Below are 109,075 nucleotides of genomic sequence, written 5' to 3'. Positions count from 1 at the left end.
GAGGTAGAAAATCCCTGCGAGGACTCAACTCCACACCCACACAAATCACACATAAAGACCAGTAGCACCACACTGATTCCTGGGGCTGGACATCCTTACCTCTGCCAGGTGATGCAGCTTTGTGGGCTGACAGCTTCTCCCAGCACTGGCAAGCCCAGTGTGCTCTGCACCACCGATGTCCTCAAGGCTTCTGGCTTCAGCACCGTGAAAGCAGCCCCAGCCTGCAGGTCTCGATAATTGTGCCACTGCTAAAATCCTCTCACTTCTGCCTCCTCCCCAGTAAAAGCTGCTCTTTCCAGACACCAGAGGGATTTTCTTTTCCCACTAGAAAGTTGATTCTTAGTAAAGCTAAATCCAGGCATTTAATGATTTGCTCTCTCAGAGAGAGAGTCGTGTTTGACATTCAGTGCCTAGTGAGAGAGGATGCAGCTCCTGCCCTGTTCTGCTGCAGGACATTTCCATGCTAATGAGCAGTGTTTTGCGAGGTTAACCATCACCAAAGGAGCAGCTGAGCCCTTCTTCGTTATTACTGCAGCATCCTCTGCCCTGTCCCTGGGGAACAGGGGTTCAGTTTCATTAAAGATGCATCAACATGGCCAAGGTTGAAGTTTAAAAAGTAGTTAGTTTGCTCAGCTCTTGCTTAAGCCCCAAAGCAAGGCCAGAAGCCTTGGAGGGCATTGGCAAGGCCAGCTGAAGATTAGCAAAATCCTCTTTAGGAAGAGTTTTACTTCCACTTATTTTCTCCTGCCCAGGAGGACTGTAACCCTTTGCATTATCAGGCTGACCTTCAGAAGGGCTATGTTCTCTGCAGAGCAAGAGAAATTTGGGCATTTGAAACTCTTAAATGAAAGTTTTCATACTTGGACCAACTTACTAGAAGCTAGTAAGGCTGAGAGGTGAGTACTGCTCACAGATAGAACAAGAACAAACAATTCCACACCCTGCTGTAAACACCCCAAGAATCTTTAAGCCCAAAAACACTTCTGTCTTTTCTCTTACTGTGGCTAAAAAAACAGCAGCCCCTCCTGCTGCTAGGGACCCTTGTCCACAGCACACACCCACACCTCCTGCCCTGGCACTCCTGTAATCCAAGCTCAGCCAGGCATTAGCACAAGGGCAGCTGGTAGGGCATGAAGCTGGATGCCTACCCCACTCCAAGGCTGTGGGTGCCATGGCCCCACATCAGCAGAGCTAGAGAAGCCCAAGCTTCCTGGTGCTCAGCGGTGCCACCACCATGCCCCATGGCATCCCAGTGCCCCTGACTGGGCCATCACCTGATACTGGAGCTTACCACCAGCCTGCACACATGCAGCACCCCCAAAGCCACCCCTGCACTGCTGGCTGGCCAGATAGGGGCTTCCCAGGAGCCCAACTACTATGTACTGCTCCAACCAGCAGCCAGGGACATGGAGATGCACAGGACACCTCATGGGAGCTGGCAGCTGCAGCACCAGCTCATGTCCACTCCATGAGCCCATGTGCTGCCCCATCCCACTTGGGATGAGGCCAGGAGCAGACTAGGATCCACGCTTACCCTGGGCTGGGGAACACTGGCCTTGGGAGACAGGGGCACAGGAGCAGGGCAGTAGTCACACTGTTTCATGATGAGTGAAGCAGCTTTATTAGTAGCAGGTGAACACAGAGTTAAAACCTGTCCTGAAGACTAAAACCAACTCAGATGCCATGGGTCTGGGCTCAGAGTGGCACAGTGCTGCACTGCCAAAGACCTGGGACCCCTAGCGTACCTCCTTGCCCACATGGCAAGGGATGCCTCCTACGGCGCAGCCTCCCCTTGGCCAGCACCTCGGGCTGCCTGGGGTTTCCTTGTCTTGCCTTTAGCCCCCTTCTCCTTCGGGGCAGCTTCCTGAGCTTCCCCAGGCACCTTCCCCTTAGTCTTGCCCGCTGGGGCCTTTCTGGTCCCCTTTGCCCCAGCACCCACAGGGCGGTCACCATCGTTCCCTCCCTTGTCCTTGTCAGCCAGAGCTGCACGGGGCGCTGACCGCCCTTTGGCAGGGGCCTGAGGGGCCTTTGCTCCATCGCTCCTGGGCTTCGCTGCTGCTGGTGCCGGCTGGGCCTGGAGAGGAGAGAGCAGCTAGCACCTCAGGCTGCTGCCATGCTGTGAGTCAGCAGCCTGAGCATAGCACTGGCACCCCACAGGGTCATACTCACATCTGCAGGCTTCGTCCTTGGCTTCTGCTTCGCAGCTTTTGGCTTCTGCTTCGTGGCTTTTGGCTTCTCCTCAGCAGTACCTGTGGAGAAGAGGGCAGCGAATCAACATAAGCAGGGGCCTCTCAGCAGGGTCAGGGTGCATGTGACACCACCAGCCTGTTACCTGGTCCTCCTTCGCTCTCCAGCACCGCAGGGACCCGGGTGGCCTTGGCAGCTCCTCTGCGCCCTGGCTTTGGGGCCTGTTCTCCAGTGGGATCTGCCTGGCCCGGCGGCTGCTTCTGCCGCAGCTTTTCAGGTGCCAGCTAGGTGCAAGGAATGGGAGTGGGGCTGGGCAGCACCTCAGCCCCAACCCTGCAGCTTGGGGCCCAGCAGCCCCCCACTCACCTTGAAGCGGCCAGTGGCCCCCAGGGCAGAGGAGTTGTGGGGCCGCACCAGGTCCCCACGGCTCAGCCCCTTGGCCAACGCCTGCTTCAGCAGATATTTGAGGCGCACAGGGTCCACGGCAGGGTACTTGGCCAGGATGAAGCGTTTGATGGTGACAACGGAGGCACCCTTTGTCCCATCCTGTGCCCGCAGCGCCTCAATAACCATGTTTAGTGTCGGGGGATGCCGCCGGCCCAGAGCAATCTGACTAGACAACCGGGCAGCACCAGCAGCTTTATCTGTGAGGGAATCAAGAGAGGCATCATGAGACAAAAGTGTTCACAGCCCCAAGGCCTGCAAGTCCCCCGAAAGCAGACAGGCATCACCATGCTCATCTCCACAGCCTCGCAGCAGCCAGAGCCAACAGTGCCCAAGCCCTGCAGCACCCAGAGATCCCTTACCTGTCTGAGGCTCCATGACAGTATGCAACAGCCCAAAGCCTCAGGCCCAACAGCCCCAGCTCTGTTTACAGCACTACTGACCCTGGTCACAGGTTTACCTCACTTCCAGCTAATTTATCTGATTAGCACCATAACTGCAGGGTCTGGTTGGCAGCTGCTAACTGCTCTGGTCCCCGCCCAGGGGGAGCAGGTGGCTGTGAAGCCAAGTACTCGTGCCCAGACCTTTGTGAGGGGCTGGCAGGTGAAGGGCCGTGTCTCAGCAGACGTTTTGGAGAGGGATAAGAGACGGGGGGCTTGCAGGGTGAAGGCTGTGACCACGCAGTGCAAAGGCACCCACCCCACTGCTGGGGGGTGGGATGGCCACGTACTGGCAGCACACACCATGGGCTGGATGGGGAACCCGGCGTGTCTGCTGGGGCCCTTTGTGCACAACAGCCCTGCAGGGAAGCAGGGGCTGCACAGCACAGGGAGCCCAGTAATGGGAGGGAGAAATTAACCCCCAAACGAGAGGAGGAAAATTAAGACTTATTTTGTTAGCTGGCTAAAGCAGGAGGAGCAACCCTCCTGCAGTAGCCCCAGGTGTGTGGTCATGAGTGGGATGCCACATGTGCCCATGCTCACCACATCCTGCTGTGTTCAGGGGAGAGAGCACCCAGCCCTATGCAGGAGCAGCCCTAATGTGTCCCCTCCATGTCCCCTTCATGCCAGCTCTTGGCACAGCAACTGCGCTGGGGAGAGCATTGTCCCATGGGCAAGGGACAAGCTGAGCCTTTGACCATCCAGGTCCCCAAGGCTCCCAGGGCACTTCTGTGTCATGGCTGTGTTTAAGTTAATTCATCCTATGATTCCTGTGATTTTCCCTGCTGTTTCAGTGGGGTGAGACATTTGTTCTACTTTCTGTTCTGCATGTGCTCATGGGGTGAGCGTGTCTAATTCACTAAAACAGCTCTTCGGTGCAGGAACAGCATGAATATCTTCACCCTGGAGACCGCTGTGTATCTCCAGAGCATGCTGTGTCGGTCCCTTGCTCCTTACAAAAAAGTCATGAGCTTTTTGTGTGCGTCGTCTGTGAAAGTCCCTGGGGAGCTGCAAACTTGTGGAAGGACTGGGATCATGTGTCAGCAGCGTGGGTTCATGTCCTGATGCAGCAGACGTGCTACTGCACCAATGAACATCAAAACTCAGCCCAGACAGACCTCCTTCATCGAGGGCTGCACCCACCTGCTGAGCCTGGGGCTGGGTTCTGGCAGCGGACTGAGGCACCAGCAGGAGCCTGGCCTGGAGCAGGGTTCTGGAAAAGGCCTGTGCCCAAGTCCCACGTGCCTGGCTCTGCCCAGACCAGCACGCCTGACCCTTTCTCTCATCCATTTTCAATTTCTGAATTCCCCAGGAAGGAGGCCATGGGGGTGGTGGAAGGCCACAGGGTCCTGCACTGCAGCAGGGCTGCATTCGCTTCCTACAACCACCTTCTCCTCCCAGATCTGACCATCACCTCTCTGGCAGGGGCATCTCTGTGATGCCCCCGCACCCACCTGGCTGGCAGAGGGGCCCCAGGCCCTCGCTGGCCCCAGCAGCAGGAGCCGTAGGGCTGGGCGCGATGTGGGGCGACAGCCTGTGGGCTGGGAGAGCTGCGGTGCCAAGCACCACACGGCTCCTATGGAGACTGCCTTGTCAGGCAGCAAACAAACACCAAACCCTTCCTCCTCTTCCCTCCAAAACCAGCTCCCAGGTTTGAAATACATGAATCAGGCATCAGCCTAAACACTGAATTATTCATAAACTGCTAATCTTCAGATTTCACTGAATATGCAGAAGTATCGATAAAAAAAAATAATGAGAGAATTGTACTTGCAAATTGCTCTTTATTAAAGGTTTAACTTGCATGGGTTCTCTATGTTCCCTATTAGACCTTGCAAAGCTGCATAGGATTAGAAATCAGAGAGGATAATAATGTACAAAAATAGTTTCAAATGTTGATAACACTGAACAGCGAGAAAAACATCTTATTTGTATAACTGAGCTAAAAATAAAAATGAAGAACACTGCTACAATTGCAATATGCCATCTTGTAGTGCTTAAAACATATGTCGGCGGCTCTGAGCCATATGCTCCCATGTCTTGCCTGCTACAGCGCGGAGAGAAGCTTAGCGATGCACCGATCAATCCTCAAAAGCACAAGCACTGGCCAAAACCTCCTACTTGGGCCGATGCCAAGCTGGGTTGCAGCTGAGGCAGGGAGGTACGGGAGGACCTGGAGGAGCTCGGGGCATGGCCCCGGGCTGCAGGAGGGCCTGCGGGTGTCTGACAAGGGAAGGCCTGCGAGGGGAAGGGGGAGCAGCTTCCTGCTGGGGGAGGCATCAAGAGCGGCTGCTGCTGAGGCGCAAACACTGAGTGCATGTCGCGGTGCTGGGTGCCTGTGGAGGTGAGCACCCAGCTCTCCGCGAGCACACCGAACCGCAGCTGTGCCGTGCTGTGCCGTGCTGTGCCGTGCTGTGTGGGGTCTGCACTGTCACCTCTGCGGCACGGAGGAGCCCATGTGCACCAGAACACCCCCATCTCCCCAGAGGCGTCGCGGCGCCTCCCAGATCTTCTGGAACGCAGTGGTGGGGCAGGGCTGGGCCTGGAGCACCCAGCAGCACCCCAGCACGGCGCAGCGGGGCCCAGCTGCCGCCAGTGTCTGTTGGGCTCTGTCCCAGTGGCAGAGCCGAGGGGGCTCAGCCCCGGCCCCACCGGGGCCCTTGTACAAGGCCGCGGTGAGGGAGGTAGCAGTGGCTCTGCCGTGGCCTGAGGTTCGCACCCAGTGGTGCAGGGCATGCGTGCGCATGAGGGGGATGTCAGAGCGAGTGGCCTGCACGGTGCAGACGGGTGTGAGCTCTCAGCAAATCAACAGAAAAGCACGGATTTACGCCAGCGGAGGAGCTAAGCCTTTGCATTTTAATTACAAAACATGTGTACACATTCACAGCCTTGTTCCCAGGGTTCCTATCGTCAGGAGAGAGAAGCCCGCCCTGCAGGGCCGTGGTGAAGCGGGGGCAGGCGATGGCAGTGGTGGGACTAGGTTCATGCTGGCTGGGCGGCGACGCACACCCTGAGGGCCGGCCGCTCCGGCGGGACCTACGCGGGGGAGACCTGGCTGGTGGAGACGGAGGAGGTCTCTGTCTTGCCAGCAGATGTGTCCTCGTCACCCAGCGGATTCTTGCCGCAGCAGAGGGTTGTGATCATGCAGTTACGGAACTGGAAGAGAAGGGAGACATCGGGTGAGGGCAGGTGGCCGCTGGGGGTTGCCTCTGTGCTGGATCCCTCTGTGCCGACTAGGGCAGAGCCAGGGGGAGGGCACGAGCGAGCCCCAGCAGTGCCGCAGGCTCTGCCCAGGCTTTGGTGCCCAGGCTCTGTCCGGCGGTGGGGCTGTCACAGCGGGAGCATCTCCCAGAGACACAGGCTCCTGGGGGCTGTTGCAGGGGGCTGTGTGGAACTCTCTGGCACGGTAGCTCTGGCTGCACCGTGCAGGGTGAAGTCGCCTTCCTGCTGCCTGGGGCTGGGGCAGCGCAGCCCCAGATCCTCCACTGGGACAACCTGTGCCTCGTTCGGGTGGATGGGTTTGCATTTGCAAGATCTGTGCTGTGCGAAGGGGTGAGTTGCACTGTCACCACCCTCCTTCACACAGGCACAAGGTTACCTGGGAGCAAAGCCCTCGCAGCTCACTGGTGCGGTGGAGGTCTGGTGGCTCTCCCCAGGCTGCTATGAAGCCAAACACTACAAAGGAAGTCACCTGGCACGCGGCACTTACCTGTTTGTTCATTACAATGTAAATCACGGGGTTATAGATGGCAGAGCTCTTGGCAAAGAATGCCGGGATGGTCATGAAGATGGGCCCGAAGTCTGAGCCCTGGTTGGTGAAGATGTAGAAAGCGACGCTGGCGTAGGGGACCCAGCAGATCAGGAAGGCGATGACCATGATGATGACCATGCGGGTCACTTCCTTCTCTGCCTTCTGGGTGGTGGCAGACTCCTGCTGCTGGGCGGCAGCCTGCGGGCAGAGGGAACGGGGAGGTGATGGATGTGGGGGAGGGTTCGGCCCACGAGGGGTGTGGGGTCAGGGTTTGGGGTAGTTGGGCTGCACGCCCGGAGCTTGCGGTGCTCCCCGAGGGGGGCCCGACCAGGTCCTTCCTGCCACCTGTGCGGAGCGCGGCGCGGCCCCTCACAGCAGCCTCAGCGGCAGGCACCCACCTCCTTCACGGTGCAGACCAGGTTCCCGTAGCAGAAGAATATGACCATCAGCGGGATCGTGAAGTGAACCACAAACATGTAGATGACGAAAGATTCGTTGTTGACCTCAGGCTTCAGCGTGTAGTAGTCAATCCCGCATGAGCACTGCATGCCCTCGGGGATGTACCTGTGAGGTGACACCGGGGGTCGGCATCCCGCAGAGATGCCCGTGGCCAGCCGGGGCCCCGTGCCAGGCGGCACTCTGCCTACCGTGACCAGCCGAAGAGCGGGGGAGCCGCGCACGCCAGGGCCATGATCCAGGTGAAGACGACCCCCATGATGGCGTGGTTCTCCCCGAAGCGGAAGTTGCTCATGGGCTTGCAGACCACCACGTACCGCTCGATAGCCAGCACGACCAGAGACCAGAGCGCAATTTCACCTGAAGCAGGGAGAGAGGGATGCAGATAATGGGCCTTTGAGGGCTGGGAGAAAAGCTACTGAAGGCAGCACGGGGCCTCCTCTGACCTTTCATGTTCCCAAGGAGGACCCCTAAGAGCAGGTAAATCCCCAGCTGGGTTCAGAACCAGCAACGAACGTGGGCTAAGTGCTGACATGGTGGGAAGGCATCAGAAGGCACCTTCACACTGCAGTGCTGCCCCCGCAGTCACCGCCGTGCTCTGTGTGTTGGGGTCCATCGCCAAGCCCCATTCCCTGCCCGGACTGCCCCCACACCCATGGCCCCGCGGCCCCGCTCGGGGTGCCTGTCACACCGGGGTCCTACTCCTACCCACAGCTTCCCAGCAACTTGTGCCAGGAGCCCCGAACCAGCAAAATGGTTGCCTTGCTTGTGGCTGAGGCCTGAGCTGAACGGAGGAGGGCGTTTTCAGACACACGATTTCTGATTAACATCTGTTTCTGTCAAAGCCGGGCTGGCAGAGGAGCAGAGACAGCTTGGCCAGCCTGCGCCACCGAGCGCCGCGTCAGAGCGAGCACCAGGCTCAGCCCCGCCAAGCGGGAAGAACAAACTGCCGCATCTCCAGCCAGAGAGCAAGCCAAAAAGATGTGCAAATCCAGCAAAATCTGCTATTGGTTACTTTTCATTGCTACGTTGTTGTTCTTAGGATGCTGAACAGGTGGCTACCAAAATAAGTTTAAAAAAAAAAAAAAAGTGTAATTTGTCACTTTCTTCACCTCCCACCTCCCAGCACTGCAACTGCCTCAGCCCACACCAGCGGCAGACCGAGTACCTTCCAGATACTGCATGTTTTTCCAAGAGCATCTGGGCATCCTCCCACCCTTTCCTAAAATCTGGAGCAATTTCTGGCAGAAGATTTTTGAATATTTGGAAAACTCACCACCCAGTGTAGCAAAGAAGCCTTCGATGTAGCACCCTGTTACTCCAAAGACAAAGTACCCATTCATCGAAGTGTACATGGTGGTCGTGAAGCCTCCAAACACCATGAAGAGGTCGGCGACCGCCAGGTTCAGGAGGATGTAGTTTAGAGGTGTCCGGAGCTTCTTGTGCTGGATGGTGACATACAGCGTGAGGAAGTTGATGGGGAAGCCGAGCAGGATCAGCATGAACATGTAGGCAGCCAGCGCCGAGAACTTCCAGGGCTCAGCCAGGTAGTACTGGGGGTACTCGAAGGGGCTCCGCACCACCCCAGTCTTGTTGGACATGGGCACGTAGAAGTCTTGGCCTTCTGTCCCGTTCATGGTTGCGGTTGGTGAGGTGCCTTTTGCTCTTACTCAGTTTTTTTTTGTGTGCGTGGGGGAATTGCCTCTGAAGCTGGGCTCCCGCCACCTCTCGGCCTTCGCCGTTACCCCGGGGAGAAGTGGCTACGCTCACCTCTGCGGGGCACCCCTTATAAAGTGCCCCCTGGGGTAAGCTCCAGGCATCGGTGTCAGCACGATTAGGGCTTAGAGAATTATTAATCATAATCATCCAGGGGTAATTGGCTTTCTTGGGAAGGTATTAAGGTGACACCTGTTTCTGGCCTGCACTGTCATTGTTGCAGACCATGGTTCATGGTCATTATACATAAAGAGGAACTCTGCAGCACACTGGTTGATGGGGGGTCCAAACCAGGAGGCAGCTCCACCTGCACGGCCTCTCTCCTCGGCATGGCTGCGCCGCTCCCCAAGCAGCGAGGACTTGGGGCAGCCCCATGCCCTAGGTGGTCACCGCACCCCGTGGGTGCCCACAGCTCGTGCTGCCATCGCCCAGGGGAGGCACTCGCCCCACCGAGCACGCAGCCCACCCCCAGGGGCACTCCAGGGCTGAGCTGCCCGCCAGTTGGACATGCCTCAGGTCCCCTCAGAGGGATGTTGGAAACAGGACACATCGCCACCAGGTCAGAGGGAAGGGCAAGGCACACAGGATCCTGCTCAGGGCTGTGCTTGCTCAAAGCTCCCAGGCTGAGCCTTCAGCTCTTGCCAACAAACAGACCTCTTCTCTGCCCCCTGGGAGCAGGAGTGAATCCTGTGGACTGAAAACCCCATGACCACAAGTTTGGGGGCTGTAGAGGGTGCTGGGGTGGGCAGGTTTGGTGTGGCCCACCAGAGACAGAGGCCTGTCCTTCCAAGAGGAAAGCAGTGACACCAGGTAGCCGCCCTGCAGAGCCACCTCCATCACAGCCGCCGCTCCCAGGAGGAGGCTGGTGACGGGGTACTCCCAGGCAGCATGGCCATCAACCCTTCTCCCATGTGCTCTCAGCCATCTGCTTTCTCTGCTGCAAGACTTGACTGGGCAGGTGTGAAGAACACAGTTAAACACTCATCCTGCTGGTGAGTTTCCAGTTGTATCACCTCCTTCGTCCCTGGCCTGACATGCTTTGCATCACACCGATTACATCGGTAGCACCAACAAAATAACCTAGCCCATCCGTCCTGAACAGGTATCATTCTGCACTGGTGCCGAGAAAGGTTGTGGGCAAGGCACAGAAGGAAGTCTCTGAGCTGAAGCCAACATTCGACCTCATATTCTGGGTGACAGACATCCCTGAAACTGCAAGAGTTGGATTCCGTATAGTGGGCATTAGAGCTGCAGGAGAAGCTGTTGTTGGAGCCCCCAATGTTGGAGCCATCCTAATGTCTCTACCTCCCCACTTGATGCACTCAGTTGTGCTCGAAATGTTCTTTTTGCCAGTCAGCCCCTGAGTTAGACATTACCTGGTTTACACTTTTCAGAGACAACAGGACAGCGTGTACACAAGTGAACACAACGAAGGCAGCCACAGATCTCCCTTATGTACGAGGTGGTTCCTTACAGCTCATGGCACCACAATTGATCTTTCAAACTCCAAAGCTATTTTCCCCACTTTTTTTTTCCCTTTCTTTCTTTCCTCGCACCCACTGTTTATCGCTGTTCTCGTGTACATATTGTTCTCAGCACTAACAGCGCTCCAGTTGGCACACAAATTCCAGGCCGTGTCCCCGCAGAGGTCCCCGCAGACTGATGGCCCCTTGGTGGGGGACAGGGCTCTAGGGGGCCTGAGCACCCCCACAGCAATTGCTTTCTAGGCTGCTGCCAGGGGCTTGGGCTTAACTTCCCCTGCAACCAGGAGCTGAGGAGAGGGCACCGGCATGCCTCGTGCAGCACGGAGGATGTGCCAGAGCAGCTGGAGCTTGGGGGTGGGAGATGAGCAGAGGCTCACGTCCTCCTGGCCTTCATAAACTTGCTTCAGTCCTGGCCTAGTTTTCACCAGTGTTCCCTGTGGGCTACTTTAGCACATGCAAAACTGTTCAAAGGGAAAAAGCAGAAAACTTTGTGTTCTCTTCAAATAAAAGGCCAAGCAGGAAAACCTTCCCTCTAAGTGGGGAACATCTTATAGAAGCACTGATGGACCTGAAGTGCTGGTACCACTGACAAAGACAGCCCTGTCTGTCATCAAAGGCAGGCCACGATCACCCCGGACAGCCACAAAAGTCTTCCTTCACGTCAGCGTGCAAATACCAGCTCCTCGCACATCCCCTGCTCGTTGTGTGTCCCCCTCAATTAACTTTTCACAGCTGTTGTCAAGGCCAAAGCGGTGCCACTAACTGCAGGTGCAGCTGTTACACTTGTACCTGGGTGTACAAGAAGGATTAAAGGTTTATCTCCCCCACATAAAATATGCCACATAAGCTCTGATGCAATAAGCTGCTGCTGAGGTCAGCAGCCGCTGCTCGGGGCTTAGAGCCTGACCTGCGTCACCACGGGAGCAGGGAAACGCAGGCAGTGACAGGGTAGGAGCGCAGGGCAGGTTGAAGGAACCAGTTGGTGAACCACCCACAGCTGGTTCAGACACAGGCTGTGTGCTGGGACTTGCACACCCAGGGACTTCGTGTCGTGGAGTCACCAGAGGGCTTCGATGGCACAAGGCTGGAGCTAGAACACCTCAACAACTGCTGAGCGCGCAGAGCCCAGCTTTGCCTGGAAAAGCCCAATACTCCTTTCAAACTTAGACTGTATTGACAGAGAAATTGTTTAAAAACACAAAAAAAGCTTCCTTGTTTGATCTATTTTGCCTCTGTGTCATTGCAAACCCCGTCTATTTATTTTTATAATTTTTCATTCCTGCTAGCTCTACAAAGCCAGCTCAGTTCTGGGAGAACGAACTGAATTCCATTTTGGCTCACGTATCAAACAGCATTGTTTATCAATGCCACTTGCAAAGTCTTTATTGCAAACAGTGATATACGAGTCAGAAAGCAGACAAGTGCTAATTAGAACAGAATGTTTTTAAAGCAGTAAATTAAGCAAATTTGGTCAGGAACCACTGAGGGACTCGGAAACCCTGTAGTGCTATTTCATAGAACCACGCCATGGGCTGGGTTGGAAGGGACCTCAAAGCCCCCCCAGTGCCACCCCCTGCCATGGGCAGGGCCCCCAGCCCCCAGCCCAGGCTGCCCCCAGCCCCATCCAGCCTGGCCTTGGGCACTGCCAGGGACGGGGCACCCACAGCTCCTCTGGGCAGCCTGAGCCAGGGCCTCACCGCCCTCATGGCGAAGAATTGCTTCCTTCTATCTGACCTAAATCTCCCTCTCTTAGTTTGGAGCCATTCCCCCTTAGGCTGAGCACCCCCAGCTCCCAGCAGAGGGGCTCCAGCCTCTGGGCCTGCTGCAGCAGGGCCCTGTGCTGGGAGCAGCGCTGCAGGGGGGGCTCACGAGAGTGGAAGATTTCCAAGTGTCACTTCGCAGGGGAACTCAAGCAGACGAGGCATCGCTCACTGATTTCACAAGCACAGTGCTGCTGTTCACACGGTAGCTGTTTTACCAGCACCCACCAACCTCAGTAGTTGAAGGCAGTAGATTAGATTATTATTTACCACTCGATACAAAGGGAGCCTTGTGACAGGCAGGATGTCATAATAAAACTCATGCTAACAAGGGTACAACTTGAACTGGATTAGGGTCAAGAGACCTATCACTTCCCAGCTCCAGTCCAGCCCAGCTGGATCCCTGCGGATTCTCGTGCTGTCAGAACCGCTCAGTAACCGCCCTCCAGTTGTCCATGAGTACTTGGTGTGCTGCATCTGGCTGGGATGCAGTTCACATTCTTCACAGCAGCCCATGTGGTGCCGTGTTTTGGATTTGCCAAAAGCATTGATAAAACAGCAGCCCTTTAGCTACTGCTGAGCACCGCTTGCACAGAGCTGAAGGGTAATTCTGTTCCCCACTCTGCCTCCAGCGACGGGCCAGAGGTGGGCAGGCACCAGGAGTGGGCACAGCCAGGACAGCTGACCCAGGCTGACCAAAGGGGTGTGCCATACAAGACAACGTGGTGCTCAGAAACAAAAGGAGAAGAGGAAGACAAACACCATAACCACCACTACGTAACCATTACTCGTGCCGAGGCCCTGCTTTCCAGGAAGCAGCTGGACATCTGCCTGCCACAAGGAATTAAAGAATAAGTTGCTTACTGCTTTTCTTGCACACAGGGCTTTGCTCATTGAACTACCTTTATTGTGACTGACAAGTTTTTCTCCTTTTGCTCTTGTAATTATCTCCCATCCTGCCAGAGCGGGGTGGGAAGTGAGTGTACAGCTGCACGGGTGCTTAGCTGCTGTCTGGGAGGGATATTTACAAGCACGCAAACACATTCCGTTTAGCCCATCAGGTCAGTGGTTTTTCCTTCATTAATGGCAAACACGCTAAAGTTACCAGAAACACACAGGCTGCAGTAGACAGATGAGGAACTTACATCTGGGTGTTTTTGTTACCATGAAATGGACACTTCCATACAGAACCTGTCATGTGGGTTTTAACAAGCATGAATTCTACATAGGTTAAAAGGAGATTCTGAGACAAATGGTACTGAAAAATAGTCCCATTTATTTGAAGTTCTGACAATAACAGGTACATATTAAGGAACAAAATAAGTCCTAACACAAGTTGGAGTAAAAACAATTACTTCTAGTCTGAACTTGACCCTAGGAACCTTCCTGTAAAAATCCGTGGCACTTCAGCTGCTTGTCTGGGAAATGTAGGGGACAGACATTCTTATTTAAAAAAGGTAAATTTCTTCAACTCAGTTCCACTCACATACAAAAGAGAACAAGATGACAACTAAGTTGTTAGGAAAACCATGAATCTAATGAGTACTTTGCCAAGTCAATAGGGAAGTCTCTCAGTTGAGGTATCGGATTGTTCTTCTTCATTGGTTTGACTCATCTATTCTCCTTCGACAGAAGGGACAACAGTTATGCTGGAGCACGAGAAGCTCATAGTCTTCTGTGTGGAACATCTAAGAATTAGGAACAAATTGAGGGACAAATTAGCCTGTGACTAGATCAAAGAAAATGCAAACTGAGCTCAATGGATTTTCTGACACATTCTGAAGCTATTACACAAGAATTGGCCCTCTTACCTTCAACTGCCTGTCAGAGCTATAACCTACAACACAGCAGCATTTTGCAGATCACTGCCAGCGTAGCTGAAGATGCACAAAACAATGAATTACTTTTAGGAAGGATGAAAATTAGAGTTTGTGTAATCTACTGTGACTGAGTTCCAGTACTTCAAAAAGCCATTCCTGAGAAGGGAAGAAGGAAAAGAGGGACTGAACCACAAGCTAACTTAGTTTACTGACCGATTTTCCTTGCTAGAACAGGCTGAATGTCAGAGAGGCAGACCAAAAAGGAATAAGAACAAATCAGCATTTGTTGTTCAGCTGAGGTTTGCTCCACAGGTTCTGACTATTATTACTGTCAGTGCAGCTTCTCAAAGTTTTCTTCCCAAACTCAGCTACATCAAGGTTTTCAGAAGACAGCTGTTCCTCTGTGCATCACAGTGCTTATTGTTTCATTGCTTCTCTGTCTCTACATCATTCAGGAATTTACTGAATATATCTTACAGTATAAAGTTATCAATGATTTGAATTGCTTCAGATAATTTCTCAGTATTTTCTTAAACCTTTCTATGAAAACACTACCTGAAAACACGATGGACACATGGTAATGGAGGCATCTGGTAGCAGGGAACGGTAGTACTGCCATCGCAATGGCTTTGGCCAGCGTTTAATCAGAACGTCCCTCCGACTCAGTGACTGGAGAACAGCACGATTCACAACCACTGGAACAAATTCTGAGCCTCCTTGCTGCAGGTGAGCAGATTTAGAAAGAAATTGTTACCAACTGCAAAGTCCTCTGAGGATTAATAAGATCTTGTAAAATGCAAAGTACAATTCAGCAGGAAACGACAATATACAATTGGCCTGAGCCTGATCCCACCAAACTCACTGGCAGTTTTATCAACGTTTCCAGTGACAACAGCGTCCAGCTACATCTTTATCTTCTTCTCAGTGAGTTTCTATTATAGATGTTAACACAACTCTTTGTAAAGAATACCCATGCCCACAGGCACGTATTAAAACCTCACAGTAATGACTGTTTTATAGTAATACCCACAGAAGACAACCCCACTGCATGATGATAAAACCAAATACCAAATTCCAGGAACATTTACTTTAAGATCTTTTTATATACCTTGGGGTTTTGTTTGTTTGTTTTTTATGATTTTCCCAGCAAACTCTTTTTTTTTAATTTTTTTTTTTTTTTTTTTTTTTTTAAGAGAGGAGTTATTATCTGGTAAACCCCTTTCCCTCCCTAGTTCCATCTCTCTCAGCCCCCTGATCTGTATCTCTCTTGTAGTAGTCTACATAACACATTCACACTAGCAGAGCAGCATGAGCTGCAAGTCAAGATTTTCTATTGATTTTTATTGGTAGCAAGAAAGAAGCCATGGGAAGGCACTGGTAAGGCTCTTACCTCAAAGCTCAGTTTTGCTGTAAAGGGATCATCTTCAATAATGTCTGCATTGTCATCAAGCCTCAAACTCTGTGCATCTAAAGACATTTCTTAAGGAAGAACCAGAGTTTCTATAAAATTGGCTGTTCTCACTGTAGCTAGCACTCACAGAATAAATATAAAAACCATTCTAGCAGGACTGGTATTCTTGTTGCTCCAGAGGGTTAAGGTATTCTACAGTGCCTAGGTTATTACAGAAAGTACTAGAGAAGGGGTTACTCTGAGTACAGTAACTAGGGAACTTTACACTTGCAGCAGCTGTAGACCAGCAAAACTGACTACAACCAAATATGACATCAGCTCTGCCTCATTTCCTGTCTGTCCACATCTGACATTGCAAAAAGCAAGTGAAGCCAACTCTTTAAATTACGTTTAAGTAGTTATAATCAGAGATTATGTTTTCTTATGCATTACTCTGCACCTAGCATTATATGGCCCCCACAGCAACTGGGAGCTCTGGGTGCCAAAACATTACAAAAGAGATTCCAACAGGAATGGTTATGAAGAAAGTCCATGCTTGCTGGTTTCCCTTGCTTTAGAAGAAAGCAGCCTCTAAAGCAAGCTGTTACTGGAAGTGAGTAGCACACTTCAGGTTCTCCCCACTCTTTACTGAAAGCAGTTACAACAGAATAGGTACAGCATGGCATTCCACTGTTAAAATGAAGTATTTCAGATAATTAGAAACAAGGTTTTGTGATGAGAAATCTTTATAAACGTATTAAACTAATATATCACTGTTTGTTATACTAACTTGAAAAGGAAACAAAATCATACTTGCATCAGTCGTATGACAAAAAAAATGAAACCTATAAAAAAATCAAAATTGCTTATTTATTCCTAAGAAAGGGACTGGAAACAGTATTTGATCAACAGGATACTGTCACTCATCATCTCTTGCCATTTATTCTCTCTCTTATTCAATCTTGGAGCTTCAAGATCAATGAGAGCTACAGCTTCTTCATCTGTGATGCCGTCTTCCAAATAGAACTCAACCAGATGCAGCACTTCTAAAGGGGTGTGAAAAACAAGGAGCATGACCTACAAGAGCTCAGAAAAGGCCTTCTAGAAAATACTTTGCCCTTTAAGAAGTGAACATCCTCTGCCTTCTCCCCACACGTTCTCATGAAGGAGAAAACAAAGCAAAACAAAAGCAACCAAACAAAAAAAAATGCCTCAGCTTCTCAAAGGATGACATCTGTGTTCACTGAACACTTCATACACTTGTTTCATAATAAAGCAATGCTTTGCTGCTGCCGTCCTGCAGTGACATCCAACTATGCCTGGGACAAGAAGCAGCCACTTAGGCAAATGTAACAACACTGAAAGGGAAGATTTGCTTGTCCAGGTAACATAGCAAAGGGAACACAGCAAGTGCTAATGTATTCTGTTCAGTTTAACATTTATCAACATGAAAAGAACAACAAAGTATGATATTCCAACGCACCATAGGAGGACGCGGAGAAGACGAAAGGTTGTCTGCAATTAATGCAGACATTCCCCAAGTTATTTAGCAAAGGGTTGTTGGTAGAGCACCTGTAACACAAGGGTACAAGCTCCTGCAAAGACACATACAGAGCACAGTAATCATAAACAGGCCAGCATATCTGGTACACTTTGGTTTCAATTAAACAGGGGTTCCTTAGGTTTACACCACTGATATTATATCAGCCCTAATCAGAAGAAATATTGCTGTGAAATCAGACCCTTAAACATCTGAAAACGCTTTTCTTTTTTAATAAAACAGCACGCTTTCACATTAAAAAATAGCTGTCTTCACCATTCCAACAATGATATTTTCACCTTGCCTTCACAGTAACAGAAGCAAAATTTTGAATCAAATACATAGTACTAAAAGAAGTTGAAGGGAAGTTTACTGAGATTTTTTTTTTTTTTACTGAGAATTTTTTTTCTTTGCAGGTTTGGTCAAATTCAAGTTTTCCAATTAATTCATTTCTCTTCTTTTCAAGAGCACAGTTATTTTAGGCAGTTCTTAAGACTGTGTTTCTATTATTTCAGGTAGCCAGGTGCTTGTTCAGTGCACAATACAATTTATTTTTAGTGAGTACTCCATGAGACGTGGCTTTATAGAGCACTGCAGAAATTCAGGCTTCAGCTAAAGAAGAAAAGGTGATAAAATAAGACTTAAGGAAGGAAGGTCATTCAAGGGATAGGGGGAGGAGGGAAGGAGTGCTAGGAGTTGGGACAAATGAAAGTGACCTCCAGCTGCAGAAAGTCATAAAGACCATGGTGTAATTGCACGTGGATCAGAGAGAAAAAGGCTCGAAGGAATTAATAGGCAGAGAAGAAGGTAGACACAAGACAGGAGAGGGAGGACAGAAGCTGCCTATCAAGAAAGAACTGATTTTAGTTTGTTCTCAGGAGCAAATGGAAGCCTGACCTGAAGAATAACAATAAAAGGACTGCTTCCAGTGGAAATATAATTATACCACAGACCTAGCAGAATGTATTTCAGACTTTTATGTATAAGGCAACTCAGATTCTTGGATTAGACTACTTATTAATGATTAAAAGGAAACAATGCAACTTACTTCACTGTCATGAAATGGCTTGGATCGGATTGTCAGGCTGCCCAACTCAATTGATTTCTGGAACCTAGCTGGAATCTGCAGTCCCTGTAACTTGTCATAGGCATGACGAGCCAGTTTATATGCACCAAGAGCTTTACTCTGTTTTGCCAGGGCAAATAATGTATTACTACAATTAAATTAAGGAATAAAAATACATATGGCATTTAGTAAAAACTACAGTGCTTTTTCCAGTCACAGAAAGCGTGCAATGAGGCATATTCTACAACAGCAGTTCAAATAGGCCTTAACAAAATACATATATATATACACAGAATTATATACTCAACTCCATTTAAATAAACAAATCTGAAAGGACTATCAAAGTGGCTGGGGGCAATTTTCAGTGAGGTAAGGAACTGCCCCTTGTCCTGGTTTGGCTAGGACAGAATTACTTTTCCTGCTAGCAGCTGGTAGGGTGCTGTGTTTTGGCTTAGGATGGGAAGAGTGCTGATACCACCCCGATGTTTTAATTGTTGCAGAGCAGTGCTTACACCAAGCCAAGGACGTCTCAGCTTCTCGCTCTGTCCTGCCAGCAGGAGGGGACAGACCCAGGAGAGCTGACCCAAACTGGCCACAGGGGTGTTCCATCCCATCTGGGGTCATGCTGAACAATAAATAGGGGGGGCTAGCCGGGTGGGGGGCGGCTGCTTGGGGATAGACTGGGCATCGGTCAGCGGGTGGTGAGCAACTGCATTGGGCGTCACTTGTTTGTGCACGTTCTTAGTAGTAGTACTGTTAGCATTATTATTATTTTCCTTTCTTTTCTGTCCTAATAAACTGTCTTTATCTCAACCCACAGACTTTCATTTCTTTCTGACTCTCTCCCCCATCCCAGAGAGGGAGGGTGAGCAAACGGCTGTGAGGTGCGTGGCTGCCGGGTGGGTCAAACCACAACAACCCTACATTAATATTGCTTGGGTTAAATTTTCTGACTCCATTTTGAAGTTAGTTTTGGAGTGAATGGATTTTCCCATCCAAATTTTACATATATGGAGAGACAGACAGCTATGAACACCAGTAATGCACTGCCACCTACTAAATGTACATCATCTTACTGGAAAGAATTCAGCACATGCTGTGGCAGTGACCAAGGGGTGTCTCTTTCATTAGCATGTAACAATAACTGCTGTTTAGAAAGCTACCAATCCTAATGGGCACAAGGAATGTTAGGAAAGACTTTTTGAAAGATCATTCCTTTGTAAGTGAGGAAGTTACTAAAAAGGAAAGCAAACATCCCACCCAGAGCCACAATGGAAGCAAAACCAAGAATGTCACGCTTTCCCTAAGGCAACTGCTGACCCTTTTTGTTATTTTTTACAGACAGGTGCATTTCTACAGTGTTCACACAGGCCTTTTAAGAAGTATTTCCAAAAGATGCAATATGCACTAACAAAGCTGTGCAAATGTTATCTTGATAGACACTACACAGCTATACCAGCCTCATACGAAGCAAAAGCGCCTGTTTCTCCCCTCCCTCCACCACCTCCTGTCTCAGTTCAGTCTCCTTGCAGCAACACTGTCAAGATTCAGAGCCAACATCCTGTTTCAATGACTAGTATCCTAGAACTTGCTTCCCTGACAAAGGCGATGCATCAGACTGGGTGGGTGGCTGAGAATTACATGTTGGTTGATTTTTACAGCTCCCAAAGACTGGAGGGGGAAGGTAGTGCAGTTAAACACAGTGGTTTGAAGGTGCTGATTATTTCCTTAGGGACACAAGTCAATTTCCATTAACTGTAACCAACAGCTGAAACTGAACATACCCTAAAGTGGATCTCTGCATTGTGGGTCAGCTTCAATTATTCTTTTCATGCATTTCAGCCTCTAGATTCTGTGCTGTATTGGAAGGATACACTTTTGAGATCCCCAAAGGAGTCTCCTTTGTTAAGCTGTGAAGCAGAAACCTGGAAATATTGAAGAGTGTTTCGGGCAAGTGGAAACTGAAAGGCTCCTCCTGCAGTATTAAAAATAAACAGACATTTCTAAGCTGGCAAACTAACAATCACTAAGCATCACAACACCAGGCATCTCAAGTACTGTGTCTCTTGCATACAGTTGCAAAAAGAGGTGCTGACAGAATATACCAAGTAGGTTTTACATGTGTAACACCAATGTTCATGCCTGCTACACACAGAAAGACAAAAAGAGATCCAATCTTTAACAGGCTATCTAAAAACAGGACATACCAATCACTATTGGTGTGAAGTCTCCACCATTCACGGGCTGAAGTAGTCTGACCAGCACAGACCTCAACTGCAGAGAGTCTTCTTTTGCGTAAGGGCATGGATCGAGGGTTCTCAAATGTTTTACAGAAGATATTTTCACCAACAGTGGTGGTAACATTACTGTAACTGCTGGAAGCAGAGGGAGCTCCCTCCTCAAGACTGTCTATCATTCTGGAGTAATTTATAAATATCATTACTGATACAAGTACCACACTGTGGGAATCTTTAAGCTCGTTGCCTTCTGTTCAGAACTGTTTTCCATGATTAAAGAGCCTACCACAGCCAGCGCAGGACTAGAGACCCAGTCACTGGAACCAAGTCAATACAGCTAGCAAAAAAAGGACTGGGGGAGGAAATTCAACCGTTGTCATATCCTCTGCCCACATTGAGACAAACACAGATCTGCTAAAATTGCACTGCAGCTTTTAGGAACTAAGACAACAGAAGTTCTTGTGCAGTACAACGGAAGGCAAAGAAATAAATTACTATACAGTATCATTGGTAAGTCATTAAATACCTCTAGTTATTTCTGGACTCCTAAAAGAAAAATGCTCATAAAGCATAAATACACAACTTCTAAGGTAAATACCTTACCGTGTATCTTTGAATATAGTGATAGACATGGTAAACTTCTGCCAAATGCTGGAAGTGATGAAACTTCTGTAACATTTCAGTCTTCTGTTGTTCATTCTCTGTGGGATGTAAAGGCATTAGTCTAAGTCTCCAAGATGAGTTTATGAGACTCAGTGGGGAGAAAACGATGTATTATGATACTAGTGCCAGCATTTCCAAAAGAAGTGCATGCCAGTCCAGGTGTGTCCCATCTACTTGTGCAAAACACAGGTTAAATAGACTTGCTGTTCTTGTGAGCAAGTTTCTGCTTTAAAAAAGCATGGTAAAACACAACAGATAAAGCAATAGTTTTAACACAGCTAGAGCCTATGGCAGACTTAAAGGCAGAAAATAGTAGCTGTGCATCACTGGGAACTTCATTCATAACTTCAGAGTTTACAAGTAAAATGAGTTTTGAAACATTTGTTTCACAGATATTAAATACACCACTAAAAATGTGGAACAATTTGCATTCCCATACAATACCTCAGGGGTAATATGTCAGCACTATCAAGCAACGGCTGAACTAAAAAATGTACTTACAGCACCAAGCATAAGACAGCATTATCAATCTTTGTATTCGTTACCAAGCTACATCTCTTAACCACTGGCTCCGCCCCTCTCTCGCTGCAGAAGAGATGATAGCTAATAATCGGGTTTTTATTTGTTGTCAAAAATAGTTTGTAAAGTATCTCCCCCACCCACATTCAAGTACTAGGCAGATCTTATGCTCCAAGGCCACCTTTTAGTTACTAGTACTTTAACCTGCCAATCAGTTCTCTAGCTGAAGTGTGTTGAGGGAAGGTACGTGAGGATACAGGATCCCAGGAGACACTATTTCAATTCTAGCCAGATTTCAGAACGAGGCCTACACATGCCGATGTTGTTGTTTTGCTCATCTGTTTTAAATAAGCACATGGGAAAAACAGGGGACTACAAAAATAGCACAAGCCAGAGCTGCATACAGCACAAAAGAAGAAAAAAACAACAGTGAAGTAGTTACAGCAATTCTATCACAATTCACTAGTTGTTTACATGCACAAGAAGGTAACAAATACGAACTTCCTTTCAGTTACTTACCTTGGGCTATATCTAAACACTGCATGGAAAGCATCCAATAATAATAGGCTGCATCATTAAATCGGCTTTCAACCACAGCATTGTGTGTTAGCTGCTCCAGCACTCTAACAGCTTCACTCTGCCTGCCAGCCTTGTGGAATGCTACGAAGAAGGCCAAAACAAAGAGGATTTTACAGTGTGATTATATCAATTAACTGAAATTAATGTTTTTAAATTAAGAGCAGCCTATTCAGCCAATATCAAATCATCTACTCAGAGAGGATGAAAAGGATTATACACTCGTATTTTTCTCCTTGAAAGCAGCAACACTAATGGAACATGAGATGGATCTGTAGGTATTTTATGGCTTTTGCACTGTCTCAGGGGCTCTTGAGCTGACAGACATTGTACAATGCCGGGTGTTCTGTTTTTTTATTTAAATATAGAAAAGAGTAAAACCACAATGATCTTTTAGATTTGTATACAAGCAAACTCTAAACACCACAAATCACACTTGCATTCAAAACTACAATAAATTGAAGTTAGTGCTCTAGTTTGCAATGCTGAATATTTTTTTTTTTTTAAAGATTATACCATTTACTATATCATTCTAGCATTTATTAAAAGCATTTCTTTAACTGAACCTCAGAAACCAGTATAAAGTTAGATCCTGAATTCTCACTTGATAAAAATGCATTTGGCAAACACTGCCTTCATATAGGGTAATAAAGGAAAAAAAATAAATAAAGATAGCACAATTGCCTCCTGACTTTAGGTAGTTTCGATATAACCAAATTCTCATATATACATACACAATGATCTCTAGCTCACCCCATTTGGGGGAATTTGTATCAGCCAAGAAACTTCAGCAGTCCTCTGTGGAACTAACTGTGGACAATATACCTGTATGTGCAGAGCTCTGTGTGCAAACTACTAAGCTGCCCTAAAAGCAGATGCTCAAAGGTTTACTGCTGAGACATATAAACTAGTTTTGTACAGACAGCTCACGTCTGGCATGTTCACTAGCTTGGCCCTTATATGCAAATGCAGTTATACTCTTAGATCCGAGCTGGCTCTGGAAACAGCAGATGCAACAGTCACATGGAGCTGCACCTGAGAAAAGGAAGTATACTAAAAACATGCTGGCTCCACATGGAGCTTGCTTCAAATCTCTTCTTATCCCTGGAACAATTTACGAATAAAATTTTGAAGCCTGTCCACACGATGGAAGGTTGACAGTTCTCTTTAAAGGTAATTTTATAAGCCTAACAAAAATCTAGAAAATTCTTAAAGAAACATGAAGATTTTCCTTGTACAAAGCCAACATTATCTAAACATAAGGAAAAACAGGTCTTTCCACTCTGACCTGCAAAGTACTTGCTACACTTTGAATCTTATTGTGATGAAAATATTAATCAGAACAGTTCAGATTATATGCCAAATACCTGTAGCCACGTGTCAATCTCAGCTATGCAATGAGATGGAAAAATCTGGAACTATATTTGGATGCCATCGCTTCTGACAGATCCATAACATTTTCTAATTAATAGAGACCTCCAGCTACTTTTCTTTAAGACTGGTCTGAAAACATGGTTTCTATTTGGTTTTGAATTTTACTGATAAGAAACCCTCAAGGGCAAAGACTGCATACTCGGTGTTGGAAAAGTACAGAGGACATTTTGAGTGTCCAGTGGTCTGTCTGCAAGTCTTACCTTTTTGGGCTTCTTCAAATCTATCATTCTCTGCTAGCCACTGAGCATAAGGGACATAGACATCATCTTTGAATTCAGGATGCTTTTCACTCAAAGCAAATGCCTGAGGTACATAATAAATTCATTTTTAGCATACTGCATGATTTAAACAGTTAAAAGGTTTAGCATACTCCACGGGATCAATCTTTTATTTCCCAGTAAATTCACAATGAAAATACATACACATAATACAGATTATATCCATCTTTTCTCCAGTATGAAACTAATGTATTTTAAAATAAAAAGCAATCACCAACAAAAGAAAAACTAAGCATAGCAGCAGTCTGGATTATGAATTAGGGAAACGTGAAAGTGTATCTAGGAAATTCAGTAAATTTCACAGCATGAAACATGAAATGTTTTCATTTTTTTACTGAACGTATCTTCTAAAGAGACTGAAGCAACACTGTAAACAGGGTTTGTTTCCTAAGCTCACTAACTGGTCAACAGAAGAATAAGCATACAATTTTCAAAAGCACCTATATAATTTACAGGGGGGGTTAAGTGTCAGTTCTAGTGGCACTTTGAAAACCCTGAAGTTACACCTATTAAAATCTCAATTTGAAGAAATACGAACAGAACTAAGGTAACCCCAGCTTTGAAGTATGCGATACTGGCAGACTCATGCTTCCATGGAAAAACCCACTGAAGTCAGCAAAACTTTACCTAAACGTAAGCATAAATCTAGCTTATAAAGTGGGGTTCACACAGCATACATTCATCAGATCTATGTCATACATATGGTATTCTCACTCACACATGTCCAAGTTATAAAAATAATGCAGCTCAAAACAGAATTTCCCTGATATTTCCCCTGATATAATTTATATTTATTCTAATGGGCTAGAAGCATCTTAAGGATTTGCATAGGAAATGGGCAACTATACCTCAACAGGCAAAAAAGGTGTTCAGAAATGAGACCAAGAAATGTTCAGCCAGGACATTTAAGAAAACAAAAAAACACACTACACCAAAAAACACCAAAATCACCCATAAACAAAATCAAAGAAAGAGCAATGAGCATACAAAATTAACCTGAGTACTCAGAATCACATTCTGTGGAAGCCTTCACCCTCCCTGCTTCCCCCTTCACTCCAGTGGTGGAGGAACCAGACATTTATCTCCCTCCTTCAACCAGAGATAATAAGTAGTAGCAGTTTTGAACAAAGGAACCAAAAGCATGCTTACTTCTTCCCAGCGAAGAGTCTCCACGTAGAGTTGGACCAATGCTTTCAGGTCACCAACCTTCATGTATGTTTCTGCTGCATAGCCAGGGTTATCAAGTTTCTTAAAATAGAAGGCACATTTTAACAAAGGCTCACGCTCAGCTTTATCCAGTTTCCGAGCAACTTCTATTAACCTAGACACCATAAAAAGATGGCAAACATTCCAGGTTCAGCTGCTATTTAACTATTGTAAGAACTTCACTGTTAATCAGCTATTATTTAATACTGTAATAGTAGTATCACATGACCCGCTGTTTGAACGCTTACTGAAAGCTGTTTAAAATTCTTTTTATCTTTTACAAGCTCAAAACCTGTTCCTACAATCCTTACTAATGCACGCAGTTCCGTATCACAACAAACTGTCCTCAGTGGGTTTGCTCAGTCATGGACAGAGGGAAGCAGTAGGTCCTACATGACTAAGTCACATGGGACACGATTCCTTAACTCTGACCTAAAAAAAACCAAACTCATGAATAAACATTACTCCATTTGCCACAAGGGAAACTGAGTCAAGGGAATGCGGAGTCACCTGTCCAAGTTTTTATGTTAAGTCAGCAGAAGACCCCAAGTATGAATTACTGCGAATCAAGAAGGATTTGACCAGGACAAGAGTTGCCCAAGAATTTATGTCTAGCAATTCCGTGCTCCAATTCAGTTGCAACAGTTTAAAACATAAATAGGCTACCAAATACAGTCACTGCTGTGATGATTACTCTGAAATGTTTAAGGCATGCATATTTTAGAAGACAGCCCCATAATACAGAGGAACCCATTCACGTTGTTTATTATTGTAACACAGTTATTTTCATAGCATAATGCCCCATGCTCTGAACATTTAATGCAACTTTTGAAACATATTAAATTGTAGATGTGCTTCAAATACAGCTTATGCACCTTTGTTTATATCATACTGAGTGTATCAAACGGGTTTTGTCCTATTTTAAAGTTATGCAGAATTCACTCAAGTTTCTGTTATACAGTAACTCAGAGATGGAATTAAAACCTACGTATCAACCCAGCCATGGTCCCCGCTGATTTCTATGGCTTTCATGTGCTCGCCTGCAGAAAGGTACATCTCCACTGCTGCTTTTGGCTCATTGATATTCTTGGCCCAATCTGCTTGCTTTTTTATTAGCATCTTTGTGTCTTTGGGATCTCCAGACCTGAGAAAATCCTGAAATAGCACAGTACAAAAAAAGTTGGCATTACTTTCTGGTCACAAACACTGTTACATTCTGAATTCTAAAATACAAAAGAGCTTTTTTGATTAATATTGTTATGCCTTCTAAGAAAAAAAAACAGTGCATACAGAGCAACAGAAATTGATCCAGCTTTCAGCAACTAATCAAAGACCAATGTTCGGTAGGAAACAATGGCATGTCTCCCCTCTACACAGGTAAATTAAAAAACAGATAAATGAAAGTGAGAGATTCTGTGAGGGCTATGAGAAGAATGACAAAGATGCCTCAGAGGTTATCAGTAGCTTTCCAAGGAATCAAGCTGGGAGGTTTCCCCTGTTGAACCTGTTTAAGTAGATATAAACTACTTTTGTAGTTTTGTGTTTTGTCTTTTTTTTTTCATAGATTTCTGCATGCCATCTAGGAACACACCTTTCTAAAACAAAATGCTACTAATCTTAAAAGGAGAGAGAGAGAGAGAGAGAGAGAGAGAGAGAAATACCAATTTTAAGTTTCTTTTAAGAAAGTGCTCTTTCATTCTCAAAGATGACTCAACCCTGTGCTTAGGTAACACCAGTACATCCACTTAAATTATACGTAAGCATCAGGATGCCCCACAAATCAATTAAAGACTGAAATCTCATTTTCTGCAAATACCCTTGATAATTGTACTACCATATATCGAAGAAGTTCTATAAGGATGGAATGACAGCTGCTCAAGAGAGCTACAGCTACTGGCTGGACTTCTGCACAGTAAGGCAAACTGCAAGTCTGGATGCTGCAATGATGACCGTTTTGAAACTGTTTTTAATAGTTTGTTCAGCTTCTGCCAATACCAAAGCCCTGGCACCATATGGTTCACATCTGTGACATCATGCAGCAGGAAAAAAAAATTGTACTTCAAAACTGGAAGATCAATTAAAGGCAATTTTGGCTGTTAAGAGAACAGACTACTGTCCTTTAAAACAGCTTTTACCAAATGAAAAATTAGAATAGAGCAGGAATGGAAAACTATGTAGATAGGAAAGATACCTTATCCTCAAGGTTTCTATTAAATTCTGTTTCAGATTAAAAAACAAACAAGACCCACAACACAAAAAACACACATAGCAGAACTGTTCCAGTATCGCAGCTCACCACTTTCCCTGATGCAGATAGTCAGCAGGTACAGAACTACAACCAGATGTCAGCTCTTAACACAAAACAAAATCCTATGTCAAGTTCATTTAACTACTGCAACACAGCCCTGATTCAGGAGACTAACCATACAGATGTTGTGATAATCTTCTAACATGAAAAACCGAAGACAAGGAATCAAGTTGAACAATCTTTGATACAACTTCTGTTTGCCAGCATAGGTCATCAGAGTTAAGTCCAAAATCAAAAGCTCAGCTTCTTCAAGTATAAAGAGGGTTTTATTTTGTGAGTTCTCAGTAATTTGTGATCTGGTACTGTGATAATGAGCCTATGACCACATATCAAAGGACTTCCTGACCTCTGCCTTTAGTCTGGTCTCTCTAGCTGGAACTAATCAAAGTTAACCTCAAACACAAGAAATCAGACTCTGAAAGGGTCTCTTTGCTTAATTCTGGCACCATTAACCCCCTCCTCCCCCCTCCATCTATCTTTCCTTGGAAAAAATACCTGGCAGCAAGGGTGTTTCCCATGTTCTTCCATGCATCATGCACTCCCTGCACAAGCGGCTTCCTTCAAATGCTAATAAGTACCTTTAGTTTCTTCTGCATTGAATTACTCTCAAGGATAGGAGGCACAAGACCTTTTGCTCTCCACTAAATATAAATGTGACTACTGCCAAGAATTAAAAGATTCTAATGAAGGCTTATGGGAAAATTTTCATCCATGAATTACTTTATGTTCAAGAAGAGCCAAAACACTGAAGCTAACGAAGACTCATCAGCCAAAAATAGCAGCAGTCCAACTTACATCAGCCAAGTCCCAAAGTATTTATATATTAAGCACTTGGAAGAAAAAGCTCTCTGTAGCATAATTCATGGAATCTATGCTAAAACAGTTTATATGCATGTCATGGTAAAGTCTTTGTCCAGTACTGGACAGAATAAGGCTCTGACAAGCGATGAACAACACTGAACACTGCATACGTTCTCAGTGATATTCAGATGAAAACACCATAGAAGACAAAAGGTAAATGATGCTTTCTTATCACCATATAAAAACATCACTTGTTAAAACGGTATTCAATTTATTTCTACTTGGGGACAGAGTTAAGAAAAAATGCCAAGACAGATTGATTCTTGGGAAGCAAATTCTCTAGGGAACAAAAATATACTAGTTTAGTATATGACACAGTTTATAAAATATATTAATACAGACTTAAATGCTTAAGTTCAAACTATGAAAGAAAAATATTTTTGTTGCAATAGGGAAGTGAATTAAACACATGGTGCACATACCTCACACCTCCACTTCAGAAGCCAGTAAATAAATAAAAAGGATTCTTGAGCAACCAGTGGGAAAGAAACCACTATGAAAACTAGATTTTTAGTTTTTGAAAAAGGCAAATGACTATGGATGATACTCTATAACCAAAATCCCAAAGTCACCTCTGGTAGTGCCTATTAAAAATTTCACTGAAAAGCCACGAGCCACACGGATACACTTGGGACTACACAATACACAGTCTGCTACCTCAGTTACAGGCTCTGAAGAAAAATGCCAATATTGCTTATAGACACAGAAAACAGACGTTTTCCACACCTGTAAGCCTAAATGGACTTCAGCCAACCAAAAGAGAAAGTTGGAATGCAAAACCTGCTCTTCATCCTGTCCTTTTATAGAATCATAGTTTGAAAACATTTACAGGTACCTGTTAGTATTTCTGCATTTAAATACTCAGTTGCAAACTATTACCTTCGCATAGTCAAACATGCGTAAATCAGAGTACATATCCAGAGCTAGGTTCTCATGCCCACTCTTTTTGTACAGCTTTGCTGCCTCGTGGAATTTTCCCTGGTAGGCATAAACATCTGCTAGGAACAGTTCATTGACATTTTCTCCATGCTTCTTCCGCTCCTGGAAAAAAGAAACAAGATGTAGAACATTCTAGATGATCAGGACCCAGGTGAGAAACAGGCATTGAAGGAGTTGGATTTTCAAGCTCAGATTTTAGCTGTTAATAAAATCCTGTAACATGATACGATGATTATGCTTCTCCTACATTTTTGGTGAATTTATAATTAAACGATTCAATCTCTTTATTAAAATCAGGAAGAGCAAAATTAAATGTCACTACACAAACCAAACTGTTGAAAAAAATCACTTCTCTTGATTTCATATAGGAAAATGAACAGACACTATCATTATGCTATTTAAAAAGAAAGTATCTGATGGGTTCCTTATTTTCTCCCATAGAAACTCACTAGCATATAGTTTGGCTAAATTAACAATATGTGAGGGTGGGAAGAACAACAAACATGAAAATAACTGTTAGCAATAAGCAGAGTCACAAAGTCATCAAGCACAGTGCCACTGACTCTGTCACCACATACAAGAGCTCGGGAGGCACTTCAGAGCGCCTGCACATATTCTCCTGCAAACTGGAGGGGCTCGTTCCGTGCAGGAAGCTACCACACGTGCCAAGCATATGCAGTGCCACAGCAGCCTTTCTGCAGATCAGGCAGTGGAGCAATGCCACACACACTGCACGCATACAGGCGTCTGTTTTACCCCATATCTCAGAAATGCATCAGTGCCCGGCTTTGGATAGAATTGTTACTGGTCTGTCCCATATGAAAGTACGTAGCTATGAACTAAATTCAACAAAAACTGCACTAAAGAGGCAAAAGCATTCCGCATGCACACACAGTTGAATCTCTGCTGCCAAAGGAGACCCTCACCACCACTGTTTCCAGTCACATTTATTGGTAAGGGCTGTTGAAAGTTCCCTTTTAGAATTTCATTAAAATAACAATCAGAGGAATTGTTACACCATTTTTGAAAGATTTCACATAATCTTGCCAGATAAAAAGATCTGGCAGTTATGTTTCCTACTGTCATCAATTAGAAAAAAAGTGTCATTACCAAGAGAAAACAGTCATATTAATGAAATGTGTGCTTAATTACACCCTTACAAGCCTGAAAAGGAATCCAATATACCACAAGCAACAGTAAGCAACGATGCAGAACTCTCACTTCAGAAGAAGCATCTTCAAGAAGTCTGAAAGTAAGTTTATGCTGATTTACAAGGGGAATCTTAATAATTAAACAGACTACAACATGACAGTAGCAGAATATTCTCAGCAGATGCAGATCTGGAGAAGCATGGGTAAAAAAGAAAGGTTATTGGTGAGAGAATGCTCTCATCTACTTATTTACCCTTTAAGAAAAAAAAAGGTGGGGTGGGGCGTGCTCCTAGCACAGAGCTTGTCCCATGTTAGACACCAAGAAAAAAGTTAACTGCAACCAACAAATGGCTGACATTTTGACAGAACCAGGACGGCTTTGCAAGGAATGGAAGGCAAGGAATGTGTTCTTTCAGAGAAGGTGCAAATCTATTTAGCATGAGATAGAGGAATCCCCTTTTTGCCACCTCAACACAGATCTTCAAACCAAGCATTATCATCAAGTGGTCTCTGTAAAAGGACAAGAGAGCATGTCTTTTAATGTGCTCATGACAGACAGTTATTGTCAAGTGAAATTCTATCAAGAAGTGTGAAAAGAATGAGAAGTAGTGATTAGAACACAGCATGGAAGTAAGGAATCCTAAATTCTATTTCCAGTTGTCACAGACTTGTCATGAGACCTTGAGTTTGTCATTTTATTTCTCTGGGCCTGTTTCTGGTTCTGCAAAGAGCAGATAATAGTAATTACCTACCTCCAGGGGGTAAGGAAAGGCTTAATTAACTCATGTTTATGAAGTATTCTGTACTAAGATCTATTAGCACAGTAGTATTCTACCAATTATTAGTTGAATATTTTTCCAGTTTTCCTGAATGCTTCTAAGTTCTCATACAGTGCACTGTCCCACAAATGCATTTTTCTCCCAGTTAAGTTTCAGTCCCATGACCAGAATTAGAGTCATCCCTGCTAATCAGGATTTCTCACTCTGAACACAAATCCAACAGTCAGAAGCACTAACGGAACAGACATCTCTCCAAAACAGAAGGCACTTATTTCAGCACAGCGTGTTTTCTTACACTATCTTTAACATTCTCTTACCTCAATACTGCTGATCAATTCTAGATATCTAAGGTCTCTTATTCTGGTAAATGCCTATTGAAAAGAAAAAGAATAAAAGGAATTTACTTGAAAAGCCAGGAAACCAACAAAATGTTGTTACACATAAATCAAGGTGTCTTTGTGCATGTAGGACAAACAGCAAGACGCCGATTTTTGTGTCTGTGCAGCACCTAACCTGGTGGGCTCTTACTACAACCAGGACCCCTCAGCCACTACAATAAATATGACAAGGGGACAGCTCAAAAGGCTGAGCACTGAAAACAAACGGTGAAGGTAGGGACTAGTAGTTGTATGCATGTCAGTCTCACAGGAAATGCAAAATACCTTTTAAAATATTACATGCTTTTATTCTGGCTATTTTACAGCATTTCTACTTTTCTGTTAGACATGGTACACACTAAAATTTAAGGAGACTATTGCAAGTATAACATATAAACGACTGTTTTGCTGAAACAATACACATATGCTTATGGTTTTTATACCATTCTTAAAATTCAGTATAGAAGCAGCCCAGGGAGAAGACAGCAAGAAGGCAAGACAGAAGTACTGGGAGACGGGGTAATATCTTTGGCGAATGGAGATAAATGCACAACCCAAAGTCCCAAGTGGCAAAGTCACGTGCAAGTTACAGCAGCTTAGCACTTCTTCTTGACAGGCATCAAAAAATAGAAATTTAACTCTTTAGACTGCATGTTCAAGACGTGTAGCCAAACTAGTGCTTAAGAGGGCATAGAATATTCTGCTTACACCAGATCGGACTAGGAACTATGAGAGCCTTTAATGTCAAGAAGCTGCTTTTGTTCACATTAATCCGCTCTAATTCTAAGAGGGCACTACTTTAAAATTCCAAGGAGGCACTGAAAACTTCTTTTTAAGAGTATCTATTTGCATAAAACCATATATGAAACTGGAATTATTCTGATGCTTCCACCTCATGAAAAAAAGAGAAAAATAAAGCATTTAACATCCTAAAAAAAAAATTAAAAAAAAAAAAATCTGTTATTAAAAGATGCCTATCATTGCAGGCCATTCCCTGCATATTTTTAGAATGCTTTGTCTTTCATACAATATTTACGGCATTGAACTCAGTTTGCCCTCTCTTATTTGAAAAAAGATGCTGAAGGAAAAATAGGGAAAGTATTTTATGCCAGAGAAAACTGTGTTCTTTGGTATATGCCCACCTACATAATACTCCCCAAAATGAGACATCCCTGATAGAAGGTGACTAAAATGATGACATGCCATCATCACCATCCTCAAAGAAAACTAACGTGTAAGTAAAAAACAATGAAATCTACACATTTAAACTGAGGTTCTGAAACACTTGGGGTGGAGGACACAAAGAATAGATTTATAGGCTGGGGGGGAGGCTTAGCTGAGAAATTCTTTGCTGCCACCTGGTGGCGAGCAGCACCACTGAACAACTTCTCAGTTTTATTTCTCAAACTCATCAGCTCATTTTCCAGCAGATGTAAGAAGCCTTTCTTTATATTTAGCACTTATTTAGAATATGGCATTTATCTAGAAGAAAAAAATGGATCCCTGTTTAAAATCTCATCTCCAGATCTTGTATATAACACAGACCAGGCCTAGGACAAGTAAGGTAGTAACAGAAACACCACTTCATGTTCCAGCAATTAAGAAGAAACAATGACAGCAAAATAAATAAATAAATAAATAAATAAATCTGCTAATCAAGCGAATAACTACTTTACCTTTTTAGCTGTTTCAAACTCCAGTCCTTCTAAGGCTTCCATGGCCAGTTCTTTCCAGTCAGCATCAGTCACTCCTAAACATGCAATTTGATATGCTTCTTTAAACATTTTCCGTTCCAGATATTGATACATGGGCGCAGACTAAGGATTTCCATTGGAAAAATGTGCATTAGAAAGCATAATACTGAGGTACATTTGAGAAATTCTCTATACAGTCAGAAAAAAATTACATTCCAATCACAACTTTTATGAAATTCCACAGGGAATAAATGTATGTTTTTGTACAATGTGTAGAATAACATTCTGGGGGAATTATCAGTGTATCTTCAGACCAGCTTGGTTAATTATATTCCAAACACATCCACCTTGAAGTCTTCACTTCCCAGCACATTAGGAAGTAGTTAATGAATTCTTCTGATTCCTCTGAGCATTGTACATGCTAGATATTATGTATGAAGGTTTTTTGTTGTTCTGTTTGTTTTTAAAGAAAATACTATGAAGACAGAGCAAAGGAGGGAGTAGTTTGTTCTCAAAGGCTCCAAGCATGGCAGGTTACCTAACAGAGCAGGACGAAGCATCCCTAGAAATATTCAAACCCAACAGCAAGGGGCATCGTGAGGAAGTAACTCCACTCTGCCAACCTGATGACAAAGCTGTTTTACCAAGACTGAAACTATTAAGCCCAGAAGATGCTGACCTCTCCTAAGGACCTGCCCTAAAAGCAAATTAAGGAGAAACGCTGTCAACTGCTGCAGGCTGATGCAAACAGAACAAGGCTCAGGGACCTGCAGCTGCAGCTCAAACCCTCTGAATGAGCACAGAGTGCTGCTGCTTCCTTAATTCTGGGTTTGCAAGTAAAGAAAGGATGCATATTGATCTCCATGTTACTTTTACCAATTTATCTCATAACTTTTTGATCCCCTCTCCCACCAAAGTACACTTTTGAATAACCTGCCTAAAGCATTCCAAAGACAGACTAAAAAGAAGCACACTAGGCTTGGTATATCTCACAGCTACCAACCGTACTGGACAATCCAGACTTCAATTAAGGGGTCTAATTACTTAATCAGCGTAACGTCTACAGAGTAGACAGGGATCTAACACAGGATATCCATTAGTTCAACAAAAGCACATAGCACATTTGCCTTCTTCGTTGACCTTGAATTTCAAATCTTGCGCAAAAATGTGGGTCAGAAGTGAGTCACAAACTGTTTTTTTTTTCCTTTTTTGTTTGTTTCTTAGACTGCTTTGTATTCTTCCATTGCTTCCCATAATATAGAAAATAGCATTTTGTGGATGGCAATTTATAAACTTGGCATATAAAGACTACGCGTGCATGATACAGTCAAACTAAAGCATGCAGCTTAAATATTACCTAAATACACTTAGATGATGCAGTATTTGTTGTACTCATAAGGAAAATAAAATGAAAACTTGAAGAAAGATACACAAACTACATTAAGAATACAGGAAGAGGTAACACCCGCACCATAAATTTAAAAGCAAAGATGACTATAAGTACATTTGCAATTAGAGAAGTAAGAAGAATCAACAGTAAAAAGGAAATTAGATTCATTATGATCAAATAAAAATAAAATAGATCATGCAATGTATCTTATATGGCAATAAAGAAGATTTGTAATTGCAATCACTACGGTAACAGAATACTGGTAAATTTCAGGAAAGCTTCTTCACTTCTTAAACACTGGTGTTTATGAAATGTAAAGCAACACTTAATGAGATAAAAGGATTACCTGCGGAACTTCAACAGCTGACATAGAAAAAACATGAAGACAGAAGATCTTGGAGCCGTTGTAACCCACAACAAAGCCTTGAAGTTTTTGTTGATGGACAGGGAAGTTGCTAGCTTTGATATTGAGGTAACCCCCTCCAGAAAAGCAAAGCATATCCTCACACTGTGTATTCCATGCCACACTGTTAGCGTTGGGTTCCTAATGAACAAAATAACTGATGAATACAACAGATACAGCCACATAATCTTTCCTAAGAAATATGCATCCTTCAGATAGAACATTTGATCTATTATAGCCTGGCATGTGCACACACACACACGCACATGTATTCATTATTTACATTTGCAATAATCTAAAGCCTCATATATTACTAAACAGATTTACAGAGCCATATTTTACATTTCAACAGCTATAATTGTCTTTTTTTGTTTTGCATTTGGTAATTATCTATGCTAGCAAACTGTAGAACATACTATTCCGCAATAATAAACTGTTTGCTAGCTACCACACTGAACTGATCATTTTTGTGCCTGTAACTCAAAGAAAGGTACAGACCTTGTCTTTGTAGCACTTCATACTTTCTATACAGTATTCTCTGAAAATACTTCAAATGAGTGAACACTCAAAGGGACTGTTAAGCTTTCAATAAAGAGAGAATTATTATTCCTGTTATAGTCTGGGAATACATAACAAACAAGTTTAGGCTTTGTGTTCACATTATGATAAAGCCAAAATTCTTGTTAACATTAATACTTGAAAAGGAACCAGGACAGAGCTCTGAATTAACCTGAAAGGGTCACTTGTTACAGTGTTCTTCATTCAGCTGTTGCTCACACATCTCCTGTCTTCTAATTCCTCATCTACCAACCCTAAAACAGTAGTTTTCACTGAGATATAGTTACGTTCTACAAACAGAAATTAATGGTTTAAATAACTTATTCAAACTTAAAACTTTTGTTATGTTCTGTGTTCTCAATCTCTTCCTGCCCCCTCCCCCCCCCCCTTTTTTTTTTTAGGGATTGAGAACAAGACTAAGTTTTACCTGAAACAGCAACTCTTTGGTATGAATATCATACACTAGGCAGGTATCATTTTCATCAACCACTGCGAGCTTGTTTCGAGATGCACTCATATCCAGACAGCGCACAGCTGTGGATTGCTTCAACAGGACGATCGCAAAGACATTATCAACAAATATCTTCAGAATCTAGACATATTTGAAACCAAAGTCAGTCAAGTTTTTGTTCCTAGAACTAGAAATCACCCTGAGTACAAACGCTAATGCTGTATAAAGCATGCAATCGCAATTTTTTTTTCCTCAGAGAAATTGTAAAATAAAATTTAAAAAAGGCTTCCAGTCTGAGGTATCTTGAAATTCAAGACTTGTTTCCAAACATACTCTAGCTTGCAAGCCCACACAAATAGGACATTTGCTAAGCATCCTGAAATTTTTAATCCTCCGCTTTAACAATTACATTAATATATGACTAAAGGAAAGTATAACATTGATACAGAAGACACTAAAGATCTCAAATTCCTTTTTACTTCTGTCCTTAACATCAGTATCTATGGGCTCCAGTTTGCAACTCTCAGAGGACACACACACGCACACCACCACCCCTCCAATGACAAACATTCTCTCAGTTCACCAAGACCTCTGTTTCTGTCAGTTGTTCTAGCAACATATGGGCTTAAAAGTCAAGCAAGTTTGCATAAATTTTGTAACCAGAGAAAATGAAAGAAAGAAGCAATCATTTTTAAACACAAGATGAGATTCAGTCAAATAAAATTTTAGGTTATGAGAAAACATGCTGCTCTTAAAGGTCTCCCCCAAAGAGCATTAAACAGGTTTTATTTTCAGTGAAAAGACACATACCAGATGTTATGGGTTACCTGACCATTCTTTAGACCAACTAAGAGGCCTTCTCTTCCTGGAGGTCCTCCAATTACTTTAATGTAACGAATAAGAGATTCCATCAGCCATTCCCGTTCTTTAACGCCACTAAATGAGAGGCACTGCAATCTTTTCTCCTAAAGACACAGTAATGTACACAATACTGCATAAAGAAAAAAACTTTGTGCCTCTGAGGTTTTGCATTTATACCTATACTGGGTGTGCCTATTTCACAAACAAAAAAATCAGAATGTCAGTCAATTTAACAATTTAAGGCTATGAACAAACAAACAAGCAAAAACAAACAAACAAAAAACCACCTGGTTTTGCAGCTCACTTTTGCCCAAAGGTTTCCCTACATTGGGTGCTACAGTTCTCTATGGCAACTGTTTTACTAAAGCAGAGCCACCTGCGGCATGCCACAGGCATAGCTTACGATGTGGGCGCTGTACATGGTAACAGCACTACACGTTGTATTGTCTAAGAGCGCAAACCCGTACAGTTCTTCCCCTTAAGATATCAAACTTTTCCTACCAGCTCTTTGGAAAGCTACCTTCAAGTCTGAATATACCCCAAAACTACTTTTAATTTTAAGGCACATACCTGGCATAAAATTATGTGATCTGAACATACAACCAGCAAGTTGCATTCAAATTTCTTTACTATTTTTTCCTTCACCCGATAATACATATCTGAAGAATCATCTGAGTATAGCTCATAAATCAAGATTTTCTCTGGCATCTGGATGGCTAATCTGTTTTTGTAGATTGCAATTTTCTTTACAAGCTCTCTGCCTTTTATTCTAACTAGAGGGAAAGAAAAACAAAGAAAACATAGTATAGGCTGACATGAAATAACAGACTAAGACAGAAAAAATCATTATAAAGATAAAATTTATTTTTTCTGAAGCACCTACATTTAACAGCAGATTGCTGCTAGGATATGTTTGTTTTTCTGCATCTATATAAATTGTTATGTGGATGGAAGGTCATCTTCCTCTACATTTTTTTTTTTTTCAACTGCACATTCCTGACCAGTATTTGATCCCTTCCCATAAAAAGCCAAATTAGCACAAAAATAAAAATCAGCACAAACTGTTGAGGTTGCAAGTAAAAAAAACCAAAACCAAACACAATATAAATATATATATATACACCTATATACCTATATATATATATATAGGTATTTTTATCTCATTTGCACAGATTAAAATCTTATCTTAAAAGCTTCTGCCCCTCCCATCATCCTTTCAAATCCCCATATCTTTCATTAAGCTTGTCAGCACTAATCCTCCAGAACCCAAGTTTGCACTCTCATCCTGCAAAAAGGATCCTCAATTTTACTGTGGAAGTGCCAACAATCTGACTGGTAGATGAAGCATGTATTCCAAGTGTTCTGATGGATATTAAAAAAAAAAAAGTAACGAGATTGAAGCTTTGGCCTGGAAGTGTGAAATTACCTTTTTGTTCAGTGATGAGGTGTTGGACAATAACATCAGTCATGCTGTCTCTGTAAGCATAGCGATCTTTATAAAGTCCATGAACAGTGCTGAAAATCAACTGATAAAAGGATATTGTTCCATCCTGGCACCCTACTGCCTGAACACAAGGAGAAAATAATTTTAGTTAATTGGTACGTGTAGGTGAGAATTGGCAAAACTTCCAGTATTTATGAGCATTATGTTCCTTTTCCTGCATAATGTATAGACTGAAAGCAATTACAGGTTACTTGTACTAAAACAGTGTCAGAAACGCTGTTGACCTTTGTAATGCAAAGCAAGGACTGATGCTATCATAGACTTGATTTATGTTTTGGGTTGTTGTTTTTGTTTGTTTTCTTATTTTGGTGGTTTTAGTGTTTTTTGTTTGTTTGTTTTAAATCTGCTCTGCATCTCTTAACATTTGTGTATTAGCAGACTGCAGCATTTATGACTAACAGTTGCCCTGCTGGTATTTTCCACAAGGTATAAAGCTAGAAACTCTAAACAGAAACAGAACTCAAACATTTTCTTCCCATCATAGAACTAGATTTGGTCGACTTAGAAGTCATTATCATTTTTTCCCCTCCTCCTTCTCCTCCATTCCCAAACCCTCCTCTTTGTAAATCAAAATGCAGCAAATGCTTACCATCTGAAAGCAAGAATGACACTCATTTACTGCCATACTGCAGCCCACGTTTTACTTCTGCAGGATATTTTTAATTTCAGTGGTAGCTGAAATATTTTAGGAGCTCACTAAACAGTGTTTAGGTTCTGTTGTCTCACTAGGGACATACAGACTAGACAAATGAATTTGAAAATGTATGGTCTTGCCTTATGGCTCACTGTCTGTGGAAATATCAGTAAAATGTACCTACTCACCACATAGTTGGAGTCTGGTTTAGCTTTGCACGTCCACACCCAGCTACTTTGCTCTCCTATGGTTCCAAGACGCACACCATCCTTCGTGAAGAGTGAAACTTGTTTATCGGAACCTCCCAATAAAATATACTCTCCCTTAGTAAAATAGCTGACACAGCAAGGGTCAAAATTGAGCACTCTGTCCTTCCCAATCTAGGAGGGAAAATAAAAATACATAAGTAAAAAATATTAACAAAAGGATCGTTTCATATCTTCCCAAGGCAGCAATAACAGGTGAATAGAAACGCAAGGATCTTTTTCTTAGTGGCAACTGCTGTCACCAAGACCATTCTCCTCATCTCTCCAGCCACGCACAACTTTTCAATACTTTAGAAACATTGTCTATCTTAATATTCCAAAAGGCAGTTCTAAATTACATCCAAAAGTCACAAAAGCTGTAAAGGCACTAATACAAGAATTTTAAGACAGTAGCTGAGTTGTCACAAGAGACACAAGAGCTAGATAAAAATCTGGTTGGGGCGGGGGGGGTGAGGTGGTGGGGAATGACAGATTCATTACAGGCCTGGAGAGCAGAAAACATTTAATGCAGCTAATAAAGCCTTAATACAGAAGTACTTTGTATACAGTACACAAAGCAGAATCAGAAATACCATACCACCTTCCAAAAACATACCTGTTTGCCACTAAGTTGATAAAAGGAAAGCTTTTGACCCCAATCGGCTACAGCTAAAGTATCATTGCGTTCATCTCTAAGGACAACAAAAATGTTAATGGCAATTTTTATCGTAACTTAATTGTAAATTTCTTAGAGCAACAGAACCAAGTAATAGGATAGCAGAATATACTTCAAATTACTCAAAACAAACAAACAAAGCAGTAACAAAAACCTACAACCACCAAATGAAAGTACAGCAGAGAAATCTTACCATTTAAAGCTGAGGAAGACAGCTTAGAGACAAAGGAAAAATCAGTCTCCTTTACAGGAATAACTGAAAAGCTTGATTCTGCTATGTAAGTAGCAGGTACAGTGAAACTAGTGGTCCTTTTAAACAAACGAAGCACCTGGGCCCAGATTCTGACCTTAGCTACAGTAGTATAAAGTCACCATAATGTCAAAACCAATACAGCTAAGCAAAACAACTACAGCTACGAGAACGCAAGGCAGAAAAGGAAATTGTTCCTGCCAGACCAGCAGCATAGTGAGGAAAGGGTTCAGTACCAAATTTGTTAACTTTGGTACTCTGACACGATCTGTGCAGCTTGGAACAAAACGTTAGAGTCACCTTCTCTACAGTCTTGCTTAGGAAGAAGGGAGATGGAAATCTGAGCATTCTGCTGCAAATAATGCTTCTAACCCTCAGCTGAAAAAAAAAGAAAACAAAAAAGCTACTGAAAAGCTAACTGTTCGGTAAGCCTTCCCTTTGCTCGATGCGCAAGGTATGCATTTGTGAGAAAAAACAACCTGCTATCACACGCTTAAGAAGTATCTCACAATGAACACATGCTGGCAGAATAAATTAGTACTATACCAGCAACTCGTAATCCCGGATTTCCTAACTTTTGAATACCTGGTTTGGCAACCTGCATAAATACTCTTTGCCTTTGCTGTTTTTTGTAAATCACTCTACTGGGTAATACAGATGGATATATCTGTATGTATGTATGTGCCTTTGTAATTTCACTCACAAGCTGAAATCCACAGGGGTCTCTTCTTCCTGCTGGTCTTCTACCTGTGTCTCACTACACTGTCTATTGCCAGGCCTGGATTTCAATTCTGGTATCTCCTCTACATGGCTGTTATCTGACTCCTCTTGTTGATCTGCTCTGCTCCAAAATCTCTCCCACCTACTGCAATAGCAATTGTTTATTCACATATATGTCACAGCATTGCCTCTGAATTGAAGTGCAAACAGGTTCTCCCCTCCCTCCCCCAATCCAAACAACAAAGACAAAAGAAATGTTTATGATACCTAAGCAGAATTTGTTCCCAGTTTATCCATGTAATTAAACACTGGCAAAGACAAACCCCAATACATAATCACTAAAAAATAAAAGAAGTAACATATTTGCCATTAATGTGTTCCAGCAGGTTGAAAGTCAAGCCTTTCTGCCATCAGTCTATCTGCTATCAAGAATTAGCCGGTCAGCATGAAAAAACAGGAAGAATTAAATTATTTACCTGGATGGATTCCAACAAATTGACCATATTGGAGATGAAACGCCCCCTGTACGCTCTATTTTAACTTTCTCTTCACCATTTTTATTCCGTATGCTGACAATGCCATTGAACATCCCCAAAGCAAGGTACTGGCCATCATTTGTCCAGCTGATAAAACATACACATACAGAAGAGCAAACTACTAAAAACAAGCATCAGGAAGGTAAAATGGTACAGCATACTCAAATAGGGACAATAGATTGAAATATATTTCTAAAAGGGAGTTCTGGGATATAGCCAGTAATCCTTGTAATTTGTTTATGCACCTAAATCCCCATTTATGGCACCAGCACGCAGTTCACAGCAAGAACATTTTATTACACACACAAATAAAGCAGAAAAAAATAAAGATATCATCTGCTTGCCATACTTCTATGGTGCTAATTAACACATACATTTTTGAGAATGAGATCGTTGACAGTAGACCAGACTTTTAAAAGCTACATTTAGAACACGGAAACTGCATGGTGCTGGGTTAGAGGAGACCTGCTTCTGTGCTTGTCTCTACTGTAGTAAGCTGGATGACTTTACACAAATTAGTACAGCCTTGCTTCAGGTTCCCCACGAAAGTAGTATCACCTTCTGCAAATACCAACAACATGGAAGACGAACAGCTCTGCAAAAAAGTGTGTAATTATCTTTCCTCCAACTTCCTTGTGCTGTTACTGCACAAGTTGGCTAAACAGATGGAGAGAGAAATTAAGACATCAGCTCAAAACCAGAGCACCTCCCTGGTACTTTCTGACAGGGTTTGTTTTAACAGTACCAAATAAACCTCCCAGACCATTTACTATTTAAAGTAAAACAAACAAACAAAAAAAGCAGCTCTCTGAGAAGACAACACAAGAAAGAACAAATCATCTTTGATGAGTATTAGTCTTATTTCTACTGGAGCATTCTACATACCATTAAAATATTTTAATAATGAAAATGGCAGAGCAGCATAAAATACGCAATGCTACTACTCAGCAAGCTGGGAGAGCCCCTCTCATACTGGGTGCGCTGTCTTGACAAACATTGAACTACTTTGCTTGAACTTTTTTCCTTTAAACCTGCAGATTATTTGAACCATTTGTACTGAAACTAATGTAAATGATACAGGTAATTATTAAAACTTACCTACAGCAAGTAATCTTACTGCTAGCTTTATGTTTAGAGACTGACTTCTGTTCAGGAGACCACAAACCTTGATAAAAACAAACAAGAAGCCAAAGTAAATTGTAAGTAAGCTTTTACCAGTCTTCAGATTAGAAAATAATATTGTCAGAAAATTCAGTTTGGACTTCAAAGTCATCAAAGTCTCAATCACTATTAGAAGGACATTTAAATACACATTATATAATCAGTAAAGGGGGGAAATACCTAATAGAGGAAGAGTTTCTCTGGAAAAATCACAGTAAAAGTACATTTTATTCTAGGACACGTCACTACATAGTCCTCTCCAACTGATTTTAAATGATATAATTAAGAATCTAATGTTACTTAACTTTAGCTAACGTATCTCTCCTGGACAGAAAGAGCCATACATATCTGTGGTTAGCTTAGCTATACAGCTTTTATGGAATTCAGTGACTTAATGGAAAAGTGAGGAGAAGACATACCAAAATCACTGGAAGAGCAGGATGCCAACTGATGAGTAAGAGGATTGTATGAAACGCACTGTATAGAGTCATTATGCCTAGAATGAAGTTACAATCGCATTTCAGTAAGTCACTCTTAAGTGCCTTTTTCTGACTTTCAGCGAGATAGCAGCAAGGCTCACCAGATGGCAGAAATAACTTGATCAGCTTGTATTACATCAAATTAATCTGCAATTACTGTAAACTAAATCCATAATAAAACCTGAAAAAATCGTCTCTGCATGGCACGATTCACTGCGTTTCATCGAGATCAGCTAAAAACATATGTAGGTGGTGGTTTGTGAGATGTGATTAAAGGTTATATCCAAACCCTAAGCATGCTTGGGTATGCTCCGAACTAGTGCAGTAGCTCGTGTATAATAACTAGTAATAATTGTACGCACACATTCAGAAACAGAATTTGAAGATGTAGCTTAAAAGAGATGACATATTAAATATAGCAAGAGAAATATGGGAGTACACTGAGAAAAAAAGTACCAAACCTTACCTTCAGTTTGGTCTTTGCCCTAGTTCTATATTAAGTTGGTTTATTACACAGATCAGTTATATTCCGTTTCATTTCATCTCAACCTACAAAGTGTCCCTAGTTCTTTGCCAGCTCTCTAAATTGAGAGATTAATCTAAGCCTTCCCGCCCTCTGTAATGCCTTTAATTGCTTTCCTACCTCATTCAGGTACTTTGACTATTCTTTTCCTCTTCCCTCTCCCATTAGCCACTGGCATTTTCTCTGACCTTAGTTAACCTTCTTCCAACTCTCTCATCACTTACTCTTTGACAGCAGGGTGCATAATCAGAGGCTGTATTTGAGGTGCACAGAATTAAAAGGCATCACTTACGTGTATTTCAGAATTCCTTCCAACTTTGAAGTCCAAATTATCACACTTTTATCAGCTGAGCCAGACGCAAAACGTTTGCCTAGGAATTAAATATAATTTAAATCGCATACATGAGAATCCTTTGCACTCCAAGTATTTAACCAAATAGAGAGCAAGATGTTCTTGAACTGGACAAGGCTCAAATAATAACGGGCCTAACACTGTAAGTGTCTTGATGCGGCTGCACTTCTCTACTTGAAATTCCAGTGGCTTTATTTTGATACTCCTTCGGAGACTGCCTCATTAAAGCCCAGTCATGCAAGCAAGAAGATGGCCTTTCCAATGCTGCCAGTCACGTGTTGAAGATTTGTTACCAGTGTCAAGAGAAATGTGACATATTTTCAAAGGCACTGGCTCTAACTTAAATATTAGTATTTGAGAGTAAGTCCTTCGAATCCACACGCAGTACTTCCTCACGGAATGAGCACCAGAAGCAATGAACAAACTAGAAGCGTAAGGTGACCTGTACTGAGCACGCTAACATACGAAGGATCAGAAGATTGGGAAGCTTTGGGAGAGGAACTGCTGGAACAAAAATTCAAGGCAAGTGGAGTACTAGAAAGAGGGATCTCTAGGGTAAGCCTTCTCCTGACATTACCTCAGGACGTGTCATGGGAGGGGAGGTGGGGACTACAGCTCCTGGATTAACAGGTAGCCTTACATGTAAAAAAAGATTCGTTCCTTCTGCACGTAGCATTTGTGAGGCATTTCGAACTCCCGATTAAAAACAAAGAAACAAAAGGAAACACCACATGCACACATGTTCAAAGCGCTGTTACTGGAACAACCCTGAATTCGTTACCAATTTGCGGTAAGAAATGGGAGATAATATGCACTTTACAAAACGAACTAATTCTATCCTAAAAAAAGGGGTATTTACCATCTTTAGCATAAGCCACACAGTATACTGTGTCCTTATGACCTTTCAAAGGTTGAATTAAGGTTCCATCAGAAGTATCATATACCTGTATAAACAACAGGAAAAAAACAGTTACCTTCCAAATGAGGACTATGGCACTAAATTACCTAAGATCAACAAAATTGTATCTGTTTTTGTTTTTGTTTTTTTTTTTTTGCATGCAATACAATCCACACAAAACAAGGCATTTTAAAGTGGAAAAGCAGTTTTTCTTAATGTAATGTTTCTCTTCCAACATTTTGAAAGAAAGAACACTAAACATTAGAAAAACACACGCACAAATGAAATTTCCAAACAAGTCGTTTGTCCTGTTCACCTTACTTCATCCCTTTCCTTCCTCACATTAGATATTTAAACACAGTAAGCTACTGGGAGGACCATCACTGACTGTAACGCTCTGTGAGTGCTGGGGACTAAGAGGCCTGCCTTCCTTCAGCTCCAGCCACCTCTGGGCAGCCGTGCAATCCATCCCGCCGTCCTGGCCGTTCTCACACCCATCCCATCCGAAAGCTTTGGAGGGGACCGTGAGCAGCTCTCGCTGAGGGGCGAGCAGCAGGCACGCTGACCCAGGGAGCGTGATGGGAGCCCTACTTGAGGCCGCTCTCAAGGCACGGGCATGAATTTGCGTTTCAGAGATTTTCGTGTGGGAGCAGAGCCTGCACGCCGCGCCGCCCGGGTGGAGGTCAGCGGGTCGGCAGCTGCTTCGTGAGGCGCGAGCACAAGACGCCAGCAACACGAGTCCGTTACTCTGCGAAACCGGGCCTGCAGCTGGGCAAGACACGGTAAGGAGCCTCAGAGCGCTTTGCAGCGAGCCCCATCAATTCACGCGCAGACCCCAGGCTGCAGCACCAGGGATCAGGGGACGCGGGGGGCGGGGTTCCTCGGGTACCGTGCGGGGAATCGCAGGCGCTGCCCTACCAGGAGCCTGTTCCCAGCAGCGACTATCAGCTGAGTGCCGTCGGGCTTGAAGGCCAGGTCATAAATGCTGCGGGAGAGACAAACACAGCGGGGTCAGCGCCGCGCGGCGACAACGGGCCCGGAGCCACGGCACGGCCCGGCACGGCCCGGCACGGTGCCGGCGGCTCGGCTCGGCTCGGCTCGGTGCTGCCCGGGCCAGGGCCGTGTCCGCGGGGCCGCTCACCAGTGCTCCGCCTGGTCGCGCCAGGTCAGCGCGGCCCGCATGGCCGGGACGGAACGGGCCGGGCCGGGATGGATCGGGTCGGGCCGGGCCGTGCCGCCGCCCGGTGCCCTGGCAACGCGCAGGCGCAGCGAGGCCCGGCGGCAGGGGGCAGCCGCCGGCAGGGGGCGCCCGGCGGCCGGGCCGCAGCGCGCAGGCGCGGCGAGGGCGGGGCCGCGGCGGGAGGGGGGCGTGGCCGAGGGGTCACGTGACCGTGCTGCCGAGGGCGCTCGCCGCCGCCGCGCGAGGGCGGGGCCTGCATGGCGACGGGCGGCGGCGTGACGTCACAGCGCGCGGCGCGCGGGACGGCCGCGAGCGGCGCGCGCGCGGGAGTTGGGCGGCGCGGGGCGGGCGGCGGGGCCGGTGTCGGGGTCTCGCTGCGCGCCGCCCCCGGGCCGGGCCCGCGCCGAGGCGCGCCCGCGGCTGTCCCGGGAGCGGCGGGGAGCGGCCGCGGGGCGCGCGGCGATGAGGCCGGCGGCGAGCCCCGGGGAGGCGCAGCGGGGCCGGGCGGAGGCGGGCGGAAGAGGAGCCGGGCCCGCAGCCGCGATGGAGCGGGGAGCCCCGCACGGGCCGCGGGGACGCGGAGCCTGAGGGCCCGGGGAAGGCCGGGCACGGAGCGCGGCCCTGGCGGGGCGCCCTCTGCGGAGCCCCAGGCGGGGAGCCGCCCCGCAGCGCCGCCAGGTACGGGCGCGGCCCCGAGCTGAGCGGCCCTACCCGGCCCGCCGGGGGTCTCCGGGGCTGTACGGAGCTGCCCGGTGTGGCACCGAGCCCCTCAGCACCTGCACCCGGCCCGCCTCTGTCCCTGCCCCTCCCCGCGCACTGAGCGCAGCCGGACCCGCTGCTGGTGCTCCCCTTACCCCCTGCGCCCACTCCTTGGTGCCCCTGCCCCGCTGCCCGCTTTGCTCCGTGGATGCGGCAGCTCACAGCCGGGTCGGTGCCGCAGGGTGCAGGCAGTGCTTAATTCTTAGCTCTGGTTTGAGCCTGGCTTCCCAGGCCGCGGCAGGGCGGTGTTTATCGCCGCAAGGCTTTTCTCACACCTGCAGCACGCTGATCCTGTGTACAGCTGCCTGAAACCCTCACGTTCCCATCACAACTGAAAGGAAATGTTTTGTGAGGCATGATAGCAAAAGAGGTGCTTTTCTTTTCCCATGGTAATGCTAAGGCATTATTTCTTTCCAGAAGAGCCTACCCCACGAACACAGGTGGAGAGGAGGAAAACAAGTCCGTATTTCTCAAGTAAATACAGTAAGGAAGGTACGGTGCTCCTCAGGGAAACAGACCCTGCTCTGGGGGGAGGAACAGGCTGGCTCAGGACGCAGCGGTGTGTCAGGAAATGTTCCCAGTTTCAGGCTGGCCACGTGCAGCAGCAGCAGGGCTCTGGCTCTGCCTCCTGCCCTGCTGGGCTGTACTCGCAGCCGTCCCGCTGGGACCCGATGGCTGCGGGGTGTCAGCGTGAGTGGGCTCAGGGGCAGTTCTCATCCCGCTGGGGTGCTCTGCCTGTCACGGAGGAGCCCTGCGGCCATGTGCTTACACGAGTGTGAGGAGAACCGTGGAGGGACAGCCGGGATAGAGGGAGGGCCTCTTCCAAGGGAGCATACACAGCACGGCACGCGGGGCCGTATAGGCAGCCCCGGTGCTGTGCCAGCGCTGCAGTGCGCGTGTTCCCGCACAGTTCTGCAAAAGGGAGCGTGAGAGTCACCCCTGCTGCACCCACACGCGCTGCCCCGCTGTGCTGAACCTGCTTCACTAGCGCATTTTTTTAATTATTTTCCTTTCAGTAGGTAATTGCATCCTTTACTGCCCAACACATTTTCTTCTGTTGCCTTTGTGCGCAGCTCCAAGCCCGCCTCGAAGGAAGGCGTTCAGAAAATGGACTCCTCCGCGTTCTCCTTTTAACTTGGTCCAAGAAACGCTTTTCCACGATCCGTGGAAGCTGCTCATTGCAACCATATTTCTCAATAAGACGTCAGGTAAATGGAGTAAAATGGTTTCGTGTTGTAGAAGTGTTGGGTGGTGTTATCATAGGATCGGGACAGCTGCCAATTTTTTGCGGCATTAATGAAAGAATAAATATATATTAGCTTGTGATGAGGTTAAAAGCAATCTTTAATATGTGTCCGCTGCCTCGGCAGAAGCTCACTTCAAGAAATGAACCTAGATAATCAAAGGAGACAATTTCTGTGGCTAGGTAAAATGGCGATTCCTGTGCTCTGGGAGTTCCTTGAGAAGTACCCTTCTCCCGAAGTAGCCAGAACCGCGGACTGGAAGGAGATGGCGGAGCTGTTGAAACCTCTTGGCCTCTACGCACTCAGAGCGAAAACCATAATCAAATTTTCAGGTATATTCCTAGACAAGTCTGTGGAATGGTGAAAATCAGACTAGCAAGAAAAGCAGCGTTATTCTCAAACTGCCTTGTGATGTTTCTCCTTGGTGAGTGTGGGTGGTGCTTTATCTCAGGCAGCCTTGGGGTGTTTTGGTTTTATGTGCAGAGCTGTAATCGTATTGTCCTAACTGAGTGACTTGTGCTGCTAACCTAGCCATGGTTTTTATTTAAAATATTGCAGAATGGAGGTGGGGTAATAGCCCATTTTGTTTAGACCTGCTCTCTAGGATCTGTTTGCACGTGGTGAGCTGTGTGGCTGTGTTCTAGATGAGTACCTGACCAAGCAGTGGAAGTACCCCATTGAGCTGCACGGAATTGGAAAATATGGAAACGACTCCTACAGGATCTTCTGCGTCAACGAATGGAAAGAGGTGCGTGGTGCTGCTGTTCTGCTGGGGCTTGGGCTGAGGCGTGCTGCAGGTGGTGGGGGTCTGTCCTGTCTGTGGGACTTGTACCCATGTACTCACTTGGACTGAAAAATCAGAGCAATTTTTCTTCTGAAGAGAATTGGTTGAACTAACTAGGTGTACTTTTTTCAAGTCTGAGCCCTTAAGTCAAGGCTGATGTCACCTTGATTTTTTTTCTGTAATTCTCTGTTTTTACTGTTTTATTTCCGCAGGGTGGGGGTGAGGTGCAGCTCCCTGCTGCAGTGCAGGGTCGGGTTCTTACACTTAATGCCAGCAGGATGCTGCCACCCCTCTGGGGCGTCTTCACTGCGCTTTGCTGTGGGGATCCTGTTGTCACAGGGGGGTGGAGGGGAAGGAGCGTTCTGCTCTCTGTCACTGCCTTTCTGCAGTTCCTGCAGGCTGTCCCGGCCGGCCAGGCCGTGTGTGGGGCAGCAGGACCGGTTACAGGGAGGCCTGCTGCCGTCCCGGGGCCGCCTCGTGCAGCAGGCAGAGCCACGGGGTGGGTGGGTGCGGGGCCGGGGGCCGGTTCGGGATCTGTCTCAGGCCGTGCGTGTGCCGCAGGTGCAGCCGCAGGACCAGAAGCTGAACGTGTACCACGCCTGGCTCTGGGAGAACCGCCAGCAGCTCGGCGTGGGCTGAGCGGGGCCCCCGCGGCCGGGCTGTTTGTGGAGCGCTGACCGAGCACCCCGTGGCGGTGAGGCGCCCGGCAGTGAACGTTTTAATAATAAATAATAATAAATCAATCAATCAATCAACCGATGCCCGCCGCCTTGACGCGCCCCGTGTCGCTGTTGTTGTTGTTGCCGCCCCCGGGGCCCTGCGGCCGCCAACCCGCGGCGGTTCCCTGAGCCGGAAGCGGAGCCGCACTACGTCACTTCCGGCGTGCCGCACGCGGCGGAGCCGGCACGCGGCGGGGGGGGGGCGGGCTCCAGCTGCGGCCGCGCGCATGCGCCGCTGGGGGGCGCTCCCGGGGCAGGGCACGGGCGGAAGCGGCTCGGGGCAGGTCCTGGCAGCTTCACAACTGCGGGCAGGCGGCGGGGGGCGCGGGGCGGCACCGAGCCCCTCTCCCCGGGCGTCTCCCCCGGAGCGAGCCCCCCGTTGGCCCCGCCCGGCGGCGGCGCTGAGCTTTGCGCGGCCCCGCGAGGGGGCGGTGCCCGCCCCGTGCACGCGCGTGGCGGCGCCGCCCTGCCAGGACCTTCCCCCCCCGCCCCATAAGGCCCCGCGGCGGCACCGCCTCCCTCTCTTGCCGGGCCCGGCCGCGGACGGCGGCAGCGCGCGCACGGTGAGGCCCGGCCGGGGCCATCCGCGCCCATCCCCCGCGGCCCGGACCCCACGGGCCCCCCGCCCGCCGCCAACGGGCCCGGGGCGCCCCGAGCGGGGCCGGGAGCGGGGCCGGCACCTCCCCGGCGGCACCGGGCGGCGGGGCCGGGGCTCGGCCGTGAGGCGGCGGGGGACGGGGGGGGGCTGGGGGGTGCCCGGCGGTGCTGGCGGCGGGGGGAGGCCGGGAGGGGGCGGGGGTGGGGGCGTGGGGCCCTCCCCGGACCGCAGCTGGGGAGCTGCCCGTGCTCCGCCGGCCTCGGAAACGGGAGGCAGAGCGACCGCAGCGCCGCGCCCATTCCCCCGCGGGCCTCGCGGTGGCCGGCGGGGGAAGACGGCCCTGCCACAGCCACACGCGGCCCGGACACGGCCACGCGGGCGGCGCCTCCGTGCTGAGGCCCTGCTCAGCCGCCTCCCTCTGCCCCTGCCCCAGGCACCATGCCGGCCCTCAGGCCTCTCGTGAAGCCCAAAATCGTCAAGAAGAGGACCAAGAAGTTCATCCGGCACCAGTCTGACCGCTATGTCAAGATCAAGGTAAAAGCTCGCTGCGGGTCTGTCTGTTGAATGGCTTCGGGGAAATCGGCTGGGGCTGCCCTCAGGGCTGGGGATGGTTGGGGCCGGGTGTTGGTGCTGTGGGTTGTGCTGTAGGGTCGGTAGCTGTGGAGGTCAGTTTTGGCTAAAGTTGTTATTCCCATGTGGGTGCTTCCAGACTGATTTAGCTTCATAATTGAGCATCATTTTTTTCCCTATTCCTTCAGCGCAACTGGCGGAAACCGAGAGGTATCGATAACCGAGTTCGCAGGAGGTTCAAGGGTCAGATTCTGATGCCCAACATCGGTTATGGGAGCAACAAGAAGACGAAGCACATGCTGCCCACGGGATTCAGAAAGTTCCTGGTCCACAACGTCAAGGAGCTGGAAGTGCTCATGATGAGCAACAAGTAAGTCTGCAGTGCCACCCCGTAACGGTGCTGGGGGGAGGCAGAGGGGAGCACAGTCAGGAGGCAGTACAGGGGAGACCTGGGAGGCTGCAGCTCCCAGAACACAGCGGCTGCCTCAGCTTCCTAAGGGCTGCCATGCACTGGTGGGAGGCGTACAGAAAGCTGCTCGGGGCTGGCACGTTCACACCTGGTGAAAGCACCACGTTAAAGTGGTGCTGACGGCATTGGCTTGGTAAAACAGCATCAGCTGTGGCTTTGCATCTGTTAGGACACAAACCTAAATGTTCTGCAGCCATCTCCTTGTAGCACTGCTCCAAAGCAAAGTACCAAGTAACGCCGTTAGATCTCACTGACTCCACTTGCAAGGCTAACAGGCTGCTCCGCTTCCCGCAGGTCGTACTGCGCAGAGATAGCTCACAACGTGTCTTCGAAGAACCGCAAGGTGATTGTGGAGAGAGCTGCCCAGCTTGCCATCAAGATCACTAATCCAAACGCCAGACTGCGCAGCGAGGAGAACGAGTAAATGGCCTCCCACAGCTGGGATGTATTTAATAAAGTGTGAACACAAACTCTGCTGAATGTTTTCAATGCTGCAAGGGGAGGCTTTGGTTTGCCGGCTCCTGGGGGCTTGGCCAGCAGAGCTGTGGCCCCACTCGCACCCGCAGTTGGTGCCCGCCTGGCAGTGGGGTGGCAGCAGTGCACGCTGCGCAGCTCTTGCTTTAAGGTACTGGGGCACTTGTACCTCAGGTGGGCTGGGGCCAGCTCCCCTTTCTGAGCATGGCCGAGGGGAAGGAAATGAATTCCTTTTGGAGCCTAAGGAAAAGTCGCGTAATGCTTTTTTGTTTGTGCTTTAGGCTCCTGGTAGAATCGGTCAGAACGCATTGTCACTATGATGGCTAACAAACAGGAATGCACACAGCTCCACAGCTACATTTTTATTTTCAGATACCACTCAAACAGAAGGGATGTTCTTTCACACTGCACTATAAATATTTTTCAAATCACCCACTGCCAGAAATGGAGAAATGAAAGCTTGTTACAACTCCATGGCTTCAAGAAATGTGTCATGGTAGTTTTGTTCTCTAATTTTCTGTTACATCCTTTCTGCCTCTTAAAGCTTTTTCCCTGTGCAAAGCTGCATTTGAACAAAACAGCCACTTTAGAGAAGGCTTTCCAATGACAGAAGAGTTGCTGTGACCATGTTCTGGAACCTGGCAACTGGTCTTGATCTCTTCTGTGATACTAGAATACTTCTGTGAACTTTGCTGTGAATGCGTTCTGCTGCTGGGTCATTTCATGACCAGCGTTCACAGTAGATCGGTGCTTTGGTGGCTGTCAGGTGAGAGAAACACCGAGCTGCTCCACGGGGGAAGAGGTCGGTGTTTCAAGTAAAGAAAAGCTTAGTGGGTGATTTATTGTGATACAATCAAGTAGTCTCTTTTTGGAAGACAGCTCGTTGAGGTATTGTACAGTCAAAACCAGGAAAACATAAGCAAGGTAGTTTCATATCACAAAAACACTGCAGAAATACTTAACTATCAGTACATATTTTACAAATTTAGCCCTGTGTGGGAAAGCTGCAGCGCAATGATCAACTGCAGCTCAGCTAATGCAGATCTCCTGCCTCTTTTTCAAGCAGGCCCTACCTCTGCTTGATGCTCATCAATTAGACATCTAGATTTTAGCCAGCTTACTTAGTGAAACAATACAAATACATTCTTCAGGCAACTGGGGAGTAAAAAGTGCATATGCAATGGTTTAAAAAATAAAAACAACAAAGGCTTTATTTCTCTGTACTGCAGTAGGGAAATACTGCAGGAAGTGGTTTCCATGTTTCATGGAACCATTCTGAATTCAGGTTGCTTCATAAGCCCTCTAAAAGCTTGCTGAAGACATAACGTAGGCGTCATCTTCTCCCTCCCCTCCATACGGACACGCTTCCCTTGCTCTCCCACGCACAAATTCAGCCAGAAGTCCCATGCTTTCAGCTATTTTCTCCTGTCAGCACTTGATGACTTCCAAGGGGCTGTTGCAGAAGCTGACGTTCTCAGCCCCGTGTGGTGTATCTGCTGGGTTACTGCACGGTGAGGACAGGAAGGTGACGGAGCAGACAAGCAAAACCTTAGCTCGTGTCCATCGATTCTGTGGCGGGTAGAGAAGCAGAATCCTTCTGAATACTTTCAAAAAGTGATGCCATTTCTGGATTGGATCTGATTTGAGATGAAAATTCAGCCATTGCTGGACTTTTCTCTACTTCGGGGATGGTCAGGAGTGCAGCCACTGCTCTCATTGCTGATCTCTTCAGTTCATCCTGCTTTTCAAACTCCTGTTTCACTGAACCAGCTTTTACCTAAAAATCCAAGGCCCCATTTTTAGCTGGGATTTAGAACAGGCACAGATACAGGCACAAAATCGAACGCACCAGCAGGGACAGGGACAGGGTTTTCTGACCAAAGGAACATGGGGCGCAGGCTGCTCGGAAGCAGTGACAGTAACAGCACAGGTGGCAGAACCCACCCCTAGTGCGTCACTCTCTGATCTTACCTTTGTGGAGCACGTTGCTCGGAGCGGTTCGATCAGTCGCTCGAGCCTTTGCAGGACTGCATTAGGACAGAGTGTGGAGAGCCGAGCCAGCATGATGAAAGTCAGCATCTAGACAGAGGAGGGAGAAGAGGTGCTGCTTCACTACGCCCTCCAGTCCCTGACACAGCACTGAACGTGCATCTGCTTCACCTGGGGTGTCACGCTGCCTGCTGCTTCCAGGGGTTTTAACAAGATTTTGGGCATTACTAGAAACACACCTCTGAGCGGCCAGTGCACAACAGTAACCAGTTAGACTCTGGTCTCAGTTGTCCTCCTCTCAGGTGTCTGTAGAGCACTGACAGCTTTTGAGAGGCATTCACCACAGGGATTGTGCCACTGCTGCACCTCCTTAAGTGGAGGTAAATTAAATAGAACGGAAGGATATAGTGCTTCCTATATGTGACCAGCAACAACACCTTTATTTTTTTGTATAGTATCACTGGCTGCACTAAGTAAATGCCAATTCCTGATATTCTAGACTTGGGTAGATTTCCTGTAAAGCCAGCTACAGCAGGGTTGCATTTTCAAGGCCACGACAGCGAAACTAGTGCTGGAAAATATCCAGATGAAAGCTGCAGCAGACATGGCAGGCACACTCCATGCCATGGTGACACATCCGTTCAATTTAGGCCCCAGTTTCCAGGAACTACCATCATTTACTTTGCTGTCCTCCAGCAGTTCTGGCAAAGCCTCTACCCACCCGAATGTCATAGTGATCCTTCAGTCCATCCTCCACGTGGTTCAGATACTCGTAGATATCCAGCCGGTCAAGACAACTCTCCAGCAGTGTGTACATGCATTCAAAAGCAGCTTTCCTCACGTCAAGGCCATCGTCCACCGTGTGCTTGAATGGCCCCATTTCTACCTTAAACAAGAAAACAAAACACAGCTGTAACCTAACAGCAGACTGTGACAGCTCCATCTCAGCTTCACGTGCACCGAGTCGCTGCCGTATCGCACTCACGCCGCACTAAGGACATACCTCACGGATAAGTTCCCTTCTGACCTTTGTTTCACTATACAGGCTGGGGAGAACTGCATTTAGTAATTCCCGTATTAAAGAAGGTTTGTTGTGAGCAGCAGAATTAAACATGGCTAAAGCCACGCGTCGAACGTTCAGGTCTGAATCCTCAAGAGTTTTCAAGAAGTCCCCTGGGGGATACAAACACACCAGTTAGTCCTGCTGCAGTGTCTGAGAAGCACTCGCAACTGACCCAAAGCCATGGTTCAGATAGATGGGAAAAATCCCTGAGCTGCTACTCAAAACCAGTACCTGTTTCCAGATTACACTGTGCTTTGCACTGGCCTACCTATGCAGCTTTTCAGGAGAGCATCAATGGGCTGAGGCTGATCTGCAATTGTGAATTTCACTGCAGTTACCACTGTGCTCCGGGCATGTGGAGAGCCTGTGATGAAGATGGAAAGAGAAAGACAGTGACAGGTCAAGGGACAAAAATCACTGCTGTAATTTTGTAGCATGCTCTGCTCTCAGTCTCATTACAAGCACACTGAAAACAGAAGAGAACAGAGGATTTGCCTTAACAATCCCTTTATTTAAAACCAGTCCCAGCATGATCTCCATGTGCAGTCCCTGTTGCCAACACCCTCCTGCATCCCATGCAACCCAGTGTTCCCTTTGATCTCCCTGGCAAAGATCCCTCATTTCCTCCTCCCCTCTACAGACTGGCTTTGCTCCCTGTTGTACCCACCAGCAGTTTACAAAAGAACTTTCCAGAAAAAAAAAGGTATTTCCCTACTCTCAGCAGTGCTCATCGTCACACTACCTGATGACAGCTGTTTTTTCAGCCGGGGCAGCAGCTCAGAAGGATTCACCAGAGTCAGCTTCCCCAAGCATTCAGCCACCACGTTGCGCGTCCCTTCTTCCGTGCACTCACAGTGCTTGAAGAGCAGAGCCCAAATGTCCTCCACGTATGGTTTGAGGCTGTCGGCTGGAGAGGAGCTGATGACTTCCTTTAGAGAGTGCAGCAGGAGGTACTGTCTCTTGGGCTGGCTTCCAATCTCTTTCAGCATGAAGGGAAGATACTCCTTAAGATTCCCAACGCTGATGTTCCCCAGCGCGTAGGAAGCTGCAGATTTCACCTCTTCGCTGGGAGAAGTGAATGCCTCCAGGATGACAGTTTTGAGCTCTTTCTGAGCACTAAGGTTCATCGTGCGCCCCATCTCTGCCAGGGAAAGGAAGGCTAGCACTTTTACAGCAGGACTGGACTTGGGGCTTTTTACATCCTGGATAAACTGGTTCAGTATCCCAGGGGCTTCTTTGGGGCAGGCTGAGGAAAGGGCTGCCACACACTTTGCGACAGAGTAATACGCCTGCTTGTGTAATGTCACTGACGCCCCAGCTGAGCCCGAGGAGTAAATTGGTGCAGTCAGCTGCTTCATCAGCTCCGAGCAGCCCACGGCGGCCGTCTTCGTCAGCACCAGCGCCTGGAAGAAGTCTATGATAGCGTTCAGAGCCCCTCCTTGAAGCAAAGGTGAGTGAACAAGCTGAAGGATTTCAGTAAGAATGGAACCACTGATCTTAGAGATGCAGGATGGATAAACTTTAGCTAAAGTAGTAAGGAATGTGATTGCCACCTGGGAAACATGCATGTCGTTCTCGCTAATTAAAGCGGGGAGCTCCATTAGCACAGACTCTATCATGGCAGGCTTGAGGCTGTCACTGTAGTTCTTCACCAGGATATCCAGAGCAGTCAGAGTGCTCAGTTTCAAGGCACGTTGATTCTTTCTCAAGAAGGAAGCTAAAATGGGGAAACCGTCCCCTAAAATAGGTCTCAAGTCTATTTTAAGTGGAGAACTGGCAATTAGGGTTAATGCTTTGACTGTTGTCAATCGGGTAATTTCATTTTTGAGCCTCTCCAGAAATATCTTCAAAGTTGGCTGGAGATCAGTGCTTAAATGATCTCCCAGATTGTAAATGATTTGTCCCATGCACGAGATGGCGCGCTCCTTCACCTCCTGGTCAATGTCAGCTGCCTTCAGTCGCTTCAGAGTACCAGGGAAAATGTCCTTCACGTATGGCTTGGCATCAAAAGTGCAAGATTTGCCCAAAGGCCTGATAACTTTCACAAGTTGCTGAGTAACCAGCAGAGCCTCTGAAGTGATCTTATAGAAGGAGTCTCCAATACAGGCCACAACTGGAGGTAGCAGGCTTTTGATATGAGGATGAAATACCTCTGGCTGGTGGTTGCAAAGAAGAACATGAAGGAAAGACAGCGTATCAATTCTCATGTTGGAGGAGCTGGATTTATCAGCCAATGAGAAAACAATACCTGTGCAGAAGAGACAAGAAAGAATGCTGCCTTATTTCATTAAGTGCTCTCAGTCAAAACAAATAAACAAGCAAACAGAAAATGAACACAGTTGGAATCTGTTTTCTTTCCTTCCTCTGCTCACACAAAAGGTATGTACCATTAAAGAGAGCTACTATCCTTAGTCCTTTTTCTTTCAGGGAAGTGGCAATTCAGACATAAATATTCTTTGTAGCAGCCATGGAGAGCTGGCTACACAACCATTTAAGATTCTGTTAGAAAAGTTATCCTGGGCTGAGATGAGGAGGGGTTGCTCGTAAGGTACAAATAAACAGGAGAAAAGTGGCATGAAATTAAGACTGGGAAAATCTAACCTCAACAGGCACTCCATACAGCTGTAATGTCCTTTCATGTTTATTTCCTTTACTCTTCTGTGGGAAGTGTTTTGATTTTTTTTTTTTTTTTAAGGAAAAAAAAGAGGCAGGGACTTTTACTTTTCTCTGGTTCAATAGATTGACTGCCTCTGTAGAAGAGACATACTTCCAAGTCCATTTTCTATGGCCCATATTTATGTTTCCTTAAAGACTTAATCAGGAATGTTTACAACAGCACTGTTTGCCATCCCAGAAGTTATGCTTGACTCTTGGTTTGAATGCTTTTTGCAATCTATTAATTCATGATAGAGGTGCATGGCTTGGGCCCAGGAACAATCACAGGAGACCTTTTCTATATTTACTAACACAGACAGTCCCAAAGCCAAGACAAAACCTCGGTATTGTGAGCCTTTCAGCAGCCTGTGTTGCTTCATGAATCTTTGGGAAAGGAAAGCTCTGTGGAAAATATGGGGGTGCACATAAAAGCTTCAGACAATACATTTTTTTTAACGCCACTCTATTTTGTGAAAGAAAATGGCACGTGTTACTGATTTCAGCATGCTCGCAGTGTAATCCCAGCTACTTTCAAAGGAGGCTGGAACAGGCCCTCCTAAAGGTGTCTCTTCTGGGGACTGTGGCAGTGAACTTGATATCCAGTCTGTCAGCAGTCGACAGAAACAAGAATTGATCTGGAAACTGTTTAGTGAATCAACAAGGAGCAGAACTTGATGCGTATGCCTTGAAACTGAACAGAGACAACAGCAAGGAATAAAACATGCACCTAAGAAGAATACAGGTTATACTATGAACTAATGGAACCAACCCCACTCCTCCACCCACAAACCACAGAGAAGCTTTACCAGGCACTAGTGCAGGGATGTGATCCGCCAGGCAACCAGGAAGAACATTGGCCAGTTCTGTCAGCAGGCTGAAACAACCCTGTCTTGACTTGATGCTCTTTTCTTTAAGCTGCTTATGCAAGGCCTTGACGATGTTGGGGACCTGCAATTTGGAAAAGCAAACCAGAAAGAAGCACATCAGTCATCCCAGCTGCCAGGGCACACAGCTACGCCGTCAGAGCAGCTTGCTCAGCTGAGCCAGGGGCACTAAAAGCAACAGAACTGAACAGAGACAGCAAGAAACAACGCAGTTGCTTGTTAGAGGAGAATGGACTAGGTAGGGAAAGATTACAAGACAGTTCATGTAGACAAGAGATACATGAAGTAATGAGCAGGAGGGACTTTATTCTACTCTTCCACATTCTACAAACTGAATCGTGAAGTTGGTGTTATCCCCTAACAGAGAAGATTGAAGAAATACAGCAAGATCATCATTTTACCCCAAGATTAATGTGTCATACAGTCTGCAAATGTGTCAGAGGCTACCCGGGGGGGATCATGGAGATTATACCTCAGTGCTCCTGCACTGGCTTAATGCTCTCTCCCCAGGAACAGTGGGAAAAAACACGAACTGTTCACCCCTGGGATCTGGTCCCCTCTGGTTGTGTGCCAAAGCGCTCCTTCAGCTGTGCTCTACAATTTGCCTACTAGGCATACTCATCAGCGGCACAGTATCTACTTCTCTTTATTGCTTTCTGATTTAATGCAGCCCACCGCCTCCTCACACACCTGGTTCTGAAGCATCGTCAGGGGAACGTCGTCTTTGCCAGAGGCATCTGAAGCATGCCGCCAGCTCTGGGTGGGCAGCGTTTGTTTCAGCAAGGCGATATAAGCACTGAAGATGTCAGCTTTGACATTCTCCTCCCTCTCCTTGAACCTGCTTATCAGAACTGGGGAAAGCGTTTTGTAGAAATCCTGAAGGAGATCGTGCCTGCTGCTGACAATGGCCTCCAGGCACTTGGCTGCAGCCCTGCGGACCTTCCAGCTGATGTCATCATCATCGCTGTACTCATCGTCGCTTTCTGGAAAGAACACAAGGGAGAACAGGATGCACCATGAGGAGAAAATCAGAGCTAGAGGGTCACTTGGTGCCTCCAAGCTTCCCTCTCCAGCCACCAGATACCAGTAACTCACACTTATCTGGGAACACAGAACTGTCCAGAATTGCCTGCCCATGCAAACATTACAGACAGCAGGCAGGACTCGGGACTGCCCTGTGCTGGTGTCAGGTTCTTCTGTCCCAAGTTAGAGCTGACAAAGAACAAACCTGAATATCACTGCACTTATTGGTGAAGCCACTTCAGCTCAGGCATCAAGGCCTTTGTTCTGAAGGAAGAACAAGGTTCCCACATTTTTAAAGCCAGAAATACATAAATATTTGTCTTAGCAATCCCTGAATGGCACAGAGCGGCATAACAATTTACAGTGCTATTGGCAGAACACTCTCCAGGCAGACAGCCAAGCCTGTGCCCAATTAGCATGAAAGTAAACAAAAATGCCTCTCTTCCAGGGAACTGGTTCTAGCTGTTGGCCTTAGCTGTCACACTTTATGCAGCTATAAATAGCAACATGAAATGCTCTCTCCAGCTAACAGGCTTTAAACACAGACCTCTCATCTCACCAAGTCTGGATATCCACCTCAAACTGAACAGAGTCTGAAAATAAACAGAAGACCCCTTTTAAGACAGTTATCAGAGTGCTTTCGCTGATGAGTGATGTTTTTAAGGGTGATGCTTTCAAGAGTTCAGGACTGTAGCTTTGCTTTTTTCTACTACAAAGTAGTACAAAACAGTTACCTTATAGTACAAACAGAATCGTGTGCCTAAAATATTTGTAGGCTGAGTTAGGCTGCACTGAAACTATTAGATTGAAATTGCAAATAGCTCTATATCTCTTCCTGCCAAAAAACAAAAAAAAACAGTCTCACAAAGAGCAGAGCTTCTGTAGCCTCCAGCTGACTGCAAAGTGAAGCGTTGGCTGCCCGCTGTTTTCAGGAGCAGCGTGTATGTGCTGAAAGCAGCCTAGCAGATGCAGAAGCAAGAAGAAGCAACCCAGAACCCAAGTAAAAGCTCCACCTTGACAAACCTGGCAGGGGTGTCAGCTGCAACAGCCTGGGAGCAAGGAATGCTCGCCTGACCTCCCCTGTGATCAGGGAAAATAGGAGTTTGTCCAGCCTTGTAAATAAGTGAGACCACACCAAAGACACCCAATGCCTTTTGGAATAACTCAAGTAAGCTGCAAACGCTGGCTGGTGCCTGGTTAAAAACGGTACCACTGGGTAGCACCCCAGGAGATACAGTAAGAAACCTGCGGTGTGCAGCTGTTAGCTGCCATTTTTAGATCTGCCTCTAACATCTTTTCAAGAAGCACCATTTCGTTAGGAACCCAGTGAGGAGACACCTCCCTCGCATGTGCCTAAACCCACCAGAGCTCACCCATCAGGACAGACGGAACCAGGGCTGCAGCTGAACTTGGTGCCACCAGCGGAAGCTCAGAACCAGAGAGCCTTCAAGAAGGACAGCGTTGACACCCCCCTCTGAAGAACAGCCCCTGCAGGTCACACAGCAGCCTGGAGCAGCAGCCCGAGGCTGCCACCTCGCAGGGCACGAGGAGTGCCTCCAACGGTCAGGATGGCCGAGCTGCTCCTTGGGATCGCCGGGCACCAAACCTGGCTGCTTGTTGTGTGAGCTCTGAGACTGCTGCAGCCAGCGGGGACAGGAAAGGCAACGCTCCCTCCACCTAGCTCTCCACTAAGCTAGTTCAGAGCACTGGTTTCAGAGCTTTCCCTGTTCCCTAACGCAGGCAGAGATCTGAGGTGCTTGGCAGAAAAAAATAAAACTAGCAAGTTCAGAATTGTTGGAACTTTGCACCTACACCTACGTTATCCCCATTGGTAAACTGACATAACCCATTCAGCACAACTGCCTGGACACAGATCTTAAAAGAAACATCAGAGAGGGGGACAGCGCGCAGGAAGGGGAGAAATGTAAACCAGTGTTCTGCTGAGCACAGCCATCCTCACAAGCAGGCACCTTGCTCTTCATCCTCCCCATTTTCAGTTTCCATCCTCTCTTCCTCTTCCTCCTCCTCATTATCGTAGTTGTAGTTTGGGTCAAAGGTGATGTACTTCAGACATAACCCCATCACACTAGGGATGTGAGGGTCAATCTCCTTTGGGCACCTATCACAACAAATAAAAATCCTAAGAGTTAATAAATCAAATAATAAGCAATTTTAAATACCCAAATAACACAACCCATCTCAAAAGGATCCCAAAATGTTTCATGCACTATTTAAGCATTTTGCTAACGTGAGTTAAAGCAGAGCTGCTCTTTCTCCCTGCGCACAAAGCAAGGCCACATTCTCCCGGGAAGGATGCAATAATTTCTGTAAGGGGAAAAAAATAGCTTTCATCACCTGGTTCAGTCCTCCCTCATGAGAGGAAACCTCGGGAGCGCTGAAGGGCTCCTTCTCCAAGACAAGCACTGAACTTTTGACCAAACACCAGGAAAGCTGCAGCTCAGCAGCTCCTCTCCTTGAGCCCCTTTCCTGCCTCCCACTCTCTCCACACACCAGGAACGAGGCAACTCCCTCTTCCTGAGGAATCCCCCAAGGACAAGGAAAGCTTGTCCCGCTCCTGCAAAGCCAATACAGAAACATGCTCTCACGTGTGGAAGTAAAATGGCTCGTAACTCATGCCCAACTCTGCACGTGAAGAAGAGATTTCATTTGTGAACTCCTTCCCCGCAGGAACGCAGGCACTCAGCCCTGGATGCTGAGGTACAGATGTTCACACCAGGAGGACACCGATGCACAGGACGGTGCACGGCTGTTCCCCAAGGGCACACACCTTCTTACAAAGGACTCGAAGGCCTGGAAGCAGTACTCCCTCAACTCATCATCTTCCACATTACAGTACTGAACAATCAGAGGAATTATCTTCTCCAGATGTTCTCCTGGGAAAGACAAAGCAAGCAGCAATAAAATACATCACAGCGGACACGTATCCAAGCTGCCCATAGCTCAGCCATCTGCCACTTCCTTCACGTGCCTGGCAGAGCATTCCTCCTCTGCATCTCTGGGGAAAGGAACCAGCAGCCCACCAAAAAACAGCCTGAAAGGGATTTTTAGCAGGTGACCCCTGCTCGCTGCCTTCGGTTCTTTGTTGGCATTCCAGTCATGGAAAGAGCTGTGCCTAGAAATCTTCTAGGGCTGAATGTTGGTTCTGGCAGATCTTTTAGACAAGCAATCAAATATGCTGCCTTCCATTCAGCCTCTTATTTAAAGCGGGATGAATCCACTGACCTAATTCACAGAGGCATTAATTCAGACCAGGAAAGTGCTGAAGCCCTTGGGATGAAATGCACTACGGAAGGGCAGCCACAGAGCTACTTTGGTGTCTCCTCTCCAAGTGGAGGTCAAAGCCAGATGAGAACCACAGAGGGAACCACAAAGCACAACCCCCTAACACATCAGGAACAGTGAACACGCTTCTTTTACCACTAAGAAGAGCTGCTCTACAATGCATGCACATTGCGCAGTACCACTTCAAGCTACTTGTCCTACCGATGCGGTGTCCAGCCTGCCTACTGATGCCAGCGATGCACTGGATGTATGTCCTGGTAGTCGAGGTGGACTCATTCTTCTTCAGCTCAGCGAGGAGATGCTCTGTGAGCTCCGAGAAGATGTTCCCACTGCAGGTCAAGACAAGATGACCCAAGGCAACGATGGCCCTCTTACGCACGGCCAGCCGGGGGCTCGTCAGCTGAGGCAGGAGGCAGCTCAGGATGGAAGAATGGAAAGAGTGGAGAGTTCCCCCTAGCCTGCAAGCAACGGGACAAGACAGAAGCTGAAAGTCAACGTGTCAGAGGAAAAGCTTCCTTGCCAGCAAAAAATGTAAAAAACTCTTCAGCCGTAAAGATTTCACACAGCAGGCAGGAGAGGAAAAGGGTGGTTTTGGTGTTCTGCACAACACGGGGAGGGGTTATTTGCATTCATCGTGGAGTATTTTGATTTTGGCTGTGTCCTTCTGGGTGACCTGGGGGCTTGTCAATAATTTCCTGCATGCAGTTGACATATGACACTGCCACTCTGACTTATATAACAAGAGAGAGAGGCAGCCAGGAAAAAAAATGCATGCGCAATCAGATCACAGGGCTAAAATAAACTTCCCTGGCTTGCCCTCTCCCTCCTGACACTTGCTTAAACTTAAACTGAGTCTCTGTGGGATCCCTCACCACTGTTACTGCTATTCCCAAGCACAGTAGGGCTCAAAATGTTGTCTCTCATCCCCGCTGAGGAATCTGCTCTGCTGAGACATTCCCCTGTGGCAGGCAACCCAAATCCGTTAAGTCCTCGTAGTAAGATTAGGGAAATACAGAAATCAAAAGCAAACACATACAGAGCAGCCCCCTGCCGTACACTGCTGCCAAAGGAAATCCTTTGGTACCTGCTCAACATATCTGACAGGATGTCAAGAGCCTCCAACTGCACAGATATATCCTCCTGCTTGCCAATGGCTCCTGTCAGCTGGGCCGTGATCTTTTTGCATACATTTGCTGTCATGGTGGAGCCTGCAAGAGAGAGATTTTTCCCCACTGACAGTTAAAAAGAAATTTTATGCTGTTAAGAACCATTCAACCCTTCCTACATTTACAAACAATAAAAAAGCAACAAATTAGGGTGAAGGAAGCACGCAGGGAGATGTCCAACCCTCTATTTTGCAGCAAACCAACACTGCTGTTGCTGCCTTCTACCCACACAGTGTCAATCCCAGCCCTTAAGGAGATGATTTATCTGTCGCTACCCTGCAAGTTTCAGTTCATGTGACGTGTGTTAAATAAAGGCTTCTGAAAAGATGCCTCTCAAGAGCTTCACATTTTGCAGAATCTGAGAGAGGGGTTCAGCAAGTATTTACACACTAATTCTCATTCTCCTCCCAGCTTCCAAAGCAGGCCAGCAGCACTGCCACAGCCACAGCCACGTGAGATGGCTGCAGAGGAAACTTAATTCTTTGGAAGCCTTGGGTATCCCCTGAAAAGCTGCTGGATTTTTGGAATACTTGGTTCCAAGTGCAGGAGAAGCAGACAGGGCAGCTGTGGCAGCCAGAAAACCTGGTCCTGCAGGGCTGCAGACAGGAGGTGGTGCAGTGCTGGCACTGCTGATTTTGAGACCAAACGGCCCTGCCAGGCTGCCTGAGCGGCGGTACCCTGACACGCCGCGTGCTTTAGGATTGCCATCAACAAGAATGATTTTCTCCAAGAACTCAGATGTGCTTTCAGACATAGGCATCCTGCAGGGGACCAGTTCAAGAGTCCTCATTTCATCCAATCTTTATCACATTTCTAACCCAACTTCTGCTGTCCTTCCTCCTTACGGTATTCCTGCCCTCCAGCAGGTGAGTGAAGGATCTGGCACTTTCAGGCTCCGAACTTCCCGTTCTCCTGTCTCCCAAGGGCTGGGGCTCCCTCCCTGCTGCCTCGGTCTGACGAGCAGGGGCAGGCGTCTTACCTGTAGCAGCCGGTGGCAGCTCGGAGATGACTGTTTTCAGCCCGATGCTGGAGATGTCCCGCAGCTGCTCCTTGTCTGACAGCATGTTGGTACACAGCGTGTCCACAATGGTTTCCACCTGGTACTCCTTCACCTTGCCAACCAGCGGGCCCAGGCTGCAGGAGGAGAGGCCAGTCAGAACGAGCAGGAAGAAGGCTGCTTCCAGCACCACCAGGGATGCTCGGGCACACTCTTCCTTACGGGCATCTCAGTCCCAAGTGCAAATATTCCCGTAACATCTGCTCTGAGTACTGATATCCCAGAGCCCACGTCACGTCCCTAGGCTTACGCACCCTGCGCTGTTGCCTCAGTTAACTCTGAGTAAGACTTCAGTAGATTTTAGATCAGATTTGTAGGATAGTTCACATAACTACTGCGAACGTAAAGCCAATTAAGATCTTAGAGGAAGGAGCAGCTCAGAAATTGCGACACAATGAATTTGAACCAAAGGAACCAATTTACACGAAATAATGGTGAACTCTAGTCAGGTTTTGAAAAAATCAACCATCAAAAATTGACCTCCAGGAACAATGCAAAATGGGTTTGTTTTTGTGGTTGGTTGTTTTTGGTTTTTACATGCAATCAACTACCCACTGCCCTCGGCCGCAGCAGTGAAAACCTCCACCTGAGCCACAGGTCAGAACTGCTACAGAGGGAAGTCCGCTCCCTTTCCCGTGCTCTTTCCTTTTTTTTTTTTTATCATTATTAGAAAAAACTTTCTGTTAACAACCTATGTTAATATGTTAACAACCTGCTGGTGGGTTTGGAGGCAAAATTGCACACAGGGAGTTTGACAGCATTTGTTTGCATCTTTTTATTTTAATTAGCTTGTAAATGGGTGCAAATAATCTAAACCAGAAAGTATTAACTGTATCTCGGTGAGTTGTATCTCGGTGAACTGGCGCCCTAGGCTGGAGACTAATGCCCCTGGGTGTAACGTCTGGGCATCTTCTGAGGTTACTTTGGAAGGATTTGCGCCTGGACAGGTTCCTGACAGATGCTACAGGTTCCTTTCTACTTCCCACCAGTGGTTACCGCTTTGCTGGGAAGCAGCTACTCGCTGTAGCATGGGGTGGGGGCTGCACCCCAGTTTCTGTCAGCCTAAAACCTCAGTCACTGCCTGCTTGCTGCTGTGCTTGTGGGCACTGGTCAGAACCCAGTGACCTGAACTGTACAATGCACATCCTTCCCTTCGGTTTCAGGAAACACAGGAGGATCGAACAGCTCTCTGGTGTTCACGTGCAGTACAACCACTTCTATAAGCACAGTTCTGCAGGTTTGGGAATCCCACCGTGCTCCTGTCCTAGTGCAAAAACACATTCAGATAACCAGCTCATGAACGTTTCATTTTTCCCCCCTCTCTCAGTATAATGTCCACACAGCCAGGTTAAAATGGAAAACAGAGTGAAGGAAAGGATTAATCCGCCTTTTGGGAGTTTTGCTTTTCCTTTTTTTTTAACACACTGCACAGAAAAGTGGGACTAGAGCACCCCACCATTACCACGTCAATGCCTGGCAAGCACTACACGCACAGCGCTTCCCAGGGCACACAACCACAGCCTGCTTCGTGTACGGCTTTACATTGACAAACCAGGACAGGAAGAGCTTTTTGGAGTCTGAGTAGCTTCTCTGAAATACAATAATTAGAAAATAAGAACTTCATAATAGGACTTTGTGCAAGCGCAAATGGTGTTCACCTTTATACCTCCAAGCACAGACCAGAACAAACGGGGACCCTGAAAGCACAAAGCTGAGGAACTCACCTCAATTGAAACAAAACACAACACAGAACTAGAATCAGGCTTTCAGATGGATTTCAAATTTGTTAATTTACTGGATGCAAAGTGTGATTTCAGATTTCCTCTGAAAGTTTTAGATAACAGAATCAACTGCCAGCATCCCGCAGAATGTCGCATTTCTCCTCCTTAGAGATCCTCCTGGCTGGGTATAACTAACTGCACATGACTGTTACAAGCACTTCCTTAGGTATAAAAAGGAAATATCTGGTTTAATTTTGACGTTTACTTTCTAATGATCACATTCTAGATGAATATGGACTTATTCCTGATGCAACCACAGATAAATAGGCAAATTAATTTATCTTTTGTTTAGTGCCCAACTGTTTTGCTTTACAAAACAAAAGAACCAAACCCAAAGCTGGTAGAGACATGAAGAAGGCCAAGAAAGTTGGGGAAAAAGTCAGGACAGTCGGAATCAAAAAGAAACAGCCAAAGGTCACAGGGAAAGTACAGGGATAGAAGTAGCATGACAGAAAAGAAGGGAATATGACTAAGATCCACAGTTGGAAAAAATACAGGAACCCAAAGTTGTCTTTAAATGGCCCACCTTTCTGGAGCCCTGTGCGTGAACTGACCCATTCAATTTCATTTCTAGAATGAACACTCCCATTTAGACATGCTGGGGGAAAGAGACAGGAGAGAACATGTCAGCAGTAGGATCACTTCACCAGATGATTCATTAATAATGGAACCTCCTGCCTTTTCCATTTGGGTTGAAAAAATATATTCAAAGGGTCCAAAGCAAAGAAACAGCACAGACTACTCTTTGAGTCAAAGCAGGGAAAAAAAAAAAACAACAAAAGAAAACAACAAGCTGTGCTTTATAAACTTTAATGAAAATGCCCTTGAAGGACAGGATTGGGACCTGGAATTCAACTGCCGTTTCTGAAGGGCTACACACGTCATCAGCTTAGTACCATCTCTAACAAAGACAGGACCACCAGGCAATTCAGCACTGGATCTCAAAGCCCAGAAAAGGAGGGGAGGGGGAGATTGATGTCCGATATTTTAGGCTGAGCTTGTCTCTGCAGAACTAAAATCGTAGTCATAATATTTTCAAGATGGTAAGATTCATAACACGAACACTGAATGACTTCCAAAGTTGCCTGTGTGTTCACCCTTTCTGAATCCTGACAGAGAAAGCGACTGCCGTGCCTGCAAGCACAGCGAGGGGAAGCCCCTACAAAGGGAGGCTGGAGCAAGGTGCCAACGCTGCAGGACGAGGCTGCGCTCCAACACACCCTCTGGAGCCTGTGACGGCTTTGTTATTGCCAAGGAACACGGTAACTGATGCCAAGGCGCTTACCACTTCACAGCGAGGTTCTGTACTTCCCCATTTTTGTCCTCCAGCAATTTCAGAAGCATTTTCACAACTTTTTTCTCGCTGTCTTCATCTAGTTTTATAGAATCTTTCTGCAGTTCCATCATTAGGTCATTGGTGGCCATAAACCTGAAGGAACACAGGACAAGTGGCTCAGCTGAGAGGCACAAACGCACCTCCTTTGCGTGACAGAGACCAAACAAACATTTCTGATTGCACTTTCTTCTCCCTTGAGCAAAACCAAGCAAGTATCTATCGTTCCAGCTCTGAATTAAAAACAAAATCTCAGCTGGCTGTTAGTCAATATAGTTTTCTGACAGGCACAAAGTGAAAATGGATATTGAGGGGTTCTGGTAAGAATCTGTTTTCCTGGGAGCAAGGAAATGTAAGAGGTGCTGGCACAGAAGCCGGGGTTCTGAGAGACGTCAGTACGGTTACCGCACATTAACTGTGCTAACGTTAGCCTCGGCGCAGGGCTGGATGTCTAAGAGGGGCCAAAGCGCAGCTCTTCCCTCTCACTTCCCAAGTGACGCATCCATTTCAAATCAGGCGTTGGTGTAACTCGTTCAGCATCCACGAACAAACGCTGCCCTGGTGTACGAGGCCCCCTTCAGCGCCCAACGAGGCTCTCCCGGAGCGGCAGCCGGGTACAGGGAGCGAGGGCTTCTGCGGTACCGACCCGCCAGAAACCCCTGAGAAAACCTGCGGGGCGCTGCCCTGCAGCCCGAGCGGCACCGCCGTGCCCCGGGGCCGTGCCGGGACAGCCCCGCGCTGGGGCCGGCCCCGTCTGTGCTCGGGCCGTGCCGCTGCCACCGGCACCCGGCGGCCGTGACACCGTGCGGCGCGGACGGGCCCCGCGGCAGCCCGGTGCCGCTCGCTGCCTGCCGGCTGCCTGCGGAGCTGAGGCACCGCCCGCGGCACCCGGTCCGCTGTGGGCTCGCCGTGCCGCCGGGGGAACCCCGCGCCCGTTGACCCGCCGGGGCACAGCCCGCCCCGCCCGGCACGGCCCCGTCCCGCCGCACCTGAAGTCCTTGTCGCTGGAGGCCATCTTCTCCAGCAGCCCGGCGATGTGGAACGAGGCGCTGCACATGGCGCCGGCCGCGAAGATGGCGCCGGGCCCGGCCGCGCCGCGACCCCCGCCGCCCGCTCGGCCCCGCAGCCCCGCGGCGCTGCCCGCGGCACCCGCCCGGGAGGGACCCGCGCCTCAGCGGGACGGGGCGGGACGGGACGGGACGGGGCGGGCGCTCCCGGGGCCGTGCCCGCCGTCAGCCGCCGCCACCCGCCGTTACCGGCAGCCCCGGGCAGCGCCGTGCCCGTGCCCGTGCCCGCCCGGCCGCTGGGGGAGCGAGCGCGGCGCGGGGCGGGGCCTGGGCGCGGGCGGAACCCGGCGGCGGGGAGCGGGGAGCGGCGGGGCCGTTTGGGGGCCGGACCGGAGCCCGGCGCCCTGCGGCTCTGAGCAGCGCCCCGCGCCCTGCCACGTCGGAGCTGCCGGCCGCAGACATGGTACCGCCGGCACGGGACGGGGGGACGGGACCCTCGGGGGGGCAGGGGACGGGACGGGACGGGAGGGCGGCGGCCGGGTGTGGGGCCAGGGCCGGGCCTGGGCCTCTGCGGGCTGCCGGGGGCGGCCGGCAGCGGGCCCCGAGCCCCCGGCCCCGGGTGTTGTCTGAGCGCGTCCCTTCCCCGCAGGTCTCCGTGATCAACACCGTGGACACCTCCCACGAGGACATGATCGTGAGTGCGCCCCCGCTGCCCACACCGCCGGGAGGCGCGGCCCGGGGCCTGCCCCTGCCCCTGCCCCTGCCCCTGCCCCGCTGAGCGCGGCCGGGAGCGGAGCCGGCGGGGCACGGGGGGCTCCGGCGCTGATCGGCTCCGGGCCCGGCCCCGTTCGTGTGGAGCGGAACGCGCGGGGAGCAGGCGGGGCACAGCCCAGGGGGGGGGGGCAGCCGCTGTGCCCGTGCCCAGGTGTGGCTGGGAGCGGACACACGTGTGTGGGAGGGAGGATTTCAAAGCAACGTGTAAACGCAAGGATGGGCTTAAATAATGGCATTTCAAGCCTAAATAAGGGTGCAGCATTTTTACACCAACGTTACATGGCTAGAAACAAAGGTACGTTAGGTGGGGGGGCGTTAGGCCCAGAGGCCCCACGGCCCTGTCCTGGGGTGCTGTGTGTGCCCACCGCCTCCCTGGGCTCTGGCCACGTAACGATTGTGTAGTGAGAACAGCGGCTGGGGGAGAAAAGACCCGTGCTTCACATAGGTTGTTTACAAGCTGTCCTCTTTAACCTGTCGGGCTGAGACTTGGTGATCTCTTCACAATTCGTAGAGCTACTTTTAAAATGTAGGAATGCTCATTCAGAAAGCAGAAGCCGGGTGTGCTGACAGCACCTCTCATTGCCTTACAGCACGATGCTCAGATGGATTACTATGGCACCCGGTTAGCGACCTGCTCTTCAGACAGATCCGTAAAAATCTTTGATGTTCGGAACGGAGGGCAAATCCTCATCGCCGACCTAAGAGGGTAAAGTGTCTTAAAAAGAAGTGGAAGCAGAAGTTTTTAGCGTTTTGTCATTTTCCCTTTCATTAGCATCAGATGCACAGTAAATCCCTCTGGGGTAGTTCTTCCTGTGGCTGGTTGTTGCTGAATAACTGTTGGGAGCTGTGAGAGGGGACAGAGAGCCAGTTAAAAGTACAACTGCCTTTCTGATTCATTGCCAGCTGAAAACTTGTAATTTTCTACAAGTAAGCTCACCATCTTAATTGCTAGCATAAGGATAAATGGTTGGAATTGTTTTCCATGGTAGCGGCTTTGCCCGCAGCCTTGCGTGCTATTTTTCATCTTGGCGTTACTCGTGTTCTTTGTGTCACTGTCCCAGCCCTGTGCAGGGCACCAGTTCATGATACGATGGCTGTCAAACAGCCACAACCGGAATTCATTTCTCTCAGCTTTGTCCAAACAATGCTTTTTCTTGCAGGCATGAAGGTCCAGTGTGGCAAGTTGCCTGGGCTCATCCGATGTATGGAAATATCTTGGCTTCCTGTTCCTACGACAGGAAGGTCATTATCTGGAAGGAAGAAAATGGCACGTGGGAAAAGACATACGAGTACACGGGGCACGACTCGTCAGGTGCGTGGTGTCTGGAGCTGGGACGTGAAACTGGGGTTACAAGGGGGGGTTTGGGTTGGAATAAATCCATCGTTGTTAAGGAAGAAAGCCTCTTTCAGACAGACTGGTAGATTAATGGAGAGGCAGTAAGTCTACTGAGCATGGGGAAACATTGATGCAGTGGCATACTGCAGGATAAGCCGCCTTGATTCATACAGTGTGTGCATAGGAGTTGTTTTTACAAGGAAATCTGTTTCAAATAAGACAGGGTACTGAATTGTTGAGGCAGTATCGTACGCACTGTAGGAAGGAAGGAGGGAAGGAAGAAGCTGAGTTTTAGCATGCTGTGTTTTGTTTTCCAAGAGAGACTGTCTCGTTGAAATGATCGATCTTACTGCAGGCAAACTTAAGAAGCCTCCACGTTTCTCTTAGTATTCCAAAGCCCAGCAACACTGATACTGGCCACCTGACAAGGGAAAGAGAGACATGTCTTGCTCAATATTATCCTCAAAGGCATTGACTAGAACACTTTTAATCCATGCTTCTGAGGCCAGGCCTGGATTAAAAATGAGAAAAGGGCTTTTTCTTTGATACACGCCTTTTGTTTTGTTACAAAACTAGAATTCCAATACTATGCTAGGCTATCAGCTTTTGCTCTAGAGCCAGTGATACTCTTGATATTCTTGCAGAGAATAGGCAGAGTTTTGTATCTCATTAAAAGTGCTGCATTGATGGTCTCTTTCAAAAATGGGGCCAAAAACAAAGGCAGTTTTCCATTATTTACTAATATTAGTCAGTGATTTGGTTAGTTAATCTTAGTCACTGTGTTACAACCCAGTCTGTCTCACCCCTCAGTGAACTCCGTCTGCTGGGCGCCACACGACTACGGATTGATACTGGCCTGCGGGAGCTCTGACGGAGCCATTTCATTGTTGAGCTACACAGGTGACGGGCAATGGGAAGTCAAAAAGATCAGCAACGCGCATACTGTAAGTCTGCATCTTCGGAGCAGTGCAGAGTTCTTGGAGCTACGGATGATGTGTAGGCTGGATAAATACTGAAATACAACGAAATGTGAAACGTTCTCCAAAATCAAAACTAACTTGTTTTAAATAAATCCAGTGTAGGAAGGTATGCTTTGTAGTAAGCAAAATAAGGTAGAAAAGACGTGAAAGCCATTCAACAGCACTGCTAATATGCCTTTATTAAACATTAGTGCTGTTCTGAAAGTACTTTGATACTAAAAACATGTCCTGCAATCTGGCTGTGAATAAACTGAAGCTGGAAAAACTTGTGATTTCCCCAAGCAGTGGGGATTTTTGCTTAAGTGCAACTTGATAAGCATCTAAGCCATTAATGACAGTGGCTTGCAATAACAGGAAATTGGGCTGTGGACCTGCGGATTCCTTCTTCTGCATTCCTAAATCTTAGCAACTGCATGTGTCTTGCATCTTTTCCTTTTTTAATCTGTCTCCGCTGTTTACGTATCTAAGATGATATTTGCCCAGTTACTTAGTTACCTAAGACTTTCTGAATAAATGCCCTGGTGAGACTAGACTGTATCTGGAATTCTTATTCATCCAGTGTCCATCCAGCATTGCACAAGAATCCTAGTTTCCTAAACAGGGCTTATTTCTCCTCCTGCCACCCCAAGATAGCCAGTATGCTAGGTGTCCTCTGCCCCCTCAGCAGCTTTCTATTTATTTAAAGCAAGCAGCTTTTAGTAATGACATTTTTTTTTCCCTTAACTAGATTGGATGTAACGCAGTTAGCTGGGCTCCTGCTGTTGTACCAGGCAGCCTTATAGAACAACCATCTGGTCAAAAACCAAACTACATCAAAAGGTTTGCATCTGGTGGCTGTGACAACCTTGTGAAGATCTGGAAGTAAGTGCTCAGTTGTCAGTCTTCAGAACCTTTAAAATGTGTTCTTCTTTATAGTCTCTGGACATCCCTGTTGGCATCTCTGTGCTTTCATTTTAAATTATTATTCTTTCCAGAGAAGTACTTCAAAAATAGAAACAACTTGGTGACTTCCAAATAGTTACAGCAATTCATGTCAGAGCTGCTTAATCTTGTCTTGAAAAGTGGCTTTTTAATCATTGTTGATTACATTTGTTATTTGGACAATAGCAGATCTCTGCACAGCAACTGAAGACCAGTTACTCTTGTCCTGTGCTGCATTCTGTCCTCTAGAAGCGATTCTGTGTAAGCCATAGAGTCTTTTTTGGAGAAGAGTAGGAAACGCTTCTGCTTTGTATTGGTTGGATGAACCAGGAGTGTGAAAGCTAAGAAAACCATCTTCCAGAACAGGAGCCGGAAAGTATGACTGTCTGCTGCTGCCGCCACCCTTCTAACTGTATAAATGTGTTTTCAGAGAAGAAGACGGTCAGTGGAAAGAAGAGCAGAAGCTGGAGGCTCACAGTGACTGGGTTCGAGACGTAGCCTGGGCTCCATCCATAGGTTTGCCAACAAGCACCATTGCTAGCTGCTCACAGGTGAGGCTTCCTTTGGAGTGGCAGGGGCAGGCTCTCATTGCCTCCATTGCCATTTACAAGAGAAAAGGGGAAGGAAGTAAAGGAATAGTAAAGGTAGAACTGTTGTAAGAGGCCCTCTTGGTAATCCTCTTCTGTATCTGGGCCTGTGCTTGAAGGCCTTTGAGTCCTGTTCCCATCAAACTCAGAGGCCCAAGGGAAGTATTTCTGGACAAAGGTTTGTGTGGGTGTGGCTCTGTGCCAAGTACCACCTTTGGGTTTGAGAAGTGTGAGCAGAAGGGGCTCGCAGTAAGGAAGGGCTTCAAACTGAAGTCGTATTTTAATGTCTCTAGACCAAACTCACTGCGCTTCTAGCAAAAACTACTGTTTTCTAGTAACTTGCATTCTTAATCATTGTCAGCTCTGATGTCCTCATGCTTCATATTGACTCTAGTGTTTCTGCTGCTTATAGGAATTCTGGAACTGCTTGATTTTGTAGCAAGAGGGCGACTCAGTAAGCTGCTAACTTGCTGTCATGAGATTGGAAAAGAAAATACCAGCAGATACATATGTATTTTGAGAGTATTCCCCTGGTGTTTGCAGGTTGTCTCTTTTCTGTGCAGTTTTCCTCATCAGAGCTGTGCTTACACCTTGCCTTTGCCTGTAGTAAGAACAAAGCCCCTTCGCTGTGTTGAGCAAAAATCGATGTAAACACACCTAGAGCTCCTCTCGGAGCTGGGACGTGCAAGTACGGTCATAGCTGGAAATGCAAGCAAGCTTGGTTTTTCTGTTAAAACTAGTGGTCCAACCAACTTGGCGTTGTTGCTCTTACAGGATGGCAGAGTGTTTATCTGGACATGTGATGATGCCTCTGGAAATTCGTGGTCCCCAAAACTGCTGCACAAGTTCAATGATGTTGTCTGGCATGTGAGTTGGTCCATTACTGCAAATATTCTTGCAGTGTCCGGAGGAGACAATAAAGTGAGTACTGCTGCCTCAGCTTTTACTCTTGCACGTGCTATTTTCAGAAGAGCTGGGATGAGACAGGGTATTCTCACTTCCATTGTTTGAATCAAGACTGTTAAAGATTCTGCTTTGCTGCAAGAGTGTTATTTTGGTTTTTGTTTTTTCTTTTGGATTACCAAAAGGGGAGGAAAGACCCTAACCCCTGGCAAACTGCTCGCGCTGCATTCTTACTCCTTAATGGAGACTGGAAATGCAGGCTTAATTTAATTTTGTAGGATACTACCACCAGATTTCACTCTCTCCCTCTCCCCCTTTATCAGTGGATAATTCAGTACACAGCGATAACTAGTTGATAACTTAGACAACCCTGCAGTGCCTGACTTCAGTAGTTTGGTGATGGGCTACAACTACAGATGTGATCGTTACAAGGAAATGAGAAACTGAGAATATGTTACGGCTGAAACTTCTTTCTGCTCTGTTTTCAAGGTCACACTATGGAAAGAATCAGTAGATGGACTGTGGGCATGCATCAGTGATGTCAACAAGGGCCAAGGAGGAGTGTCTGCCGTTACAGAGGGGCAGCAGAATGAGCAGTGATGCAGGAGTGAGCAGTGATGCAGCAGGAAGTGATCACTAATACCTGATTTGCAATGTTTCTTGACTCAGATGAGAACTGGTTTTATCTAAACTGGACGTGAACTTGGGAAATAATTATCCAATTTTATGAGCACTCTATAACCAATGCTGGGAGGCTACAATGTGTTGATAATCAGCCTTAATTGACATTCCCTTAAATTAAAGGTGAATATCAGAGCAAAGTACTGTGCCTTGTGCTACTCCTTGGTGCTGTAAAAGTTGTACCCTGCCTTCTGGTTTAGGGATCAGATTTAATTGGATATGCTGGGGTCAGACTTCCTGCACTTGAGTAGGAGCAGGAGGAGGCAGGCTGTCGCGGTGCCGATGCCTGAACCCTTCTGTGCACGGGGACGAGCGTTCTGGCCATTCAAGTGGGGGGGAGGACTGGTGGAGTTACCAACAGGAGGTGACGTCCTGGCAGTAGTGAAGTGGTGCTTAGATCCTCCCCAAAATAACATGCTTTATGTGGGTACATGAAAGTCTCCATGTTTTCCTGAAGATGAAAGGAGTAGTGGAATGCATATGTATTTTGCTTTACGGTAATCTCAAACCTGGTTATTTAACCAACATCAACAAATCAAAATACAATTTGGAGGTGTTTTTTTTTTTTTTTTTAGCCATACCACACTTCTGTACTGTACCTCAGGTTTTTGTTTAGATACCAACGGAATAAAATCTTATTGCTTAAAGCCTGGTTTGCTGCATTTGGTAATCTTTCACGGGGGCCTTATCAGGTTTGTCTACAGCCTACCTTCAAACACGCAGCAGTGTGGTGGTCTCTCATCTATGCTACTAGCTTTGTAGCAGATGGGAAGTTAATAGTCCACTGGAGTCTAACGGTACACACTGTAAGAAGGAAGAAAATGAAAACACGTTTGAATACAGCTGTGAAGGCAAGTGATACCCCCTCCTGGAATAGGTCTTACTGAGGGCAGAACTTTATTCTCTTGCCTGAATTGCAGTGGCATGGAACAGGTAAGTGTGTAAGACTCAAACAAACCAGTTTTCGGCATGTTATCAGCTAAAAGCTGAAGCACTCTTCACACCCCGTAAAAGGGGAAGCACTTAACTAAAAGGTCCCATTTTTCCTTGGTGCTTCGGACCTGTTCTCTAAAGTAATGGTTCCAATGCATGCTCTTCGTTTTCACTTAGTTGAGGATGATGTTCTCCTTCTCTAGAAGAACCTCATTTCTGAGGCTATCTATAATAGCTAAATAGCATCCTAGTTTCTCCAACAAAACCACAAATTAATTACCTCCCTATATACCAAAGCAGCATGCAATGTTCCTGTTCTTGCTTAAATGCATGGTAGCCTTCACACACGCACACACAGTTGTCTAAAAGTTTAACGTTGCATTCAGACTTGCTTTGAAATTACGCAGCAAAGGAGTGTGTTATTTCATTTTCCATTTCTATTAAGATCTTAACTGCTAAACTGAAAAGGCTGCCTTACGTTCCCAGGATCTTACCCCTTCTCCATTTTTCAGCATGCAATATCTGATCAATGTACCATTTGGTTTTTAAAGTAATGGAAGCAATGTTTCCTAGGTATCATCTTCAGTTCCAGTCTTTCAGCAAAAGACAACAAAATTTGATAAAACAGAACCCAGTTACACCATTTCAGATAACAATAAAAACGCTTTGAGGCATTCCCTTTTTGAAAAATACACATTACAGCCATTAATTTTTAAAAAGAACAATATTAATGCCATGGGAAGAAAAACAAAAACAAAACCTCTCACTCCAGTCCCTACACCATTTCATTATAAATAAAAACAAACGCAGCAACAGATGTATGCAGTTTCCACCTTTCTGTGGATTTTGTTATCTTACAAGCTGACCGAGTTTCCAAGGAATGTGAGTACATATCAGGCTGCATTTCCAGAAATGTCATGGCACAGAACAAATATTCCTCTCTCTATAAAACGCTTCAGAAAGCAGCAGTTTGGTGTAGTTACAAAACTACCCAAGGGACGTGTTGGAGGATCTCTGGCTTCTGCTGGTTTTCCCGTGTAATTCCTCTCTGCTAACTCATCGGCTCCATCAGTTGCAGTTATTACAATTTAGTTACAGAAGAAATCACTGTAAGTACTAATCTCTTTTTGTCCTTTTGCATGGAACAAATGTGTTTTCACATTCATTTTTAGAAAGGACTTCAAGTCATTCAAGTCAGGAGAAACATTTTCACTGAATTGGGAATCAACTAAATACAGAGATTATAAAATGAGTTTAATTTTTCATTCTCTTTTTAGGTTTGACACACCACCTAATGAAGAAAATCATGTTTCTGAGAGGTACTCTGCTGGGAATTCTCCTTTTCAACATCCTCCGGACAGAAACTGCTTTGGCTGGCTCTAGTTTTTTAAGCCCTGAATTTAAAAAAATACAGGTAAAATTTGTGAATAATACTTTTTCAAAATTGTCCTCCTCCATAATTCCTTAAAGCCCAGATTCTTTACAACATTCAGTGTAGGTTTTAGAAGATAGTTTCTGGAGGAGGAAGGAGTTATTCCAGAGAACTACCGTAACAAACCATTAGCGTAGAATCCATGCTCTGAGAATACACTAATCTCACTCACTAAGAATGAATCATTTAAAAAAAGAACAACTGAAGACAGAGCAGCCATTTAAATTATTTGTTAAACCACATAATTTTGTTAAACCCAATCCCCGTTAAAGTGAACGCAGCGATAGCAGTGCTGTTGTTCCATACCGACACACCCACCTAACTTTAAAAGAAGCCTCTGATGCCCTTACCCAATTGGCAGTATCTGTTAATTACGGGTTCTGATTCCCCACGACAGAGTAGTTTGAGCATGGAAAGACTACATGGATGTTATTTTGCTTGCTTTCTAGCAACAAAATGATCCAACAAAAACAACAGCAAAAATACATCGCCGAGGCACAGAAGGCTTCTGGGATGCAGATAAAGCAGGGGCAGAAGATGGCAACGACAGTATTGAACTCAAGGTTCGTATTTGTGCCCACATACAAGTTCAGGAGATGGGCTTGGGGTGGGAATACTCCTTCTGTCACAGGAGGTAGTACGTCTGAAAGCCACTATCAGGTTTAATTTGAAAGTCAAGTAGAAGACACGTGAAATCTGCTAGCACTGATGGTATGAAATAATTTAAAATTATCTGCACTGAGATCCCAATCTGCTGTTAAGGATTCACTTACATTTCAGAGCTAACATATAACAATACGAGTTCCTTGTTGTTTTCTCTCCTCCGGTTTGCTGTGCAGTTTGGCCTGCATCAGCTGTGTACTGTGTTTGTCAGGTACTAATTACAGGCCTCAGCACCATTAAAGGAACAGATAACACTTTTATACCTTTTGTGCATCATCATGCACATGCATGAAGTTAACCTGCAGTGTCCTGGTCCAAAAATTGTCCATTAAACTCTGTCTTTTAATGTTTTTACAGTTTCATGTTCCCTTTGAAATTGGTGTCAAGGTAACAGAAGAGGAGTATCAAGAGTATGGACAAACACTGGAGAAGATGCTACAGGACATTCTCGAAGACAATGCTAAAGGTACTTTCAACCAAATCATAGCAGCAGCAGAGATTTATATATATATATACATACATGTATATATGATATATTTATCATCTAAGTTGTTATGTAAAGCAATCATAGCAGCATTTTAGAAGTGATTGGGCAGAAGTTACCACTATGAGAACTGGTAAAATATCTGATGTTCAGAAAATGCAGAAAATTTTAATTGAACTTTGAACAACCACATCAGAGTACCTTAGGAAGCAGGGGAAGGCTTCCTTTCCTTACACTGCCCATCTTTTTTTTTTTTTCTTTTTTTTTTTCCTTTTTTTTTTTTTCCCCAAAGCCCTCGGTTCCCAGCATTTCCCTATCTTCTCAGCTATGTCCTTCATACTTTTCATGCCAAAACGTGTCAAAACCGATATCTTTTCGTTAACTAAAATGGCTCTAGCTGTTTCACTGATAAAGTTCTAATGACTAACTCCCACCACAAACTGATTTTTTATTTATTTATTTTTTTACTTTTACAGCCTTTCTCTCTTTATTTGCACTCATCTATATTAAGCTCTCCTTTCCAAATCTTTTAACGTGTATGTCAGTCTTCGTATCTGTATTACACATTCCAACTACAAATCACCTCAGGCTTCCTCTTTCACCTTCCTTTTCAGGATCCCAAGATTCTGCCCCAAGCTCTTCTCTGTTCTTCTCTAAAGTCCTTCTGAAAGGCTACTTCTGTGGCCATTACACAGATAAGATAGTGTTATGCATTCCTGCCCCTGTAGAATGTAACTACGTGAAAGGCTTCTGCCTTCTGTCTTCTTTTGAGTGCTTGTGGCACTTCTGGACAGATTATCAAAACAGGATTTTCTGAAGAATACTACAGTTTTCAAAATAATCTATCTTTTGCCTTTTTAGAAACTCCAGTGAAAAGCTGAGGCAAGCTGAAGGACAACCACAGCACTTGATGAGCTGATTTAAGTTCTACTTTAAAATGCAATTATTACTGATTTCACAGCTTTTAAGAAGAAGGAAGTACATGAACCTGTGTAGTTTGCCCTGACAAAAAGACATCATACAGATGGACTTTTAAGTAAAAATACAAGATCTACAACCAAAAATAGTACAGGGCAATGTTCATTACAGGTGGATGTGTAGGCTTATTTCCTCTTTTCCTTAGTAACTACTGTGATTATTCTAAATGACGTGCTTGAAATCTATATGAAACTCATCTAGAACTGATGGAAACATCTTCTTATGCTTCTGTACACATCTATAATAGAAAATAAAGCTAATGCTGAAACTGCAATTACTTGTTATTTTTAAGAGTATCTCAAATTAGACAGTTCACGTAATAAACTGCAAACTAGATGCACATGGAATCAACTTTCAGTTGCCAAATTGTCAATGGAGGTGTTAACATGGATATTATCAGAGAAATTATCCAATATCTCTTCCAGTTTAAAAAAAATAATCCAGTTAACGTACTTGAATTCAGAACTATCTCCATACTAATGCTGAATATCAGAGGGAAACAAGGTAATTTTGGTGCTACAAGCGCATACACCAGTATGCTCCACTGTAGCACATATTCTCTTCTGTACCTAAGCATTTGCATGCTTCCAAAAAGGCTAAACGAATGCCCCTACGGAGATCGATGAATCCGTGAAGATTTTTTGGACTTCACTCCTCAAGACATTCTGTAAAGTACTCTTGAACAAGCTGATGTGATATGGGTAAACACAACGGCAACGGACAGTTCTTAGCTGTGTTTCGTTTTCCTGACACAGAATTAATTGCCCAGCTGAAGTGATCCCTCTGCTGCCACCAGCACGGCTTGTGTTACATACTCCACCCGAAGGCAAACCAGAATTGGGCAGCTTGTTGAGCAGAACATTCTAAGGTTGCCAAACAACAAAACAAACAAACAAAAACCCCTTTGTACCTAAATGTGTGCAGTATTTTCTATTTTGCAAATACAACATCAACCTCAAGAGGGTAGCATAGCCTAGGAACGCACTGCTTTCTTACGGACAAAATAGGTCCGATGTGCTTATCTGCCTAGAAGGCAGAGGAAGCAGCAGATTCTACAAATAATCTGTTCAAACGAATTTTTTTTACAGTCTCTCTTCCTTTGTAGGCAGAAGAATAAGTAAGCAAAGCAGTGAATCCCGCAGAGAGATCCGGGAAGCGCTCAGGAATGGTTCCACATCACTGCAGATGGCAGTAAAGCGATAGCTAAAGATAAGAACGAAGCATTGGATGGGGATCGTTACTACCTGATTTGGAGAATAGAGACTAAACTTAGTGAGAGTTCAAAGATAGCACCTTTCTCTTCTGAGTTAACTACTTTTGAGCTCTCTAGCTAACTGTGAAGAATAATGGAAATTCAACTAGCAGGTTAAAAACTTAAAAGCTAAGGGAAATTCTCTTAAATAGCATCACCTGTGACCTGTTTCCACATGAAAATGGGCTAATAATCACTGGAACCATTTTTTGGTTTGTTTTTAATGCAAGATGTGCACTTTGTATACTATCAGTTTCAAAACACTTTGTCACCGCCAGATTCCCTACAGTTTTGTTCTCATCACGCTTAACCTCAGAGTAAAACACATCAGAGTTTGTCTATTTATATGGTAGTATCAGCTGATAGTTAGACATCACGGGATATTCAATGAGATTCAGACGACGTTACTGAGTTATACAAACAAAGCTAGGGTAAATAGTTAAAGAGCATACAACTCGTTTTGACAACAAAATACTTGATGTACATTATAGCTTCATGGCCTCACTTCAGATAAAAATTTGCCTTTTCAAAAGCCTGATGGTCTACAGGAAGCAGCCAAATACAGTAAGCAAAGCAAAAAAGGAAAGTAATTCTGTTGCAACAAAGGATTTTTACACCAGCTTCCTATGTAAAGAGAAGTCCTTTCACAATCCATGATGTTTTTCATTGCAGTTCGTTGCAAGACCAGTGAGTGAAGATTTGAAAGACTTCCAGGGAGAGGTATTACTTTGTGACTAGAGTCGGAGTGCTGGGAACAGCACCAGAAGTCACGGATGACGTTAGATTGCCCTCCCAAGAGTCATTAACAGCAGAAAAAGGAAATGATGAGTAAAACCTGAAGGATGAATTTACACTTGCATTTACCATAGCATCATAGAATCATTCAGGTTGGAAAAGCCCTGTAAGATCATCAGGTCCAACCTTTAACCTAGTTCTGAAGTCCACCACTAAAGCACGTCGCTAAACTCTACATCTGCACATTTCTTGAAGACCTCCAGGAACGGTGCCTCAGCCACTTCCCTAGGCAGCCTGTTCCAACACCTCACAACCGTCTCAGTGAAGAAATTTCCCCTAATATCCAACCTAAACTTCCCCTGGTTCAACCTGAGGCCATTTCCCTTCATCTGATCACTTGGTGCTCGGGAGAAGAGCCCAATCCCCACGTCGCCCCAACCTCCTTTAAGGCAATTACGAAGTACAGCAAGGGCTGCCCTGAGCCTCCTCTGCGGGCCGAACACCCCCAGCTCCCCCAGCCGCAGACCCACGGAGCCTTTCCGGGCTTGTTTTTGGTGAATGAACCAAATACTGGCTGGAAACTGCTGTTGGCAGGAGCTTTGTGGGACTGAATGATGACGAGCAGTGACACCACGTCATTTTATTCTGTGTGTATTTTTATATGACTATGACTAAAGCTTCGTGCTTTCAGACACAGGTAGCTCCCCTCAGGCGGCCCGGGGAGGCGCCCCCAGCCCCGCTCCGCGCACCGCAGGCCGCCCCCTCACGGGACGGCCCGGGGGCGGGACCTGCGGCCGGGTCCCGGCGCCGATTGGCTGTCCCGGGGCGGCTCCTGGCACCGATTGGTCGGGCCGGGCCGGGCGGGAAGTGCCGTGAGGCGGCAGACGCGTGGTAATTAGCGCCAGGCACGTGGCTCGTTAATGAAGCGTGAGCTCATGATGAGGTGCGAACAAAGATGTTGAGGCGCTTCACCGTGAACGCACGTTATTTCAGGAGGCTGGACTAGGGCAGTTGTCTGTGCTATGACTCACAAAAAAGCAGGATGTAGAGACAGGGCTTTTTTTTTTTTTTTTTTTTTTTTTTTTTTTTTTTAATTTATTATTCTCCAAAATAGTACTGAGAGTACAAACTTGACAAGTTGAGGCTAAAACCTACATCGTTTTGAATAGCCAGCAGCTGTGTAACAGAGCATCATTACTGTAAGACTATGCAGTACATTACATATGTTACATTACGCTTATGTAACCCTACAAGATATATATTACCTCAGAGTATTTTAAAATTCACATAGAGTAACAGCTGGATTCTGTCACTATTTTTACAGCTCCAGTATTTTTGCTGCGCAGTATAAGGGGAACAAAACCTTTAAAGTATTTTAGACATGCGTGTCGAAATTCACTGTCTGTTCAGAGGAATCAGGTCTCCCGTCCAGCTCTGGTGCTCTCCTCCCTGCAGAGACCCAAGGTGCTACCTCCAGAGCTCCCAAAGCTTAGCCACAAAAAACAATATTAAATGTTCATCCTTGTGCAGTATCTTACTTATACCTCAAACAGAATTAAGCAGTTACCGACTAATCCAAATCTATTCAATGTTTTTTGTCAGTACCAGCCTTATCTTGTTTTTTATATGGCAAAATAAATAAAAGTCAACAACTGGCACTGGAAAATATACAGACAGCATCAATGGCACTTAAATATAAAGACTGTAGTAGTTTTTAGTGTAGAAATCCACTTGATAAATGTGTAGACGATTCTAATACTCATTGTTAGTTAAAACACTCTTATCATAGTAGTACCTCCAGCAAAGTAGGTACTGTACTAATACAGAAAGAATGAAGCCTTACTCAGAGACCTTCATGTAAAGATAAGAAAACACTTGTGGGTTTTGTTTGTTTGTTTGTTTTGTTTTGCTTTTTAAGAAAACATTCCATGATTTCTGATACAAGTTTTTAGACATTTCTGTACCCCAGGCCTTATTGGCTGTGCTGAGGCAGCAGCAGTGATGTGTGTCAGTACACTGAGCTATATGGCCTGATAGTTCTTTTTGCTCATCATAAACCTGTATTTTCCTAGACTGCTAAAGAGTAAAAATGCAAGCAGTAATACAAATGAACAGTCATTAAAGTGACAGTCTCTTCAGTGCATTTTTACTTGATAGTAAGTATGACAGCAGACAAGGTTGTTTTTTTGTTTTTCCTTCTCTTTTCAGAGTGATCGCTGAGGTTGACCTCAAGGCTGCAGTAGCTGGGTAAGCCAAGAGACACAAAACAATTCTTCTCTGAGAATACTTAGTGAGTATGGGTACATGAATAGGTCCCTTTACTAGCTCATCTTTCACTGGTTGTTTTACCCATTGCCAAAATAAATACATCAGACTTCAACTGACCTATGACAAAATAAAGATATTTTAAATTAAAATTTTGTTCCTTATCCAAAATATACAAGTCACCAATTCACAATTTCACAATTGTGAAACAATAAGAAACCTTAATAATGTTTTAAAGAATGCTTAGATAACATAACTTTGAAAAATACCCTTATGAAGTACTAAGCACTGTCTTCTATCTCCTGACAGTGAAACTCAGACTTCCAATGGTGTCACTTACATATATATATTAGAGCAGCCCATAGAGTAGACTAACACAACTTTAATTATTTACTTATAACTATTTCCAGTGCGATTCAAACTGAGATTGGGTCATACAGAATACATCTGAGAACTATTCCCTTCTCTGGTAATGCAGTGTTTTTCAGTATGTGGAACTATAATTATATCAAGTAGATCATTTGATAACTGAAAGCTTTTTCAATCTCTTCAAAGATTTCTGTAACCCTGTATAAATGGGATAACAATGACTATTGTGAAATGATTGCTGATCAATACTTGCCCTGTCAATTTGATGGCTCCAATTTTTTTAATAAGACATATTATATGTGGATGCTTTCTGAAATACACTGCAAAACGACCTTAAATTATTTTGGCAATTGTGTTTGCCGTATCTTTGTATAATGCAAACAAGAAGAAAGAAGGCATTTCTGTTTACAGAGTAGCATTGTGCTTAGATCTGCTTTAGAAAAGATGTTTTTGTATTCTTCTCGGTGGGTTCACTTTTGTTTCCTTTGGAGAGGGCTAACATTTCCGATCCAAACGTGCTACTTAATCTTACATGAAAGGTATACTTTTACCATCTTTCTAATGAAGAGGCAGTCCTTGTTTCTTCTTCAAAGTTGGTCACTGCTAATAAATCCATCCAGTTTAAGATTCAAAAAGTTCAGAACTGTTTAATTTGTCTTCTTCATACAGTAAGATATTTTCCATTAGCTTCTTTTTTCGGTCATTTATCTTTATTTTCCACGATGTCTCTCTGGCTATTGCTGAAATACAAAACAGCCCAAATGTTGAGAAAATAATGCATCTATGTCTAAGGAATAGACAGTAATTTTAAATAAAAAAATTCTGGCTAAGAATAATGATAGAGAAACAGAGAACGTTACATAGATTTATGGGTAAAATCATAATCAAGTAGTTGGTTATAACGAAAGTAGTACTGAAAGGTTTTTATAAATGGGAAGAAAAGCAATTCTGGAGAAGAGAGAGTAAGTTGCTCCTGCTACTATATTACAGAGCACTTTTACAGACTTGGCTTATCACAACAGGAGCACGGTCAGTTTTGACAAAACAGCTTGAGGATTGTATGCTTGAATGTTCTGCACCCACCCTTCAGACTTAGCTAGATTTACCTTGTGAAGAACATGAAGAGTCAAGGTCTGCATTTTTTTGTTGAAAGGTGCTCTGTGCAGCAGAAGCTATTTCTAAGTTATCATCACTTCTGATGCATGCCACGCTTCTTTCCCGGAGTCCGTTTGCAGTTTTCTTCTCCTTTATCCTGGCATCAGAGGTTGCAATATTTTCTGAATTGTTACAGCTGTTGTTAGACAGCTCGTCTGTCGATTTGTCTTTAGGATTCCACATAAAATTCATTGATTCATCTGATTCACAAGGGATCCTTGACATCGGTCCGCAGTAAATGTCAAGTGACACAGCTCCTACTGAAGGCGTGCACTGGCTGGCACTTGTCAGGACCGTTGGCTGCACACTGTCTTCTTTATTCTGCCCCACAGAAGGCACGTCCATGCTGAGATTAGTTGTCTCGTCATCAGTTTCTTCTGGAGTGTTCGTGGAAAATCCAGAAGTACTGCCTCCACAGATGTAATGCTCACTTAATTTATTTTCGGCCGTTTCCATAATTTCAAGCACCTGTTTTTAACAACAAAATCTGTGAATGGAGAATAATCCCTGTACCCCTGCTTACACAGATTCTTATCTGAATAAGGATCTCCAAAATAGCTTGGGCACGAATGATGTAGCTTTAGACCTTTCTGTCAAGAAGATTAATCTCTGTGTCATGTTTTAAACGTAATTACCTCTGCTATGTTGGAATTCTTCTTTCTCAGACAAAGGCAGATGGCTGAGGCAAAATCAATAGCAACCTCTTCCAGCAAGTCTCCTGCTTTCCTGTCTAGATATTTACAGCATATTTCCTTGGCAGCTAGCTGTTCAAAATTCTTGACTTTTGGGTATGAGGCTTCTTTTGCTGTTTTAATTTCATCTGCAATCATATCTTTCTGTTCAAAGGAAAGAGACATGTTACTGACACATTACATATCCGCATCACGGGGAATATGAGTTGTCCCTTTTGTTTGTTATTATTGCTTCTTAATTGCCGGTTTACAGATCTAAAAGCTTTATTAGTCTCCATTTAAGCAAGTGACAGGAATATTTGTTTTCATGGGAGAGAAAAGGCCAATGGTTTTCTTTGCATGTGTCTGATGTCAAATTCACTAAAAGAGACCCAGCTGCTCTATGCTTATGCCAATCTAGAAGAAGGAAAAATAACCAGCACTGTATATAGCAGCATTTTTGGACAACTTTTTCAAACATTTGGTAAAGAAATCAGAAACCTAAGATCCTTCGTTTTCTGAGACTGTTTGAACATTACTAAGCTCTTTGGAAATTATAAATAAGAATACTACTGTTTTCCCCTCATGTAACAAGATGGTAAACCAGGAGCGTCTGCTTAGCCTTACCAGATAAATAGGATGTCTTCCTTCATCCAGTGCCTTAATCCCTGTCAGTATCTCTGCTAAGACCTAGAAAATATATTTGACAGGTAAAACAATTTGTTCAGAATAAATTCTGTCTTTACAAGGGAGTTCTGTAAGTACAGAAATACTGAACTGCCAGAGCACTTGGAAATTACTGGTTTCACTTCACATGGCTTAATAATGCCAGATTTGGGCAATATTTATGACAGTTTAGATCTACCGCTAAAGCCAACAGTTGGTAGTAGCTGATGTGGCAAATCTGTAAGACTTCTGAGAATTTAACTAAAATCTTTATTTTATTTTTTTTAACTACCAGCTGTATTTTTTTTTTTCGCAACCTGTAACAATTTTGTTGTTCAAAAGATTCACCTCACTTTGCCGCATACTTAAGTACATTTGGAATGGGAACAGAATTAAAAACATAATTTCAACACATTATATAGTTAGCAACAATGATAGGAAATTGCAGGAAAAAACAACTATATGGGGAGCATGCTCACACACCTGTTTTCCTGTCTATAAACATCAAAAAAACACAACAGAACATGATGAAAGGCAACATACCACACCACAGGCAAATATGTCAACTTTTTCTGTTAACTGCCCATGCCTGACAAAATCTTCTGGCAGATAAGTAAGAGAAGCTTGTAGGACTTTGGTTTTCATCATAGTACACTCTGATTTTTTATCAGCAGAATACAATCGCAGACCTGAATGTCCAAGCTTTGGTGTATAGTTTTCATCCAACAAGATATTTGAGCTGTGATTAAGACAGACAAATAACAATACTGGTCAAGTAATTGCTTTAATTTCATGTCAGAAATTACAATTTTACACTTTTAAATTTAAGGCAAGCCCTGAGGGGGAGAATTCCCAGCATTTGGCCTGCTGTGTAATAATGAAAGGATAAAGGCTGCAGAAAGGGAGAAGAGAAGAAAAAACACTCAGAAAATGATTTCAAAAGAATAGACTTCCCTCATTTAGATAAGACAAATTAAACACCCTGCAGAACAAGAGGGAGCATTGCAAATGGATTGCAAAATTACATAAGCTTTCAGCCACTATTGTCAAAGAAATCCTGGTGAACAAAAATGTGCTGGTATGTCAACCCCCACCTCTTGATATTGCCATGCAGAATTCCAAAATTGTGTAAATACTCTACGGCTCGGATGAGTCCTCTGGAAATGCGAATTCGCATCTCCCAGGTCAGGGGAGAAGAATCATCCTGCAAAGGGAGGAAAAATTTTATTTTGTTTAGAATGAAAACCTACAAAGCAGTAGTAGCTTTGCAAGTCAAAGACTGTTTTAGTCCCACTGCAATCATAAGCAGATCTGCTGCTGACCTACATTAGAAGTTTCATCCAATGCAGAAACTGGTGATTCTACGCCCAGGAAGGAACCTACTCTTTAACGTTGTGCTGCACATTTTGTATGCCATGTGACATGCTGAGAGAGATACAGCAACAATCATGCTTCTGCAAAATGCATCCAGTACTGCCCGCTATGGAGGCACAGTACGGGTTTTGGTGGATTGTTTTCCTGATGTTTCTGTGTCTTATGATCTCTGCAAATGCTCTTTCAATAGGTATGAACATCTCAAACTGTTCTCTCTTAAGGCCTTGTAAAACATCGTAGAACGTTATGGCAGTGAAAATGACAGTGGAATCTACAGGATGATACTGATATTACAATGTGGATAGGCACACTTGGCAGATGAGGTATTAGTTCAAAAATCTGAAGGCTGCAAAGCAGAAGCTTTCCGTTGACCTGATCTGCTATGCTGTAGAAAAACTAAAAAAGAGCCTTTTCATACTTACAGGCAACTTCTCTGGGTACGTTTTGGCTGGTTCTTAGAAGTGAAAGAGATTTAATTGCTTTTCATACAGTAACAGGCCAGGACTTGTAAGAACAGACAGATAACAGACCCATGTTATTGCTTACTTGGCACTGAAGCTGGTTTTGTAGTGATCCATTAGGCAGGTACAGATATATCAGACAGTGCAAATCAGATTCTACTGAGAAACCCAGCAGCTGCAAAATGTTGACGTGACAACACCTGCAGGCACAGACCAACAACGATTTGTAAACAACAACAAAAAATACATTCTTGAGCTGCAATAAATTCCCGAATTCAAGGCCATTGTAAATTACATTTTGTCTTGCTGCTGGAAGCACAGAATGGCTGTGAGTGGGCCTGCAGAAGGCTAACCCAGCAGCAGAGGAGAGGATGATAGCACAGCTCTGTTCTGAGCAACCAGAGGGCACCAGGAGGCACCATCCCTCACAGTCTCAAGGACTGGCAAGGGACTGGTTACTCAGCAGGGAACTGCAGCATCACTGGCAGGCGTGCCGCAGGCGTGCCGTTTCCCCAGGGCTCCCACAAAGGCAGTGCAGAACTCCGCTGTCCCCAGCAGAGGCCAGCAGTGCCTGGGAGATACACGCATGAAGTCAGGCCAAACATCCCAGCAGCACACCACATGCAGACTGCCTGTGAAAGTCAACCACTCACCGAAAGCAAATCTGTACTTCTGTATGAAAGAACCTTTGGGTGGAATTTGGGCTTGTGCATTCCATCTGAAAAATGGAAACATGCAATAGAATCTCGATGGACAAACTACTTTAGAAAACAGGCAGAACACTGATGACAATTTTGTGTCACAGTCAATAATTGAAAATTAGCACAAAAACTGATGTAAAGACACCTTTAATCTAAATAATGATGAAGGTAGCTACAGCAGATGAAGTGAAGAGATCTACCCACGTGAGTAAAATCTCTCTTGCACGTGCTTGCTGCATCTAGGTTTACTCCTTTACTTCTCCTCTTGCATAACAGTTCTTGTTCCCTGCCCATACGAAGTTAAGACAACTGCTAATATTCGAGAACTTCTCATAAGATATCTCCTTCAAAGGGAGAAAATAAAAAGTGGAGTACTTGCCTCTTTCAACCTTTTGATGACATATACCATGTTGTGCCTCTGACCTTTGTAGACATCTGCAAAAGTACCTTCACAAATTCTACTCTTGTCACTGAAACCATTTGTGGCATTAGTAACTTCCTTCTGGGTCCACAGCAGACTCCCGCTGGGGAGATCAGTCATCGTCTCCTGCTGAGGACTTGAAGAGCTGCAGGGCTACAGATTTGAAGAAGAAACAAGTTCATATCATGAAAATTTGTATGCTTTTTCCTTCTTGTTCACACATTATATTTTCTTTTCCATGGTCTAAGTGAGCATTGTGACTGTTGAAAGAAATCGTGAAAGGTACTGTGCAACCCCTCAATAGTTTCCCTTTGTAGTATCTGTGTTGATTTGTTTTGCTGATGGAAATATTTTGCACAGTAGAAGAGACTTGAGAACAGTTACCAGTTTGCATTTCCACCTTTCCAAAAAAAACCCACGTATTTAGCTTTGTTTAAAAGTCCACGTGTTTATCTGAAATGACATGAGTTTAAGCTGCAGAAAACATTAATCTTTATGGCTGTGCATACATAAAGAAATGAAAGAAATGACTGGATCAGGAAGGAGGGTCCCTCACGCTGTAATGCATTTTGTTCTGGTAGGAAGTTCACATCTATACCTGAAGCATCTGGCATCAGCTGCAAAATGCTCAGTTGCTTCCAGTACGATCAGTCCTAACGCCATTCATTACTAGAACTCCACTATAGCCTACATATAACCATACAGCTTACACAGACTTCATGTCTTGTTTTCTAAAGTCTGGAGATGTGAATTCCCTTCTCAAGGAACTGAAACTACTGCGTTCTTTGTAGCAGTTTTCTCCTCTGTCTGGCACTCACTCTTAAAACATGTTATTTTGGAAGAGTTAGAAGTCTTAAAGCAGAATCCTTTTTTTTTGTTTGTTTCTTTTATTTTAAAAAAAAAAGTCAAACAAAATGACACAAAAAAGAAGCCAACACAGAACCAGGATGGGGCCAAAGTGTGCACATGGATCTGGGAAACACTCTGAGAGCTCACGGGACAGATCTAGCTAGACTGCCTTAAAGATGAGAGCTGCAGGGAGAAACAGGAGGCTGTATGCTGAAATCTGGAACAGGACCTCAGAGAAACAGTAGAATCCTTAGAGACTTTCATTTTTCAGCTGGACAAGGCTCTGGACAACCTGACCTAAATTTGACACTAGCCCAGTTTTGAGCAGAAACCGCATTTTAAGCATGAACTTAAAGTATGGCATTCTGACTAGTCAGTTGCTTATACTGCACTGTCCTATGATCACACCAGAAACGTTATGTCTGCCACAAAATCTATGTGGGAAATTCCTTCAGAATTGCTAGTTGTGGGCACGTTATCCACGCTCAGCTATGCAGTACTCTTAATTTTAATCCCTCACTGGCAAAAAATAAAAATATAAAGTGAGGTAAAAAATAAGTAATCCAACTGAAGCATTAGTATTATATTCAGTCTAAACATCTTGTAATAAGGACCCACTTTTTCAGTAGATCTGTATTTTATACAAGTTGAGGAATAAACTTTGACTTGAAAATAACAACATCATAAAGGGAATTGGCATAATTGTAAGCAATGTGTACTGAAGGGATTTACCTTTACACTTGATGAGACGGGAGGATTTGACTGTAAGGATCTCAAAAGATCTCTTGGGGGAGGTGGCGGAGAAGGAAGTGAATACAAGGCTCCTTCAGAAACAGCATCTGAAATTGAATCACCAGCATTGAAAATACACATTTGGGTAATACCGCAGCCTGTGACTAATTATGAGGGTGTGGGATATTTTGTTGAATTTCATAACCAGATATAATCTATGACAAGCTGTTGAAACTTGAAATCTTGTGTGAAGATACGGAACTATTTTCCTGGTTCCTCTTTGTGAGATGACCACGAAGCTCTCTCCAGTCCTGGCTCAGGGACGTGGAGCTTCCAGAGCCGATGTCTATACTGCCAGGCAGATGCTCTTGTCAGCACATCGCGTGGTTCTGCTCCCTCTCCCAGGCAGGGCGGCCTGTTGGCACGTGCAGGGCTCTCTTCTGGCCCAGATTTGTTTTGCATCGAGAGGGGCACAGGGCACGAAGCGTATGCATAGATCTAGTCTGAGCATGGAGCCAGGATGGGACGAGACACGCGCCTGGGAAATGCACTCTTGAGATCCCACAGAATAGATATAGCCAGCATCTCTCAAAGCCAGGAGAGCTAAAGGAAGGAAGAACAGGAGGCCGTGTGCTAAAGTTAGGAATAGACAGCTCAGCAGCAGTAGGCAAAAGGCAAATATTCAAAAGCATGACCACTTTGATCAGCAATATATTCGTCTGGACTATACTGAAAGCGAAAGGAAAGCATCTTGTGTATATGGTCATTGCAGTGTCAAAGCAAATCAGTCTCTTACTTCACTTACCACGTGCTGGAGATATTCCCAGCTGTGAAGAGTCTGGTGATGGCAACAGGCTTATCTCATTTTCTCTCTCTTTATTTTTGCTTTCTGTAGGAGTTAAAGATATGTTCTCCTGCTTAGGTGGCTCTACCAGCTCTTCTTTCTCGGAGTTGGTAGCACCGGAGGGTGATATCCCTGCAAAGGAGAACAAAGGACAGGTGAAGAGTAGCAGGGAGAATGAAGTCTGTCTCTACTCAGTTACCGGAAAATAATCCTCATTAGGAGAATGGTTTATAAATTCCAATTAACATTATAAACCTTGCATTTATTGTTAAATTGCTTCAATAGTATTGGCGTTTCAATAGTATTCAATTCAGACCATATTCGTGACATTAACTACTCCTACTAAAAATTAACAAGTGATAACTTGAAATATACATCAGTGATGAATATGCAAAATAGCTCTTAGAATAAGGAATTACCAAGAGCATATTTATTCTGTCATTTTCCACGTAACACCCTTCAGCCAGTGATCTCAGACCACAGCTATCCCACAGCCTAAAGAAGACATCTGGTTCTTTGCTAATTGTCACGGTACTGAGACTTTGACAGAGTTGCATCAGTTTTAGTCAGTTAAACATTTTGGGACTATTTTCAGTTGTGGTTTTAATGTCATGAACAAGCTCATTCTTAGAAAACACCTATACAGAATTTATTTCAGGAAAGAATCAGTTTTTCACTTATGAACAGAAAGAAACAAACTGTATACAACTGAGGAAAAACAAAAACAGTCAAAGGTCAAAACTAGTTGATACGTAAGGAAAAATTAACCACGAAATTATTGACTCACTACAGCTCTATATGATCCTATGCCGTATACAGGTTGGCCAAATCTCAGAATCAGGCCTAAAAAGGCAACCTTGAAATCTCATTAAGAGAAATACAAGGATGCTTTCATCTTACAGGTACTTGAAGAGCATGCACATCTAAGAGAAATTATTAAAATTAAATTAGGCTACAGTTAGAACAAGAACAAAATAAAAGTAAAAAAAATTCAAGATGCTCTGATATACAAAGCTGTCAAAATCTCCTGAAGAAGGATCTGAATTCCTACCCAGGAAGACATTTGAAACTAAAGTGGAAAAGGAGTTTGGGAGTGCTGAGTGCGCACTAGAGGTGATACAAGAACTTTCTACTGCCTAATGACCGCATTTTCCTGGTTATAATTCTAAACTCATTTCTACCTGTTTTTTTTTTTTATCAGCAATATATTTATCTTTTACTTGAAAAGTTAATGTTTTCTCTTGATAAGAGAGAGAATAAGCACAAGTATTAATACAAGTTTTGTTGTGTTTTTTTTTTGTCATGCTGTTCTATCAGCATTTTATCTTCAGCATAGTATATATGAGAAGCAAAAACCACAGGCTTTGTTTGCATTTGAAATCAAGCAATAGCTTTTTGTTCTTTTTTTTAAATGTCCAAACAAAGCATTAGGAATATCTGAAACAAGAAGGAAGGAAGCAGTGTGTTTCATTTACTATTTGTGCTTCTCATACACAAGTTTCAGTAGAAGCGAAGTTTAGGAAAAGGCGAGGCATGACAGCTGCAGTGTGCTGAAGTTTGAGCATCGTGGAGTATGAAGAGCAACTACAGTAGAAGTGGGCATGTTTTTGTCAGGCAAGCCTTTTTCTTTGACTTCGGTCTGCAGTTTGCATCGTTGTTCTTCCATGTCACCTATGAACAGAGGTTTGAATGAAAGGAGGTAGCCAAACTGACGCTCGAGAAAAGTCAGTGATGGGTCTCTGTTCCTGTGCCAGAAAGCTATGAGATCACAGACTCTTGGGGCTTTTGAAATTATTAATATCAACCAGTCCACGGGCCTTTAGTTCAAACTGGCAGTCCCTGTATTCTGAAATCGCTTTTTTCCCCCAGTATTTTCACCTAGAAGTCTCTACAATTAAAAATCACTTCCCTCTTTGAACCTATTTTTCAGGGTTTTTCATGAATTTTGCAACTTCCTTTACATCAAACAGGTTGCCACTGAAACTAAAGAACTAAGATAGGAAAAAATTATTATGGACATCCAGAAGTGGGACTAGAGTGGTGCAAGAAATTGTCGAAGGGAGGGAGGACTCTTCTGCTAATAGCCTGCCAGCAAAACATCTACCTGGGTGGTGTGTCTGATTCTTGCAAGTCAGACTGCACAGTTATGGTGACATAAGAACTGCTGGAGTTGGGACCAATTCCTTTTCTGAAGTGCCCAAAAGAACAAGCAGTGAGCACTGCATCACCGCTGCTTGAGAGGCACCGCCTGAGCAAGAATATTCAGATACAGACATAAAAGCAGAAGTCAAGGGTAAAGACACAAGATTTGGCTGAACCTGAGAAGATGCCGGTACCGAGAGCTTCTGTTTGACTCAGTGCAGGAGAATGTCCATATCGGGTTAAAACCAGGAAACACTAGCTACTTCCACACGGTAGAACAACCAGATTAATTTAAGTGTCAGAAAGCCTGGGTAATATGAAGTTTTGTGATGGACATCAACATAAGAGAATACTGAATTGTTAATAAATAAATAAATAAATAAATAAATAAAGTTAATTTCATTGTAGTTTTGTAATGCATTGCAGTTGAATTGATTTTGGGCAAAAGCAAATCTTGATCATCCAGAAACATAACTAAAAATGGATCAGCCCAGAAGATTCGTCTCCTCCACTTTCCTAACCCTCTTTATGTAACCTTCATATTCCCCTACGGAATTCAGGAGCAAACCAAAGCCCTTTCTAGCTCCTTGCAGTGTCCTGGCTGGAACAGTCCAATTTCGTAGTTCATCCATCATCACAGAAGGAATCAGGAAAACGAAGGGATGTCAGATGCCTGTTTTATCAGCTCAGTGTCTTAATGAGTGAGATTGGATACATCCATTTCTTACCATAACTTCGTAATACTTGCTTTCCTGCAGTCCTAGCTAGCCCGCAAAGACAACGATAAAGACCGCTGATTATTTCCATCAGACAACTACAGTTTTTAGAAAGCAAGCTTTCCTGGAAAAGTCACAATGTGTACTCCTCCAGCCTGGAGGAAGTTGATCAGGTTTTACTTTTAACAGGGAGAAACCCCTCCATTTTTGCTGCCTGTGTAAAGTGAAGTCCAGAAAGTCTCAGAAATATTTTTAAGAAAGCTTAAAAGGGGGAGGGGGGGAGAGGGAGAGGGTGGGAGATGGATGGACAGACAAATTAGAAGTAAATCACAGCAGCACAAGAGAAAGCAGATAAACCCTTCCTCTACCAGCTGCTGAAGTCAGGTGCATATTGTGCAAGCCACTGTGGTATTTACATAGCACTTAAAAGAAAAGCCAGTCAGACAAACAGAAGGATGATGAATGTTTCTCTGCAGTTACAACGATTACTTCTGTTTGCTCTGTATCCGTATCTTTAAAGGTGGTGTTACTGGAAGCTGCTCTTGGCTTGGGAGCCTGATTCTTTGCACTTTACATAACTACAGAGAAAATCTTACTTGGTTCTTGTGTAAGCAGTGGGCAATGTGCTGAACTCATCTCAGTCTGAAACCTGCTCATGGGGTCTTACTTTAAAGGCCTGTAAAAGAAGAGAAAACCCACTACACCTTCTACAGCATCTTGTTCTTTGTTTTCCCCACAAAAGGGCAAAATTAACCCACGTGGGAAAGTACAGCATCATACCTAACTGAGCAAAAGCAGACTTCCCACAACATAAATTCTATCGTGAGAGTTGTTACTGCCATTACCTAGTGATAAAAACTGAAACTTAAAAACTGCTGACTGACTGGTTTATGTTTCTCAGGAGGTGAATGCACACTTTTTTTTTTTTTTTTTTTTTTTTTTTTTTTTAATTTAGCCACGACACACAAAGTGGGATTACAGAAGTGTCAATGGACTCTGTGGAGGAATACACTGAAATAAGCCAGCTGTAAACACAGGTGAGCCCCAGAACGCGCTCTGCAGGGCAGGAGGCTGAGGGCTGTAACTGATGAGCGTTTGAAGTGTGGTTGGTTACGCCGCGTTATGTAAGAGCCCCCGGAAACTCTCTTTCTAGACTAGGAACTGACTGCATGAAACACTCGACAGGCACAGAGCAAAAGAAGTTACCACATCACAGAGGCCACTGGCTACTCCAGAGCACCCACAGAAATATCATTTGGGGGGAGCCAGGCTTACTGCTTTGGTGATATCTAGATCAAATTTATTCGGTGTAAATAGATAAAAACAAAAAATAGATGAAAAATATGTTTGCAGTCCTGTCCATTCAGACTGGACCCTCAAAGTCACAGTCACTGTGACTAAATTAACAGTTGGATTACTGACATACTAATTAAAGCAGATGAAAATTCACTTTCCTGTAGCTCTGGGTTGCTCTGCAGAAGAGCAAGGAGGAATTGTTCCCGTCTCCTGAGCTGAATGATGTGACTGAATTCAGTCAGAGGTGGGTCTGCTGAATCAAAAGGCTGACAGGTGTGACACCAAACTCAGCTGTAATAACCAAGCATCACCGTGGTAGCTCTTTGATTTATACAAAGAGAATTTACTTGAAGCCCACATGTGCTGTAGTATTTAACATTCCTCTTCAAGAAACAGAAATTTAGAATACCCTTGTTAAAGTTATTTTTTGCTGTCCCAAACCAAAGGTTAGAAGTCACGCTAATGCCAGAAGCCTACAGAAAACCAGCAATGCTATATAAAGAAATGCTGAGGCAAGAAAACCACAACACATTACCGGAATTTCCATAAGAAATGCCTCTAGCTGCTGTGCAGCAAGTGCCAGCTGTGGCACTGACTGTCGGTGGCCCTGCCCTGGGGAGGCAGGCTGCTATTGCGAAACAGCCGCTGGTGATGCAACCCCTGCAGCCAGGAGCTGGCAGCCTCCCTGTCACACCAGGCCAGAAGCAGGCAGTGCTCCAGCACTGAACAAGTCTTCTGTCTTGTTCAAGTGAAGTGCACGCACTCACAAGCTTTGTCCTTTTCCCACAGCATCTCTCTAAGCATTTTTGGCCACCTAACAAAAATCTTATTTTTCTTCCTAATAATTCTCTCTGGAGAACAGGCGAAACCCACACAAACATCTGATTCCCAAGAAGGTGGACCTGGAGTAGGAATGCGTATGAAGTGGGGAGCATGGTCTGCTCAGGACAGGAAGGCTGAGTGTGTCACCCAGGGGCTAACAGACTTCGTGGCAGAACTGAATTACGGTACAATTTGGTTTATGCACAAGGATAGCTGCAATTTAAACATACCTCTCAATGGAGAAAAATGGAAAGGGAGAATATATTTAAAAGCACCTTGATTTCTACAAAGCAATGGTTTACCCTAATTAGGCATTCTGTGTTCAAACTCTGATCATCCTACTTCAGGAAAGGTAAATCTAAAATACAGCAAGCTGGGGAAAGGTGAGAAGAATAGCAAATTAGCTGATCGAGAAGCCTTTTTGTAACTTTTCTTCTCATGCAGGAAAGCAGACTGATGATACGTTTTTCTACCCTGATTTTGTTGATAGCGTATAATGACTAAATTTCACTGGGAAACAAGAACATATGAAAAATTAACACATTCATAATTAAGCTCTGTTGTAAAGCCCTGTCTGATACATTAAAGAGCTGCCCTTCATTCAGGGCACAGCCAGGCTCCCTCTGGCAACTCTTGAAGCATCCAAGAGGGACGCTACAAAGGCGGGATGATGAGCTAGGGGAACCAGCGATTCCTCCTCTGTGTCATCTCTTGCTCGCCCACCTCAAGTTTTATTTGCAAGAGTAGAAATGAAGAATCAGCACAGAAATTTTAGAATTTGAATATGAGGTTTCCAGCAAAAGCCTCTTCAGCTAGCGAGAGGTGGGCACTGGGTGTCTGGGCGCTGTGGCACAACGCGCGGGGCCCTACTCACAGTCCAGGATGACCTGTGCCGCCCGGTAGAGCTGCAGGCCCTGCAGCAGGTCCAGGAGCTGCTGCACCGTGGCCAGCCTCACGCCCCACCACCACATCAGCTCGCGGGTGATGCTGATCCCCGTCTTCTCCATGCACTTGATCTTCCGCAGCTCCGTCTGGTCGGTGATCACGTAGGAAGCTGGCGGGAGGGAAGGTATTCGCTTCAGAACGGGGAGAAAACACCAAGTGCGGACAGGGCGGCGAGGCGCGGTACACACATACTTTTTTTTTTTTCCCAATTTCGCACTTTTAAAAGGATGGCCGGCAGGTAGCTACGGGGCTGAGGGCGACCCCCTCCCTGGGAGGGAGATGCTGCCTTCATTCCTTTGAGCGGTACCGGGACAAAAACCACCGGTAGCGGCGGAGCCTCGGCCCCCCCCCGGCCCCCCTCCAGCCCCCCGGTCCCCGGCCTCCCCCCGCGGCCTCCCCCCGGCCGGCTCCGTGTCCCGGCTCCCCCCGCCCCGCACGGCCCCGGGCGCTGAGGGGACCCCGGCCGGGCGGGCCCGGGGCCGAAGCCTCATCCGGCTCCGGCTCCGCGGGCGGCGGCGCTCACCGAAGCGCATCCAGTCGTGGTCGCCCAGGCAGTCCATCTTGTGGCAGAAGTCCTCCAGCACCCACGCCGGCATGCTGTGCACGTAGGGCGACGGCGGGGCCCGGGCCGCCCGCCGCGGGGACATCGCCTGAGGGCCCCTCGCGCCGCACTCCGCCATCGGCGGCCGGGGGGCGCCGGGGGGGACCGGGGGGGGACCGGGAGGGGACCGGGAGCGGCCGGGGGCGACTTTTCTGGGCGCTTCCTCCAGCGGCCGCCCGCCCCCGCCGCTGACGTGCCGGGAGGAGCCGGGAGGAGCCTCACGGGGAGGGGCGGCCTTTCCGCGCTCCTATCGACCTACTTTCGTTACTTACTTACTTACTTACTTATTTATTTATTTATTTATTTATTTACTTACTTACTTATTTATTTATTACTGTGTCCCCTCAGCGGCTGCAGCCCCGGTCCCGGGGTTACGAGGGCCGGGGGAGCCCCGAGCGCCGCCAGGCTGGGAGCTGCTTACAGGGAACCGGCGAGCAGTGAGGCACGAAGGCGGGTATCGAAAGGCAAACACACATCCCAAGTGTGCTATCACTGACAATACCGTAACGCGAAGGCAATATCTTGTTACCGACCCGTTTCGGCAGCAGTAGCATCCCACCGCGAGGATCCCATCTGTCGGCTCGGCCGCTGCCTGCCCCTCTCCCTCCCCCAGCCGCTCCCCGCAGCAGTGTCTCTGCTGAGGCGTGGGACAGGGAAGGCCGTGCTGCAGGGAGCCGGGCACCAGCAGGAGGTGACAGCACTGCTGCCTCTGTCCCCTGGGTACCGAGGGGAAAAAGGAAATAAAAATGAAATCTTCTGCTTTGTCACGTTGGGAAATGAGGGTGGAAAAAAAGGTATAAAATTTGCGTACTTTTGTTTAAAACTCATTTAACAGTGTTTATGGCTTCTTTTTGGCTCTAATCATCACTTGCAGCAAAATGTTTCACAAGGGAACTGAAAATTACCTTCTCAAACTGAGATGAGCACAACCATTGTCCACTGAGACAAGCATGACCTACTCCCATTTTGTAGCCTTCCCTTCCAAACTGAGACTGTCCGTACTGCTGTGTGCTTTCCCTGAACTCTTGAACACTAAACAAGCGTCAGATTAATTTGTTATTTCTCCAGCATTTTCCGCCTTCACCTGTGACCCGTGCTTCCTGCAGCACCTGCAGTATCGTTTTCCCACTGCACTGCATTTGGCACTTGCCTTGAGCTGGAACTTTCAGTTCTGATCCTCACTTCCCCCAGATTGCTGTTGCTCTGGTGACTCAAGTGAAACAATGCTATGAATCGGAACAAAAACCACCCAAGTTTCTCATGTCATTATCAGAAGTAAATGCAACTTTCACTCATTGCTAATCTAGCTGAGTTACTCTGGGAGGCTCCGCTCGTGTGCCCACCCACGGGTTGTAGCCAGCAGGGGTCTCCTCTGGTCTTCTTTATTCTGTCCTACAGGAGGACTCCAAAACAGAAGAAAAACACTTCCTTGCATACAGTGAGCATTTCTCCAGTTTATCTATAACATGCTTGCTGTTTTTAATGGACTTTTTCAATAAGAGCTCTTTAATGACCCCAAATTCTCAATACTGCATTTATGCACCTGCTTTAGACTAGGCTGGAAAAAAAAAAAAAGTATTTCCTAGTTTGTCAACAGGAAAATCTCTTACTGATCAACCACGATGTCTTTGGGGAGTATTTCAGGAACACAAGTATATAGTCACAAGCACTGTGAAATTATTTGACAGAATGAGAGTCAAAACATAAATGTGCATTTATTTTTTATGACAAACAAAGATCAGTTCATACACTTAAGTAAGAAAAAACAAGTCTACAAGAAGGGGAGACATTTCATACTTACATAATACACTGATATTCTCAGTCAGTTTCACAGCTGTATTTTTAGAATATGTAACTAAGAAGCAGCTTATGCCACAGAAACGGCCTGCTAGAATCTCATCAGTCTGCTTCGCTGAACATTGAACAGCACCCGCACCTGCTGCTTGGTGGGCAGCTTGTGTAGCTGCTAAAACCGATGCTGCTTTGAATCACGTGCACGTACTTGCACAAACGCACATTAAAATCGAGGTATGGGGGAACAGAATATAGGCAAAGGATTTTTTAACTACTCATCCAGGCTGCAATAAAAGCACGGACCTGTTTGAGAGGAACTAGCAATAGGCCTGTGTGAGCTGCTGCAGCCTACCAGCCGCTCCATGGGAGGCACGAGCAACCCAAATGGCCCGTGCACCCCAGGGAGGCCTCTTGCTGTGACACAAACTGCCCTGCCATGGGGAAACGCAGGGCTCAAAGCATCTACCTGCTGTGACCGCTACCTGATACACCTATGGGAAGCTGTGGGTGCAGGTATGGTGGTGCAGAAGTAAAAGGGGTCCCAAAACTAAGATCCAGTCTGTGGCTGAGAAGGTTGGATCACCTAGAGATAAACTAGGCAAGAATTCAATACCGAAGGACAAATAAGGCATTCAAGGCATTTCCTGTGTAAAAAATTGTCAGCATCAGTTGACACAACAGGGTTTTATGGAAACCTTTACAAAGGTAAGAGGCAGAGAGTAAAACCCAGGAGTTTACACGTCATCTTTCCGCCAACACTGAAGTTTCGGTCAGGCCCTCAGAAGGTGATGGTGGAAGCTCTCACATACACACACCCCACGCTCCGTGATTCAAAGGCAAACTTAACGTAAGTGCAAGAGAGAGAAATTCCACCAAAACCAAAGTGTTCGAGCAAAACTGGTGTTGGTGTGCCACTTTTTAGAGTCCGAATTAAACTAATCCTTGATGCAACTTCCTTTCTAATACAGAGAAAGGTGAACTGCAGGCGTATTCTCCGAACAGGCGGCCTGATCTCATGCCTCTACGGAATGTTCTGAAATAGTCCAAAGCAAACATCTCTGAGCTTTGTGCACGCAAGGCCTAGAGTCCTGAGTCTGCAATATGCTCAACTAAGAGCAGAACTGAACCCTCATGAACCCGGCATACTTTTACATCCTGTTTAGTCTTTTGAATCTGACTTACCATCACAGCAAGTTTTCTACAATTTGTCTGAGTTTCAGAACTTAAAATACGGACGTTTGCTCTTGGCATGTTTCACGGTGACGACTCCTGCTTTAACTCAGTGGTTTGCTGTTTAAATGGTCTAGAATGAATAATGTCCACTTTATTCTAGAATTTCATTCCTTAACGTTTCGCTCCTCTCCAGAGACAGCCGCTGAAGATCCTTCTTAATGTCTGGGTGATCTTCCAGATCCTCATACAGCGACCGAACGATGTCCAGCTTCCTGTAGTCCACCGGCTTGACCAGACTGCGAACCACCTGGAGACATCTCTCTTTCAGGGTGTACACTGAGGTAAGAGCAGACAGAACAGAAACAAACAGAGCCCTGTCACTAGGCCTCTCGTTAGCTGCCCCAAGCAGCCGCTACAGACAGACGTTGTTCTTACAAGCGTGCGAATGCAGAAAGCAGAATGGGGTCATTTTATGCAGCAGTACAGGAGGGGAAGGGTTTGCTGTTTGCCACCGCGAGGCATTTTGTGCGAGATGTTTAAAAGCACGGTCTGCCAGCAGCTCTGTTCGGAGCACAGCCCTGTCGCAGTGCTCCCTGGGAACCCTCCCGCTCCGTCCCCTGCCCGCTGCCTTGGGGCCCGGCCCCCCCCAGCCTTACCTGGCAGGGTGATGTCGGCCTTGCTGACGTCGGGCGCGGCCACGAAGAGCTCCTGCTGGTTGACGAGCAGCCCGTCGTTGGTCCCCGCGTCCCGGAACAGCCACAGGTGCCCTAAGGGACGGGACGGGACGGGACAGCGCTCAGCGGCGCTCAGCGGCCCGGCCCGGCCCCCCCCGGCCCCCCGGCCCCGCACGCACCGCGGTAGCTGTGCATCACCCGCCCGGTGCGCGGCCTCAGCACGGGGTAGGAGCGCGGCCTGCCCTCGAAGTCCACCCAGACGGGCAGCACGCAGCGGGGGCTGCGGTTGTTGAAGACCACCTCGGACAGCTCGCGCGTGTTGGCGGAGCGCAGCCCCCCGGCCGCCCCCCCCGGCCCCGCCACCCCCCCCGCCCCCGGCACCGCCACCGGCACCGCGCCCGGCATCGCCCGGCCCCAACACGCGCATGCGCGGCGCCACCGGCGGGCGGGAGGCGCAGGCGCGGGGCGGCGGCGGGGCCGCGGGGCGGGCGGGGCGCGGCCCGGCTGGAACAAACAGGGCCCGCGGGGCCGCCGCTGCGTGCAGGGTGCCCAGCGCCCGGGGTAGGCTGGCAGCGCTGCACTGCCCGCAGCGCAGGGACGGAACAGGCCCTGCCTCCACAGAGGCAGCGGGCAGTGCGTGAAGGCTGCATCGCCCCTCACAGGGCACAACGCAGACTTGCTCCCTGTGCCAAACTCCTCAAACTTTAATACCTGTCCGTCTGCCTGTGCACATATCGTTAGCGATGAATGCACCTTAAAGAAAACGACAAACTGGTAACCAGTGGTGTCAGCCTCTGATGAGCAAAGACAAAAGCCTGAGAAATCACAGGACAAGCAGAGAAGAAACGGTATCTGCAACTTCAGTTTATTGAACGGATAATGTATTTTTGTAAATGCGGTGGCATGTCTACAGCAGTTTAAGTCCCCGAATAAATTTATACATACTGCCACCTCGATGTGTCTACAGTAGACATTGAAAACACGAACTTTTAAATGTAATTCCTAAAAGTATCTCTGTTCTCAAACAGTAACTACAGGCAGTTTGCTGAGGCTGCATGTGGTACCTCCCTCACCCACAGCAGTGGTACATGAAAACAGGAATCAGACACCGATAACTAGCACTAGGTTGAACGCAAACAGCAGCAGCAGCATACTGTTTAGTAATTAGTATTTTCTTACCAGAATATAAAAAAAAATCATCTTAGTTTACATTTGGGCAATAGTATAAATTAAAAAACGTTGAATTGGAAACATCCTACAATAAAGCGATGCTACCTCTAAGCCCTTCAAGGTAACAGGCTCAGTAGTGCTGTTGGTCATTTTAAGACACATGTATGATTTCTACAGTTTGAGGAAGAAAAATGAGCTGTTACCTCCAAGGATATCTCAACATATTTTCTACTGTAAGCAAAGAAAATAAACGTTTAATGTAAAAAACACAACAGACATAGTAGAGAAGACTCAGGCAAAGGAAAGCCCTATTAATATACCACTACTGAATCTCATTTTTGGGCGGCAGGGTGGAAAGAGATGATTTAAAAGTGGTTTCAGAACACACAGTACAACTGGCAGTTCTCAAGTTGATCCCTGGTTCAATGTTCATGTTACACAATTTCTGCTTATGTTGTTTTCGTCTTAGGATTTGACAGACAGCCATAGTCTCAGGTGTCTCCTTTACTGAGCTGCTATTCAGGATGTTCTGCAGGTGTCTGCTGCCTTCTTCCACATGGGTTACCAGAATGATCTTTTTTCTTCTACCCTTTCCCAGGTGCGCTTCAGAAGATACACTGCAGCGTGAAGCCCCCCTACGTTCACCCACACAGTTTGATTTTTGCGCCAGATGTGTCCCATTCTTGACAAGGCCTACAATCAAAAAAAAACGAAAAGAGAACAGTGATGGCTTCTTCAAGACAAGAGAGTAAGGATAAATTTGGTTTAGACATTGTTTTTGATTGTCTTCAGATGTGATTTGGGATAAAGTCAAATTCTTCAGGTCTAAAACTGTGTTGAAATGCTACTAGTTATCTCTCTAAAAGCGGATTACCTTCCATAGTGAAGTAAGCTTACTTTTTTTTTTCCTCAATAGGCGATCTTGTGCAAGTAGGTTTGATTTACTGGTAAGGTTTGTCACAGAGAACATACCTTGGCAAAGCATTTCTTGTCCTGCGTAAGCAGAGCAGCTCTCCCTGTCCCTGGCGTGCAGATGCGGCCCATCTCCATGAGGCAGGCTGGATAGAGATCCCAGTTCTTCTTCTTTGACCCTATCCTGTAATATAGAGCAGGGTCTCCCTTGTGATTGTTGAAAAATCGTTAACAGCAGCTGGTCTTTCAGACACGCATTAGTTCATTTCTGACCACATTTACATTGATTCTAACCTGCCCTTTTAATTTAGAGTAAATCAATACTTCTTAATTAGGTCCAGTTAAGTAACTAGAGAGAACCCTAACCCTGGACACACAAACACATGCCAGCGTGACAGTTACACACAGCGAGTTCAGCCACGACACCTCACCTCTTTCCAAAAGGCATGTCTGTCACGATAACATCCACAGAACCAGTCCGCAAAGGGAGATTGCAAATATCCCACTGAATGATGTCTAAGGGTATGCCCAAGGAAGTACTGCTGCAAGTGCAAAGACATTCATCTCAGACATGGTTTACTGAGAACATTTTTAAATTGACGTCTATAATACTAGCTAAAGAATAAATGCAAAAATATGGTCAAGGAAATCAATGCAAAATAGATTTACTCACGAACAATACAGGAAAAGAAAATCACTTGTGCTCTTCTCACCTTTCCTTATTTTCGTTTTTCTTTAGTAAAGAGCAGATGTTGTTTGCTGCTCTCTTTACAGCTTGTGGGTTGTTATCACCAGCAATGTGGTAGCAACTAGGCCACTCCATAGCTCCCTGGAGGAAAATATCGATAAAGAGCAACATCAGAGAGCATCAGCACAGTTCCCTTTTAAAATACATACATGTATAAAACTAAACTATTGCAGAATATGACCAAGCAATTTGAAGATATCAATGATTTTAAGATACTGTAACAGATATTTGTTCTAGGTATCACACACCTTAAAAGCTCAAAACACTTTTGGATTTAGTTTCTTCCTGCTATAGCTTTGGGAAGGAAAATGAAAACATTTACAAAAAGCGTATTTGTATCTGAAATGTTGCTGAGATGCTTTTGTAGTTGGCTATTCAGTTATTACCTATAAAACTTACACAAATTATTCAGTTGCAGATAGTGTCTCGAGTTTTACTATGTTAAAAAATAAAGGAAGAATCACCTCGATTGGTATTGCACCCGTACCGCACATGGGATCAACGATGATATCCGTTGGCTGTGGATCACAGAGTCTGAAGAGCAGGAAAAAAAAGGTACTTTGTCTTAAAGTCTTAAAAATAGGATTATTTTAGACTGAAGAAAACCTAAACTCTTTTAATCACTCCAGTTCTGCCCTTCTAACAAAACGTTTTCTGATTATTATTTCCGTTTGATAATTAGCATTTTATATGCGCCAATACAGTGAAATACTTTTGAGAATGCTGTGATCAGTATTTACTAAAACTGGCTAATGGATCACAGCAAACATTTACTTTTCTAAGCTGAAAAACAACCAGTGTTTCTGGACTTCTGATTTATTTATTTATTTTAAAATAAGAATTAACAGAAATTACATTTGAGGAAGCAGTGGGGAGGAACAAGGTATCTAACTTCTGATACAGAATGACTTAATTAACTGAGACTAATGTAAGACTACGTAATTACACTGACCTAAGCATGCCATAAGCCAGAGTTGAACGAAGAGTTGTGGGTCCAAAATGTGTAATATTTCTTCTGTGAAGACTCTCTTCAGTTAATGCAATGCCCACAACTACTTCATTATTGTGAATATTCAGGAGAACCTAAAGAAAAACTTGAACTAAATGTCAGGAGTAACAGAAGTTTCTCATAGCACACCTGGTGACGGTTTAAAGTGGCACCCATGATTCATGTAAAGCTGGGCAGTACACACATAAGAGCACTCTCGAAAGAAAAACAATCCACTATTTGTAATGAGGACAAAGCACACCACTGAGCATAGCGTAGCTTTTCTCATTCACACAAGACTTCAAAAAGCACTGTAAACATTACGTTGATGTTTTAAAAAAATGTTTTATAAGTATGGGGGGCAAGTAAGGTAAGTCCTGCAAGTCACAAGGCAGCATTTGGAAGGCAGCAATTAAAAAAAAAAAATATCACACTCCTGGTCCAATCTACCATATGAATTTGGAAGGTGAAAACTATTACAGGAAAGGGGGCCAGCCCTTAGGAAGACTTGCACAATAGACTTTTACTTTTTCTGCCTCTCAGAACACTGGTGGACCACATCTGCTGGACATCCTTTCCAAATCTCTGCTTTCCCTATAAAGGGAGAGAAACACGGGACAACTAATGTAGTAACCTCCTTCAACCACAAAACTACAGCTTGTAGATGGAATACCTTCTGTTACCTTATACAGATATAAAACAGCAGATTAAGCAAACGTTTTATGCAGGTGAAAGTAAAGCAGAACGCTGCCTACACTGTATTTAACATGAACAGGCACTAACTCTGTAGCATTTGAACACCAACTCAACCGCTTTGGGTTTAGCCATGTTCATCAGCTAACTTGAGGATGAGTGAAGTGTTTGCAGAGCAAAGGGGAAGCTGAGGAGGAGAGGTGTCCACACAGGGACACAGAAGAGATCATTACTGTGGATAACCAAAGCAGTAGCAGGCGGTGGGCTGTGAGGACGTGCACAGTGTCAGTGAAATTCATGCTTCTGAGGAGGCCATTTCTCTAAAAATGAGAATTAAGAAGGAATCTGTAAAATAGAAGTGTAGCTATTTTCCAAGGCACTGGACAATACCTCTACATCGAAGTTGGTCATGTCAGCTTTCCACTGGAAGTGCTCCTGCACAGCTCCGCCGAAGTCTCTTGCAGCCTCGTTGGATGTAAAGCTGTGCTTGTCGCCCGCTCTGTTGCAGGTAACACGGAACTTCAACACCTTGGCATCTCCTTCGCCTTCCTTGCCATCACCAGCCTTGGTCTCACCCCCCGAAACGCCACACGGTTCGTCTTTAGCCTCTGACTGCTCGTTGTCATCATCCCCGTTCTGTGATTCTGCTCCTCCCGTCTCCTCTGGCCCCTGGTCACCAGCTGGTTCTGTGGCCTGGGCACAGTCCTCTTGCTCACTCGCATCTTTTTGATCTGTTCCTTCCTCTTCTCCATCATCCTTCACCTTTTCTTTGCTTGCAGAACTCTGCTGATTATGCTTTTTGCGTTTTGTCTTTTTCTTTTTTAAGCTGTTGTTCAGCTCCCAAACTTTCAAAGGATCAGTCCAGGGCAGTTTCTTAACCAAATCTTCCAAATCCTTTAAAGCTTCTTCCTTTAAAAGACAAAAGAAGTTGTACCACGAAGACATTCCCTCCCATAAAAAACATCCTTTTTCTAACTCACTCAAATCGGTCTCTTAAACACATAACCTGTTGCACGTTTAAGCAAAGCTTGCAGCTTTTTGTGCTATTTTTGCCACAACTGAACCGAGTTGTATTTGAAGTCAAAGGACCCATAGCATTTCGCCATTTATCTTGTAACACAAGCAGTTAACACTGAATTAGGAAATCCAGGTGATCTTTATCATCCTCTGAGCACGACAGCACCGCAGCTGCTCTCTTCCTGGGTGCTTCCTTGCAGCACACCCCTGAAGTGCCGCTAGGCGAGCTGCCTGTGCTCAGCCTTTAAAGCCAACAACGCAAAGCCCTCGTTCCCCAGACACAAAGCAGTCTGGAAGCAGACAAACGCACAACCCCGCGCCCCCTGACCGGCTGGGAGGCGAGGAGCCCACCTTGGCTTCCTTGAAGTGGTAATCTCTGAACTCCTGCACCACGACGAACAGGTTGTCCACCGAGCGCAGGCGGTGCACCTGCAAGGGAGGAGAGGCCGGGCTGGGATGCGAGGCCGCCCCCCGCCGGGCGCCCCGGGCTCGCAGCAGGGCTCCGGGGCCGCCCCCACCGCCTGCCGGGCCCCCGGGGGCAGCGGGACCCTGCGGGGCGCACGCACCTGCGGCAGGCAGCGGGCCGGCACCGAGAAGTAGATCTTGCCGCGGTCCTTGCTGACCCGCGAGGCGGAGCCCAGCTTCTCCTGCACCTCCGCCGCCGCCGTGGCCTCGAACCCGGTGGGCACGGTGGCGCCGATGACGGCCAAGGCCTCCTCGGACGGGGCCGCCCCGCCCAGGCCCTCCTCGGCCGGACCCGCACCCGGACCCGCCTCCGCCATGCCCGCCGCCGGCACGCGCTGCCCCGCGGGGCCGCCCGGCTCCGCTTCCGCTTCCGCTTCCGGGCCGCGGCCGAGGCGGCAGCGCCCCCTGCTGGGCGGCGGGCAGGGGCGGGGCGGGGCGGGAGGGGCGGGGCTACACCGCACCAGAGGCCACGCCCCCAACCCGAGGCCCCGCCCCCTCTGTCTCTGTCAGCCCCCAGCAGCTGCCCCCGAGCAGTTGCATTGAACTGCAGCAGCTTGTGTGGCTGTTGTTTGATATTGGCTGTTAGGTATTACTGGCTGTTATTTATTATCGACTGGTTATTTATTATTGGCTGTTATTTATTACTGACTGGTTATTTATTATTGACTGCTTTCTTCTAATACTTAAGCCTGTGAAGGTGACAGTTGCCCTACCTTTAGGAGGCTCAAGGGATCAGTCTGCAGAATGCTTTGTGTTCTCCTAGAGACCTCACCAAGCAGAACGCGGGGTCCCGTCCCGGTGACAGACAGCAGCCCCCACTAACGGGCAGTCGCTCTGCCTATCTGCTTGATAAGGTGGCAGGTAGGCTTCTCCCTGTATCACAAAAGAGGCCCTGATTTCCTTCCTGATGAGGGAAAGATGAGCGTGTGGCTGCGCAGTGGCTGTGCGGTTAGCCTGCCACTGCCTTGCTGCGTGAC

General features: G+C 45.8%; 11 protein-coding genes across 11 annotated transcripts; 4 read left to right on the top strand and 7 right to left on the bottom strand.

The window, feature by feature from the left end:
- Window positions 1-1,774: 1,774 nt before the first annotated feature.
- Window positions 1,775-3,009, bottom strand: LOC116493140 (histone H1oo). Its single transcript, XM_032194283.1, has 5 exons — window positions 2,994-3,009; window positions 2,554-2,831; window positions 2,322-2,471; window positions 2,170-2,217; window positions 1,775-2,074 (listed from the first exon to the last, which is right to left on the bottom strand). The coding sequence occupies exons 1-5, from the start codon at window positions 3,007-3,009 to the stop codon at window positions 1,775-1,777; spliced, it is 792 nt and encodes a 263-aa protein (XP_032050174.1).
- A 3,098-nt stretch (window positions 3,010-6,107) lies between these two features.
- RHO (rhodopsin) lies at window positions 6,108-8,915 on the bottom strand. The gene is made up of 5 exons (XM_032194046.1): window positions 8,555-8,915; window positions 7,470-7,638; window positions 7,221-7,386; window positions 6,781-7,020; window positions 6,108-6,227 (listed from the first exon to the last, which is right to left on the bottom strand). Exons 1-5 carry the CDS (start codon window positions 8,913-8,915, stop codon window positions 6,108-6,110), a joined length of 1,056 nt encoding a protein of 351 aa, XP_032049937.1.
- Window positions 8,916-13,494: 4,579 nt separating this feature from the next.
- On the bottom strand, window positions 13,495-45,919 carry IFT122 (intraflagellar transport 122). Its single transcript, XM_032193973.1, has 29 exons — window positions 45,859-45,919; window positions 45,636-45,702; window positions 44,679-44,763; window positions 43,760-43,838; window positions 42,885-42,961; window positions 42,403-42,469; window positions 41,245-41,391; window positions 39,739-39,814; window positions 39,066-39,257; window positions 38,166-38,304; window positions 37,310-37,512; window positions 36,706-36,843; window positions 35,855-36,019; window positions 34,813-35,010; window positions 33,059-33,199; window positions 31,323-31,376; window positions 29,016-29,177; window positions 25,956-26,122; window positions 24,911-25,082; window positions 23,684-23,786; window positions 21,993-22,133; window positions 20,895-20,992; window positions 19,929-20,029; window positions 18,037-18,202; window positions 16,932-17,043; window positions 16,366-16,494; window positions 15,449-15,525; window positions 14,614-14,778; window positions 13,495-13,926 (listed from the first exon to the last, which is right to left on the bottom strand). The coding sequence occupies exons 1-29, from the start codon at window positions 45,897-45,899 to the stop codon at window positions 13,837-13,839; spliced, it is 3,552 nt and encodes a 1,183-aa protein (XP_032049864.1). The 5' UTR covers window positions 45,900-45,919; the 3' UTR covers window positions 13,495-13,836.
- Window positions 45,920-46,154: 235 nt separating this feature from the next.
- On the top strand, window positions 46,155-49,439 carry MBD4 (methyl-CpG binding domain 4, DNA glycosylase). The gene is made up of 6 exons (XM_032194281.1): window positions 46,155-46,575; window positions 47,074-47,148; window positions 47,730-47,864; window positions 48,083-48,232; window positions 48,545-48,648; window positions 49,246-49,439. Exons 1-6 carry the CDS (start codon window positions 46,155-46,157, stop codon window positions 49,321-49,323), a joined length of 963 nt encoding a protein of 320 aa, XP_032050172.1. The 3' UTR covers window positions 49,324-49,439.
- Window positions 49,440-49,885: 446 nt separating this feature from the next.
- On the top strand, window positions 49,886-51,510 carry RPL32 (ribosomal protein L32). The gene is made up of 4 exons (XM_032194045.1): window positions 49,886-49,966; window positions 50,435-50,535; window positions 50,760-50,941; window positions 51,335-51,510. Exons 2-4 carry the CDS (start codon window positions 50,440-50,442, stop codon window positions 51,462-51,464), a joined length of 408 nt encoding a protein of 135 aa, XP_032049936.1. The 5' UTR covers window positions 49,886-49,966; window positions 50,435-50,439; the 3' UTR covers window positions 51,465-51,510.
- A 363-nt stretch (window positions 51,511-51,873) lies between these two features.
- On the bottom strand, window positions 51,874-68,866 carry LOC116493005 (cullin-associated NEDD8-dissociated protein 1-like). Its single transcript, XM_032194094.1, has 15 exons — window positions 68,758-68,866; window positions 67,721-67,864; window positions 64,577-64,731; window positions 63,516-63,639; window positions 62,633-62,889; window positions 61,917-62,022; window positions 61,099-61,247; window positions 58,796-59,088; window positions 58,028-58,169; window positions 55,309-56,814; window positions 54,835-54,930; window positions 54,507-54,676; window positions 54,225-54,389; window positions 53,486-53,593; window positions 51,874-53,291 (listed from the first exon to the last, which is right to left on the bottom strand). Exons 1-15 carry the CDS (start codon window positions 68,823-68,825, stop codon window positions 53,064-53,066), a joined length of 3,711 nt encoding a protein of 1,236 aa, XP_032049985.1. The 5' UTR covers window positions 68,826-68,866; the 3' UTR covers window positions 51,874-53,063.
- Window positions 68,867-69,138: 272 nt separating this feature from the next.
- On the top strand, window positions 69,139-75,609 carry SEC13 (SEC13 homolog, nuclear pore and COPII coat complex component). Its single transcript, XM_032194325.1, has 9 exons — window positions 69,139-69,238; window positions 69,425-69,469; window positions 70,140-70,255; window positions 70,710-70,861; window positions 71,696-71,829; window positions 72,593-72,726; window positions 73,217-73,337; window positions 74,148-74,294; window positions 74,766-75,609. Exons 1-9 carry the CDS (start codon window positions 69,236-69,238, stop codon window positions 74,874-74,876), a joined length of 963 nt encoding a protein of 320 aa, XP_032050216.1. The 5' UTR covers window positions 69,139-69,235; the 3' UTR covers window positions 74,877-75,609.
- Window positions 75,610-76,963: 1,354 nt separating this feature from the next.
- GHRL (ghrelin and obestatin prepropeptide) lies at window positions 76,964-79,550 on the top strand. The gene is made up of 5 exons (XM_032194327.1): window positions 76,964-76,999; window positions 77,168-77,304; window positions 77,772-77,885; window positions 78,343-78,451; window positions 79,331-79,550. The coding sequence occupies exons 2-5, from the start codon at window positions 77,185-77,187 to the stop codon at window positions 79,348-79,350; spliced, it is 363 nt and encodes a 120-aa protein (XP_032050218.1). The 5' UTR covers window positions 76,964-76,999; window positions 77,168-77,184; the 3' UTR covers window positions 79,351-79,550.
- Window positions 79,551-82,543: 2,993 nt separating this feature from the next.
- Window positions 82,544-98,521, bottom strand: LOC116493083 (interleukin-1 receptor-associated kinase-like 2). The gene is made up of 13 exons (XM_032194225.1): window positions 98,387-98,521; window positions 97,793-97,972; window positions 91,904-92,074; window positions 91,099-91,205; window positions 89,476-89,670; window positions 89,049-89,113; window positions 88,481-88,595; window positions 87,655-87,764; window positions 87,104-87,299; window positions 86,522-86,584; window positions 85,859-86,059; window positions 85,175-85,691; window positions 82,544-84,808 (listed from the first exon to the last, which is right to left on the bottom strand). The coding sequence occupies exons 1-13, from the start codon at window positions 98,508-98,510 to the stop codon at window positions 84,690-84,692; spliced, it is 2,163 nt and encodes a 720-aa protein (XP_032050116.1). The 5' UTR covers window positions 98,511-98,521; the 3' UTR covers window positions 82,544-84,689.
- Window positions 98,522-100,154: 1,633 nt separating this feature from the next.
- VHL (von Hippel-Lindau tumor suppressor) lies at window positions 100,155-102,441 on the bottom strand (the record flags this gene model as incomplete). The annotated part of the gene is made up of 3 exons (XM_032194280.1): window positions 100,155-101,767; window positions 102,088-102,198; window positions 102,285-102,441. Coding segments are annotated over 3 exons (453 nt in total), but the record flags the coding sequence as incomplete, so codon positions are not given.
- Window positions 102,442-102,949: 508 nt separating this feature from the next.
- THUMPD3 (THUMP domain containing 3) lies at window positions 102,950-108,415 on the bottom strand. The gene is made up of 9 exons (XM_032194279.1): window positions 108,200-108,415; window positions 107,985-108,062; window positions 107,007-107,525; window positions 105,888-106,018; window positions 105,400-105,469; window positions 104,901-105,016; window positions 104,619-104,729; window positions 104,248-104,371; window positions 102,950-103,968 (listed from the first exon to the last, which is right to left on the bottom strand). Exons 1-9 carry the CDS (start codon window positions 108,413-108,415, stop codon window positions 103,837-103,839), a joined length of 1,497 nt encoding a protein of 498 aa, XP_032050170.1. The 3' UTR covers window positions 102,950-103,836.
- Between the last annotated feature and the right edge of the window lie 660 nt (window positions 108,416-109,075).

The sequence above is a fragment of the Aythya fuligula genome, chromosome 10 (assembly GCF_009819795.1).
Source record: "Aythya fuligula isolate bAytFul2 chromosome 10, bAytFul2.pri, whole genome shotgun sequence".
Classification (NCBI taxonomy): Eukaryota; Metazoa; Chordata; class Aves; order Anseriformes; family Anatidae; genus Aythya; species Aythya fuligula.
Note: the sequence above shows the minus strand (reverse complement) of the source record. Positions and strands in the feature narration are given on the sequence as shown.

Excerpts from the sequence above, each read along its gene's own strand:
- THUMPD3 (XM_032194279.1), bottom strand. The coding sequence starts at position 108,415 with ATGGCGGAGGCGGGTCCGGGTGCGGGTCCGGCCGAGGAGGGCCTGGGC. Across the intron at positions 108,063-108,199 it reads CGGCCCGCTGCCTGCCGCAG|GTGCACCGCCTGCGCTCGGT; the intron begins GTGCGTGCGCCC and ends CCTCCCTTGCAG. Across the intron at positions 107,526-107,984 it reads ACCACTTCAAGGAAGCCAAG|GAAGAAGCTTTAAAGGATTT; the intron begins GTGGGCTCCTCG and ends TGTCTTTTAAAG.
- RPL32 (XM_032194045.1), top strand. The coding sequence starts at position 50,440 with ATGCCGGCCCTCAGGCCTCTCGTGAAGCCCAAAATCGTCAAGAAGAGG. Across the intron at positions 50,536-50,759 it reads ACCGCTATGTCAAGATCAAG|CGCAACTGGCGGAAACCGAG; the intron begins GTAAAAGCTCGC and ends CTATTCCTTCAG. Across the intron at positions 50,942-51,334 it reads GTGCTCATGATGAGCAACAA|GTCGTACTGCGCAGAGATAG; the intron begins GTAAGTCTGCAG and ends CGCTTCCCGCAG.
- SEC13 (XM_032194325.1), top strand. Across the intron at positions 70,862-71,695 it reads CACGGGGCACGACTCGTCAG|TGAACTCCGTCTGCTGGGCG; the intron begins GTGCGTGGTGTC and ends CTCACCCCTCAG. Across the intron at positions 72,727-73,216 it reads AACCTTGTGAAGATCTGGAA|AGAAGAAGACGGTCAGTGGA; the intron begins GTAAGTGCTCAG and ends ATGTGTTTTCAG.
- GHRL (XM_032194327.1), top strand. The coding sequence starts at position 77,185 with ATGAAGAAAATCATGTTTCTGAGAGGTACTCTGCTGGGAATTCTCCTT. Across the intron at positions 77,305-77,771 it reads CTGAATTTAAAAAAATACAG|CAACAAAATGATCCAACAAA; the intron begins GTAAAATTTGTG and ends CTTGCTTTCTAG. Across the intron at positions 77,886-78,342 it reads ACGACAGTATTGAACTCAAG|TTTCATGTTCCCTTTGAAAT; the intron begins GTTCGTATTTGT and ends ATGTTTTTACAG.
- MBD4 (XM_032194281.1), top strand. The coding sequence starts at position 46,155 with ATGGCGACGGGCGGCGGCGTGACGTCACAGCGCGCGGCGCGCGGGACG. Across the intron at positions 46,576-47,073 it reads CCGCCCCGCAGCGCCGCCAG|AAGAGCCTACCCCACGAACA; the intron begins GTACGGGCGCGG and ends ATTTCTTTCCAG. Across the intron at positions 48,233-48,544 it reads AACCATAATCAAATTTTCAG|ATGAGTACCTGACCAAGCAG; the intron begins GTATATTCCTAG and ends GCTGTGTTCTAG.
- LOC116493005 (XM_032194094.1), bottom strand. The coding sequence starts at position 68,825 with ATGTGCAGCGCCTCGTTCCACATCGCCGGGCTGCTGGAGAAGATGGCC. Across the intron at positions 62,890-63,515 it reads CTGTCAGATATGTTGAGCAG|GCTAGGGGGAACTCTCCACT; the intron begins GTACCAAAGGAT and ends CGTTGCTTGCAG. Across the intron at positions 53,292-53,485 it reads GAGCAACGTGCTCCACAAAG|GTAAAAGCTGGTTCAGTGAA; the intron begins GTAAGATCAGAG and ends TTGGATTTTTAG.
- LOC116493140 (XM_032194283.1), bottom strand. Across the intron at positions 2,472-2,553 it reads GGGCCACTGGCCGCTTCAAG|CTGGCACCTGAAAAGCTGCG; the intron begins GTGAGTGGGGGG and ends CCTTGCACCTAG. Across the intron at positions 2,218-2,321 it reads GAGGACCAGGTAACAGGCTG|CAGAAGCCAAAAGCTGCGAA; the intron begins GTGGTGTCACAT and ends AAAGCCACGAAG.
- LOC116493083 (XM_032194225.1), bottom strand. The coding sequence starts at position 98,510 with ATGTCCCCGCGGCGGGCGGCCCGGGCCCCGCCGTCGCCCTACGTGCAC. Across the intron at positions 92,075-97,792 it reads GGCACAGGTCATCCTGGACT|GGATATCACCCTCCGGTGCT; the intron begins GTGAGTAGGGCC and ends TCTCCTTTGCAG. Across the intron at positions 89,671-91,098 it reads CCGTCTCATCAAGTGTAAAG|CCCTGCAGCTCTTCAAGTCC; the intron begins GTAAATCCCTTC and ends TCAAATCTGTAG.
- RHO (XM_032194046.1), bottom strand. The coding sequence starts at position 8,915 with ATGAACGGGACAGAAGGCCAAGACTTCTACGTGCCCATGTCCAACAAG. Across the intron at positions 7,387-7,469 it reads CCGCTCTTCGGCTGGTCACG|GTACATCCCCGAGGGCATGC; the intron begins GTAGGCAGAGTG and ends GTCACCTCACAG. Across the intron at positions 7,021-7,220 it reads TGGTCTGCACCGTGAAGGAG|GCTGCCGCCCAGCAGCAGGA; the intron begins GTGGGTGCCTGC and ends CTCTGCCCGCAG.
- IFT122 (XM_032193973.1), bottom strand. The coding sequence starts at position 45,899 with ATGCGGGCCGCGCTGACCTGGCGCGACCAGGCGGAGCACTG. Across the intron at positions 25,083-25,955 it reads GACCATGGCTGGGTTGATAC|GTTAATAGAAGTTGCTCGGA; the intron begins GTAGGTTTTAAT and ends TATGGTGTCTAG. Across the intron at positions 18,203-19,928 it reads CCTTTGGGGATCTCAAAAGT|TAATACATTATTTGCCCTGG; the intron begins GTATCCTTCCAA and ends ATTTAATTGTAG.